Raw genomic sequence first — 144,179 nt, forward strand, 5'->3', positions numbered from 1 at the left:
TAGATCTACACAGATGACATACATATTGACCAAGACTCTTCATTTGATGGTCTGGCTTCATTTTCATTTCATTTAGTAACATTTAACATGCTTGTTTATCGGTTCTAATATTGTCTCATCTTTCCTAGGATGTGTCTAATAACAAGCCACAAAAACCACCTCATGGGTTTTGTCTGTAGTTCCTCAAAACTTCATGTGAAAAAAGACCATTGTTTCTTTATAAATAGACGTGGTGATGGAATTTTTGTATATTTGTAAGCCAAGTTCTACTCTCAGACACAGTTCCATTTATATTTGCTTTTATTTTTGATGTAGTTTTAACATATTAAGGGTGAATGGCAGGAGTGAGAAGATCTGTGATGAGATCAAGGCACAATAATTCCAGGAAAAATCATCCTGGATGTAAAATATTTTGATGCTGTGAAGTTCAATTGTATATGTGATCTCTTATGTAAAAAAAAAATAAATAAAAAAAATATATATATATATATATATATATATATATATATATATATATATATATATATATATATATATATATATTTGATTAGTAACATGTTGCATTAAATTACAAAAATTGGGTTGTCTTAACCTAACTGAAGATGCTTTTGAAGGGCTCTGTTTTTGTGACCGTGCTAGGCGCAGCGCTGCATGCAATGACCGTGCCAATTTTCGTTCTAGCGCAAAGTGCAAGTGGACGCAGGTGAGAGTGTTTGTACTATCTGTGGGTATCAGTGCCAAACTGTGGGTGTACTGAATGTTAATGAAGTGGTGCAAAGCACAATTTGGTTTTCTTCTGAAAAATAGGTCATTGCGCTAAGAGGTTTGATAACCACGTCTACTCTCGGTGCAAAGTCTTAACTCAGTTCCTGCATTTGAATATTGGGGATTCCACCAGCAGATGATATCAAAGATCCAGTACCGCCGCTTCCTATATGCATATTATGCAGTCTGCGAAGAATACCAATTCCCTAGGGGGGTACTATCTTACCATAGGGGGGAACCAGAAACTCCACCGGCTGTCCTTACTCTCGCACGTTATACGTTATTCAAGGACTCGATAGCAGTCGCGGAACACAGACGATTGCCTCACGCTCACACTTTCGCACTTTCACACTCCCCAGCGCTTTTAAAATAGGGCCAATAATGTCCATACACCAAAATTTCAGCAGTAAAATTAAAAAATGTCAGAGAATGTAAGCTCAATTGAATTTATAGTAACATTTTTTAATACAGTGCTCATGCTAACCATATTACACTTTAGCTTACTTTATTAATAAATAACAATGTGTAGTTTCAAACTGTTCCAAAAATCTTATATGAAAAATGTACATATGTGGTTCATTAGCATTAAACAATACTAATGTAATGTGATGTAATGATCTTTAGGCTATATGACATCACCAGTACTGTGAAAACATTTAAAATATAAAGGGATTTTGGATGAAGCAAAAGAAAATACAGTACATAGAGTCTCCAGCCTCATTAAATTGACTGTACATCCTTCCTCTTGTTTGAAAGCTTTCTGAAATGGTAAAAATTGTATATTAGAGACCAATTAAGGTTGCTTTTAGTTAAATTTTTTTAAAGTAAATTCACTCAATGCAAAAAAAAAAAAAAAAAAAAAAAAAAAATCATAATAATAATATAGAAACAAACATCATCAGTTAATTAGAAAATGGGACCTGTACATGAAGATTCAGTGGCTACGATCTTGTGTGATTTGACTTACTTTCTCTTTCTTTCTTTCTTTCTCTTCTCAGAATGAACAATCCTTGCTATTTTACTCTCTCCACTTTCAAGGTTGAATTTAATGTAATTAATTCCATGAGTGTCTTAGTCCTTTGTTCTCTCTAATCAGGTCACTTTCATAGAAGAGGTTCCTCTGTTTGCTCATGCTTTGGCATTTTTATTTTCCCTCTGGCTTATAGTTATTGATGGCAACCCTCTTTCAGTTGCATGAGGGTTCCTGGAAAACCTTTTGTTGTGGCACTGATGCCATGATATCCTTCCTCTGCCAAACAGTCTGTCCACTAAATCCCTTGGCGTCCATGACGACAGCATCAACATGACCACAGGTTCTAGGAAGACATTGCAGGAGCTGGAAAGCATGGCTTCACTTCTCCATTCCACGTTAGTGTACAGGACAAAGCCCACTATGTGAGATACATTGTAGGGCCCATAGCAGACCACAAACACCGCCAGTGTAGAAAGTGCAATTGCCAGCACCCTTCTCTTACTGCCAGAGGGCAAATAGGAATGTCTGACAAGCACTAGGCAGCGCAGTGTGCAGAATGCTGACAAAACAAGAGGCACAAGGAAAAGGAGCAGCGCCATCTCCAGCCGTACTGGCACCAGAATATTTAACTGCTCCTGGGTGAAGTTCTCATAGCACGTCGAGACATTCTGCTCTGATAAAGATACAAAGTGGCCTCCTCCTTCGGCAAGATAAGCGAAACCCATGTGTAATAGCACTACTGCCCACAAGATGCCACTCACAAAGCAAGAGGTACGGGCTCTGCGGTAGAGCTTGTAGGTTATGGGGTAGGCGATGCTCAGATAACGGCCTACAACGACCGCTGTGAGGAGCAGACTGCTGCCATAGAGTGAGAAGAAAATAAAGAAGCTGTAAACGATGCACAGCTCAGTTGGAAGAGCCCAGCCCTGGTACACAGTTTCGGCCACTTTAACGGGCATCCAAGACACTAGTGCCAAGTTTGCCAGGCACAGATTAAGAGCGTAGACTACATTGGGGGTGGCACCGTGTTTTCGAGCCTTGCGGATATAGACAAAGAGAACCAAGAGGTTGGCAGGAAGCCCAAGCATGAACGTGAAGATATAGACCACCATAGAGACGCAGCTAGATGCGTCCATCCTTGGTAGATTCGTAGATCACAATGGTAGATTTCAAATCAGTTAGCATGCATCAAATGCCAGATATTTCTTTTTATGAACTCTCTTTTATATGAAATATGAAAATCAAATATAGAAGTCCAGATTCCCTTGTTATGGATGAAGAGCAATTCCTCAATCCAAAGGTTGTTTCTCTGGTGCAGGTGTAAGGTTTCAAAAAGTGCTGAATAGTCTCTCACACTGCATTGGGGGAAAAAAACATGGAGACATCGAGGAAGTTCTTATTTGCACCAAAGTTCTTATTTATTTGAAAGGCAGGAGGTAGGGAGGGGAGAAATGGGGGTGTGTGTGTTGTGGGAGGGGTGTTCAAAATGTCTGGTTAGTGCATCTAGGAGCATGAATTGGTTTGATATTAAGGGAAGGGGATGGGCATTTTGGTAGCATTAATGGAGCAAGATGGCATTTATACGCTCTCATGTTGCCTTAGTTGCCCATGGCGCAATAACAGGAGTGCCAGATCATGCCCCTTTAGTGAAATGATTCAGAATAATTGAGCCATCCAGCCATGACTGTGTCACTTTAAATGAACTGGAGGGGCAGACCATTAAAGCTGTAAATTCAGTTGGACACTGTTAATGCCTTAAAGGTGGGGGATGACGTTAAGGAATCATGTGGTGGGGTGATGGTGGGTATCGCAAACAAAGAAATAACTGGACGTTTTTATAGAGGTGTGCAGAAAGCCTTTTGATCAGTTTATTAAGCCTAATCAACATCCTGCCTGTGACATCAGGCATATTTATCTAAAGTCTACATTAGAAAAACTGAGAGCAAATGTAATGTTTTCATGAGGGTGTATTGTATCTAAAAATTAAAGCTGATGTAATTTTTTTCCATGTCAAAATACTTTTTCGTAACCCAACGTAGTATGCAGAGACAGTTATAAGTAAACCATTTGTAGACTGGTTTCATCTAAAAATTGTAAACACTTGTGGCTCTGTGGCGCTATCAAAACATTGCCCTGTTTGTTTGAGCTCGAAACCGCAACACTGACTCAATCAATGGCATGAGTTTGGGGCAGGACTATCTGTTTGTTCAACCAATGGTGTATTTGGGGAAAGATGTCTGAAAACAGTTTATTTTCGTAATTCCGCTTGGTGACGCTAAATTAACTAAAACTACACAGATCATTAGAGTTCCTCTTTTTGTTGCCTATTTTTTGTTTGCCAATACATGCATTAAAAGGTTAAAGCTCTGGTTAAAGGTTAAACACAAGTTACTTAAATACATAAATGGTAGAAATGTAATAACTGGTACTAAATGTAATAACATTTGGTCCTCAATTAAATAACTTTTGGACCTAAATGTAATAACTTTTGGTCCTGTGTGTAACAAAGGCCCAAAATGTAAACACTTTTAGTCTTACATTAAATAATATAAAGGGGTTTGTATGTAATAAACAAATGTAATATTCTAAATGTAATAAAGACCCTAAACACTTTTGGTCCTAAATTTAAATGGTTCTAATGTAATAACCTTTGGTCCTAAATGCAATAGAGGATCTAAAGGTTATTTATAATTATAAATTATTGTCAAACCAGAATTGTCAACATGGTACTTGATGCTAGAGTTATTGTCTAAGGGATCTTATATAATGTGCATTTGAATGTTTTTAGGATTTGTTGGTTATTGGTTTTGATTGTTATGGTTATTTGTAAATTATGTATAGTGTGTATAGAATGTATTTAGTGTAATTTTGTACTTTGACATCAACCTGCCCAGGGACAGCAGATGAAAATGAGCAATTTTGGCTAAATCTGGCACATTTACATCAGTGAGATGTTTGATTAATATGTATTGTCCCTGACAAATAAATAAATTAAAAGATATACAATAATAATAAATAATATTTTTATTTAATTTATTACAATTGTGCCCTCAGCAATGGCAATACAGTCATTTCCACTGATTGTAGCCCAAGGCATAATCACTAGCCTAATTACTTAGACCTGTTTTTATTAAATAATTCCCAAATATATATATATATATATATATATATATATATATATATATATCTGTATATACTCACATAAAATATATAAACTTACATAATTCACAAAGAGAAATGCTAAATACTTCTAAAAACATCAAATTACTATGTATTCATTTAAATATAATAATCAAATTGAATACTCACGCACATACAAACTGAGTTTTATGTTTACATGAAGCTATACTGCTGTAAACAGCAAACATTGGAGACAGACTACAAATAGTAGCACCAAGTCATCATAATAGCATTAAAAAAGATCATTAGCTGTTACTCATTATGGGAAACTATTTTTAGAGAGCAGTAATATTTGCCAAGCATTTAACTGCACTAGGAAATACCTTCCTCTTCCTCTTTTTTTATTTCGCATGGATGCAAACAGTCCCATTTAGAGACATTAAGACCTGAAGTGTAGCTCTTAACTCCCAATGGGGATTCAAAAACACTCACCAATGGGTGTGTATTTCTGCAGGTTTTGTGTCATGGCGCTGGGTTTGCATAAGTCTTTATGTGAGTTTTAATGTTATTTGTGTGGATGGTATGTACTGTGTGTGTGTGTGTGTACTATTCTTTTATCTCGTTCACCACTCAAAGACAAAGTCCAGCCTAAATAGACCCTTTTCATATGACAGAAGCCTCCCTTCCATCATATAAAATAAAATATGTTGACAGATGGACTAACAACCTTGTTGGAAAGGACTGTGAAAACAAAAAGGCAATTTAACAATATGACACAGATGATCCACATGCAATTTGCTATGTGCTAAGAAAATAAATCATTATCCAACAATTAAAACATGTTACGATGTTTTTATTTTTGAAATGATTGCTCTTCTCTACCTCATATAATCGAAGGAATGTTTGAAATGGAATTTTCAACAGAGCAAGCTCCAAAAACATCAACAAATCAAAATCACTTTTTTTGTCCATCTTGGGAGCTGTGGTAAGACATAAAACTGGACATGGAAATACTGTCAAGGAAATGCAATTATTTTTATACTAGACTGAAAGTAAACTTAGTATTAGACAACTTAGAAAAACATTCATTTATAATTGCAATTTTTTAAAATCTGTTTAGACTAGACCATTGGTTCTCAATAGGTTTTACAACAAAGTACTAAAATTATTTATTGTTCAAACTGAATTTCAATGGTTTCATGCTCTTGGCCCATATTTAAAAGGTTAATTCACCAATGAAATTTCTCTCATGATTTACTTACATTTAAGCCATCCCAGATGTGTATGACTTTCCTTCTTCAGTAGAACCGAAGTGAAGATTTTTATAAGCCCATATCAGCTCTGTTTGTCCATACAATGCATGTAAATGGGTGCCATCAGACTGCTGGCTGTTTGACGGTCCAAAAGGCATATTTAGGCAGCATAAAAGTAATCCACATGACTCCAGTCGATCAATTAATTTCTTCTGAACTGAACCGATACATTTGTGTAAAAAATAAATGGATAATTAAAACTTTACTAACTTAAATCACTTCCTGCCAGCAGTTGACGCATCACGTTACCGTCGCATGACGTAAGCGCAATGGTGTGTTCACACAAGACGTCAGAAGCAAGCGCTTTGTTTACAACAGAGGAACGAACATCACGCGAGAGTTAGGTCATTTCAAACAGAAATCCAGTGCTGGCTGGAAGCAACGATTTAAAGTTAAAAAACTTTTTAATTATCGATTTGTTTCTTACACCAACCTATCGATTTGCTTCAGAAGACATTAATTGATCGACTGGAGTCATGTGGATTACTTTTATGCTGCCTAAATATGCCGTTTGGACTGTCAAACAGCCAACAGCCTGATGGCACCCGTTTACTTTATGGACAAACAGAGCTGAAATGGGCTTATAAAATTCTTTATTTCGGTTCTGCTGAAGAAGGAAAGTCATACACATCTGGGATGGCTTAAAGGTAAGTAAATCATGAGAGAATTTTAATTTTTGGGTGAACTAACCCTTTAATGTAGTTTGGGCTGTATTTTCTTTTACTTTGCATAGTTTTGCTTATGATCTTTTGAGTGCCTGCCATCCAACCTGTCCATTTACTGTAGGCATCTGCCTAATTTGGCTAGCTTCTGCCAAGTGACAGATGAATTTGAGCCAAAGTAATATAGAGTGTCATTGGCCTTTGCTGTTAACAACAAAAGATATAGGAAGCATTTTCTCCTCTCTTTAAAAAATTCAAAAGCCTATTTATGCATCTTATCTAGCTAAGCATGATTACATAGTTAGTTGCATTTTATGATTTGCATTGTTTTTCCCTGCTATCCACAACCTTAACAGAACAGACCTACCAGTTGAAAACCACATTACTAGACCAAGTCACAAGAATCAGTGAGCCAACTCAAGCTAGATCCAGCTTGTGTCTGCCACAAGAATTGGTGAGGGGCACCACAGCTGAAGGCAGTCTCTCAGTGTTGGCAACCAGAGTGAGGCGCTGGCGAGTCTGACTGCTGCGCTGTTCCAGCGACAGGGCATCCTGCTTGCGAGACAGATCCTCCGTCATTTGAGCTTCATGCTGCTTCAGAGACTGCAGAGAGTGCCTGCCAAGTGACAGCATAGGCAAGGTGATGTGTTTGCATTGTATATCGCTAGCTTATCAGTATACAACAACCTCTATAATGGAGGGACAGCGAGAGACGAATGAGCAGTTGAGGTAAAACAGCGGACTCACTGGGCCTGTGCTAGCTTCTTTTTCAATGTCAAAATTGTAGCGTCCAACTGTTTGGCCTCTTCCACCAAACCAAACTGCACCTGGGCATAATGGGTTACAAGACCACCAATCAGAATAATGGCACAGACAGCAGATCAAAATGTTTAAAGGACCACACAATGAGTTACATCAATGAGATATGATATCACGCTTTAACGCTTTAGGGCTTCTGATTATACTGATTATATATATAAACAGATAACATATGTTATAATATGCTATAAACAGATGTTTATATAATAAATATATAGGGCAATGATGTGAAATCCATTAAATTATTCAAAAATACATTTAAAAAAATGCAATTTACACACAACAATTACACCTGCGATGAACATGTTTTCAATTTCTGTGTTCAAAATCATATTGATATTTTTTTTTTTCAAGGGCTTAAAATTTATGTGGTGTAACCATCCAGAGACAAAAAAATTAAATGGAAGCAACCTTTGAGTGATATGAATTAACTTGAAAGACGAATGATTTGTTCATGCATCTCCCCATTGCAGATGAACTGTGCCCCACATCGATGCATATTTGCCATTTCCTCATTCCTCAAAGCTCTACAAACAAGATACAGAGTTTACCTCATCTCGGCACAGGTCCATACCAGGCCTCTTGATCCTGTTCTCCAGGCGGGTGTGGACCAACTTTAGAGGAGCCATCTTGGCCTGTATATCATTCTCCAGGCCAGCAATGTCCTTCTCCAGCTCAGCAATCTCATCCCGAGTCTGTATGATGGATTTATATTGGTCCAGCTGGGTCTACAAGTTTATAGCTATCCATGTATATCTTATTGCTACACCTCTTCAAATTTACATTTTGTATCAAGCACCTTGTGAAGAACCTTGAACTGTAGCTCATTGTTATTACTTTGTGCAACAGCTCAAGCCAGGTAAGTATGCTATGGCAAGATGCCCCATGTTTTTTTGTCTATTCAGAAACAACAGACAGATGGAAAATAAGAAGACAGAGGCAGGGGATTAAGAAGAAACCTCACAGTTTTCAGCTGCCATTGCAGTTCCTGATGGGCCTGTTCCAGGTGATGAGTTCGCTTACGCAGAGCAAACTCCATGGCCATTCGTTGGGCCTCCAACTCATTCTGCACCTAAGAGTGAAGAGGTATATTGATACCCTAAGAATATTGTTTTAATATTAACTAAATATCATTCAACATCTTAAAAGTGTCAGGAATACTTAATTTTGAGCTTTTAAATAGACTGTTGAGCTACTAAATTTAAATTGCACCTGTGCTCTTGTGATGCTGCTATTCTCTCTGAGTTGCATAGAGGCCTGCATCTCTTCCTTGGCTCTGGTAATATTGTAACGGCTGAAATGCTCCCACTGCTGGGGAGTTGTGGTGCTGCAACCAAAGACAACACAGTTCTTACCAGCATGTCTTGCTGGCTTAAACCTATCATCTAAAGAGACTGGCTTAATATAATCCATTCCTGAGCTGAAATTGCCCAGTCTTTCAATTGTGTTTGAATTTCAACTCTCCAAAAATACAGATCACAAAAACAAGATGCCAATCTCTGGTCCCTTCTTAGATACGGGCTACAACATAGACTCTGGACATTAAAAGGGACTACAACTGTTTTAAACAGACCAGAATAAACACATCTGTGTTGTAAAACAGCTCATAAGCTCACCCCGGGGGCACCCTAGTGGGGTTTGGCTTCAGGGAGATCTCAGGTGATTGTATAGTGAGAGACAAGCAGGACATGTCCACATCAAGAGCCTCTATTTTATCCTGAAGGTCAATGGTCAGCTGTTGGCGTACTTCCTGTAGGCGACTGAGAATATCTTCCAAGATTAGTAAATACAGAGGAGATCTATCATAGTAACAGGCAATAGTCTTGTGAGATATATAATTTATCTAACCTTCATTGTCATTCAACACATACAAAGAGAGTTGCTATTGAATGATTCAAACTGATTAATGGCACATTCAGATCTATTCTCTTACCACAAGTGTTCAAAGGCCTGATCAATGCACTGCTGAAGGATCCGCTGTGCACCATCAGTCACCTCCACTTCTTTCTTAAGCTCAGCTTCCACAGGGTCACTGACCAGCTCCATGCCACGACGGCCTTCCCTCAATGTCAAGCACTCTGCAGTAACTTCCAGTGGCAGAACAGTGGCTGCAAGAGCACGTTCTGTCTCCTCCTTGGACTTCAATATAGTAATGTGTTAATGACTCATAAATATAATTGAGATGTTTGGGTTTTTCAAGTAGGTATAGCTGCAGGCTGGAGACCTCCAAAAGAGTGTGAGGTTATTCCAAAAGGGGGCGTGGTTACTCCAAAAGGGGGTTGCACCAACTCCAAAAGGAGGCATCACTTCCACTCGAGGTTAAGGGTAGGGAAAGGGTTAGGTAAGGGGCTCCCTATATCATCAATGGCAGTTTGGAGCGACTGCCCCTTTTTGGAGCAATGCCTGCAGCTATAACCTTCTCAGGTTTTCCCCCTACTTAAAGGAATATTCTGGGTTTAATGCAAGTTAAATTCAATCGTGGCATATTGTTGATTATCACAAAAATTCATTCCCTTCTTTTCTTTAAAAAAAAAGCAAAAATCAAGGTTACAAAGAGGGACTTACAATGGAAATGAATGGGGCCAATTTTCTGCGGGTTTCAAGGCAGAAATGTGAAGCTCATAATTTTATAAGAGCACTTACACTGTTTCTGTTAAAACTCATGTATTATTTAAGCTGTACATTTGTTTAAATCATTGTTTTTGGGGATTACAGGGTTTACGCCATTACATCGTCATGGCAGCGTAGTTGTAAAAGTGGATAGAACATAACACAGAAAAGGTTAGTAAATGATTTCGTACTAAAATCATGTTAACATGCATATTGTTTACGTCTTGTGGCTATACTTCTGATACAGTGAGTATTTTAACCAGTGGCGTAGCCAAGGGTGGGCCAGATTAGACCCAGGCCCACCCAGAATATTAGAGATTATTCTTTGACTTCAAATATATATTTATTAAATAGTTGATAAAATTCATAAATTCTGATTTCTGAAAGTGTGAAAGAAATGTTTGAATGCGCCGCTTCTCTGTTGTTAAGGAAAATTTGGTAAAAAATACATTTGGGCGAAAATTTGGCCCATCCATTTTTATTGAGGCCCACCCAAAAGTAATTTCCTGGCTACGCCCTTGATATTAATGTTTGCAGATTGGCCCCATCCACCTCCATTTTAAATTGAAATTAAGTTTTGTGGTAATTGACATTATGCCACAAATACTGTTGATTGAGCTTATATTGTATTGAACCCACAATATTCCTTTAAGATTAAATTTCTTTTACATTATTGCAGACTGGATTGTCTTCTGTTGTGATCCATTCTGGTAAGTCAAATAGAGCATGGAACAAAGTTAGCCTAAAACAGTGGTTCTCAAGTAGTTTTGCTTCAGGACATCAAGTGTTGATCCAGCTCAGTACCAAAATTAACTATGGTAAAAAAAAAAAAGTTAACAAAGTATCCTTAAAATTAAAAATTGAAATATATTAATATTGCCATAAACTGCATAGGCTCAACAATATGCCAAATTTTTAATATGACATAAGCAGAAAAAGAAACTTGATTTTGTTTTTTGGTTTGAAACCATTTTGTTTCTGAATGTCTCTTGAATTTTTTTGTTTCATGACATTGGCAATTAAGGACTAATAATTCACCACACAAAACACATTGTGGTCTGCACAAATCATGTTTATCCTCCAATTTAATGTCGTCTGGAGCTAATTTTCTTTTACCTAGCATATAATTTTGTTCATGGTTTTTGGCGATGAAGGCATGCATCCTGTTCCTGTTGGCATCTGCCTAATTTGGCTAGCTTCTACCAAATTACAGATAAATTTGTGCCAAAATACCACAGAGTCTGATGGAGTGTAGATGTTTGACGTGAACAACACAAGATGGGAAAATCCCTTTTAAAAGTTGATGAGCCTATTAATGTTGCTATTGTAACTATGTACAATTATATAGTTATTTGCATTTAATTATTGCAATAAGCATTGATTTTTCATTGTTCACAACCCTATCAGGACAGACCTACAGACCATATTTGGGTCATGACCCACCAGTTGAGAACCACTGGCCTAGAAAATGTTACTCTTTCTTGCATCATTTAGTGTTGAGTCAATATAATGGCAAATAGGCTATTAATCACCAGAGTGAGAGCATCCATTTCCACATCCACTTCCTGTGCACAAGCTTTAAGATTCTCTTTCCAGCGTGTGATGTCATTGATTCTGTCACTCAGTCGCCGGCTGCTTTCATACTCATCCCAGTTTGTCTGATGAAATCAGAGAATAGAAAATGACAGTTTAGACAAAGCTATAATAATTATGACCTAGTCAATAGATTTTATTGGTAGTATCTTTCCATACTGTGGTACTCACCATGTTCCCACTCTCATCCTAAACTTATTTACCTTATTAGCTGTCTGGTTACGCAGAGCTCTTCCATCCTGGCGTATCTCGTGTGAAATTTTTCGCCTATGCTCAGCAGTGTCTGAGATCTGTTTATTGTTGGTCGTCCAGTCAGACACGCTGTAACGCAAGCCTGGTTTCATGCTCAGGGTGGCCATGTTTGTTGATATCTGGTGCCATAGAAACAACAGGGCACAAAGTAAAAACAAAAGAAGTTTTGGAAAGCAGACAAACTGCAATCCATTGGATTCTAACTGTGGAAATCGGAAGAGCTTTCTACAAGACATACTTTCAATGGTTTTTCAATGTCTTTAGTAAATATTAATGGCCCAGAATCACAATCTGCTTGTTATGCCAGGACATGAGCAATTTGGACAATTTGGAACAAAGTAGAATTGCTAATGAAAGCAGTGTTGGTACATTTTTCATCATGGTGGTTTTAACTTAACAGTTGCCTTCTTGAAGCATCAAACTTTATCTTTTTGACATCCTTGTACTGGTCTTAATGAAGCTGTCATTTATTTAATATACAATATTACAAAAAGGACTAAAAAGGACCTCTAAGTTTTAAGCTATATATTTTGAATAGTAATTCTGCGTGGAGTGTCATTTTAAATGATCATTCTGGAAACAAATGACAGCTGTCACAGCTCAATTCTTTACAAATCTTTCTGGAAACGGTGAAAGAGGAGTTGACATGATATTACAAACATGTTGAGACATGCTATACTTCATCTACATATTAATAATAAATATGTGATTTCGAACAACAACAGTTTTTTTTTTTAATAATTATTATGCAGTTTAACTGAAAGACTTGGAATAGGCCTATTTGTACTTTGAAAATATATTTGTTACACTGCAGGACTAGTAAATTGCCAAAAAGTTAAAAGGTGAACATTTATGTAAAAAAAAAAAAAAAAAAAATAATAATAATAATAATAATAATAATTGACCTGTCACAGCACAATTTCCATTTCAAATTAAAAAGTTAATGTTTATGTTTTTTGTCCATTACCATAAACATAGCCTATAACGGACTTACCGAAAATTGTGAAACTTCAGGCTAGAAACGTGTCTATCGGCTTGCTGTAGACAGCAGGTCTCCTGGTAACGGGAAAACGCAAACGCAGCTCATTCAATAATTTAAGTAGGTTACTATAGCAACGCTCAGCAATTACTCACTCAGTGACCGTTTCCTCATCTGACCATGACAGACTGCGTCTATATGACTATTGTCACAGCGCTGATTTATAATGATCTGTTTCGGATTTTATTTCCCGATAAAAATTAATTAAATAAATAAATAAATAAAGGTACAGGACCTTGGCACGTGTAAAAATCCATTCTAAAGAAGCATAAATCACACAACATTCAATTAATCATTTTATTACAAATAATATGCCCATATATTATGATCTAACAGTTAGCCTAATCAGCTTTCATTTCTGCCTCTCAAACATTTATTTCTGCATTAAGTTAATCTATAAAATAATACTTGACTTGATTAGTCAAAGTTGTTTTTGAAATGTTACAGTGCTTGATTAAACGAATGATTACTTCGACTTTTGCTATTAATTGGTTTATTTTCTGTATCTGTTGATATTTTCTTTCCACAGCTGCATGAAATAATTAATGGAATGATTACTTCCATTGGTTTACTTAGTGCATGTCCTGATTTTTCCCCGCTACAGAACAGCTTCATGAAACAGTGTTTCGTCTATGAATATGTCATAGTAGTCTGAATGCGGTTTAATGTAATGAAAGACTGAGTTTCTAAAGATAGTCCATCTCTGCAGTCTCAAGATGTTTTGTGATAAAGTCCAGTATAATTTTTTCATTTGCTGCTTCTTTCAAGTAAAAATGAGATCCAGGGAGTATCTGCACAGTGAAGTCACCACTCGTCATGTTCTTCCAAGCTGTAAAGCAAGAGACACAATACTAGCATTGCACACACACAAAAAAAAAATGTGGAATGATAAAATTATGCATCTGATGTGCAAACAATGATATTCTTTGTTATTATATTATCTGTTGATGACTGAATGGGTAAAGAATGCACAAATGACAGTTTGTTTTTCCTGAGTGTCCTCTTTACAAAACCAAAATTGCTGCTCTAGTTTCAGTTTTGACTAACTGGTACTACAAATTGTCTTTCAGACTCTAACCTTGTAAGTCATGGGGTGTGTCCTCTTTTCCATCAAAGCACGAGACTGGACATGATAAGAAGGGTGTTGATGGTCTGCTGCACCTGCCGGACATATGGTCAACAGCTATTGACATTTGCAAAACAATATCAGTTCAGATGTCTGTGAAATGTTTGTGAAAAATTCTGATTCACGTGACTAAAAACTGTCCTGAACATGATCTAAATGAAAAATACTGACCATACATTATTTACAGTAGTTGCTCTTGTGAGACCAACTGAAGAAAATCTTTGCTGAGCTACTTAGTGACAATTTTGATATTTGAAAAATTATTTGGATAATAGCGGAGTACGATGGGACGGATAATGCTTTACAACCATTGTTGACACAAATGAATGCTGAAGTGGAAAGCTTGTCTCCATTTGTAATGAATGTAAGTAGTCTCCTGCCGCATATGTTGATGTTTTGTTACATCAATGAAAGAAACTTTGAAGTTTGTGAGTTTCTTTTAAAAACCCACCTGTAGTTCTCTGCAATAGAGAGGTCTGCTTTCAGCACAGGCAAGAATAGCTTCATAAGCTCAACATTGGCCAGTATTTCTGGAGGCGTGCCCCCAATAGAAATGACCCATGTAAGAAACTCCTGATCTGACAGGTGACTTCTTTTTGGTGCCTGCAGTCTCACTTCAGACTAAGAGACAAGTTCATGATTTAATTCCATAAAGATAAATGATACATTTCTCTTACATACTGTAGATGTATATACCCTTACGAAAATTGGGAGTTCATGGCAAATTTGCCGCAAAAATGCCGCAAATTCGCCACTGATAATTTTCACATGAGCTTTGCGGCAAACTTGCGGCCATTGTTGCCAAAGGTTTGCCAGAGGTTCACCACTACCGGCAAAGAGCTGCAAACTTCTAGCAAACATCTGTGACGAATCAAAAGCTCATTTGCATGTGAAAATAATGAGCAGCAAATTTGCATCTAGTTTAGATTTTTTGTGAGGGTACATAATTCATGTATATTTATAAATTCATGTATATGTTGTACAAAAATATCCCACTGTTGCAACCAATCAAAACTAACAGAAAAGAAATAATGCTTAGTGTTGTCTAACAATACAGTACATATTCAGAAACTTTATTAAATCTGTTAATAAAATGTATATTCCTTGGAATATGTGGGGTTACCGTGCCCCACAACAGTTCTTGTTGTTATCCCATAATTATGAAATCCATACAGATATGACAACATACAAAGCAGATCACAGAAAAGGCCTGACTCACGTAGGGTGCAGAGGCTCCAGAAAGAAACATGTGGATCGGTTCAAGATTGTAGACTCTCTTCACATGCTCAGCAAAGGCAAAACAGGTCATAGCTCCAAAACTAAAGAAAAAGTTACATAGGAAAATTAATTTCATATGTCATATAAGCAAAACATATGTGCTTACAGTAACAGCCTTGCTTACCTATGTCCAAAGAGGGCAAATGGCTTTTCTTTGAGTTGTGGAAGTAGCGTACTAATGACCTCATCGAGGACTTCCTGCATATTCTGGAAAAGGGGTTCCCTGGCTCTCCCTTCTCTGCCTGGTAGCCTAACTGAATACACTGCAAAAATGGATAAAATCCTAAACAAAAAATTCTAAGCCTCCACAACACTTAAACATGAGAGGTTCTAAATAAAATAATAATATAAAAACAAACATTTATTTAATTGGGGAGTTACCTTCAACAGAGCTGTTCAGAGTTTTGCCCCAGCGTGCATAGTGGATAGAGCCTCCACCAGCCCAGGGGAAACAGATGAGGCGGACAGCAGCATCAGGGTACTTGTTGAAACAGTTAATGACTTTATCCATCCCTCTGAGACAGAAATAAGATGCAGTATATTGAGAGTAGTATAATTACTCCTAAATCAAACTGTGGATTGATAAATAACCCATACGAAATATGAGTTGACCATCAGACTGATACCTATGGAGTGATGCCCAATACACAAAAAATGAAAAAGTTTTGAAGACTGTATATACCCTGTAGCCCACATGGTTACCTGGAGAGAGAAAACCCACCTGACACTCACAGAGAGCTAAATGGAGTTTGTGTTATTGATTAGCTTGGAGAATCACAAGAAACAATCGCCTGTCTGTTAGAATCAAATCATTTTAATTATGAAGCTCAGTTGTGATCCTCCTGCATTTCATAAACACTGTGAGGTACATTCAACGATTTTAAGCAGCTGCTTATTTACATTTTGACATATATGGAATGATGAGGAAGCATAATTTACCTAAAGTATCTTTATGCTTTAAACCATAAAAATTATATCAATACAACAACAAATTTGAGGTAGGCTACCGTTCTCACGTTTAAAGTGCTGAATAGTCCTAGACAATCTTCTTCTTTGGTAACTTCAAAAACACACTGCTGCCATCTGCAGACCGCAGTTTGTGGTAAAATATTAACATTAATCTACTTTGTAAATATTTATATGAAAGTGATTTGTAAAAGGAGAAATGTATTTTCTTTAATTTTATAAGATCATTAAGGTACAACAGGGCTAAAGGCACACCTTAAGGAAAATGTGCTTTTTAATCTGGTCACATAATATATCAAGTTCGAAGAACATAAAAAGATATCTTACTGAATATGCTGGAGCATCATAATTTGTGTGAAAAGAAATAATAACAAAAGTTTTTTTTTTATTATTAAAATTCAGAAGAAGAAAAAAAAGTGGTGAGGGGGCCTTTTAGCCCTGGGGTACAAAGGCCTATACACTTGGGATAAAAAGCCCCCAGGGGGCCAGTAGTCCCCCTGACAGAAGCCTGACCTCCCCATGTGCCCCCAGCCCCCCTGACAGAATTGCTACCACAGACAGATCACGGTACCCTGCCCGGCTCCCCCTGTGAAAAAATCCTGGCACCGCCCCTGCCAGGGGGGCATGATGTCATGTAGATATAGGGGCAATAGTTCTAGTGCACAATTTGTCAACTAATGCAGTTTTGAGACAGAGAGATGCTTCTTCGAGTAATGTATGAAGACAATACTCTTTCAAAATAACAACTTTAGAAAGGCGTGCACCATTTCCTGATCATTTCAGTCACATTTGACATTTCACAGCATCTCAAGTATTCTATAAACAAATTAATCTCTCCATTGTGATTGGATCAGTCAATGTGAGCCAACTTTATACATTTTTCATTACAAATCTATTCACCCCACTTAAGAAAAACAATGTGTTTTATGGGGGGCTTTTTTTTTATACCCCAAATACTATCCTTTCACGACATGCACAGTTATTAATATATATATATATATATATAATCGATTGAATCACCTTGAGCAAAACTGAAAATATCAAATAAGTATTTTGTCTCAAAATAAATGTGATGATTTCAGAGATTTTCATTAGTTGCATACATTTGCAATATTTTAAAACTGATTAAATATTAGATAAAGTTGTCTCAAAACTAAACTTTAGACATTACAAGCAGAAATCTCATGGATCAGGAACATTTTGCAGTGCACAGTGACAATAAACAGGTGTTTAAGGAAAGTACTGTGGTAATTTTTGTTGTTATTTAGCATTTTGGGAGCAAATTAAATCCACAAATTAAGATATAAAGCTACTATTAAAGGTAAACTTTTATGCATGTGACAGACTGATGATGTAAATAAATAAGAAAGAGAAAATAAGTTCCCCACAATGAAGGCATCATTTCACGAGGAGTTAATTTATCATGTATGTTCTTAAACCACTCGTGAACTAACAATCAAAGGCGGATCAAACACATGACATTATGCTCGGAAGTGACGGTGTTTCCTGCAGTTGGTATTTCCTGTAGGGTCCCTGACTGTACCGAGATGGTAAACCCGAGGCAAACCGGCAACAGGATAGACAGAGTCGGAGAAGCGTCAACGGCCGCCGGTAAACTAGGACTAAAGCCACTAAAATAAAAAGGCACAGTTTCGATTCACTAAGTGAAACCAAGTTATTATCCTCGGATCTGAGTGTTTGCCTTTGAATAGTAAGATACCGTCACTTTAGACAGTGCGAATGGTCCGAAGCTCATGACAAACTCTGTTCCGCGGCGGCTGTGAAAAAAACATTTTCCTCTGAGTCTTTGGCGAAGGTTTTGGGCTTGTCAGCTAATAACAATTACAGATTTCCAAGATACGGTAGGAGACATTCCGTGTGTCAGTGTCTTTTGGCAGACTGAATCAGAACTGGCTGGGTGGACCTCAGAGCCGAGCGGCCCGCGGTAGGAGCCGGGGTAAGCGAGGATATTCAGCGGCTTGGAATAAACCTTCAGCCGGTATTTGATCCCCTGGAGCCGGCTAGAATCCGGACAGAGACCTCATGAATGGAAATCGGAACTACAGGTACGTCGCTCTTCTTTAGTTTCAGAGTAACCGATTTAGGGGCCGTTCAGACCGAACGCGTTCTTGCGCTAAAAAAAAAAAGAAGCTTGACACAGCGCAACGGATGGAACAGAACGCAGGTGTCTCGAGACGCGTTTTTAACCATTTAAGTTCTTTTCAACTTGGCACGGCGTCTAAAAAAACGCGGCGCTTCTGCGCGAGACGTGGCGCAAAGGTCAAATACGTCAGTCAAGCGCATATTTACATAGAATAAAAACAACCGAAAAGCAGCGCAAAAACGTGTTTGGTGTGAACGACCCCCTTAGACTTTTCCCTTTTAAGAACTCCATGTAACTTTGTAGCGTTCACCTAGCAAACGTCTTTGGTGAATTGCTTGTATCTGCTTTTCGAGACTAGTCATTTTCACTTCTTTTGGGCGTTTGGGCGTATAGCATACAAATGTGTACGAGGTTTTGGTTAGCGGTGGGTTTTTTGGCTATCAGACGCCAAATGTGGAAGATCCTGACTCACTCGCTCTGCTGACGTCATTGTGGCACGGCTGTTACGCACAGGTGCTTCGTGCGTCAGGTGCGTCAGTTCTGCCGGTGGGAGCGTGTAGCGATGGAGGGGGGAGGGTGGAAGGGTAGCGAGTTATCGTCTTATCATCCGTTGCCATGACGACTGTCACTGAATCATCGCTCTATCAATCTGCTTGATCTCATTTAAAGTGGAAACGATTTTGTGTTTAATAAGAATGTTCTTTTCGGAAAGAGTGTATCTCATAGTGGTCAAAGGTTTATTTATATATTTTTATAGCATACCTATATGGAGAGAGTACGTATAAAAATACAATTTATTTTATATCAAATAAGATATACATAAAACTGAAATGACAGCCTCAGTCACCATTCACATTGTATGGAAAGAGAATGGTGAGTGAGACTTGGCATATTGCCTGATTTAGGGGTTTTCAAACTTTGGTGCCAAGGACCCTCAGATATGATGATCCCCTTGCAAAGGATCCCTTCCTAAAATGTAAAGACAGCTAAATACAGTATTTTCATGTATAATGAAATGCATATAGAACCATGTGAGAAAAAATAGTAAGCATGATATTATAGTATAAAGACAATGCAAAATCTAATAATTAGCTTTTATATTGTCATGATCAAAATATTATCTGAAAACCTGAAGAAGATACATTTTCCATTTAGTTCAAATTTATTGGTGTAGTGCTTTTCACAGTAAAAATTGTCCCAAAGCAGAGAATATTGGTTTACATGTAGAAATGAATTACAAATAATATTTTCTTGCTCAAAAGCATATGCATATGTATTACTGTTGTCACTTAAAAAAAAAAAAAAAAAAACCTGTGGATGTCAATAGAATAAAACCGTGATTAATATCATTATTTCAACCAGTCTTTAGAAAGCAGAAGAAAACACTAATAATGTCAAATTTGGTGAATGCAAATGCTTTTTTCTGAAATTAGCAAATCCCAGTTTGAAAACCCTTGGACTAAAATCTCCTTTTGTGTTCCACGGAAGAAAGAAAGTCATACGAATATGAATATTTGTTTCTATGAATTTGATATTTAAAAAATATTTGATATTCACAGAAATATTTTAATGTTAAATATGATTGTCTGTATTGATTTTGGAACTCGCTCTAGGCTGAATGACCACTTCTGCTACTCGGCCAATCGGGTACGGTTATCAGCTCATGCTGATAATCTCAATATGGCCAAATATGGCCCGATCATTCGGTCTGGGCAATATACACTCACTGAGCACTTTATTAGGAACACTATTGTATACTAATACTGCGTAGGGCCTCCCTTTGCTCTCAAAACAGCCTCAGTTCTTCGTGGCCTGGATTCCACAAGATGTTGGAAAAATTCCTTTGATGTTCTGGTCCATGTTGATATGATTGCATAACGCAATTTCTGCAGATTTGTTAGCCGGACATTTATGCTGTGAATCTCCCGTTCTACCACATCCTAAAGGTGTTCTATTGGATTCAGATCTGGTGACTGGGAAGGCCACTTAAGAACAGTGAACTCATTGTCATGTTCATGAAACCAGTTTGAGATGACTTTTGCTTTGTGACATGGTGCATTATCATGCTAGAAGTAGCCATTAGAAGATGGGTAAATTGTGGCCATAAAGGGATGCACATGGTCAACAACAATACTCAAAAAGTCTGTGGCATTCAAGCCATGATTAATTGGTATTAACGGGCCCAAAGTGTGCCAAGAACACATTCCCCATACCATTACACCACCGGCATCAGCCTGAACTGTTGTCACAAGGCAGGCTGGGTCCATAGATTCATGCTGTTGGCACCAAATCCTGACCCTACCATCTGTGTGCCTCAGCAGAAATCGAGATTCATCAGACCAGGCAACGTTTTTCCAGTCTTCAACTGTCCAGTTTTGGTGAGCCTTAGATTTCTGTTCTTGGCTGACAGAAGTGGAACCAGAGGTCTTCTACTGTTGTAGTCCATTTGCCTCAGTGTTTGATGTGTTGTGCATTCTGAGATGCTATTCTGCTCACTACAGTTGTGCAGATTGGTTATCTGAGTTACCGTACCCTTTCTGTCATCAGTGTGGCTGTTCTCTGTTGACCTCTTTCATCAACAAGGCATTTTCGTCCACAGAACTGCTTCTCGCTGGATGTTTTTTGCACCATTCTCTATACACTCTAGAGACTGTTGTGGAAATCCCAGGAGATCAGCAGTTACAGAAAAACCAGACTCAAACCAGCCCGTCTGGCACCAGCAATCATGCCATGGTTAAAATCACAGAGATCACATTTTTTCCCTATTCTGATGGTTGATGTGAACATTAACTGAAGCTCCTGACACACATCTGCTTGATTTTATTCATTGCACTGCTGCCACACGATTGGCTGATTAGATAATTGCATGAATAAGTAGGTGTACAGGTGTTCCTAATAAAGTGCTCACTGAGTGTATGGGTGCTAATCAGTTCCTTAGTTCAGTAGTCAGGGCACTGATCAGTGAGTCAGCCATTTTTAGGGTTGTCTCATTCGCAAAATCATTCCAGTGCACCGAATTGATCACTTCCTAAAAAATTCCTCAATGTGCTGTAAAAACCAGGGAGCATCATTGCTCGCTATGTTCCCGGAAACGTTATCATGCCTTCTGAAGTCTCTCAAGTTGTTAGAAGATGAGCACAAGTGTAAATGTATGATGTCAAAGCATTATTTTCTCTTTAAAAGAGATGTTGTTAGTAATGTATTTGATCCATAATTACAATGAAATGGAAACAATCTTTTAAATATTAGAACTGTTAAATAAAAAAAGGTTTAAAATACACTCCTTCATATTTTTATTTCTTTGTCATTTATCTGTTATAATATCTTCATTGAAAATAAACAATAATGTCATTTATACGGCGATGTTGTTGATTAATAACAGCTGCGCTTGAATGCACGAGCTCGTTATTGTGTCGCAGGTTATTGAGTCACAAGTGTCCCAATATTCAGTGGATGAACGCCCTTGCCAGTGCCCAAATTCATGTTCACAATATACTGATTCACGACAAAGGGAGCTAGTGAGCTGATTGAGATGTACCCTTCGTTTTCTTTGTACGGAAATTATAAAAGTCTGCCATTCACTTTAAAATAAATTGTTTATAACTGTAGTAACTACAAAAGGCCACATGATGATTTAAAGTTCATCAAGAGTCGCCCTCCGGGAGCAATAATTAATACACATGTGGAGACAGAGCATCATCAGGGTATGCATGTGACACTAAAATAATGCAATAAACATTTACTAAAATGCATAAAATATAACACAGAATACTCCAATGTACATAAATGATATAAAAAAATAAGAAACTTCACACAGGAACTTCTGGGATTGTCTGATAATTTTCACTGTAATTTTAACAGTAGTTTACTGTAAAAATTATATTTTCTTGTTAAACATTATATACATTTTTTACATTAATTACATGGTAAATCATACTTTTTACATCTAAGAAACCATCTTTTTTTTACCTTTTATATTAAGGTGACCCATTAACCAGTTAACTTTTTAACTTTTTTTACTGTAGCATTTTTACATTCTTTTTAACCATTTAAAATTATGGGTATTTTTTAGTGGCTTTTCAAACAGTTCATTGCAACTTTAAATTCTTTTGCTTACCCAGCTGTAAATAATTAAATGATGAGAAGGGAGATGTTGTGTCTGATTCCCTGAATGAGTGAAACCCTTGAAAATGTGCCAATCACCTATTACCAGTTAAGTGACCGTTACACGCAACAGCTCAACAATAGGCATTTAAACTAATATGATGTCTGTTAAAACAATACTGTCAAACCTGCAGTGTTCCTAGTCTATAATGTCAAGAAACGCCTAGCTATATTTGGCATAACCTCTCAGGAATTTCAACTACAGCTTGAAAAATGTACTCATATGAGCGTGAACAGTGTGTGAACAGAACATTCGAGCGTTTGATCATGTTTGTGCAGGTCTGTGCACAAGTGTAAGAGAAAATGTGCTAGTGTGATTGGCATGTTTAGTTGTACCTGTGCCTATATATGGAAACATCTGTTTTCCCTTTAATTGGTTGTTAGTGTAGTCTTGGTTGCCATAGGGATAGGGAAGCCACATGGGTACCACGGGCATAGCAACGGCTCATTGGGAAGAGTAGTTTGAGCAGAATTCCCCTTACACACCTCTCAAAAACTGTTTCTTTCTGTAAACCCCCTTAAAAGCATCCTTACAACAGCAGTAACAATTTCACCCTTAATTTTACATGATGTGATCATCTGCCACTCAATGTGAGAAAAGTGAGGCAGGATGTCTGATGTCAGAGCTGATATTCAGAGTGAAAGAACAATGGAAAGAGTGAAGTCTTGATTTAAGGCACCCACTTAAGTAGACCTAAACATCTCATAATGTAACTATCCAAAGAATGTTAAATGGTCATGTATGAGCTGTTCTGAAATGATGTTTACAAAAGTCCATAAATTGTCTTGAATGAACCCAATCATCTTAAATCTTAGTATAGACTAAAAACCATGTGTGAAATTATTATAAGGTTAGGTTTAAGGAAGGATGGATAGATAATTGATGTATTATTGTAGACAATAACACTGTATACACAGAATATACAGTATTACAGTAAATACAGTTGTACTCAAAAGTTTGCATACCCTGGCAGAAATTGTGAAATTTTGGCATTGATTTTGAAAATATGACTGAACATGCAAAAACACTGTCTTTTACTTAAGGATAGTGATCATATGAAGGCATTTATTATCACATAGTTGTTTGGCTCCTTTTTAAATCATAATGATAACAGAAATCACCCAAATGGCCCTGATCAAAAGTTTACATACCCTTGAATGTTGGCCTTGTTACAGACACACAAGGTGACGCACACAGGTTTAAATGGCAATTAAAGGTTAATTTCCCACATCTGTGGCTTTTTAAATTGCAATTAGTGTCTGTGTATAAATAGTCAATGAGTTTGTTAGCTCTCATGTGGATGCACTGAACAGGCTAGATACTGAGCCATGGGGAGCAGAAAAGAACTGTCAAAAGACCTGCATAACAAGGTTGTGGAACTTTATAAAGATGGAAAAGGATATAAAAAGATATCCAAAGCCTTGAAAATGCCAGTCAGTACTGTTCAATCAATTATTAAGAAGTAGAAAATTCGGGGATCTCTTTATAACAAGCCAAGGTCAGGTAGACCAAGAAAGATTTCAGCCACAACTGCCAGAAGAATTGTTCAGGATACAGAGAGAAACCCACAGGTGACCTCAGGAGAAATACAGGCTGCTCTGGAAAAAGACGGTGTGGTTGTTTCAAGGAGCACAATACGACGATACATGAACAAAAATTAGCTGCATGGTCGAGTTGCCAGAAAGAAGCCTTTACTGCGACAATGCCACAAAAAAGCCCGGTTACAATATGCCCGACAACACCTTGACACGCCTCACAGCTTCTTGCACACTGTAATTTAGAGTGACGAGACCAAAATAGAGCTTTATGGTCACAACCATAAGCGCTATGTTTGGAGAGGGGTCAACAAGGCCTATAGTGAAAAGAATACCATCCCCACTGTGAAGCATGTTGGTGGCTCACTGATGTTTTGGAGGTGTGTGAGCTCTAAAGGCACGGGGAATCTTGTGAAAATTGATGGCAAGATGAATGCAGCATGTTATCAGAAAATACTGGCAGACAATTTGCATTCTGCACGAAAGCTGCGCATGGGACGCTCTTGGACTTTCCAGCATGACAGTGACCCTAAGCACAAGGCCAAGTTGACCCTCCAGTGGTTACAGCAGAAAAAGGTGAAGGTTCTGGAGTGGCCATCACAGTCTCCTGACCTGCAGACGTTTGAACAGGGGTCATTTCATTTTTTTCTTTGTTGCAATGTTTTGTTTTATGATTGTGCCATTCTGTTATAACCTACAGTTGAATATGAATCCCATAAGAAATAAAAGAAATGTGTTTTGCCTGCTCACTCATGTTTTCTTTAAAAATGGTACATATATTACCAATTCTCCAAGGGTATGCAAACTTTTGAGCACAACTGTACATGGCATTAGGAAGGTATACATTATAAAAAATATATAAAATAAGTTCTAAAATTGGAAAAGCAAATATTATAGACAAAATTAAACATTATATGACAATGTGGAGTCATCATTATATGATTATGCACAAAACGTTTTTTCAAAAATTGTTCTATCTCTTTAGACCCATTGCTGTGTGCTATTTTTTTTTTTTCAGGCTTGAAGATCACTGCAAAATGAAAAGTTAGAAAAATGCAACAGGTTTAAAAAAAAAATTCCATGTTTATTAAGGGAACATTCCTGATTCGATATAATTTAAACTCTGTCGACAGCATAATATCGATTGCCACCAAAAAATACTTTCAACTCGTCCCTCATTAATTTAAAAATTGTGTTTACAGAGGCACTTGCAAATAAATGGGGCTAGTCCATAAACATTAAAATATAGGGTACGCTGTTTAGTATAACCACAAGGTGTAAACATATGTGTTAACATGATTTTAGTGCGATAAAATAGCTTATAGGGTTTACAGTGTTGTGTCGTCATGGCAAAATTAGATATAGCTTTACTCTAAGGTTAGTAACTGGATTTATTTATTTGGTTTTGAAGCAATGTGTATTTTTAAGTTTATGGACTGGCTGTATTCACTTCTGTTGAAAGTGCCTCACTGTAACTGTGATTTTTGCTTCTTTTGTTTTAGATAAACAAGGGACACGAGAATTTTGTTTTTGTTTTTGTGGTAATCAACATTATGCCACAAATGCTGTCGATTGAGTTTAACTTATGTTGAATCTGGAATGTTCCCTTAATGCTTTAAAATATATATATATCTCAAATTACTATGCACATAGGGAGTATGAGTGGAGAAATAATTCTAAAAATGTAAAAGTCGATATTTGTGCCACCTTTGATGCCGATCTGACAGCAGTCTTTGAAAATCGAAGCCAGCTGAGTATTTGTTTTGTTTACATTTGGTTTTCACATGTGTGTTTTATGGTGTGTCTAAAAGCCGTGGGATTTGTGTTATGTTCGTGGTTTGGTGATGCTGAGTGTTTGCGTTCTGCGTTGTTTCCAGTGAGTGGGCATTTAGAGGAAATTTCCTGATAAGACACCCACTTTTAAATGCCAAGAAACAAACCGCACTGTTAATTTAGATATTAATCGTGTTGCCATGAAATTGCATGACTGCATGACATTACTGGCTGTATGTTCGTAGGAGCATGGTTTTGACCCTAATTTCATGATTTCTAATTACGATGGCAGATCTTTTCTTTCTTTTTTTTATGTCAGCTACACACTTACACACGTAATTTCTTGTCAGGGCTAGTTCTGGGTATTTTCACTTTCACTTCAGTGATAATAACTGAGCTTCTAACTAATATTGTGAGTTTTAAAAGCTCATTTATGGAAATTCCCTTTGGTTTTCATGACAGGAGCCGTTGGGGCTGCGCCCCTGTTCTCCGTACCTCGGAGGCCAGGCTATGGCACCATGGGGAAGCCCATCAAGCTGCTGGCCAACTGCTTCCAGGTGGACATCCCCAAGATGGACGTCTACCTGTACGAGGTGGACATCAATCCAGAAAAGTGCCCACGGCGTGTTAACAGGTGCCCAACACAATACAGCACCAGTCTTTTTATGTGAACTATTCAGATTTTCTTTTTTAGTAGTTATATTTGATAAAGTTTTTGTAAAGTTATTCAGTCTGTTTAATTTAAATGCAAAACAGAGCTGTATTGCTTGTTTGGTTCATTTTCTGTGATGGCTTCTAGGGAGGTGGTGGATTCCATGGTGCAGCATTTTAAGGTGACAATCTTTGGGGACAGAAGACCAGTCTATGATGGCAAGAGAAGCCTGTACACTGCACATCCGCTACCAGTGGCCTCAGGGGGGGTAAGACATTTGAATGCCTATGAGGGCGGGAAGTACCTTACAGTACAAATCTGAGCTTGATGGAAATTGATTAAAGCTTGATTAAATTTGTATTTTCCACCAGGGGTTTAAAGACCCACATACCCGCCAGCCCAGAGACCTCCAATATAAAACATTATTTTTTATTATTTTTTTATTTTTTTTGCTAATACTGTAGAATATCTTCATTAAGAACATTAATTAACATTGCTACATTTATAAAATACACGGCCTCTTCGTGATTCCATAATTACTTGTTTATTCAAATAGTTAAGTGTTATTGTTTAAAATAAAACTGCTTATTGCATGTTATTGCTTGTTATTGCTTAATCTTCATTAAGAACATTCGCTAACATTTATACTAGGGCTGTGAATCGATTACAATTTTTAAACTAATTACGATTCGTTTTTTGTGATTAATCGCGATTAAATTGATATTTGATACATTACAACAAACATTAAAAATACCATAAATATTTTTACTTTATACTTTGTCTCAAAGAACTTGCAAGAAATTGGTTAGTCATCATTTATTTTAATTATTAAATACTGTATGTACATGTTAAAATTTACATGTTTGTTTGTTTGTTTGCCGGGTAGCTAGACACTTTTTTTACAGGTATTAATCTTTGATACAAGTGTATACATGCCATAAAATCTGTGAACATGTTGTAATTACAATTTAGGCTAAATCTTCTGGCTTTTTCCAGTGGACTTTCTTTAATAATAGGTTCAAATGGGCAGATTCAGTTCATATCAAACTTTATTGACAATGCATTATTAGACAATATACATACTAGGGCTGCAACGGTACATGTATCCACGCCGCACCGAATGGATACAGGGCCTTTGGTATGGTGCATGCAGTCACACAAATGATTACATATCTTGGCATGAGTGAAACCGATATTAAAACAACATAACGGACAATACAAACCACGTAGAACTAAAATAAAAATAAAAATTGTGGGCATAACACGGGACCGCACGGAACCAACACTTAACAGAACAGAGTGCCAGACAGTGCACTAGAAACTGCAGATCAGATAAATGCATGTGAAGTTTATGCGGACAGTTCTTTCATCAACGTACGCGCTGCCCCTCCGGCTTTCACTTTCGCGTGCTGTCTCCATGTTTATGTCCGCGTCTCCCGCTGATTTGTTCAGGGACACATTATTCCATTTGTTCAGTTTATATCTTAGATGTTTAATCTTTTTATGTTCTTACAAATATTTTCACATGTTAAGTTTGCTGAAAATAAAAGCAGTTGAAAGTGAGAGGATGTTTATATCTTCTCTATGGATCCCCTGGAGTACTTTTACAGACCCCCAATTGAAAACCCTAATGCATTTACACCCTTGTTTTGTAAGAATCATGTATAGGAATTCTTTGATCAGGTTGGCATGCCAGAAATCTATAATTATGTAAATTTGTGTTATATCTGTAGGTGGACCTAGATGTGACCTTGCCAGGTGAAGGTGGAAAGGACAGGCTGTTTAAAGTCAACATTAAATTTGTTTCGCTGGTCAGCTGGCACCTACTGCATGAGGTTCTCACTGGGCGGAGCACGACTGATCCGTTGGAGCTGGATAAGCCAATCAGCACCAATCCCGTACACGCTGTGGATGTGGTGCTCCGCCATCTGCCCTCTATGAGGTAATAGCCCCCCTAGAGTGCTGTTACCTGATCACGAATGCCATTTAATATCATTGAGAAGCAAGAGTTTAGAGTCTGTTATGTCTTGCAGTGTATGACTCCGAACAGTAATTTGAGACAACTGTTACGTTGTAGATTAGCTCTTAGATAAGGTTAGTTTAAGAGTACACATGGGTTGCACACATGCAGGTTACAGCTTTTTTTATTTATGTTCTCTGTCTTCAGGTACACCCCGGTTGGGCGGTCTTTTTTCTCCTCCCCTGAGGGCTATGATCACCCATTGGGTGGGGGGAGGGAGGTGTGGTTTGGGTTCCACCAATCAGTGCGACCAGCTATGTGGAAGATGATGTTGAACATTGATGGTAAGTCAAAGTGAAGGTTTTAAAAAATACTGTACAACATGGTCCAATTATCCAGTAATTTGAACTAGGTTTTATTGAAATGTTAGTAGTTATACTAGTATCTAGTAGGGGGATAATTATCCTTCAGTAATCTTGAGGAACAAACTTTTTATTTAAAGGAGTAGTTAGTGCTCCTAGAGATTTTGCTATATCGTGTTTATTGCGGTATGTAAATATCCATGTGCACAGTGTGTGCATCGCTGTTAGTTGGCAGGGTTTCCCATAAGACTGAGAGAATTGAAGAGAAATGACATGTTTTTTAAGGCATTGAATATTTCAGTTATATTCAGCAAATTTAATGACATTCATCTCACGTTTGGCACATCATAAGCGCTAACTATGCTTCTTATCTAACACGTGCATCTGTGTTTCACGTGAGTGTTGCGCACGCTATCTCTGGAGCACGCAAGTGGGTGCGAGTCCAGCAGGCTTCCCGATATTTGTGCTCCCGAGACATGAGAAAGCAGAGCGGGATCACTCGTGGTACTCAACCTGGCTTCTCTCGATATCGTGCCACAGATCACAAAACTAATGTGACCCATTTGAATTCTACTTTGAATTTTGAGGAGGGTACTTTAAAGTGCTATGAAGGAAGTCAAACATCACAAATGACTAGACAGTCTGACATTCTAACCACCACTGACGAGAAAAACAGCAACAACACTGTGCCATGCGCTGAAATAAAGGGTTTCTTTAAACTGCACATCATCATTGATATTAGAAAACAAACCAGACATATTTGCCTTCAGTTATTCATATATTCTCTATAGACATGATTTAAATCATTAAGAGCCTAATAAGTGTTTTATTTTCATTGGATAATATTTTACTTATGTATTATTTTGTTTGTTGCATTGCTTTGAGAAGATGAGGTTTTTTTTTTTTTTTTTTTTTAACATAGAAAAAATTACACACCCCCTTTAATGTTTTATTTGTTTAATTAACTATTAGATGTTTTGTTATGTGTAGCACTAACTGATAACTCTTTTTTTTATTTTTATTATTATTATTATTTTTTTTTCACCATAGTGTCTGCCACTGCATTCTACAAAGCTCAACCTGTGATTCAGTTCATGTGTGAGGTTCTGGATATCCACAACATTGATGAGCAGCCTCGTCCTCTTACTGATTCCCATAGAGTCAAATTCACCAAAGAGATCAGAGGTTTGTGGATTTGATGACTTTATCTTAAGTTCTCCATATTGATTGGTTTGCACTTTTAGACTCTGCCTAATTCTATTATGAATGATAAATCTTCACACTCACAGATGCTGGGCTACTTTGTTTATAAGCCATCTTTAACTTTAGAGATAAAGGTTCTGATGATTTGCCCTTTAGCTTTTGAGGAACAAAAACTAGAGAGCATTTTAACCATTTAATGTAGGGATGCACTGATGTATTGTCCACCAATATTTATCGGCCAGTTATCAACCAAATTAAAACAATCTGCACATTGGCTATAAGCATGAAAACAGTTATATGAAAAACCAATGGTTTATTTATAATTAATTATCAAAACACAAATGCGCAATCCAGAAATACTGATTTGGCACTCCTAAGAACATTTCATATATAACTTTTATTCTTTCTCATTGAAAATGAAATGAAAATTCTCTCATCCTTTACTTGCCCTCTTGCCACCCTAGATATGTATGACTTACTTTCTTCTCCAGAACACAAAGAAAGATTTTTAGAAGAATATCTCAGCTCTGTAGGTCTATACAATGCAAGTGAATGGTGGCCAGGCCGTTGAAGCTCCAAAAAAGAGATAAAGTCAGCATAAAGGTGAAAGTCTTCTTAAGGAATCTAGTTGGCTTTGGGTGAGAACAGACCAAAATATAACTCCTTTTTCACTGCACATCTTGCCATTGCAGACTCTAGGCATGATCATGATTTCAAGCTCGATTACACTTCCTAGTGCCTGACGCGTGTGCAGACTCGGAGCACTAAATGGCATAAGGAAGTGTAATCGAGCTTGAAATCATGATCGCCAAGGAGACTGCAGTCAAGATGTACATTGAAAAAGGAGTTATATTTTGGTCTACTTTCACCCAAAACCAACTGGATCGCTTCAGAAGACATTGATTTAACCACTTGAGATTGATGGTTTATGTTTTTGCTGACTTGATCTGCTTTTTTGTAGCTTCAAAGTTTAAGCCACAATTCACTCACAGAGCTGAGATATTCTTCTAATAATCTTTGTTTGTATTTTACAGAAGGAAGAAAGTCATACACATCTTAGATGGCATGAGGGTGAGTAAATGATGAGAGAATTCTCATTTAGTAAATGAGGACAAACCGGCGTTACATACGTGACAGTTGTGAAATTAGCACTTACATATACATGATGAGTGAAACCATCCAAAACGCTTTGACTCACTTTGACTTCTGAGACATTGGTATGGTATCCATGCACGATTGGTTGAGTTAAGATTAAAATCACAATATGGTCATGCACGAGAACTAAATCTTAAAAGGCTGCGTTTTAAAATGTAGTATGCATTTTAGTGCTTCAGTCAGCTCTGCGTGAGCAAGCGGCACCCTCTACCGGTCTGGATGGCATTATCCATTACACCACAATAGAATTTAAAAGGTAGTTTTGTTCCTTTGGTTATAACTTTTTTTATTTTTCCATGATGTGGTTGACATTTTAGTGGAATTGCCCAATATATGCATAATATTAATTTGTAATGTTCTATCATGTACAGTACGTACATGTAAAATGTTAGTTCTGTTGTTTTGAAGTGGAAAAATGTTTTAGAAGTACAAAATAACTGTTTTTCACACGAGTCATCATGCTATGATTTTTTTTTTTTTTTTTTGTCTTTGTAATCTTTTTATCTTCTATTTATCTTTCATTGTGGCTGGCTCTCTTAAAAAATTTTGGCCTGTCATCTGTTCAACAGATCCAACCCATATTCAAGGGACATTAATTGTTGTTAGAACAATAAAAAAGCTTTTGTCCCTCTTTGTACATTTTTAAAACATAATTCCTGAGCAAAATTGTGATCTGATGACAAAATAAGGTCAGTGGCAAAACATCGGTATCAGCATATAGTTTTTGTTAAAATCGGTATCGGCCAAAAAAATAAATCATACTGGTGCATCCCAAATTAAATATTGTGGAAAATACTCTTAGACTTGTACTAGTTTTAATCTGAGCCGTGAAACTAACCACTCAAGTTTGGGGCCTGTATAGTGGTATAAATTTGATCTCTTCTCATCAGGTCTAAAGGTGGAGGTCACCCACTGTGGCACCATGAGGAGGAAGTACAGGGTGTGTAATGTAACTCGCCGGCCAGCCAGCCACCAGACGTAAGTGAACATGCAGTTCTGACTTCAGATCTTTCTCAAACTGCATGTTATTAACTAAAGTTTCAATGATCTGGTAGTATGGTAAACAATGGAGGCAACTCCAAGTCTGTGACACAAAATTAAATATTTAACTCTCCTGGTTGCAATTTCAAAGGGTAAAACTGAAGAAAACAATCTCAGAAGCTCCACAATCAATAAATATGTTTTGTTTAAAGATAATCCACACTATTACGTTTTTTTTATATCTTGACAGGTTTCCTCTCCAGCTGGAAAATGGACAGACGGTGGAGAGAACAGTTGCTCAGTACTTTAGGGAAAAGTACAGCTTACAGCTCAAATACCCCCATCTGCCCTGCCTGCAAGTGGGACAGGAGCAAAAACATACTTACCTGCCTCTGGAGGTGAGTCAGTATAACAAAAACCATATAATCGTGTAATGACAACAATATATGATATGTCCTACTGCTATTAGAACAAAAAGTTGCAGAGTCTGTCATCATGACAGACTACATTTGCAGCTTGGCAGCTTTCATCATGTAACCGATTTGTGTATATTTGAATGTTTCAAGATACTTCATTTACATTTATGCATTTGGCAGGATATATTTATCCAAAAAACCTACAGCATATTGAAAGTATACATTTTGTCAGAACGTGTGTTCCCTGGGAATCAAACCCACAAACTTGGCTTTGTTGGCGACATGCTCTACTAGTTGAGATACGGGAACTGCATTTCTCTTAACAGCTTTCATATTTCCCAACTTGATCTTTGTCGAAGTTTAGAATATCTATTTTTGTGTGTCTTCATCACCCAGGTGTGCAACATTGTGGCAGGCCAGCGCTGCATTAAAAAATTAACAGACAACCAAACATCCACCATGATCAAAGCCACGGCCCGCTCGGCACCAGACAGACAGGAGGAGATCAGTAGACTGGTAAGTTCAATGTGTTGCAAATGCAAATTCTTTAAACTAGCATTAAGATGTACTGTATATCACTTCCACAAATTAAGAAATTACTGTTATCCTTTCATGAGAAAAAAATGCATAGAGCTAACATGTGTGTTGGGAATAATAATTAGCATTTGTGAGATCCTAAGCAACATAATTCGCTCTTTTTGGTATCAGCTCTAATGTAATCATGTGTGTTAATTCTCCTTCACTATTCCACCTTCCCTTAGGTGCGCAGTGCCAACTATAACGCGGACCCCTTCGTGCAGGAGTTCCAGTTTCGTGTGCGGGACGAGATGGCGGAGGTGACGGGTCGTGTCCTGCCCGCCCCCATGCTGCAATACGGCGGCAGGGTGAGCTCTGAACACTTTATGGTATCCGTCTCCTTTCACTCATGCGTGTTTAGAAATTGAGCATGGTTTGTGTCTAGATAAATAAATGTTGTGACTTTTTGCATATTTGGTAACACTTCAGACTTTTAAGTTGTATGTATTAACATGAACAATACTTGGTTAATGTTAATTTATACATATACAAATGCATTTTTTACATTATAAAGTTCTATGCATCAACATTGGCTATGCATTACGAGCTAACATGAACAAACACTGAACAATAATATATTTATAAATTAACATAAACCAGGATTTATAAATGCTGTGAAAAATTATTTGTTCATTGTTAGTTCATGATACCTAATAATTAGTAATATTAACGTATGGAACTTCATTGTAATGTCTTATCACTAGTTTAACATATTTTTGCATGTTGGGAAACTTTTCTCATTTAGTCAGTTGGTGTGTGTGTTGCTTTCAGTGGTATGAGATTTGGTGGTCATGTTCAGTTGCTTGCTCTTTTCTCTTGCAAATATCTTTCTTTTGCATTTTGAAAATAATTTTACTTCTCATTTTGCTGTGTGTTTTGTTTTTGTTAATATTGTGAATATGTGTGGCTATTAATAGGCCTGGTAGTGAATTGTGTATATATATAATGTATATATGTGTGTGTTTGTGTGTGTATAATATATATAGATATATGTATGTACTGATCACCGATCAGCCACAACATTAAAACCACCTGCCTAATATTGTGTAGGTCCCCCTCGTGCCACCTAAACAGTGCCAACCCGCATCTCAGAATAGCATTCTGAGATGATATTCTTCTCACTACAACTGTACAGAGCAGTTATCTGAGTTACTGTAGACTTTGTCAGTTCGAACCAGACTGGCCATTCTCTGTTGACCTCTCATCATCATGATTTCCGTCCACAGAACTGCCGCTCACTGGATGTTTTTTGTTTTTGGCACCATTTGTAGTAAATTCTAGAGACTGGTGTGGGTGAAAATCCAAATAGATCAGCAGTTACAGAAATACTCAAACCAACAATCATGCCACGGTCCAAATTACTGAGATCACATTTTTTCCCCATTCTGATGGTTGATGTGAACATTAACTGAAGCTCCTGACCCGTATCTGCATGATTTTGCGCACTGCACTGCTGCCACACTATTGGCTGATTAGATAATTACATGGATGATTATTGGTGCCATATAGGCTGGTTTGAGTATTTCTGTAACTGCTGAACTCCTGGGATTTTCACACACAACAGTCTCTAGAATTTACTCCAAATGGTGCCAAAAACAAAAAACATCCAGTGAGGGGCATTTCTGCAGATGGAAACACCTTGTTGATGAGAGAGGTCAAAAGAGAATGGACAGAATGGCTCAAACTGACAAAAGTCTAAGGTAACTCAGAACTCTGTACTATTGTGGTGAGATGAATAGCATCTCAGAATGCTATTCTGAGATGTGGGTTGACGCTGTTTTGGCGGCATGAGGGGGACCTACACAATATTAGGCAGGTGGTTTTAATGTTGTGGCTGATCGATATCTGTGCGTGCGTGTGCGTGTGTGTGTGTATGTGTGTGTGTATATATATATATATATATATATACACATATATATATATATACACACACACACACATATACATATTTATATATTATTTAAGATATTGCTTTTTAACAATATTTTCATGTCTAGCTAAAGATATTGTTTAATTTCATACATAGTTTCATCTAGACCTTCAGTATTGTTTTTTTTTACAAGATATTAAATATCTTTATCAAGATATATAATAAAAGTTCCAGCAAATTTAGAGTTTATTGGTTTGTGCATGGTTAAAACACATCACGGAGACCTTCACATACAGTACATGTGTTACAGAATCGAACAGTAGCAACCCCAAGTCATGGAGTGTGGGACATGCGAGGCAAACAGTTTCACACCGGAGTGGAGATCAAGATGTGGGCCATCGCTTGTTTTGCCACTCAGAGACAATGCAGAGAGGAAGTTCTCAAGTAAGGCTTTCTCCAGCTTGTGTTGCTCAACAAATCGACCATTAATATTAGAATTAAACAGAAAAGGTAAAGATTCTCTCTTTCTTTTTGTTCAGGGGCTTTACAGACCAACTGCGCAAGATCTCTAAAGATGCAGGTATGCCCATACAGGGCCAGCCATGTTTCTGCAAATATGCTCAGGGAGCAGACAATGTGGAGCCCATGTTCCGTCACCTAAAGAACACCTACGCGGGCCTCCAACTCATTATCGTCATACTGCCTGGGAAGACTCCTGTCTATGGTAACTCAATGCTGATAGAAACACACATTGACACTAGCTATAGCCTTTCTGTTTGGAGGACTTTTGCCACTTAAAAGGGATAGTTCACCCAAAAATGAAAATTTTCTCATCATTTACTCACCCTTATGCCATCCCAGATATGTATGACTTTCTTCTGCAGAACACAAATAATGAGTTTTAGAATATTTCCGCTCTGTAGGACCATACAATGCAAGTGAATGGGTGCCAAAATGTTGACACAAAGGCATCATAAAAGTAATCCATACGATTCCAGTGTTTTAATCCATATTTTCTGAAGTGATATGATAGGTGTGGGTGAGAAACAGATCAGTATAAGTCATTTTCTGCTTGAAATCCTTCTTCCTGCCCAATAGGGGGCGAAATGCATGAAGAATGTGAATCACGAAAAACACAAGAAGTAGAATGTGAAAGTGATCTGTTTCTAACCCACACCTATCATGTCGCTTCTGAAGATTGATTTAACCACTGGAGTCTTACGGATTACTTTTTTGCTGATTTATGTGATGATTTGTTTTCTTTTTTTTTTTTCTTTTTGGGAGCTTACATTTTGGCACCCATTCACTTGGATTGAGAAATTCTTCTAAAAATCTTCATTTGAGTTCAGCAGAAGAAAGAAAGGGTGGCATAAGGGTGAGTAAATGATGAGAGAATTTTCATTTTTTGGGTGAACTATTCCTTTAAGGACCCTATGAAATCAAAATTGGAGATTTGTGGCTTTTAGTCTGTCTGTTAGCTTTAAGCTCCTCTACATACAAAATAAATCTTTAGAAGATAAACACATTTACAGTCATTCTCTTTCGGGATACAGACCAGAAATATTCATGGCTCATACTGTTCAGTCAAATGCTCTCTAAAATTAGAACCCTCCATACCTTCAACCAACAAGCAAGTAGAAACTATGGTTCATTGTTGTGACGTGAGTAAAAATTTTTGGCTATTTAAAAGAAATAAAGCATGAGCCCTTCAATATGTCCAAACAAAATTTCAATTTTTAGTAGGAAATGCGTCAACACAGGAAAGAAAACTTTTGTCCTTAAAGGAATAGTTCACCCAAAAATGAAAATTTGCTGATAATTTACTCCATCCAAGATGTATCTGAGTTTCTTTCTTCATCAAAACAGAATTTAAGACTTTAAGGTTTTCATTTCAGGCCTCCTCCTTTAAACAATGCAAGTGAATGTACTCCATTATTTGACGGTCCAAAATGCATATTTAGGGTGCATCAAAATAATCCACACGGCTTCAGTCGACAAATAAAGTTCTTCAGAACCCAAACTATTTATTATTTTTAGAAACAAAACTTATATACTTTTTAACTACAAATGTTCACCTCCGTACATCTCTGTGACACACGCTCATGAGAGGGATGATGTAAGCTCGTTGGTATGGTCACGCGTGGAGGAGGAGTCAGGAAGTGCATCATTGTTTACAAGAGGGGCAGTGTTGTACAAAAGTTTAATTGTCTTTGCTGTAGATTTGTGTTTGTATAAGTGTATTGTTCAAAATGGTCATTTGGTGTGTGTATCCTGGATGCTTCAACCTACAGAAACCCCAAAGAAAATGCACGGCAGAAAAAAATATTAACTTTTCATTGATTGCTTATACATGATCATGAGCGATTGAAGCTCTGGCTTATCACGCTGAACCTGGATATCAGTACACCCCTACATTCTCTCAAATGTTGGAGGGTGTACAGTGAACATTTTACCCCTAAGGATTTCAGACCATCGAAAGAAACAAAGGGTCGATATCTGAATTCATTGGCTGTGCCTGTGCTGTTTTTCCAGCGAACTCAGGTATGTGTGTGTGGCGGATCTCGTGGTCGCGTAGTGATTCGCCTCAATCCGGGTGGCGGAGGATGAATCCCAGTTGCCTCCTTGTCTGAGACCATCAACCCGCGCATCTTATCACGTGGCTTGTTGAGCGCATTGCCACGGAGACATAGCGCGTGTGGAGGCTTCACGCCATCCACCGTGGCATCCGCACTCAACTCACCATGCGCCCCACCGAGAACTAACAACATTATAGCGAGGCCATGAGGAGGTTACCCCATGTGACTCTACCCTCCATAGCAACCGGGCCAATTTGATTGCTTAGGAGACCTGGCTGGCATGCCCTGGGATTCGAACTAGCGAGCTAGCAAACTCCAGGGGTGGTAGCCAGCGTCATTTACCACCGGGCTACCCAGGCCCCCCCGTTTAACACATGTTTCTAATTCCAGTGAGCATGGGGAGAGTGGCATATAAGCAGCCACGCCACCAGCAGAAGAGAGAGAGAGTCTGACACAAGGAAGGCCTTGGTGCTCCTGAAGCTGTTACATTTATTCTGTTATGTTTGTGAAGCTGATGTGTTGAAGTTACTACGTGCCTGTAAAGCTGATGAGTTTGTGAAGTTGTAAAGCACTGATGTGGCTGATTAAAAGTCTTACCTGAGCCTGGAAAACCTGCTTCCCTGTGTTCTCCTTTCACTCTAACTCCCTTACAGTGTGAACTTTGTCATTGTTAAGCCTCCCTTAGCGCTCTGCTCATCACCCGATTTCTGATTCACTGCACCTGCACTCATTTCATTCGCTCATCACTGCCTGTATAAATAACTCGCCTTCACGCCACTTCACTGTCAAGTCTCACACAAAGGACACTAGTTTGACTGCGCTGCTCTCACGCAGTGTTTATTTACCTGTCTGTGTTTGCTCTTGATCTTCATCGATATCTGTTTAGTGCTTACCCTGCTGTTTCGCCTGTTATCTTCTGTGTGATATCACCTGTACCATTGATCTCGCTGTGTAAACCCTGTGAATCTGAGTAAATGCTCTCGCACTTGGTTTCACTAACTACAACTTGTGTGGCTTGAATTCCTGACTGTCATATAGCCTATATATTTCTGCTAAAGAAAAAGCACAAGTAGATAACGCAACGGCATTGCTCCGAAAAGGATGGTTATTTACTGCAGTAATTTTTTATTATTATAATTGGAAGTGATTTTTATTTTTTTATTTTATATTGTTTAGGTCTGTTTTGGTTTGTGAACGGTGCTTGGTCTGTGCAAGTTTCTCTTGTAAACAATGACGCGCTTCCTGCCTCTTCCACGTGACGCGTGACCTTACCAACGAGCTTACGTCATCCCTCTCATGAGCGCACATCACAGAGATGTACAGAAGTGAACATTTGTAGTTAAAAAGTATATAAGTATTGTTTTGTTTCTAAAAAATAATCAATCGTTTGGGTTCAGAAGAACTTTATTTGTCGACTGGAGTCGTGTGGATTATTTTGATGCACCCTAAATATGCATTTTGGACCGTCAAAAAATGGAGGACATTCACTTGCATTGTTTAAAGGAGGAGGCCTGAAATGAAATCCTAAAAATCTTAAATTCTGTTTTGATATAGAAAGAAACACAGATACATCTTGGATGGCCTGAGGTTGAGTAAATTATCAGCAAATTTACATTTTTGGGTGAACTATTCCTTTAAGCCATTTCATGGGGTCTTTAATACTACTCAATCTTCAAGCTGTGGTACTGAATTCTGTGCTTTCTCCAGCTGAAGTGAAGCGTGTTGGAGACACACTGTTGGGAATGGCTACTCAGTGCGTGCAGGTGAAGAACGTGGTGAAGACGTCACCTCAGACCCTCTCCAACCTCTGCCTCAAGATCAACGTCAAACTTGGCGGTATTAACAACATTTTGGTGCCTCATCAGCGGTAAGAACAGTTTACCTTACAATACGCTTGACGAAACAATAACTACGTTTCCATCCAAGGATACATTTTAGCGCATCAAAATAAAGTGTCGACATAATATTTTCCATTTAACTCTAGCGCATAAGCTCTATGTCGATACTTCAAGTGTTGCGAAAAACTGGTTTGGAAACGCTTTTTGTCGAGAAAATTGACATTAACGCAAAAATGTTGTGTCACATGACAGAATTTACCCCAATCGTTAGCCTGTTAATCATGACGACTGTATACATCATTGAAAGCCAATTTAGTGTACGTGATTATGTATTGATCTTAACGGCATACCTGCACAGATCTGATACTGCAGACACATCTGCATCATTACACTTCCAGGAGTTCCAACACAAGTATCTCGTATCATGGAGAACAAATGAATGGCCACTGTTTGTGATTTAATTTAATCATGGTAGACATCCGTTTATTTATTAAAGTTGCTCTTCCACACCATTCAAAATAATAGACGGCAGTCATGGAATTAGCCCACAATACAAAAAACGTATAATTTCTGTGTAACAAGATGTTTGAAATTAAAAATAAATACACAATACTAGGAGAAAAGCTTCAGTGTGGTTTTTTGGAACACTAACATTTAACCCAATTCTATAAATTATTGTTTAGCTTATTTTTGAAAAAATTCCCTGCATGAAATTAAATAAATTACCAAAAGAAAAAAGCATTAAATTAAAAAAGAAATTACCAAACGAAAAAAATAATATTTTTAGACCTATATATGCATTTTCTTTACACAAACTTAAATTAGCTTTTCCCTGTTCTATAGACAAAATAAGTCAGCTGAATGACATTCTCAGAATATTCTGCACTTTTTCAAGGCTATAAACTATCAGAACTATTTGTCCAATGCTGAGTTCACTTTCAGAAAACAAGCTTTTGAACATTTTAAAACTTTGAAATATTTTAAATCTAACCCTCTTTACCTCGGATTGCATTTGCTGAGCTTCTTCAGAAAATGTAAATTGCATTATGATGCTCAAATTAATTTTAGATGACAGTCAAGTTCAGTTGGTCATTAAAAGTTGCTGGACAAATATGCAGGACATAATGCAGTTGTGATGGCAATGCTTTAGATTTGATTATTGTTCAAAATAGCCTATTGAGTATCAGGAATGTATCAAATATAAACCCTAATATTACACCACATCATTTTTTCTTTAATAGCTGTGCACACAGCATATAGACATCTATGGATGGTCCTTATACTAAGACTGAAAGTTTCTGCCGCTACTTGGTGCAGGTTGCCAGCTTGAACAGGGCCATGATGATTCGCTTTCGGATCGGAACCTACGACAGGTGCAACATCAGCACCAATATTACAGTCCTATCAGAAGGGCAACTGTTCCCTTTTCATTGCAATTCCTCGTCTTCTGATTGCATTTATTTGTGAAATTAATATGACAGTAAACTGGCTAATTTCAATGAATTGTCTCAATACTCTCCCCATTTTACCAAAACTTCTGGGAGGCGAATTAACGATAAACACACATATTTGTATGGAAACGGCTTAAGAGCAGATTTCTTTTGCGATGAACCAAAACTTATGCGACAAAGTGTTTTTGTAGGCATGACATCATCACGTACACCATTTTTATCAATAAAAATCCATTTGAATGGAAACCGGCAGAAGACGGCAAATTTCGCAAATTTCTTTTACGCATTTTCACTTTGTCAACAACAAAATAGCACGAAAAGTGGATGGAAACTAGGCTGACAGTACACTGATAACTATAAAAAATGAGCTCTCTCTAAAAGCCAAAGTACGAAAGGAAACCATGTTAACACGACAGTTGAAATTATTGGGTTTTCCATGTTCTCAACACATGGAATGCAAAATCCAGGTAATGAGTCTGACTGACTATAGAGTATTACTGACTATTAGATATTAGATATTTTCAAATGTATAATGAATGTATACTATAAGCTTTGGCCTCATTGACAAAAGTAGCAAAATAAATAAATATAAAAGCTAAAATAAGAAATAAAATATATCATGTATTTTAAAATAAAATGCATACAAATAAAATAAAAATGATAAAAAAGGATCGAATAAAACAGATATACAATATATAATGAATACATTGAAATAAGAGAAAGTACTAACACTGTGTTGATCTGTTTTATGTTTATTTCATTCAGTGTTTGTGTTCATTTCTTTTTATCCAGCCCATCAGTTTTCCATCAGCCTGTCATCTTTCTGGGAGCTGATGTCACTCATCCACCTGCAGGGGATGGCAAGAAACCCTCCATTGCAGCTGTGAGACCTCCATACTGGCAAACAGAGGCCACACATACACACAATTTACAATTTTATAGAATCATATACATGTGTGAATAACCAAATTGTTGCTCTGGATAGGTTGTGGGAAGTATGGACGCTCACCCCAGCAGGTACTGTGCTACAGTCCGTGTGCAGAGACCCAGACAGGAAGTCATACAGGATCTGGCGTCCATGGTGCGAGAGCTGCTCATCCAGTTCTACAAATCCACCCACTACAAACCTACCCGCATCATTTTCTACAGGGACGGTGTGTCTGAGGGGCAGTTCAGACAGGTTAGGCTCTCTAGGTCATATCACAAGGAATCAAACAGTGACCTTAACTTTAAAACCTAATTCTACTATTTCTTTCAATCTAGGTGCTGTACTATGAGTTGCTGGCCATTCGTGAAGCCTGTATCAGTCTTGAGAAGGAATACCAGCCTGGCATCACCTACATTGTCGTACAGAAACGCCACCACACACGGCTCTTCTGTGCTGACCGCACTGAGAGGGTGAGTGAGGGAGTTCTGCTGAATTCTTTACATATCTTTTTGCTCAATTTCTCTATATACTGTATATAACTGAGGTTGTGCGATATACTGGTGCAATAAAAAAGAAACACTGATGTTTTAGTTTATAGAGGTACCAAAGGCTGGTGTAATGCTGAAGCCAAAATGGCATCAGTCCAAAAGTCCTAGTCTAAACCTTTTTTTTGTTTTTGTTTTAGGTGGGCCGAAGTGGTAACATTCCAGCAGGTACCACAGTGGACACTGACATCACCCACCCTTATGAATTTGACTTTTATCTTTGCAGTCATGCTGGAATACAGGTATGAGCACACATGGACACAAAGAGAACTATAATAGTGCATTGTTCAGCCTTTTTTTGCTGCATTATTGCACATGTCTTGTTTGTTATAATAATACAGATGGATTATTTATATTCATAATTACAAAAAATGTATATAAATATTTATATAAAAAAATGTACACAAGTCAAATTAAGTGCCTGTTTTATAGGAAATATTTCTTAAATTAAAATCTGATTGGGTATATTTTAAAATGAAACTGTTAAGGTTAAAGTCTTTATTCAGCAATTTGAATAGTTTAACTAATGTAGAACTGACAAACTAAGTCCTGGGTCATTTTTTCGTTTTTTATACTTTATTACCAATGTTATTTCTTTCTCTTTTTTTCAACTTTCTTTCAACCTTCTTTCAAATGAATGTTCTTTAAGAAGCTTATTTCTAACTTTATTTCGTTTAGTCTTTTCTTGTAATCTTTTCTTTCAAACCTTATGTCATTACACTCAAATAAATAACTCTTTGGCTTATCTTGATTCAATTGTGGACAGTGGTTCCACATGTTTGAAATGTGTTTTCTTAGCTTAAAATTAATATGTAATCTCAACTCAAATATATCCTGTAGAGAGAACCTAATAGAATTGAGTAAACACAACAAAATTAGACATGTCAAAGCAACTCAAATGAATTTCCGTTTTTATTTATTTATTTAGATACTTGTTAGTGATATTGCACATTAGTATGCTAAATACATGTTGATGGGAAGCACTACAGAGTACAGCTTGGAAGCTATGCTAGGGTTAGCACAGCAATTGCCTATAAAAACGAAAGTATGTGCCTGTCCTCATCCTGAGCTCATGCTCCACTCTTTATTTCAACTATTGCTCATTTCTTGTCTTTTTTTTTTTTTTTTTTTTTTTTCACCCAATTTGGAATGCCCAATTCCCAGTGCACTTTTAAGTCCTCGTGGTCGCGTAGTGATTCGCCTCAATCCGGGTGGCAGAGGATGAATCCCAGTTGCCTTCGCATCTGAGACCATCAACCCACGCATCTTATCACGTGGCTTGCTGAGCGCGTTGCCACGGAGACATAGCACGTGTGGAGGCTTCACGCCATCCACCGCGGCATCCGCGCTCAACTCACCACACGCCCCACCGAGAACTAACCACATTATAGTGACCACGAGGAGGTTACCCCATGTGACTCTACCCTCCCTAGCAACCAGGCCAATTTGGTTGCTTAGGAGACCTGGCTGGAGTCACTCAGCATGCCCTGGGATTCGAACTAGCGAACTCCAGGGGTGGTAGCCAGCGTCTTTTACCACTGAGCTACCCAGGCCCCCATTTCTTGTCTGTTGTAAAAATACAGATTAATTATTTATATTCAAATTTACACAAATTGGAAGAAGTGAGCCTAGATCTAATTTGGCAAACACTTCAAATAATGTATCTTTGTTTTGTCTTCACCACTTATCGTTAACCCAGGGGACAAGCCGACCTTCACACTACCACGTGCTGTGGGATGACAACTGTTTTACAGCCGATGATTTCCAGCTATTGACCTACCAGCTGTGCCACACATACGTCCGCTGTACCCGCTCCGTCTCCATCCCTGCACCAGCCTACTATGCCCACCTAGTGGCCTTTAGAGCCCGTTACCATTTAGTGGACAAAGAACACGACAGGTGAGGGATATACTGGCCTGTTTTCCACTGTCTTGGTCTCTATAAGTTGAAAAATTGTGACAATCCTTATCTGATCATGTTACTAATCATATAATGGCTCCATGAAATGGCTTGACGAATTTTCTTTTTTCTGTATTCTGTAACAGGAAGTTGGTGTGGGACATAGTGGGACATAAGTCACACAACCTCAACTTGCTAATTGCTAGTCCTGCTATTAACTTGTTGTAGTAGCATTAGAGGGAGGACAATTCTCATTTTAAAGAGAAATTTATTGGACAAAAATTTGTATATGCCCCTGTGTGCAAGATGAGTCTTTCTAAAACAAATTTTTTTAGACCGTTTTAGAATTTTTAGACTGCTTATGTCAGCGATTGTCATTTTTATTTTGTTAGTCAGCCATTGGTAGGGTATTTTATGCAAAGTGTAAACACTATGGCTCTATGGTGCTATCAAAACATAGCTCTTTATTTTTTACCTTTCCGACCAGTCCAAAATAACAACTTTGTCATAGCCAATTGCGTGAGATTGGTGGTGATACTTTGTTTTTTTCCAACCAATGGAAAATGGGGCAGTATTTGGGAAACCTGTTCAGAAACAGCCAAATTTAATGATGATGCTAGTGGCTTAGAAATGTGTGTGAACTTGAATCTCCTTGATATATGTCAGGTATAAATTTACTGTGTGAATATGAGTCTAATTTCTTTCTCCTTTTTCACAGTGCGGAGGGCAGCCACGTGTCAGGCCAGAGTAATGGGCGAGACCCCCAGTCTTTGGCTAAAGCTGTGCAGATCCACCACGACACTATGAGGACCATGTATTTTGCTTAGCCCTGCCTCCACGTAGCTGTCAATCACCCATCATCATGCACTTAACTGAGGAGGGCTTCTCCCAACCACAGGCTGCTAAAGAGAACCAAATGTAACCGAGGAAATAGCACTGTTATGCAATAGAAAAACAGCCAATCTTTCCACTGCTGCTTTTGCTTACGGATTCATTTGTCTGTTTAATGGTTTAAAGTATGCAGATTTAGCAGCTATACCATTATTTATTAGATTCGTAGATCAATTAGATTTTGCCCGCTTAGGTCACAAAACCAAGCACAAAGGTTTGATTGATCAACTTGTACTAGATCAGTGAATGAGGCAGTGTTATTTGTTTAGGACAGGGTCGATCAGTAGATTTCTCCTCCAATCACACACAAACCAAGACATCAAGATCTTTACATTTTCAATTGAAAATTACATTTTAAATGTGTGTTGTTTTTATTTTAAGGTCTGGTGAAGATTGCTGTTGGAGGACTGCCACTAGAGGGCAGTGTGATGTTTTGCAATTATTAGTTGACATCTTGGGTCTTACACTGCCTCTCTAGGTGCTTTTAAAACATTTATTTTTGTGCTTATCTGAGACTAGTCTTGCTGTTTTTGCTAGTAATGGTTACACCATGCTTTTCTAGAGAAACATTAGCAAAAACTATAACCTCTTCTTGGAATGTCATTCCGTTCCAACTTGTAGGAATCCACATCTGTCCTTTTACATCTTAGTCTTATCTCACTTTTTAAACAAAGAATTCTTATTGAGGCTCAACTTTTATTCCAATCCCACACTTTTTCAAATGATTATACTGTGGATACCTCTGTGATACATTAACTTCCTGGTCCATGCACTGCTTGGAAAATGCTTCGCCTACCATTTAACTTTGGTTTCCAAGCTGTTCCTTTTGGATTTCTCCTCAGCTCACTCATTAAGCAGGGGTGTTGATTAGCTAAGGGCTGCGGTATCACTGAAAGGGAAACTTTGAACTTGAGTGACACTCAAGGTTTGGTAAAAAGTTTCCATGTAGTCAACTAAATGTTTATGTATGTGCGTTGAATGTCCGGTTCCTCATTCTTCTGGTGTGCACTTACAGCGCTTTCGAGTCTGTCGAAGCATGACCACAACATACTTGATGGATATGCGTGCGCATAAAATTCCACCCAAGGCTATTCGAATGCCTAAGTTATCCTTAAATCTTAACTTTACAGCTGTTGGACATTTCATATTTGGCTTACATTTATGTTCTTTGAGGTTATTTATGATTTAGCTTTTAACATTGTCAATCGTGCATCTGTAAATTATCTATTTAATTTATCAGTTGTCTATTCTCAATTTCTCGTTTTAGCCCTGTGAACTGACAAACACTGTCCCATAAGCCTTTTAGTGCAATAAGCCAATTATTGAAGGCTGTTTTAGACTTTCATTTTACAATGCAAACCTTATAAGTGAATGATTTATTTTAAATCAGTCTTTATGTGTGGCATTTTGTAAGAGAACTTGAAAGCCATGGGTGTGAAAGGTTTTATTGAAATGGATTAGCAAATCAATTGATGTGTTTAAAGGCAATTGAAGGACTGGGATAGTGGGTGACATAGTTAGGTTGAGTTTACAGAAGAGATGGTTACTCTCATCGATATGTCTTATGCGAAAGATGCGACTTGCTATCAAGAGGTCTAGGACAAGCTATTCATGTAGCCGTCAATTGAGACAAAGTGCCTGTTTTTATAGAAAATATCCCTTAAATTCAGTTCTGTTGGGGCACATTTTAAATGTATATTTAAAGTAACTTAATAGCGTGTTGATACTGTATGGTCAGACAGATATTTAGCTATTGAAACTGTTAAGGCTTAAGTCTTTATTCGGCAATTTGAATAGTTGAACTAATGTAGAACTGTCCTAAGTCATCTTTTCCTCTTCTTTCATTTGAACTTTCAACCTTCTTTCGAATGAACCTTTTTTAATTTTCTTTTGAACATAGTTTTTTGAACGTGTTTTCTTTAGATTTTTTTTCTAACTTTCAACCTTCTTTCGAATAAACCTTCTTTTGAACTTTCTTTCGAACATGCTTTCTTTCGATCTTTCCAACTATCTTTCAACCTTTTGAATATACTTTATGAATGAATGCTCTTTTGAATAAACTTTTTCTGTCTTTATTTCTTTCAGTCTTTTTAGCTTTTCTTTCAAACCTTTATCACTATTTCTTTTGCTTTTTTTAACATTCTAACCTTTCACATTTTTTCTAAACTTTTTTTTGCACTTTCTTTCAATCTTTCTTTTTAGCTTCTCTTTCAAACTTTCTTTCAGAAACCTGCTCTTTAATAGCCCCTGTGTATTCAATTGCATTCCACACAGACCAAACCAACGTGCCTCAGAAAACGGGGGTAGCAGGGAGTAAAAGGCATTTGAATTGTTGTAGGGTGGGTGGAGGGTTATATTTGATAACTCTATGACCTCTGGCACCCTTTCACATCGCCCTTACTGTGAATGGCACTGTGGTCGTTCTGCCCTATAGCCACAAATAGGTGTTGACCACTGTAGCTGCTACTGTGCATAACACTTTTACACCTGCTTTTATATTTGGAGAGATACCAAGAGAGATTCTGTGAGAAATGACTGACAAATGTATTGATGCACTTAACTGATTTATACAAAGCTGTACGGTCTCAGATTGGGTGAAATGCCCTGGGTGCTAAGCAGTGTGGTGCTGTAATTTGGGGGATCTTAACCACACTTATCTCTACAGTGCATTTTCTTCGAAACCATGTCAAATTATAATTGGTCAGGAGTTTTTTTTTTCATAAACAAAGTGGTTCACTGGATGAACGTTTCTAAAACATGTAACTTGAGCTTTAGGGCCTTGTTTAGGATTTTTCCCTTTATGGTTCAGTTAGCTCGCTAAGTTTTGAAAATTCACATACATTTTCTCAAAATTGTTTTTGTGGAAAAATTTAAAGGAACAGTTTTATTTCAGCCAACTTAAAAACATTGCTTAAAGGGATAGTTCAACCAAAATTGAAATTCTGTCATCATTTACTCACCCAAGCGTTCAAAACCCATATGACTTTCTTCCATGGAGCACAAAAGGAGATGTTAGACTGAATGTTAAGCACTCACTTCCTATTTACTTTCATTATGGAAAAAAAGAGCAGCTTCAGTGTTGTTCAAAATTTCTCCTCTTGTGCTCCACAGAAGAATGAAAGCCTTGCAGTTTTGGAACAAAATAAATGTGAATAAAATGTATTACTTTTTTAGAAAGAAATGATTGAAATGAGGAGAAATTATTCTTTTCTGGTTTAACTAACTGTTTAATCTAAAATGTCAATTTTAGCGGGTTAACTGAAATTCAACAACAACAAAAAACTAAAAATCTTTGTGCTAATGTCGAATGGCTTCGGGGCTCTGTTTCTTTGTTTCAATGTGTTGAGATCTGTTACTTCTCTGCCGCTACCAGCATTTGAATTTACTTGAATAAGGGGAGTGTTTAGTAGAACCTGCACCCATGCATGTTGGGCTGTAGGTGTTGTGTGCTTCAGTCTTTTAATGACAGCCTATACGGCCTTCTGAAGTTGCCACGGAATAAGTTGCTTAAGGCCTGTAGGTGGGGCATTGCATGTAGGGGTGGAGCTAATCCGCTTGGTGGGTGTGGCTTAAACAGCACCTCCCATAAACTGTGGTATTACACACACTCCACCCCCTGGCTTAAAGCTGGAATGTGGATACCTTCAATTAAAGGATTTTTAATTCAGAGCAGAAGTAAATATGTATATTTTTAAATAACGGAACTCCATAATGCACATCAGTTATTTTTGCTAACAAAGTCTATGAGAGATTAAGCAAAAGATGATTAATAGTGATACTGATCATATAAATTGGGATAATATGCAATAGACTATTAACTAGATTCGTCTTGTTTTTCAAAAGGAAGTTTGTGTGTCTCTGCATTGTCCTATGGTATTGGGAAAAAAGAAAATGCCTACAAAGAGGTGAACCTTCAATCATTTTATTGTAATTCTTAATTTTAACTTAAAAATGAAGGTACCACCTCAAACATTTCTATTTAAGTGAACAGATTAGTAAATTCAACCAAAAATGAAAAATCTGTCATTTACTCACCCTCATGTCATTCAAAATGATGTTTATTTTCTCAGTAGATCATGAAAAGGAAATGCACCATTCACCTTCATTGTATGAAAAAAGATGCAATGAAAGTAAATGGTGACTGAAAGTGTCAATCTCTAACATTGTGCATCTTAGTGCCATAAAGGTTCGCAACAACATGAGGTTGAGTAAATGATGATAGAATTTTCTTTTTAGGCACATTTAAAAACATCTGTAGGTTACTAACCCCTTTGAACTTGTCATTTTATCGGTGTCTGAACTAAAGTGATAAAGGTATATGCTACGCAACTGTTTTATTCAAGCCTGGAGTATTTGCTGCTTGTTTTTATTGCTTTGACTTTAAGGTGAAGGTTCATCTTTAGGGCAGACTTAGTGGAATGTGCCTTTTCTGATGGTGCTGTTCTCAGACAGAAAAAACAAAACAAAAAATAAATAAATTAAGGGCCCAGCAAGCCTATATTGAAGTACTTATATATATATTGATATGCTATACTGTATAATGTGTGTTTCAGAGTGTTAAAAGTGTATGTGTGGGTGTAATTGTGCCTCTTTATTCGCCAAGAACACAATAAATTGCAGAGCTTGCCAGTTACAGGGTCTCTGGACCAAACTTTCTACAAGGGTTATAGTTTTTTTAAGAATCTGGAACTTCATAACTTACAGATCAAGCACTGACCAGGCAGGCTACTGTATAAAGCCTGGGAATGTCAATTATATCTGAAACCTGTAGTTGTTTTTTTTTTTTGTTTGTTTTTTTTTTTTTTTTTGTCTCCAAACCATTTCCAACATTCAGTGTCAAATATGTGTTTTCTGTATGTGATGAAAAAGCAATAACTTAATTGGTAGCATCATTAATACAGTACTTTGCCTGAATTCCAGTTCTGGACACCTTTAAACTGGTTTAGTTCTAGCCAGGAACGAACTCACCTGATCCATCGGTTACTTTATTAATGTGGTTAATTTATTTTGGATGTATCTGCAATGTCACAAAAATTAACTGCTTGATCTCAAAGTAACCACTGATCATTGGCATAGATTACTAAATTATGACATCTTTATATGTGATTAAATACAGCACATTATTAGCAATTTATCAAATGTCACTTGTCTGCAATGAATATGATCAGGAGTATCAGTGTCCAGATTTATCATACTATGCAAGCTTCTTCTTAACTTGAAGGAACTTCATAGAATTCTCAGAAGTTAACAGTCTGTCCATTGTGATGCAACAGACGTTCACAGCTTTGGCATAATGGTTTAGTTACCTTGTGCTGAAATAACAATGTTAATTAACTGATAATACAACTGTCCTGTTTCAGAAATGGAACTGTCCCTTTTATTTTATTTCAACCCTTCTAACTGTGGTCTTTCATTGGGTCTTTTTATTTGGTTGTTCTATTTAATTGTCAATGTTTTAATTAAAAATATATGTATGCAAACTTTTATGGATACATGTCTTTTAAACTGTTTGTCTTGGAAAAATATTATGCATATGAATAAATATTGAAAATACATATGTTTTTTGTGTTTATAGTGAGGGGTGACTTTGGGAAATAATTTACTGCTCACATTATTGTAAATTACTATATAATATCCTTTGTTAACAAGGATCGAGAAGAACACCCTTTTGTTGATGTACATAAATGTAGCATTGTAATCATTGTACAGATGCAGAAAAGTGTAGGGTGTATGGCAAAACTAGATACAGTGGTGGCCAAAAATACTAGCACCCTTGGTAAATATTAGCAAAGAAGGCTGGGACAAACAAATCTGCATTGTTTATCATTTTGATCTTTCATTAAAATCAGAAAAATCTAATCTTTAATTGAAGTAAAACAATTAAAAGAGGGGAAATATCTCATTATTAAATATTTTTCTCCAAAACACGTTGGCCACAATTATTGGCACCCCTAGGAATTCTTATGTGTAAAATATATCTGAAGTATATTCCCATTCATATTTTAAACTTTTTAGTACACGTGGGTGACTAGGAACATGAAATTGTTCAGCCATGACTGCCTGTTTCACAGGGGTATAAATGAGGTAACACACAGGCCAAATTCTCTTAGTCATCAATCACAGTGGGTTAGACTAAAAAAATATAGTTCTGATGTGCAGCAAAAGGTTGTTGAGCTTCACAAAATGGGAAGTGGCTATAAGAAAATAGCCAAAGCATTGAAAATACCCATTTCCACCATCAGGGCAATGTTCCAATCAACTGGAGATCTTGAGAATCGTCCTGGAAAAGGACGTGTGTCTATATAGTTTCCATGCACAGTGTGGAGGATGGTTCAAGTGGCCAAAGAATCTCCAAGGATCACAGCTGGAGAACTGCAGAAATGATTTGGGTCTATGCGTTTTGGAGAAAAATATTCATTTAATAATTAGATATTTCCCCTGTTTCAATTGTTTTACTTCAATTAGATTTTTCTGATTTATTTTTATTTTTATGAAAGATCAAAAGGATAAACAATGCAGATATTTTCTTTGCTCATATTTACCAAAGGTGCCAATATTTTTGGCCACCACTGTAGATTACATAAGTAGAAAGATTGATAGGTGCTTTATTAATCCCAAGATGGAAATTGGATAATGCTATAATACCCAGAGAAACCACTATTATATGGACAGAGATCAAAAACATTATTTGAATACTAGGAAACACTAGATTTAAAATGTTTTGACTGACTTTTCCATGCTCAAAAATATTTTAAACAATTCACAGCACACTTGCAGTACATGCAAACTAAAAAACTGTCACAACTCAGTATATACACTACCGGTCAAAAGTTTTGAAACACTTGACTGAAATGTTTCTCATGATCTTAAAAATCTTTTGATCTGAAGGCGTATGCTTAACTGTTTGAAATTAGTTTTGTAGACAAAAATATAATTGTGCCACCATATTCATTTCATTACATAACTAAAATTTAATAATAATAAAAATATTACATTATAACATTTTTGAAATTGATGACTTGGACCAAATAATAAAGAAAAGCAGCCAATAAGTGCCCAACATAGATGGAAACTCCTTCAATACTGTTTAAAAAGCACCTCAGGGTGATACCTCAAGAAGCTGGTTGAGAAAATGTCGAGTACATTTCTGCAAATTCTAGGCAAAGGGTGACTGCTTTGAAGATGCTAAAATATAACACAGTTTTGAATTATTTTTGATTTTATTTAGTCACAACATAATTCCCATAGTTCCATTTATGTTATTCCATAGTTTTGATGACTTTACTATTATTCTAAAATGTGAAGAAAAAAAATTATAATACAGAATAAGTGTTTCAAAACTTCTGACTGGTAGTGTAAATATTTACTGAACTCCTTCCTTTTTATACAGTCAAGTATGTTGAAGGGCAGGAAAGACCATTTTTTTTAAATTTGACAAAACATACAGAAGTGGAAAACGACAGGTGCATCACTTGCACAGTACATGCTTTTGTATTGCTGTTTTAAAACATTCAGTAGGTACTGTTAGCTACCTTTTGTTGCTTACAGGATTGTCCAAATGGATTCAAAAGGTGCCAGAAACATTCCTTTGGAATGTTGGTCCATGTAAATTAATTGGCGTCTGGCAGATTTTGCAGGATTTCATGCAGCAAATCTCCAGTTCCACCTCATTTTTTATATTTTGTTATGGACTGGAATCTGGGGACTGTAAAGGCACTGCTATGTCTTTGGAACCAGTTTAATATGTGCATTTTGTCATGCAGCATTATCATCCTGAAGTATCTAGTCATGGACTCGTCATCTGTAATCATAGAGTGCACATGGTCAGCAACAAATACACATTGGCATACTGTGCCATTCAAAGAATTCTCAAACAAAATTAAGTGGTCTGATGTGCAGTTTCCTGTGTACTACATTGGCAAAAGCATGTGGACAACCCCTTTTAATTAATGGTTTTGGCTAGGTGGAAGAACTTGATTGGCCTGCACAAACCCAGACCTGAACCCAACTGAACACTCTGGGGATAAATTAGAATGCCAAATGTATGCCATTTTCATTTCTTTTTTTATTCTTTTTCTTTTTATCCCCTTTTCTCCCCAATTTGGAATGCCCAATTCCCACTACTTAGTAGGTCCTCGTGGTGGCACAGTTACTCACCTCAATCCGGATGGTGGAGGACAAGTCTCAGTTGCCTCCACTTCTGAGACAGTCAATCCGCACATCTTACCACATGGCTCGTGGTGCATGACACCACGGAGACTCACAGCATGTGGAGGCTCATGCTACTCTCCGCGATCCACGCACAACTTACCACGCGCCCCATTGAGAGCGAGAACCACTAATCACGACCACGAGGAGGTTACCCCATGTGACTCTACCCTCCCAAGCAACAGGGCCGATTTGGTTGCTTAGGAGACCTGGCTGGAGTCACTCAGCACGCCCTGGATTCGAACTCGCGACTCCAGGGGTGGTAATCAGCTTCAATACTCACTGAGCTACTCAGGCCCCTAAAAACCAGGCATTTCTGACAGAGGGTCAAAATGATCATATTTTACAAATATATGACTGTTTTTAGGGGATTCTTTTTTTAAAAAAAGGCATGTCATGACCCCTTAAAGAAGGTCAAGCAGCTAGGTGGGAATGCCAGCATCCAAAAGCAAAATCAGCTATTTTCCAGGTTGATGTTAATGAACTGGAGGATGTATAGTTACATTTCTGCATTGTCTCTTTGAGGCTGTTCCTCATGCACATCCAGAGCTAAAGACACATCAGCCATAAGGAAGGAGTCTGTCGAACAGTTGCTGATCCTCATCGGTGCAAGACGCCGTAGTCTGGTGGGTGTCCAGGGCAGGCGTCGCTGGGCTCTCTGCGAGGGTGCAACAGACGTGTCCATCTCGATCTCCATAAGCCAGGGTGGGCTTTGCGTGGGAGCGCCCATATCTGGCATGAATGCTGGATTCTCTATGCCAGCTTCAGTGGGGAAAGCACACACAAACCTTAAACTTACACATCTACAAATGTTAATGTGTTTGTGCTATTGGAAAGAATTGCTCTTTATGTACAAAACAGCATGTCTGTTTAGACTGCTTTGCTTACCTCCCGCTATATATGTGTCTCGTGTGAAATGACCACTCATGGCACTGGTCTCACTACCAACAAACACATTGTCAACTAAAAACACAAAATGATGCATAGTCAAAGATAGATAGAGAGAGAGAGAGAGAGAGAGAGAGAGAGAGATGGAAGCACTGAAAAAAAATATGTATTGGATTTACTTAAAATATTTTTTTCAGTATGGATGGATGGATGGACAGATAGATACCTTCATCTCCATTTGGATATCCTGTGTCATCTGGGTGTTCATTAGACATCTGAAAATATGTATAAATAGAGAAATGGATAAATGTAACTACAACTGATTGATTCAGGGTAAAGGGAAGATCTTTAATATGTCTAATACCTTATGTGTTTGCTCCTTCTTGTGGTGCTTAGTAAGTTTTTTGGCAGGGTTGACACCCATTTTAGCAGATTTGAAGGACTCAAGGCGGCTCCTCATTGTCCTTTGGAAGATCTCCTGCACTTCATCCTCACTCTGGTTGATGCTAAAGTGACTGCGACTGTATTTGTGACGATGCTGTGGGGAAAATTGAGGAATTAATTAGGAGGAATTGTGTAATGTGCACATGTAATCAAGAGAAACACGTCTTGTGGATCAAATTAGAAATATAGTGTGAACATGTATGTGTGTGAGTAGGCCAATTCATACATGCTTTCTGCTCCTGTATAAGTGCTGCTGTAAAAGATGATGGGCATTGAAGTCATCAACCAAATTTTTCATGTCTTGCCCATGGATGTCCAGGGATACTGATGGAACACTGTCTTTTCTAAAATGACAAGAGACCAAAGAGTTTTAATTTTTGCCACATTTCGCCATATGGAGGTTTATATATCCAATAAGTGCAATCCTAGCACAGTAGTTCATCTAAACCTCTTGTAAATGAGATTCTTAGTCCCATATGTAAATAAAGCAAGATCCCTGTCCAGACAGTGATTATTCATTCCTTTCATTACTACTAACTGCAAACTTTTAGCTAAACTCTATGCTAGTCTGATATTAAACTGATATTAAACAGGAGGCATCTAGTATGAATGTCACATTATCTCAGTAGTGACTCAAAATAAAACGTTTCTATAGCTCCTGGTCATTTCAAGTACTTTGAACAAGACTTAAATGTGTTGTAAGCGTTTTATTATTTATTCATTTATTTATTGGCATACCGTAAAATTAAATGTCCCAACTTTCTGACAGATTTCCCCACGTACTTCTCGCTGCAGACCGTAGCGCGATGACGTAGTGGATCTAATCCCATGCGGTTTTAGTGACGTAGTGGATGTTTTAATGCGCATATGTATTCACATTTTAATGTTTTTATTTTTTATTTTTTGTATTACTGTAGCATACTTAACGGTCATTAATACAGTGTATATTCATATAACACACACACACATTTATATATTAGGGCTGCACAATTAATTAAAAAAAAACTGTGGTATGACATTGTGCGATTATTTAAGGGCTATGACAATTAAATTAAATTAAATTAATAGATAAATCAAGCTGTTCGCTTCAAAGTCTATGCATGCTGCTCTGTCCTGTCTTGTGTATAAGCATTATTACAGTGTATTCAGAGTGGTTCTGTGCTCCACAACTCATGCTCAGGTTAACAGATGTGCTCCATTCGGTTCCATGTGCATCAAGTGCTCCAGATTCACTTTCATTTCACTTTCGCATACTTCTAAGTATGTTTGACCACTACATTTTAATATACAAATACAAATAATTCACCCCATGGCATTTATGTACAGCGGAGGAGATGTTAAAATGAGGAGCACTTTATAGTGAGGAGTATATTGCTTAATTTAGATTTTTTTTTTTTCTGTGGGTGAAGAGGAAAAACAAGGAAAAGTAATTTACGAAATCCATGGTTATGACCATTTTTAAAAGCTAAGCTATATTAAACAAATGTCTCAGTGTAATACTTTAATACTAAGTAGTAATCTACTCAGTGTAAGGCATAAAAAAACAAAACATCCACTACGTCACCAAAATCCACTACGCAGAGGATTAAATCCACTACGTCATCGCGCTACAGTGTGCAGCGAGGACTCTCTCAGTTTCACTGAAACAGGTGTACTGAAAAATCACACACTCCTCTCTGGCTGTGAGTGTGAACATATTGAAAATTGGCCGCTGGTCCAAGTTTTTGTAGCTAATCAGAAATGCTCTCTGCTCATGAATAATTTTGTACGTTCGGTATTGCTGACATCGGGTTGGCTGGCATGCCTTGGAGGGGCGGGGCTTTGGAGAGAGCGGGTGTGGTTAAATTAATAGAATGGCGACGGGATTAAAATGGCTGAAATCACTTACAGCCCTTTCAGTCAGTTATATTTTTTAAGCAAAAAGTTGTTTGCAATAGGTAAGTTTCAAGTTAACAATGATTAATCCCGCAAACTAACTTTGGAGAGTGAGCAATTGTGCTGAAATATATTTCAGACATATTCAGTGCACTTACACAATGGAGGTAACTGAAATATTTTCAATCCCATACTCGTAATTTGACATATCGACCATTATATCAGGCATGACATCTGTAAATTCCGAACCAAACTGCTTTTTGAAATCTATGTTGGCAGCTTCATCACTACGAATGAAGGCCAGAGAACCTTGCCGCTCACCCTACATAAAAAAAAAAATAAAAAAAGACAAATATCAGATACATTTTTCATCATCTTCATTGTTGACAGTACTCAGGCAACAGAAATACAGTGAATTTAGATGTAACAGACTACAGTAGTTCATACCTGGGATGGAAATGCACTCAATTTGCAATCTAATTACTATTTATGTTTGTATATGAAACTAATGCAAATTTTTGTTTAAGGACAACCTTGCAGTTTGATACAGGCAATTTGAAACTACCAAAAATAATAAATAGCATTATTATGCTGAAAGAAACCAACCCAGGATCTCACCTCAGAGACGTAGTTCATGGCGTCCTCGAGATTTAGTTTGTGAAAGATATTAAAGAGATAGTCTTTACTTTTTCTGGCCTTAGGTTTCATCAATAACCAGCTGATATACTTTTCTTCAAACCTGTTCCAACTGAGAGAGAGAGACAAATAGAAAGATAGGCTATGTGTTATCTTATATTTATATTACATTACAATAAAATAATTAGTGTAAGCACAGAACAGAGGAATGCACACTTTCTGGTCCACCAGTTGTCTCCTATACGTCCACAAATGTCCTCCACCGCTGCAAGTATGTGATCAAATGCCTATAAAGACACCATTAGACATCGTTAAATAAAAAACAACAACAACTAATATGAACCTTATTAATTAAGCCAAGTTTGAAAAAAATCTCTGGTGACTCATTGTAAAGAGTTTGTGGAGGTCCAAGTATGTTTGCAAGAGTGTTATGCGTCATGACGAACAGTTACCCTGTTGTTCAGTTTTTCAACAAGTTTCAAGTCCGAATGAGCTGCCCTTTTGACCTTAAGCCACTGAACCAATGGCTTCATCGTGATTCCCTAAAAAAAAGAGATAAAAAAAAAAATGCACATTGAAACTACAATTTAGTTTGGATTATGATGAGAGTGACTGAGGGAGGGGTTTGTACCTGAAGTATGACAGTGAAATACACCACAATGAGCGTGGTACTAATCATGAGATTCTTCTCTTTTATCTTGCCCTCATCTAGCATGGCTGCCAATCCATATGCCACTGCTCCTCGCAGGCCACCATAGCTCATCACAACCTGGTCTATGACTTCAATGGGAACCAGTCTAAACTTGTTTAAGGTCCAGGTAAGGAAGAAAACACCTGGAACACACACATATTCCCCAAGAATATTGCCATGAAAACACAATGAATAGACAAAGACGTGAACGTTGTTAAAGGCCTTTCAGACAACAAGCTCAATGGGGCACAGCTATGCTTATGTGTGATCTTTATCTCACCTATGATCCTGTAAATAAACACAAAGAGGAGGGTGAGGAGGATGAAGCCAGTGTTCCACACCCAGATAACGTTATCGATTGCTGTAATGCCCAGGAATAAAAAGATCATTGTCTCGGAGCCGTTCGCGAGCACTTTTATGGCATGACGAACTGTTGTAACTGATTTCTCATCCATGTTGGCGTTCACATATTTCTGGCAGCATATACCGCAGAAGGTGATTCTGTGACATATAAAACCATTGTTGTCCATTAGCTAAATTAAATGCTTGAAAACATTGTGCATATCCAACAGTATGCTGTATATATCCACTTTTGCTGTATAGTGGCCGCAAAAGTATTTGGACACTTATTCATACGCATGTATGAATTGTATTTCAGTAAACAACAAAATATCAAAGTGCCATCTGGAAATAAATTATGCTACACCAATTCAACTTCAATTTTCTTTGCCAATTTTTTGCAATTATTTTTAACCAGCTTGTTTTAAGCCTAGCACTTTTTTAAATAATAGTATTATGCTTGAAAAGTGTGCTTGTGCTATCTTTCTTTAAAATAAATTCCACTTGGTTTAAAATGTTGTTATATTATGCAAAGACATTCATAAATTTTTAAGTGTGGCTACAGTGACCAAATACCATTTGGCCCACTGCTCTATATTAAAGTGTAACTTTTTGTTTAAGAGACTCTTACGAAAGTATTGCAGAAAGGGAGAGCATGTCTGCTGTCAGGTAAGACAGGTACCCCACCACAAAGACAAAGCCAGCTTCGATGATTTGAATGTTCTTGGTGCATCTGGTCAGCAGGGACAGCAGGATGGCAAATACAACGCCAAGAAATGAGCCTCCAAATGCCACCACAAAAAATGAAACTAGGATAATATAAAAGTGAGGGGGAAAATACATAGAAAAACAAGCTGAATATCTGACACTGGAAACCTCTAGAGAATTAATTTGAGTTGGTAAAATGAATGTATATCCCAGAGAATTTATGTATCGATTCATGAATATACAGTGGGGTTCAAAAGATTTGAGTCCACATTAAAAATCTTGGATTTCAAAATCTATTTTAAACCTTGAAATAAACTAAGTCTTTGGATTTTTAACAACAAAAGGACGTTAGGATGTAAAATTAACAATAAATATTTAAGATTCCGCACTGTTTCTAGGTCACAAATAAAATAAGCAAATTTGTGTCATTGAGCAAAAGCTCAGATTCCCTTGCTTCTGCACACAAGATCCTCTTTGTTTCAGATCAGATTTTGCACAAACCTGAGTGCTTGTGGTCATAAGGAACATACCAAATACCAAATATAAGAAATTCTGTTAATTTATGTTGTTAATTTTTCACTTCAACTTTTCACTCAAATTGTCATGCTGATGATATAATTTTCAATGAAAACATTTGTATTAAATTAGAAAAATGTAAAAAAGAAGCATTTTCACACGTGGACCAGTATGATCACATGGGAAGTCAGCACGATGTTTCCGAGAGTTCCAGTTTTCAAGGATTGGCCACATTATGCTGACTCACTGACAAGCGGCATCTCCTATCAGATATTTTTGCATCGGCCGCTCTGTATTAACCTTCCCTTTTGGCACGACTGGAGGTGCAGTGCGTCAGCAGCATGGGAGATCCGGGTTCGGATCCTGTGCTGAAATCAGAACGTAATCACGTTCGTATAATCGTTTTTGATTGAGATGTTGCGTTTTTTTTCCTCTATCATTACATGTTTGCTCCATTGAGTTACATTTAGTTTTAGGGGCTGGGTTTGGGGGGTGCAGTTTATAAAATATGCATTCCTCTTCATTGTATTACGACCTGTACAGCTGAAAACAACTCGCTTCACAACTTGCTTTTTGCGCCACTCTGTGGATGTTTCACTGGAAGATGAAGCTTACACATGTCCATACATCTAACAACATCATACTGCTTTGGCCACTGGGGGCAGTGTTTCGAATTTTGGTAAGAACAGATCAATTTTACCTAACAAAAAGTCAACCTACTGTTTCTGATTTCACAGTGAGATCAGTGTGTGTGGACTTAGAATTTTGAACCCCCTTGTATAATAAGAAAGGCATTGAGGGTCCATACATATGCCCTTGAAAATCTCTGCAGCATCAATCCTTGGACCTCCAAGAGAAACGAAGGCATCAAATACATTGTAAAGCACCTACAAATGAGAGACAAAAGAAGATTACATAAGCGGAGAGAAAATGTGCTAAAGGTGCTTGTCCATGACAAACTGAATCATGGCTTTCAGAGCTTTCGAGGAAATTAATCTCTATTACTCACTACTGTGACTCCATCATTAAGCAACGACTCTCCAAAAACCAGGATAAAGAGCACCTCGTTTACATGCACTTCCTCAAAAACGGCAATCACCGCCACTGGGTCCACTGCAGCGATTAGACTGCCAAACAATAGGAATTGCAGAAGGCCAATGTCCAGGTCACCTGATGTTCAGAGAAACTTTCAGATTCATTCAGTGTCAACTATGCAGTAGACCATAAGCACTATTTGAATGTCTATGTCACCATTTACTTTCATTGTTTTTTACGGAAGAAAAAAGTAATTAAAGTCTGGAACAACATGAAGGTTTTTGGTTGAACTATTATGTTTTTTAGGTAATGGGTTGGAATTTTTTACAGCGTGTGGGTAAATAAAGTTCTATCTTTGTTTTGCTTCAAGAGGGACTATTAGCCTGGTATTGTACTTGCTACACCAGTTTTCAAGTGGGCATACTCTATACGTGCAAAAGACGCACAATGTACATTTAATACATGCACATTAAAAGAAAAGTGAGAATGCAGAAAATGACAGTATCGGATTTACCCATTGCTCCAGCCTCATAGCAGCCCCATAGCGAGAGGCCCAAGGCAGCTGCATTCCAGCAAGTTCCGATGATGGCATAAATAAGAATGGCTCCCAGGTTGCTGAAAAATAGCTTGTTGGGCATAAAGTAACTTGCATCCAAGATGATCTGGGGCAACAAGTAGTAGAAGAAAGTGGGAGGCTGCAGTCTGAAAGTCTGCGATTTGTCTGCTCCCCAGACGATGCCTCCTAAGAGAAATCCCAGGATGATGAGCATTCCACTCTCTGGGACCACACTGGTGACATGGTGGTTTATTTCAACCACTGGAAAGAGAGGGAGACAGGGAGAAAGAGAGAGACTTGGAGTGAATGCATGGCAGCAGTTTATTTACAAGAATTTGTACAAATTTAGTGTACTGTTTAAATATTGTGCCAAGTTTTAAAGGGATAGTTCAAACAAAAATGAAAACTGATCCAAACCTGTGTAACTTTCTTTGTTCCATTTAAAAGATGTTAGGCAGAATGTTTGCCTCAGTCACCATTCACTTACATTGTACGGACAAAAAGTACAATGAAAGTAAGTGGTGACTGATGCAAACATTCTGCCTAACATCTCCTTTTGTGCTCCTCAGAAGAAAGTCAAATGTGTTTGGAACAAAATGAGGGTGAGTAAATGATGACTGGGTGAACTAACTCTTTAAACATGGCACCATATTTTCATAGTTTTTTTTATTGTCACTGCATTTATTATGTGTTGGAGGCTTTGGCAATATTGTATGTAAAACAATCATGCCAATAAAATACTTTGAAAAGTGTTGATAAAGTTAACAGGGAATTTGTTAATAATCTGCTGCCTAATCTTAAAGGAATGTTACAGGTTCAATACAAGTTAAGCTCAGTCGACAGTATTTGTGGCAAAATTTAATTTCGATTCGTCCCTCCTTTTCTTTAAAAAAAAAGGTTACAGTGAGGCACTTACAATGAAAGTGAATGGGGACCATTTTTGGAGGGTTTAAACACAGAAATGTGAAGCTTATAATTTTATAAAAGCACTTGCATTAATTCTTCTGTTAACTTGTGTATTATATGAGCTGTAAAGTTGTTTAAATTGTCATTTTTACTGTGATTTTAGGGCTTTAGGGTTTGTTGACATTGCATCATCATGGTAATGAAGTTGTAAAATTGGCTATAACACTACACAAAAAAGGTTAGTAAGCGATTTTATCACGATAAAATCATGTTTACACGCATATTCTTTATGGCTTGTGGCTATACTTTTGAAACAGTGAGTATTTTAACTTTCAAAAATCGGCCCCCATTCACTTCCATTGTAAGTGTCTCACTGGAACAAAGTCTTTCTAGTCAGTCCACTGTCGGCCATCTTTGGAACACTCTCGGGAGGCTATTTCCAGTCATGCCAGTGCAGCTCCTATCTACTTGAATTGGGGAAAACCAAAATCTCAAAATCAGTTGGTCACATCAGCAGTAAAATCTGACAACGCTGGTATCATAAAATGTGATTCTTTACCTAATATTACGCTAAAACACGCAATTTCCCCGGCTTGTATAGCTAATGCGCATGCGCGTTAGCAAGTTGATTGATAGTCGATGTCTGTATCTAAAAGGTGATTGGCTCTTTTACCTGTAAGGCAGGACTTCCTTTCTACATCCGTTGACCGTTGGGCGCTAGAGCGTTTTGGTTGGGCGTTCCAATTTCTCCCATTCATTTAAATAGGAGTGGCCCATCTCTGCTAAATAGTCTCTGACTGGAACCAAGATTTTTGCTTTTTTTTTTTTTTTTAAAGAAAAGGAGGGACGAGTCAGAATAAATTATGTTAATCAATATTATGCCACAAATGTTGTCGATTAAGCTTAACTTGTTTTGAACCCAGAATATTCCTTTAATATTATCTTGTATTTAACAATGACATTAACCACCACAACAATGATAGAAACAAGAGGTCTACACAGATAGGAAATAAGTAAATAATATAAGAATGAAGTGAATATAAGTAATGATTTAAGTATATACATATAAAAAATTAAAAAAAAACATTGCCAAATTTATTTGAATGCCTAATGTCAAAAGCTTTAAATGAAAATATGCTTTTATATTTTAAAAAAGGTTTGGAATTTGATTATACTGATGTCCAGATGTATCAAGTTTGAGAACTTTGAACATTACATTCACAAGATAGAGGTTTAATAGTCATTGTGGGCCACACCCAAGTATTTGACTCCTAAATGTCAAAGGTTTCGAAAATGTGAAATAGTGTACGTTTTTGTTAGGAGTATGTAGATGATATGTGGCAAAATTCATACAAATTACACCAACAGCTCTGGATGATTTGGAAAAAATTGGTTTGTAATATAAATAAATAAAAATAAAATGGCTGAATATTCTCTGAAAGGATAAATGCTAATTTAAACATTTTGTATTATGAATTAATTTCTTTATTATTATGACAATACATTCAAGAAATTGTTAAAAACTTTATTGATATTCTTATTCACTTTTTGATTCTTATTTACTATTACTATTTATTCATTACATTTGATCTTATTTACTATTATTCTCTACTCCTCAAGCATCCTTCTCTCAGATATATGAGAATATTTAGAAAAGGTGATGCTTTTTAGTATCAAACTGACAAAACAAGAAAGAAAAAAGTCTTTTAAAATCTGCCCAAATATTGAGAGCATATGAAGAAAGATCAGACTGACACTGTAACTGAGGACAGCATGTTACGCTCCATACTGATAACGGAGTCTGAGTCAGAACAACAGTACTAACCATGTTAATGACAACATGCAATTACATTAGTTACCAACCTTTTACAAGAGTTGTAGTGTTTGCAAAATATTCTTTTATGTAAATCTTTGAGCCTTTTTTGAGCCTCTCAATTTGCAATAGATCTTTTTCACCCTGCTGGAAAATCCAGCTTAAGCTGGTAGCTGTGTTTTGGAACATGGTAGCTTGTTCAAGCTGGTCACGAGCTGATCCAAGCTTGCCGACCTGCTACCATGTTCCAAAAACCAGCTTGACCTCCTTGAGCTGGTATGGCAAGCTGCTCGCTGGTCTCCCAGCTTGGGATTTATAAAAATAAAATAACAATATGCTTATTGCTTATTGCTCTCTATTTTGTTTTTTCCTCTTCTGGAAAGTCATTCAAACGTAATTGTGGATTTTTTCTTTTGGTCTTGGAGCAAATGGGTCAGTGAAAATAATATTTGCTGTGATCGCCTGTTCACTCCCATTCACCGCTGTCCAAGTTTACCCTGTAATAATTTACTTCCGTGTTCCAAAACCCGGAGTGTGAAAAAGGTCTATTATGAGGTTACACAGTATTGTTCCTATATTTCCTAGTATGAGGCTTTCATCAAGGGATCACCTTTCTTTTTCAGAACTGAACTGAAATTCAACCTCTCATTAAAGTATGACATCATTGTAATAACAAAATCTTAAATTCATTCATGTGGAATACCACTGATGTGTTTATATATTGTTAACAAAATGTTGTTTTCTTTGCTGGGTAACTGTCAATCAATTTTCACAGTACACTTTACAGTAGGCCTAATTGCTTTATATGGCAGCATTAGTTAACACAAACTAACAATGAAAAATACTTTTACTGCATTTATCTTAAAAAATATTATTTTCTACATATTCTATTTTATTTTAAAATTAATAGTTGTATGCTTTAATAATAGTTACACAATATGGACTAACATATGAAAACACAATGAACAATACCTTTAATGCATTTATTAATCTTGCTTAATGTTATTTTCTAAAGGTTCTGATACATTTAGAAGATTAAAAGTTTAAGAAAAAGTTGTGGAAATGTTAAGAAGATTAAGAGTATATGTTAACATAAGTTGCATAGTCATGCATTATGAACTAACAATAACAGACAATGAACAATGGAATATTTATGAATAAACTTTAAACAAGATTAATAAAGGCTGTAAAAAATAACTGTTCATTGTTAGTTGATACCTAATGCATTAATGTTAACATATGAAACTGTATTTTTTAAATGTCACAATTTTCACTTTGTAGGTCAAGCTGCCTACCTGATAGTTTTGCCAAGCCAGCCACAAATACCCACACGACTACCAGATATGGGGTCTGCACATGATGCCATTCGAAAGTGACTATCGGAAGTCCAGTTAGATTTGATTCCAGTCGATGACGAGGGCTCTGGCACTGGTTTGCATCTGCGCTTAGTCCTTGGATTAAATGGTTAACAAAACACACCAGGAAAACCCTCAACAGGCAAAGGTAAGTAGAACTTGGCATTGTGATGAAATGATAAAGATGCTTTATAGGATCATTATCAACTCCAGATTGTGTGTTCTATAGTTCTATAGTTCTATATTTGTCCTGCTAAAAGTTATTGGTGAGACAAAGTATTGTACTTTTAGTATTTCTTCAAATCTGCACTCATTTTCAAAGATTATTCCTCCTTAAATCACCTGCTATCTTTCCATCAGTCCTCTCTCAGATTTGAGGTCCAGGAGAGAGCAGTGGTGCAGTCAGGGCAGTGTAATAAGAGTAGTCATGAAACCGCTAGTCAGCCTTTAATTTGTTACACAGAAAGGGGGCTGTGATCTACGTCACTGGACTGTTACTCTATCACGTTATTGATGATTACTCTTGCTGCTTTTGTTTAAAAGCTTCCCTCGCAGTTCACACTGGTTAGTGTTCAGCCAACATTATCAGACTTTACCACTGCATTGATACACTGAATTAGACTATGGTTCTTTTAGGGAATATTTTGGTGCAACTATTCTGTCCAAATGTTACCTCTAAATAATATTCCATTCTTCCTAGATCATGATGTTCACTGTGAATTACACTGTCAGTTCCCTTTCTGCTCAAAAACTATTCCTTTATCAGTATTTGAAGTTGATGTTTGACTAAAGGAGTTATCTAGCAGAATGTCCAAGCTGCTCTTTTCCATATAAAGAATGTGAATGTCCCTGGTCCTCATTCTCTTTCATTGTTTGGAAAAGATCCGTTTGGACATTATGTTTGATATCTCCTTTTGTGTTCGACAATAGAAACAAAGTCATAGTAAAGTATCGCTAAATTTTCATTTTTGGTGAACTATTCCTTTAATATATTCTCTTGTTATTGCGCTCATCATTAAAGTTCAATTAGTTGAATCAATTTGCAAACAAAAACAGTTTTTCATTAAGATGCAAGATCATTTTGGGGAATTCAGATGGCTTTAGTTTGCAAAAATTAAAGAAACAACAGTTTCCATGCATTTCGAGTTAAACTGTTACTTTCTTTGGCCCTTTGTGAATGTGACGTGAATAAAGGAAGTGATCTGTACGGCATGTACCCATGCATGTGTGTCGGTGAAAGTCTTAATCGTAGATCCTGAGATGACAGCTGTACTGCCTACTGAACTGGGAAATAAGTGGAAAGGCTGAAGGCAAAACAGTTTGCACTTTACAGGTCAAAAACACAGCTTCCCCATAGAACCCTATTGACATTTAAATGATAAGCACATATGTAAACATTTGAACATCACATTTTTTATTGTTTAAATCCATAAAGATTGGCCATTTGACAAAATGGCACAGTGTACTCTTATGCACATAGTAGTATTGTACCTTCTTGAATATTAATGAATGTATGCACCTTGTTGCACCTACTTAACGTAAGTTGTGTCAAAAGCTGGATCTCACATCATACATAAAATTTAAATTATATATATATATGTACCCAAGTGGAGAAATTTCATGTAATTTAACTCTAGTCATAAATTGGACGTGGCCCCTTTAAGAACTGGAGTTTTACGTCACCTGCTTTTTAGCATTCTCTCCTGTTAGAGATGTGGGAACATGCATTGTGCAGGGGGGCTCCCGGTTTTGTTCATTGTTTGAGAGTTCTCTGGGATGCATATGGATTGCAAAATTGTTTTGCATCCTGTGTTGTTTATTTACAACACACAGGCTACATATGTTTTTGTGTGTGTATGAGTGTATATATATATATATATATATATATATATATATATATATATATATATATATATATATATATATACAGAGTTGACATCAGAAGTTAACATACACCTTAACCAAATACATTTAAACTCAGTTTTTCACAAGTCCTGACATTTAATCGTAGAAAACATTGCCTGTCTTAGGTCAGTCAGGTTTATTTTATTACTTTATTTTAAGAATGTGAAATGTCAGAATAATAGTAGAGAGGATTATTTATTTCAACTTTTATTTCTTTCATCACATTCCCAGTGGGTCAGAAGTTTACATACACTTTGTTAGTATTTGGTATCATTGCCTTTAAATTGTTTAACTTGGGTGAAAATTTTGGGTAGCCTTCCACAAGCTTCACACAATAAGTTGCTGGAATTTTGGCCCATTGCTCCAGACAGAACTGGTGTAACTGAGTCAGGTTTGTAGGCCTCCTTGCTCGCACACGCTGTTTCAGTTCTGCCCACAAATTTTCTATCGGATTGAGATCAGGGCTTTGTGATGGCCACTCCAATACCTTGACTTTGTTGTCCTTAAGCCATTTAGCCACAGCTTTGGAGGTATGCTTGGGGTCATTGTTCATTTGGAAGTCCCATTTGTGACCGAGCTTTAACTTCCTGGCTGATGTCTTGAGATGTTGCTTCAATATATCCACATAATTTTTTTTCCTCATGATGTCATCTATTTTGTGAAGTGCACCAGTCTCTCCTGCAGCAAAGCACCCCCACAACATGATGCTGCCACCCCCATGCTTCACGGTTGGGATGGTGTTCTTCGGCTTGCAAACCTCACCCTTTTTCCTCCAAACATAGCGATGGTCATTATGGCCAAAAAGTTACATTATGTTTCATCAGACCAGAGGAAATTTCTCCAAAAAGTAAGATCTTTGTTGTCATGTGGACTTTCAAACAGTAGTCTTGTTTTTTATGGCGGTTTTGGAGCAGTGGCTTCTTCCTTGCTGAGCAGCCTTTCAGATTATGTCGATATAGGACTCGTTTTACTGTGGATATAGATACTTGTCTACCTGTTTCCTCCAGCATCTTCACAAAGTCCTTTGCTGTTGTTCTGGGAATGATTTGCACTTTTCGCACCAAACTACGTTCATCTCTAGGAGACAGAATGCGTCTCCTTCCTGAGTGGTATGATGCCTGCGTGGCCCCATGGTGTTTATACTTGCTTACTATTGTTTGTACAGATGGACGTGATACCTTCAGGCATTTAGAAATTGCTCCCAAGGATAAACCAGACTTGTGGAGGTCCACAATTTTTTTTTTTGTGAGGTCTTGGCTGATTTCTTTTGAATTTCCCGTGATGTCAAACAAAGAGGCACTGAGTTTGAAAGTAGGCCTTAAAATACATTCGCAGGTACACCTCCAACTGACACCAATTAGCCTATCAAAAGCTAATTGACTAATTGTCTAAAGGCTTGACATAATTTTCTGGAATTTTCCAAGCTGCTTAAAGGCACAGTTAACTTAGTGAATGCAAACTTCTGACCCACTGAAACTGTGATATAGTCAATTAAAAGTGAAACAATCTGTCTGTAAACAATTGTTGGAAAAATTACTTGTGTCATTCACAAAGTACATGTCCTAAACGACTTGCCAAAACTATAGTTTGCTAACATGAAATCTGTGGAGTGGTTAAAAAATGAGTTTTAATGACTTCAGCCTAAGTGTATGTAAACTTCTGACTTCAACTGTATATACAGTATATATACACATACACATGGTATATATGTATATATACAACACACACGGTATATATGTATATATACAACACACACTGTATATATGTATATATACGACACACACTGTATATATGTATTATATACAACACACACTGGTATATATGTATATATACAACACACACTGTATATATGTATATATACAACACACTGTATATATGTATATATACAACACACACTGTATATATGTATATATACAACACACACTGTATATATGTATATATACAACACACATGGTATATATGTATATATACGACACACACTGTATATATGATTATATACAACACATGGTATATATGTATATATACAACACACACTGTATATATGTATATATACAACACACACTGTATATATGTATATATACAACACACACTGTATATATGTATATATACAACACACATGGTATATATGTATATATACGACACACACTGTATATATGATTATATACAACACACATGGTATATATGTATATATACAACACACACTGTATATATGTATATATACAACACACACTGTATATATGTATATATACGACACACACTGTATATATGTATATATACAACACACACTGTATATATGTATATATACAACACACATGGTATATATGTATATATGTATATATACAACACACATGGTATATATGTATATATACGACACACGCTGTATATATGATTATATACAACACACATGGTATATATGTATATATACAACACACACTGTATATATGTATATATACAACACACACTGTATATATGTATATAAGGGACTGATTTTTGTCATATTTCTGAATGTCCCATTTCATTAATTGTCTGACAAGGAAATTACGCTAAATACAGTAAATCCTTATTGCACAGTTTTTATTTGCCACACAAAGAACATTTAAACGTTTATAACTCAAACTCTTCAAACAAGATTTGAGTTCAAAAACAAGATTTAATGAGACTATTAAGTGATTTTTTTACAAAGATTAAGATTTCAAGTTCTGATAAAGTATGAAATGTATACTTTTACATTACATTTTAATGTCCTTCATTGTGCAAATAATACATTTATAGCTTTGAGAAAAACTCAAAAAACACATGAAGAGATGAAAGAAATACAGAAATTCAGAATACATCTAGACATACCATAAATAAGCGCCCACATAGATAGACCATGTAATAATAAATAACCATATCCAACATGCTGACTTAAAATTGTGTTATTGACCAACTTGTCCAAGGTCAAAAATTAATAGACTAAAAACGAATAGACAATCTTTTCTCAGTTCTGATTTGATAATGCTTCCCTGAATGCACTGCTTTGTCTTTTGAGCTGCATGTAAGAATGGTTAATTTTTATCGTCATTATGGTAAAGTGCCATTACAGCATCCACCAGTAGGTGGACTTTCAAAGAGAAAATTGCTGTCTGTCCAGTAACATTCCATACCCACTAACTAACATAAGTACTTTAATTGTCACATCTTACATTTGTATTTTATTCTCTTTCCTTTAAATTTTTTAGGCAAAACATTTCAGAGAACAAAATCACAGAATTATAACTTCGTCACCTCTTGTTGGTATTGCTGTGTTTACATATATTAGTTTATAGTTTATATAGACATGAAATAGTTTTAGGAAATTGGTCCAGCGATGTGACATGCTGTAGCCTGTTACATCTAAAACTATTTTAAACAGCATTTTTGTTATATATTATATTTTTCATTTTTTTAAATTTATTATTATGCATGCATGCATGCGTGTTTTTATGACCTTTTATTAAATCGGAGACCTCATGGAATTTTTGTACTTTGTAATTTCATATGTCACATCGCAGGACTTTTTAACATGAATTAGTGAAGCCAAAAAGTTTAATGAAAATGGTGAAAATTCACAGTTTAACTTATACATTAAAATACATTTTAACCTAAAATCTTGATGATGATTAAAAAATAATTTACCCATGAAAATCTTTGTTTTGTCAAGAAGTTGTCATGAACACTATGATTCAAATCCGGTTCTTACAAAAAAAAGTACTATAGTACTGCCATGGTTTTTTGGACATGTACCGTGGTAGTACATAGGAAGTACAATGTAAATACAATATTTAATACATTTCTGAACCATGGTATATATTAAAGTACCATGGTAGTACTATTTGATACCATCATTGTACCATAGTGCCAGAAACTACGTTTTCATACGGAAAATCGTTCCATAATCTATGGGCTCATGACATAATAAAACGGCATAAAATGAAACATACAGTCTCAGTGTTACTTGATTAACCTAATCAGATGCTTGCCAAGTTAATATTGGAGGATGGGAAAATATTGGATTACAATCTGGTATTATTCCTTGTATGGTTTTCTCCAGGCTTTTCTTCAGGTGCCTCCTGATCAACAGAAGCATCGGCCATCATAAAGGAATCTGTAGAGCGGTTACTCATTCTCAATGGTGCTAGACGTCTAAGGTTGGTAGGTGTCCAGGGCAGTCGTCCCTGTGCCCTCTGGGAGGGTGCCACAATCATGTTGGTCCCTGTCCCTATTTGCCATGGTGGGTTACGCATGGGAGGAGAGGTGTCTATGTCGGGTATGAATGCTGGATTCTCTACACCAGCTGCAGATAATGCAGGGTAATTATGTTGAAATGAGAGATCATGAGAACAACCTTCATATAATATATATTTTGTCTGTTCGCTTAGAGGTTAACCAACTCTATGTAAATGCCCTGTACAAATGTAAATCTATGTTATAATAACACCAGTAGGAATGATGTGACATTAACATGTCACGTAAATACAGTATGTTGCTATAAAAGATCATTCTTACCTCCAGGTGTGTTTGTGCTTCTTATGGGGAAATTGCCAGCAGTCTCGCTACTAGAGTCTCCAGAAAACTCAAAATCTGGTGAGACGAAAGAAAATAATATTAAAAATACTTCCAGTATAATCAAGCTACCATGCTTAAAGTAATATTCTGGGTTCAAGACACGTTAAGCTAAATCGACAGGATTTGAGGTACCATAATTTTGATTACCACAAAAAAAAAAAAAAAAAAAAAAAAAAAACATTATTTAAGAATTTAGATGTTCAATTTTGTCCCTCCTTTTCTTTAAAAAAAAAAAAAAAAGCAAAAATCAAGGTTACTGAGAGGCACTCGCAATGGAAGTGAATGGAGCCAATTTTTGCAGCGTTTAAAGGCAGAAAGGTTTTAAACCCTCCAAGAAAGTTTGTCATGGAAATGACAAGGTTTGTAAGTCACTAAAATCATGTTAACAAGCATATTGTTATGTCATGTGGCTATAATTTTGAAACAGTAAGTATTTTAACACTTGCAGATTGGCCCTATTCACTTCCATTGTATGTGCCTCACCGTAACACAGATTTTTGCTTTTAAAAATGGAGGGACAGGTCGAAGTTTATTTTTGTGGCAATTAACATTATGCCACAAATGCTGTTGACTGAGCTTAACTTGTATTGAACCTGGAATATTCCTTTAATGCTAAGGGATGCTAGGAAAATATTTTACCTTCATCTCCATATGGATGGGTTCTGTTTGGATCCGCTGGCTTTCCATTTGGCTGGAAATGACAAACACACAACATACATTTTGTTGTCATATTTTTTCTGTATAAAATTAGAAAAAAAGACCCATTTTCAAAACTCATATCTAAAATGGATCATATAATTATTTATTCCTGTGGGCCATTTTAATGTCAGCCAAATAACATTTGTGCTAAGGAACACAAATATATTCAAATATATAGTTATAGATTATCCTTTAAAAGCCTGCCTCACATTGTGACAGATTCACAAAACTGTCCACACTAAAATGTGCCACTCAAACTGTTAAGATCACACTGAAATGATCAGAGACATTGTTAATAATAAACTTTAGCTGCTCTTTCCTAACACTGGTCCTTCGGAAGGATATGCAGAGTGGCAGTTGCTACACCTAGTCAGGGAAAAAAGAAAAATTCCCACATTTTTTCTTTACTTCATAGCTTTTCTGGTGTTAAGGAATAATTGTATCTATCCTATATTCTTTTCACCGTTACTGGGCGGACCAAGTTGCTGAACAACGAACAGACGTTGTTGTGTATGGGGTGGCCATGTGTTAATGTATTCATCTTTCAGATTTCAGAATGAGCCACTGTTGCAGCTAAATTTCAATAAATGGTATTTTTGGATGTGACAGCTTGTGTGAAGTTCTGAGTTCTTAAAGTTGCAAAAAGTTTTCTTAGTACTCTGAATTCTTATATTTCAAAAGGTCAATGAATATTTGATTTCTCATGCTATGACCCCTTTAACTGAAGTTAAACTGATGGACATGAAGGTCTTATACCTTCTGTTCCTTCTTGGAATATTTGGAGATTTTCTTGGCTGGGTTGACACCCCTCTTAGCAGATTTGAAAGACTCAAGGCGGTTTCTCATAGTCCTTTGGAAGATCTCCTGCACTTCATCTGGATTCTCGGTGGTGTTATAGTGACTACGGCTGTAAGTGGGACGGTTCTGCTCAGAAAAAGGAGAAATGGATTCATTGGATGGAATTTATATTCTTGTACATGTGTTTTCTTGTGCATGTGTTTTTCCTTTTGATGTAGTAAGACATGAAAAACATTTCAAATATACAGTAGGATTCAAAATTCTTCCACTTTTCAAATTTTTACAGTTTTGTCCCATTACAAATTATATTATCAGCATAATTCAAGTGAAAGACTGAATAGAAAAATTAAATCTTTACATTTTAAATTCAGTCCTTGCTTTAATGAAAGCATGCTCTCAAGATGGTGTGGACTCCATAAGTGTGCAAAATCTGATGATCCATGTTATTCAGCATGATTTGAGAATGTTCCAAAGAGCATCTTGTGTGTTTCAGTGAAAGCAAGGACATATGACTTTTCATACAAAGGAGTTTACATAATCGGTATCATAAATTAGGCTTGCTGTAGTGTATAAATAAATAAAAAATTCTTCAAAATCCTAAAACTTAATTTATTTCCAGGTTTAAATTAGATTTTAAATCCAGAATTTCAATGTGGACCCACTGTAGATAAAGAGATGTTCTGCGTGAGAATGAAAACTATGGTGTGTGGATGTGCAGGAGAAGAACAATTCTTACATATCTTCTGCTCCTGTATAGGTGCTGCTCTAGTACATGATGAGCGCTGAGGTCATCATTCATGCTCTTCTTGTCTTGCTCATGGATGTCGAGGGAAACCGATGGAACCGGGTTCTTTCTGTTTTGCCAGAAGACCATTGATTTTAATCTTTATCTAGGTATGTTTATTCATCACTAAACTACTTTGCAGTTTACTACGGTAAACTGGTTATTTTCAACCTCTTTATAAAAAGGAATGATCACATCTTGATGGTGAAACTATATCTTTGTCAGTGTGTAACATTTCTTATTGTTAGCTTGTGTCAAACATTGCAATGCTCACTAAGACCTAGGAGCCACATCCAATACTAAAATAATTTAGGCAAGTGGGTTAGAATATCTGTGAGATGGGAAAGTCAAATATATTTGGTGGGCTACTTACATGTTCACTGGAACGTTTTCAATGCCAAAGTCGTAATCTGACATGTCAGCCATGATATCGGGGATGATGTCTCCATACTCTAAAGCAAGCTTCTTCTTGAAGTCGACATTGGCTCTGTCATCATTACGAATGAATGCCAAAGAACCTTTGCGTTCACCCTAAATGTGAAAAACAATATTGACTTGAGTTCTTCAGAACATTCACTGTTGATGATACTTGAGTAAAAACAAGCAAAATATGCAAATGAACAATAAAAATAATCATCTTTTTTAACTTACCACTGGAACACAATCACCATTCTATTGAAGGGTGAGACTTCAAAGTCTATTGAAGTTTACTAAAATGTAATATTTGACCAAATATTTTCCACGGCTTTTACAGTTGTTTATGATTACTGGTAACATATTTTAAAAAATACTTTTATAGAGACTCTATGAAGAGCAATTTCAAAAAATATTTTAAAGCAGAGCATAACTTGAAAAATGTATATTGACTATGGAAATGTATATTACTTTTCAGTTATGTTTCAGTTACTTCAGTTACTTTTCAGTTAAGATTTTATTCATTTGACATTCGCAGGCCTGGAAATAAAAAAATTAAAATTGCTTGACATTTCCAGGTTTTCCATAACCATATAGGAACCTTGTACACTTTTTTTTTCCAAATCCCTTTTAGTGATTCACTACTCCAATAATATGAGGGATGTCTTTACATCAGCATGGAAAGTTATTCAGAAATCAAACAAAACATTATGAAATGCAAACAGAATCAGTGATTGTTGTCTCACCCCATGCTCTCACCTCAGTGACATATTTTGTGGCATCCTCCAGATTCAGTTTGTGGAAGGCACCAAAAATTTGGTCTTTATGCTTTCTAGCATCACTCTTCATTAGCCACCAGCAGATATACTTGTCCTCAAAATGATTCCAACTTCCAACAAAAAGGATTTAAGTCAAAGTTCTTGAAATACATATATATATATATACATTTTCTCTGAAGTAGTGGTCTACTCACTGTCTGGTCCACCAGTTATCTCCCATACAGCCACAGATGTCTTCCATTGCTGTCATTATGTGCTCAAATGCCTACAAAGACACAAAAAATACCAAACTCATTGAACCAGATTTTTTCTGATGTTGAAGTTCACCACAATTTAGATGTTACCCACTGAAATTGCACATGCACTCATATTCACAGTGTAGAAACTGTAAACACTGTGTTATGGATGACAACACTGTACTGCATTGCGTAACCTACACAAAATCATTTTGTAATTTTTCCCACCCCATTTTTTGCACTTGATAAGATGCAAGGACATGCACTAGAATGATCACCTTAGGGAACACACTGCTGTGACATCAGAGGTACATTACTTTTCTTTATTTTTTAAAAACAATAATCTAATCATTATAAATTGGCATAATCATATTAATTGGCAGGAATCTTTAAAAATGCATATAAGGTAGGTTTTTGACATGTTGTTTTTAGGTTTTGTAAAAAGGATAGGTGAATTGTGTTTTTTTTTTATTTTATGTTAAAATACTTTCTTCTATCCCAGCTCAGTATGTGGATACACCTATAAATCAGCCATTCATAGGTTGATTTCTCCAAAAAGTGTAAACACTGTGGCTCTGTTTGTTTGAGCATCCCGGCCAGCCCGCCATAGCAACAATGGCACAACCAATGGCATGAGTTTGGGGCGGGAGTATCTGTTTGTCGGTCAGTGTAAGAAAGTGAGAGTATTTGAGAAACTTGTTTGAAAACAGTCATTATTTTAGCAATTCCGTTTGGTGACACTAGTGGTGTAGAAATTACTCACAATTGTAATTGATATGCTAATAATACTAAAACGTCATAATGGATAGTTACCCTGTTGTTCATTTTTCCATTGAGTGTCAGATCTGATGGAGTTGCCCTTTTAACTTTCAGCCATTGAACCAGTGGTTTCATGGTGATTCCCTACAAAGAAAGAATACACACGGTGACCACAAGTTGATTAGGATAAACATGCAAATAAAAACTGTTTTTGAGTGCACTGGTTATGAGTGGGTTAGTGAAGGCTGTCACCTGGAGAATGACAGTGAAATACACCACGATGAGCGTGGTACCAAGCATTAGATTCTTCTCTGGGATCTTATTCTCATCTAAAATAGCTGCCAATCCATATGCCACTGCTCCACGCAGGCCACCATAGCTCATTACAATCTGGTCCGTGATGTCAATGGGAATCAGTCTAGACTGGTTTAAGATCCAGTTGAGGAAGAAAACACCTGCAGATAATAAGACGCAAATCAATCATATTATAGAAAAGATCACACAATTCTTCCTAAAAATAGTTATAATTTTATAGGCAGGGATTTACAAGGTGTAAAAAAAGTTCTGTTTGGTGCCTCAAGAGGCACAGAAATTACACACTTCATATTAAACATTCTGAAAATCACACTAAATAAAAGCTATTCATGATGTTATTTGAAACTTACCCATGAACCTGAATACAATGATGAAGAGGATGGTAAGGAGGATGAAGCCAGTGTTCCAAACCCAGATGTTTTTATCGATGGCCGAAACTCCCAGGAAAACAAAGATCATGGTCTCAGAGCCATTAGCCATCACCTTCAGGACATAACGTAACGTTGTTACCGATTTTTCATCCATGTTGGCGTTGATATACTTTTGACAGCAGACACCGCAGAAAGTGATCCTGTCACAAACAAGATAACTGTGCTTAAAAAGAGATTTCATGGGGTCTTTAAATCAGTTCTGCAGAAAATGCAAAAACATGTCTGAAGATTCCGTCTAGGCCTCTGTACCACTTTATAGTGTATATGTAAATCACATAAATGTGAACATCACAATAGAAAAGTATTTGGTTCATTAAGAAGATCTTACGAAAGTATTGCAGAGAGCGAGAGCATCTCAGCAGTCAGGTAAGACAGGTAACCAATAACAAAGATGAAGCCAGCTTCAATGATCTGGACATTCTTGGTGATCCTGGTCAGCATGGATGTCAGAATGGCAAACACAACCCCAAGAAATGAGCCTCCAAATGCCACCACAAAGAATGAAACTAGGAGAACAGAAGATTGCAAACAATTTGTGAACAAGCAGATTAACAGCCAAACCTGTGTAATATTGAATCGATCAGCACATATGTTTTAGTTCATTGGTTCTAAACTAGTGGGAAGTGGACTAAAATGCTTTGCAGGTCTGTTCTGATAGGGTTTGTGGACAGCAGGGAATAAACAATACAAAATGCAAAAAATAAAATACATTAACCATATACAGTACTTGTGCATATTTAGAATATCAAAATAAATCTACTTTTAAAAGAGGAAAAAAGGCTTCCCATGTCTTTTGTTGTGTATATCAAATGCCGTGCATCCATTCAAACTCTTCCATGTGTTAGCCTGCTATATGACACTTTTGTTGTTTTTCTATTAAGCCGTGCAGAAATCCTAATTTTGTTAGGCCTATGCAGTGGTAGGTCACCACTTAACGTCCAAAGTAAAATTTGGGTGCTAAAGCAAAACCAGTTGAGAACCACTGTTTCAATGAAAGTGGCAGGGAGGCAGATTTGAGGGTTTGTGTCCATACTTATGCCTTTGATGATCTCTACGGCATTAATCTTTGGGCCTCCCAGAGACACAAATGCATCAAACACATTATAAAGCACCTGTGAAAGAGAGACAGAGATGTTACATAATATTTAATGGATATAAAAGATATCACATTGGCAAAGAGAGTCAAATAAATGTTTATATGAACACGTGACAAGATTCCACAAAGGTGTGAGCCAATAAAGCTGTTCAGTTCATAGTCCTTAAACCCAAAAGATAATTAGCATTTTCAAATCATGGGTTCCCACAGGAATTTTAAATGGGTTTTTGGAACTGGGGTCTATGGTTATCATTACTTGAAATTATTTTTCCATTTTGTTCTACAATGTAAATTACACATAATCAAATCTCACATACATTTTGAAACTGTTGTGTGTGTTAAAAACGTGAGTTGCCAAACTGTTACTTGGTTTAAGAACAACATGCAATTCATCTCATGTAATTTATAGTCCTTATTCTGCAACTTTTTAGCAACTTAAAATTTTAGAACTCACAGTGGTTTCAAAAGGTATGACTGTGTGTAGAACAAAACGGAAAAGTCTTTTCACATAATGTTCAAATGTATGTGTAAAATTTCTGTGCCACCAGTGTCACCAAATGGAATTGCCTAAGTAATGACTGTTTTCCGAACACTCACCTTGTCTGCCAGACATATAGTCCCATCCCAAACTCACACCAGCGATTCAGTTAATGTTGCTCTTATATGAATTCAGTTATGACATTTAGAGAAGAGAAGAACTGAGACTCACCACTGTGACTCCATCATTAAGCAATGACTCTCCAAACACTAGGATGTAGAGCACCTCGTTCACATGCACTTCCTCAAACACTGCAATCACAGCCACGGGGTCCACAGCTGACATCAGAGCACCAAACAACAAGAACTGCAGTGGACCAATGTTTAAGTTACCTGAGGGTCAACAAAATTGCTTGTTTAATTAAATTTCCACTATCGTGCAATATTTTGATGGAAAGCATTTGTAAAATAACCACACATATTACACGGATCTCTGGAATACTTAATCCTGCTTGGTCAGAAATTACATTCTTTGGTCAAATATTTTTCTATAATGACCACTATATAGAGTGTTAATTGACTGTTGTCCTTGGCTTCCAGTTTGCTACACTGCTAGTTTCATGTCTTGTAGAACTTTGCAGTTTTTTTCAAATGATGAAAATAAATCAATGTTAAATCAACATTTCATGTCCATTTTATCTTTTTTATTTGTTAAGTAATCTGTAAGGGGCCATTTAGACAAACACGTTCTTGTGCTAGAGCTAGACTAAGTGCAACAAATGGAACAGAACACAGGTGTCTCGATGCATGTTTAAAGCACTTTTTAGCTCGACTTAGCATCTTAAAAAAATACTGCACTCCTGCACAAGGTGCTGAAAAACTTGCGAGACGTCTGTCAGTGGTAAAACACGTCTGTCTAGCACATAAGTTGAAAAACAGTGCGGATAACGCATTCAGTGTGAACGTCCCCTGATAAGCAAGATTCCAATTATTAGCCAGTCGTTAACGCAAAATGAACTCCTCCAGGATGATACAAGGACCCTGCGCTTCAGGTCCTGATCACCCTGTCTGGGTTTATTTTGCACTAACGACTGGCTTGACTGTATATTACCCCGTACATACTGTAAAAGGCACTGTCCTGAGCAAAACTGTAGAACCTTAAGGCCACGTCCACACTAATTAAAGTTTGAAACCTCCGTTTTCAGTTTCCTAAAATGATAACTTTCTAAATTACTCTATGTTGTTTTGGAGAGCATTATCAAAAGTCTTCGGTAAAAGAAACTCTGTTGTAGTGTGGATTATAGGCCCAGATGTATCAAAACGCAGCAAATGCATTTTCAAACGAAAATGTTTTAGTGTGGACATGACCTAACAGCACCTAATTGCATCCACATCAAAAACTGAGGTCATATCCACACTAATCCATTTGAAAACCCCTTATATCATCGTTACCCACAGTATGCAGTAATAGAGAGCTTTTTCCAAAGTTTTCATTTTCAGTGGAGTAAAACTCCATTCCAATGTGGATGAGAAGCTTAAACGAAAAAAAAAATCAGTGTGTTTTTCAAAAGTTAATGTGGCCTGAACGAGAACACAGAAAGATTTACCCATTGCACCCCCTTCATAGCAGGCCCAAAGTGCGACGCCCACTGCGCCTGCATTCCAGCATGTTCCGATAATGGCATGGACAAGAATGGCACCCAGGTTGCTAAAGAATAGTTTGTTTGGCATGCAATAACTTGCATCTAATATGATCTGGGGCAACAAGTAGTAGAAGAAGTTAACAGGTGCCAATTTAAAGGTCTGCGCTTTGTCCGCTCCCCAGACGATTCCACCCAAAATAAATCCCAAGATGATGAGCAGACCGCTCTCTGGGATCACAGTGGTGATGCTGTGGTTGAGCTCACATACTAGAAAGAAACAGAAGAAACAGATAAACAGATATGATAAACCTTTTCTTTTTCTTTTTTTTTCTTTTTTTTACAGAAAGCAAACAAATGTTCTGTTTCATACATGAATATAAAATCAAGTTTTCAATTTGGTTGATTCTTATCTTCAGATCATCTAGTGATTATAGACAATAAGCAATTCAAACAATCTAAGCCTTTTAGAACCTTCATGTGATTCATCCCAGATCAGTTACTTGAAATGAGCTAAAAATTAAGCTGTGTCTCATCTTCTTCCGCAGAACAGGAAGTTAGAGGCAGATGGTCAACTCATCCTGCTCAATGTTTAGGAGTAAGTTAGGTAATGTAGTATTAATATTTTCTAAACTTCCTTTAAGACTACTTCCTTGGCTCATTTGTTCAGTGCAACCAATCACAGTGGCTTGACAGTAACTGATTGCTTGAATTTTCTCTATCACCGCTGTGGAGTGTTAACAGTTTGTCACTTAACCTATGATCTTTAACCTTTTGTTTACATTTGTCAGAAGCATTTGTCCAAAAGCAACTAGTGCATTCAAGGTTTACATTTATCAGTAAGTTCCCTGAGATTCAAACCCATGACTTTTGTGTTGCCAGCAGGCCAAGCACCATACTCTCATCAGTTGAGCTACATGATCCAAACAGTGTAAGGAAAAGTGTAAAGACTTTTTTTACATTTATTCATAGGTGATAATGCTGTTAACTAAAATATGTTTCCAGGGAACTCTTGAGGAGACACGCGAGAAAACTTACAAACTTTGCAAGAGACCCTGTTTACTCCTGGTACTAAGATGCGTTTCCGGTGATCTGATTACTTGTGGTCAACGCTAAATACAGGTCTAAACGGGGTCTAAAATTATTTGTGATCAGTGTGGTGATCAAAAACGAATGTCACCACATCGCATTTAAGGTGCTAATCCATCGCGAATGCATCCCGGACCCCTCACCTCTCAATCAACCACTGCGCTAAAACCGAGTGTAAACTTTGCCGGTTATGAGCGGCTTTAAAAGGAAATAATCGTCCGATCTGAAAATTTAAAAAAGCGGATACATGCACAAACACAAGAACTTCTCTGATCTTTTTCAGGGTGTTTGATATCACAGATGAGAAAAACGAACATCTGCAGCTTCTTTAATGCAGGTAATCCACTCAAATAACGGATAATTCTGTTAGAAATGTTGCGTTTGTGCCAACACACTCTCAAGGGGAAATTGGCAGGATTCGTACGACTTTTCTAAAATTGGCTGATTCGTATGATATCGTGCGACTGCACTCATTTGAAGTCCTATGACTTTCACTACAGCCATTGACATCGCTGGACATCGGTTCCATCTAATACGTGACAATTACTTGCTTCTGTCACACACAACAGCTTCCTATCATCTTTACACACTCTACTGATTGGTTAAGTTTAGATAAGAGGTTAGGGCATAACATTAATAAGGATGTCCTTAACGCCTCATGCGCGGAACTCACGCTTACTTCCGCATTAGACATCCGGGCATTTGCACATGATGAATTCGTACGATTTATGCGAACAACATCGTGCGAGACCATACGAAATAGCCAACTCGTAAATGATGTATGAATTTTCACGAGATCGGGTTTGTTTGATGTGCTCTCCATTTCATCTCAGTGCTGTCTAGGAGGAACAATTGAGATATTAATATCTCTTTTGTGATTTTTCCTTTTAATTGGGTTGCTCCCTAGTTCAATTCATTCAGCATTTGAAAGCTTCATTACATCCTGACATTCTGTCATTCTTTTACCACAGTGATATTCTACTTTCGATTGTCCAGAATTATTAAACTTTGCGATGTCTTTGTAGTGTAACATAAGAGGATTATTTCACTTTGATTCTCATTTTATCACTGTGCATTCAGTGTCATTGTTCAGCCAGCCAAAATTTTAAGACTGCGCTATTAGATTTTTTTGTTGAATTTGTGTCGTTTTCGGACATAGTTTGAATCTTGGCGACTGTGTGATTGGGCAATAAAGACTGTAATGCTTAACAAACAGAGCTGGCTTAAACTTGCAAGTAGTTTTGCACCTTGTTGACCCCTTGCTTGTATATGTTCCTGTAACTACATCCAAATAAATAGCCAGGAAGGTTACAGCTTCAGGGGAACATTCATATTAATTGTGCTATGGGTGACCTTGACTTGATGTTTTTATGAGTGAGATTAAATTACTTTACAAATGTGAATACTGAAATAGTAACAAGCATATTTTATGGAAAACTTATGTAATGATTGATGTAGTCCTTTCACAATGTCTGCAAGCTTTGCAATCAGTGGCACCCCAACCTGTACCCAGAGTATGCACCATAGCAAACCCAAAATTTTATTTTATTTTATTTATTTTTCAAAATACATGTATATTTAATTTATAGAGATAGCAGAGAGGATGGGAAATGATGGGTGGAAGAGGGGGGAACAGATAAGTAAAATGCTGCAAGACTCAAACCTAAATTGTCCACATGAGAACCACGGCTCAATTCACTGCCACACATGTGCTAAATATAAGCCCACTGCTCCAATTAGTAGTTCTGTTTAAGAGGCGTTAGTGTGATTTTACTGCAGTAAATTTTAATCTGAAAGGAACATTTATCTGGTACTATAGCCTTTTACACTAATTGTTGAGACAACATATTGTAGATGTCAAGAAAGTTCATGTAAATCTCATATCTCCCCAAAGTTCAATATCATGTACTAAAGCCTGACTTTGCACACTATGCCTTTGAGGAAAGTCAAAGATGCAGGCGGGTCATTAATTATTTAATGTAGTACATTATTAACTAGAAGTAAGGTATTGTTTCAACACTGTAATTTCTCAAGAAGCAGAAAAGTAGATTGCCCCAGCTCGGCCACGACTGCCAATGATGTGTTACAGCTCATGTCCAGGATCTTAATCAGAGTTATGTACCTCATTTGGAACTTGCCAACAGGCAATTAACAGAGCCTCTGTGAATTCATGCACACATTTTGTACACATAGGATTTTAACTTAAACTACAGGTCGCAGTGACATGGAACATGAACAAATGGGGTACACTTGGCATAGCTAACATGAACTGTCGCATTTGCTTAACCCCGCCTTCAGATTTTAACATAATGTAATGCTATCAGTGCACATAGATTTAGTCCTCATTTATTGTGTCAGACATTATGATGACATAAACCAGACAAATAGGATTTTAGTTGATTTTTTAACTGTCAGCATCAAGTGCAGAACTGCAGGTTTCTAAGCAATGACGGACTCTGGGCCAGGCCAGTGGGGCCAGGATCCTTGATATGAGATGCCTGCTATGGCCTGCTAGCTGAAAACAAGCAACTGCAGATGTAAATTTATAAGTAGATAGACAAGCAGCAGTTCAATGTGTCCTGGCAAAATTTGCAATTGCAATTGCAACTTTTTTTCTTATTTTTGCAATTAGTTATAGAGATTATTTTGTCAAATTTTGCCATTTGAATAATCTGTATTAACATTTATCTCAATGGATAAATTCTGTCTTTAAATATCTTTATTTAATATATATATATATATATATATAATTTTGAGTAAATATTACAACTGTCAATTAAACATGAATTATATGAAAAAATAATGTTTTTTTTTTATAAACACAATTAATCGTGCCTCCTGGCTAGTCAAATTCCATAATAAGCCTTGATGATTTTGTGTTGTGCAGTCAGCAGGGGGCAGTCAGCGCAGCCTCAGATTCAGTCTGAACCTTAGAAATTGGAAAGAGTGGGCTGTACCAAGAACTCCTTGGGTTGTACACCGGTAAGGCGCCTCGTCAAACCAATGAGAGTAGGCAGCACAAAATAAATAAGGAGACTTTCACATGATGCGCTTTTACATTCTAAGACAGCTTCAGGATATCGTAACATGTTTTGCAAAGTTTCAAACTACTTTTAAATCTACACAGTGTCCTAAAGCACGTTGTTCATGCACGTAATTAATTAGATTAAAAATTTTAATCAATTGATAGCCCTAGTAAATATTGGTGAAAAATACGTGTTTAATTTTAGCATTTATTATATTCAGCATAATAAATTCAGGAAATATATTGTATATTGTATTGTTTTATATAGAGTATATATCGGTATTGATCTTTGAAAACTTCGAAAACTGATGAATTTTTGCAATATTATTTCTTGTCATTTGGACATAGCATCTCACAATTGAAACAAGAGGGGGCCCAATTTTATTGTCATCTGAAAGTATTAATAACTTTTGAAAAACTCATACCATGGTAAGAAAGCTATGTCTGCAAAATAAATTTAAAGTTATGTAGAAAGAGGGGATGTATAAGGTAAAAAAATCTCTTCTGTTTCCCTTTCCATCTCTAAAAACACTTCAGCCTGTCTTGTTGACATCTAAACTTACCTTGCCAATACTGTGCTCTTTGTCCTTGGCTAACTTCTTGTCCACTCAGTCTCTGTACAAATCTACTGAAGTCTTTCTGAGACATAACTGTACAGTTCTTTGTACAGTTATATCTCAAATACACTATTAAAGCTCTGCAGTTAAAATCCCTTAATACCTACTACGCCTACATGTGAACCTGATCTAACACCCATTCAACGGATAACACTGCACTCTTAGTGCCACTCTGTTCATGTTTTGTGGATCTGGTTTCACCACACATTTGCTACCAGGTTTATGAGCAATCACTGTTGTAAGAAAATATTTCTATATACAGTATATGAGTTAAGAGACATTTCATATTTATTTGTATGCAGTTCAGCTGTGAATCCTCTGGATGGCAGGCTTAAATATTTTAGATGAAACTGATCCCTCAGATCAAATGAAAACCGTCAGGTTTGAAGATAACTTTTTTCGAATCTGTGATTCATCTGGATGACAATCTTCATTAGAAGGAACTGGCCCTAAAGTTGGCCAGCCAGCTTTAATTATTGTCCATTGTTCTTTGTAGAAGCATTTTTAAGTACAAATAATTTACTTAGAAAAGGATGGAGGAACACAAACATTGTAAAAACTTGCGAGAAACGTTCCTGCTTTTCACAGTTGTACAGAGAGGTTATCTGAGTTACTGTAGACTTTGTTCGAACCAGTCTGGCCATTCTCGGTTGACCTCTCTCATCAACAAGGCATTTCCATCCACAGAACTGCACTCACTGGATGGTTTTTGTTTTTGACACCATTTGGATTAAAATCTAGAGACTGTTAATGCGTGAAAATCCCAGGAGTTCAGCAGTTACTGATATACTCAAACCAGCCCATCAGGCACCAATATTAGGCAGGTGGTTTTAATGTTGTGGCTGATCGGTGTATGTTTATTAAACATAACGATTAATTTATAATCTAAAATTGGATGTTGTAATCTTAATTTGTAATCTAAAATTGGATGTTGTAATCTTAATTTGTAATCTAAATTGGATGTTTAGACAAAAACAATTATGAATGGATATTCTCCTTTACTACTTTTGTTCAGCTAAAGAGAATGAAATAAATTTCACTGCAAGAAAAAATAAATCTTAATCATTATTTTTGTATTGTTCTACAGTTATCTAAACTTAAAATATCGAAATCCTTAAAAGAAGATTAATCAAGTGGCAAAGTTGCTTAAGATATAAAGACTTTCAGAGAAGATATATATATTTACCCCATTGGGTAAACTCACTAAATTATTTTAGATTTATTCTAATAAAAAATAAATAAATAAATAAAAAGTAGTGTCAATGAGGTTAGATGCCTCTGAAGAAAATGTATCTTGTTTCAATGATCTTAAGAGATTTTACTGGAAAACATAACACAATATTGATTAAAAAAAAGTGTTTTGCCCTGTTGGTGACAAACGATGATGCTTAAGTCACCAGCTTACCTAATTTACAGAGCCAACACGTCAATATCCAGAGAGCCACCAGGTATGGAGTTTCTACATGATGCCATTTCCAGATGACGATAGGTAATGTTGAGATCGCTGTCGTGGCCCCGGAGGTACCGTTGGTACCAGTGTCCGCAGTGGCTACTTCAGTCGACCTTTCTGGACTCTCATTTTCCTTCTCTAATACTGCAGCCCTGAATGGTGTACTGAAGACCACCAATAATACCAGAAAAAGTGCAAACTGCCGTTGAAATGCCATGTATTGTGTTTTATTTAAAAGGATATTAATCACTTTCTGCCTACATGCAGTTAAAAGACTGATTTTGTAATTATGCAGTCTATCCAGAAGCCTGACTATTCTAAATGGCTATCGTCAAAAGTTGTCTTTCTTTCCCACTTTCTCTGTCCCTCAATCTGTCAGTCTGAGATTGACTCTGACATGTACAGTATATAGTAGATGTGTCCATTCCTTCTCTTATTGTCCCTCCTCTCACAATATAAAGATTCACTTTTGAGTAAGTCATTGGCCCCTCCCTGTTGTCTCTCACAGGTGTGTACTTATTCATGTGGGACTCATCCAGAAGGATTTGCAAGACGAGTTCCTTTATTACAGTAAAGGAGGCAGATTCTAGCACCATAGGCCAAGTCTCAGTTCATCACAGAGGCCCACACATATGGCAAAGACAGAGATCCAAATCAGTATTGTCAACTTTAAGTGTCCTGAAAGCTACCTTTGTTTTCATATTCCTGAATAAAGTTCTCAGGAAAGACAGCTAAAGCCATTTTCTTTATTTGCTTATTCATTTTACGGCTAAGCATGAGAACTAATTCCTATTTTCAGTTTACTTAGTGTTTTAAAAAGTCAGATTTTGTTAAAAATAAAAAAGCTGGGGTCTCTCATGATTGGATATCACAGTATCAAGGATGAGTTATTATTGTAAGATCAGGTCGTGACGCGACACCTTTTTACATAAAATTGTTGAGTTATCATGGTGTTCTGAATTTCAGAATGTTCAGATTTTTTGGTGTGCATTTTTCAGATTAAAAATACCCTCTTCCTCCATAGCACCAGAAGAGACATCATGAGCATTGATCTGAGTTTATAGGACATAAAGTCATACTCAAAAGCAGTGGCGAATTCTCAGGGCCAGCAAAGCCTTCTCTGCTGGCCTAACATGCCAAATAAATACATGTTTTTCATCCTTTCATTCTCAATCACCTTTTTGCCTATATATTTTTAATCACTATCCACTCTTAATTAATCTGCAAACAAATAGAGAAAAACTAAAAGTTTATCCAGTCAGAATTTATTCCTCGATGCTTACAAGCAAAGTGTGACATCTGTTTCACAAATCACATGCCCGAAGCTGAGCTCATTAGCAAAGGCAGTGCATGAGTTTGAGCTCCACCCCATCAGGCCTTCAGAATTTCCACAGAATCCCTCAACAGTGCAAATGAATGAACAACTAAAGTCAGATCATCAGATTCATCAGCCAATCAAATTGATTTATTTGTTCTTGGTAGGTGTGATCTTTAGGATGTGTCCCAGTCGAGGCCTTCTAGCTGGCCTTGAGTGACGCAATCATGCTTTAAGTGACGTACGTAATTCAAGAGCAAAAGATCAAGCTGTCTGACGAGTTGGCTGTCATCACCATTGAGAAAGAGATCCTTATGGATTTATAAACACGAGATGTTCTGCATGACCGTGTGATTGCTTAATTTATTAAACAGGAAAGGAGGACTGATTTTCACTTCAAGTGAATTGGTAAGTTCTTTTTGCATTGTTATAGCAACATCAGGAGTTTTCTAAGTGTAAATTAGGCTGCTTGAGCAGTCAGTTTCAGATCAAGTTTTGAAAAGTAGTGCTGCGTTCCATTCAACTCGGAAAGTCAGATTTTACAACTTCCTACTTGGAAAAGTGCAATGGAATGCATCTTTAAGTCAGAATTACAACTTGTAGGCTCGTGCAGAAATTCTCAACTCCGATTTCGCCGAGATGCAGGGGCATGATGTCACACAAACATGTCAACACTCAGGAAGATATACAAAGTAAGTGATAAACATTCACTTTATTAAGTAATATCGATAAACGAGTTCGTTTCCGCATTACATGATATTAAAGCTTGTTTAACAAACGCCTGCAGAAACAGGTGTATAAAACATTATAATCTCTTTTGATAATCGTACACCTTAAGCGCAAATGCTAGCGCTGCAGCACTGTTTATCAGTTGGGTTGCTAGGAGACATCTCTAATGAGAGTCAAACCCCTGCTAAGCTAACGGAAGCGTTGCAGTTCCGAATATCAGGGAATAGAATGCATTTATGGTCGGAGATATCAAGTAGGAATATCCCACATCCAACTTGAATGGAACGCAGCATAACCGTGTACCCTGACGAAACGAAATTTAATGCAAGGAACATTTAAATCGCAAATATTATTAGATAGATTTTTCCAGGTATTATAAACCTCCTTAGTAGATTCATATGAAAAATTATGATTTTGAATGTCTATTCGGGAGATGTTCATTTCACAAAACAGTCATGCTGCAGTTAAAATTACGCTTACTTGAGCATTAAGTGTCGTTTCAAGTTCTGGCTTTCATGCGTGGACGTGTTTTTAACATGTAAATTGTTATTACTAGTTAGCTGCAACATAATGTATGATGCCCAAAGGCACAGGGTGATATTCATTGTGAAACTGTGTTTTCTTAATGTCATGAATCACACTGAAGGCCTAGACTTTAAATGCACGGCCCGCCACTGCTCAAAAGAGCCATTCCTCAATTAGTCTGCTGATGAATCCCATGCCAAAGACAGCTTGTTCCAGTTTCTTACAAATAGTATTGATTAACATATTGATCATTTGAAGAATATAGGTCATGAATGAGTAAATGGAAGAAAAGAAACTTTATGGTAAAAATCCTGTTCCAGTTTTTTACATAATTTGTGTCCCTTATGTTATTGTTTCACTGTTCCAGAGTTCCCTGTTTATTTACATAACAGTCACTTGATTTAGAATGACACATGCTGACTTCATAAAACCAGCCACAGACAGTGTTGCAGTTTAAGAATATAGATCATGAATGAAAAGGAAGAAAAGTAACTGTACGGTAAATATATTGTTCTGGTTTTGACCAATATACACTCACTCCCAAATAGCTGGTGAATTCCAAAATAAATTGATCAAGGAAGAGCCCAGTTTTTCCCCACTCACTAAGCTTTACCCTTTACTGATATTTTCCTCATGATAACAGGATAAAGATTACATACAGAGTTTATGTAAATGTAGTTGTCATTACCTGTACCTTTTCGGAAAGTGGATTGGAACTCTGGGCCTTATTCAAGAAACATGAGCAAATGAAATTTATGAGTAAATCATACTTGAAGCCGTGTTTTTGAAGCCTATATTGTCCCACTGAAATTAATATGTTAGTTTACATAAGAATTTTGTTAGAAGATGAAGTACAGTTTAAACTGAAATTTGTTCTTGTGTTTCATGAAGAAGACCCTCATGTGTGAATGAGATTCATTACTGGAAAGTGGAGTGACAACCGCATTAAGCTGCTGTGTGTAGCCTTAAAGTGCTGTTTCTAATCCACAACATGGGACTAAATAAAAATCCAGCTTATTTATCGAATGAAATACATTTTTGTTCTAAAAGTAAGTACACTGAAACAGTCACTTGTAAAATAGATTCTTTAATGTTAAAGGGATAGTTTACCCAAAAATGAAAATGATCTCATCATTTACTCGACCTCATGCCATCCCAGATGTGTATGACTTTCTGTCTTCAACAGAACACAAACAAAGATTTTTACAAAAAATATCTCAGCTCTGTAGGTCCATACAATGCAAGTGAATGGTGAAAAATGCACTTAAAATAATCGGAAAGACATTTCTGTGGTAATTAACATTGTCACAAATGCTGTTGATTGAGCTTAACTTGTATTGAACATGGATTTTTCCTTCAAAGTATGCACAATATTAATATACTCATCTACTGGATGTATTCTTGAAAAAGTGCATTTTAATGCATTGCAATGTCATTTTTCCATCTCAAAATAAAATACCAAGAGGGACTCCATGAGTACAAAGGTTATGGTTTCGCTTTGATATGGAGGTAGGAAACATTTACAGAATCAATAAAGCTTAAAGTTATTTGACATGCTTAGTTGTTCTTTGCTGGTTCAAAAAGGCTTTGTGGTAATACCTACTTTGAGTGGTGTGCACCACAATGCCTTATTAAACATTTTTTATTTAATTATCATGACAACAAATAAACACACGAGGGAAAAATACAAATCTTTAAAGAAAATTATAGTAACTTTTTGCAATGCAGTGGATTTCAAACAATGTTTTCTCAGTTAAACAGTGTGCTTTATGTGGTAACATCTAAAGCTAGTGCCACACAAGCCGATTGTAACAAAGGTTCAGGTTGGGCAGATAAAGGAGGAAGCAGGAACCGGTTTCCACAGTTCACATGAGTCCGTTTTATTCACAAATAACCAGCAATCGCTGTACAGCTTCACTCAAAACATAAAATGGTCAGCGTCACACAAATAAACAGTCCGCTTTTCAGCTTCACTCAACACAAGACTCTCTCTCTCTGGGGTCAGACACGAAGACTCTGGTCTGTCTGTCTCTCTCTGTGAACTGGCCATCTTTTTATCTCCCCTGACTCTCACTGTGAACAGAGATGGTAATTAGTCACAATTCATCTCAGGTGGATGTCCTTACCGCTCGCTCTCTACCCAGACGGGCGCTCGATCACGCCCTCACCTCCACACCGATTTTTCCAGTGATTTTCAGTTGTGAGCTTCATTAACATAATCGGCAACCAGGCGGAGGGAGACGAAGCGCACATTTGCTCTCTGTCAGCAGGAGGTCGTTAATCCCTTGACCGTCAGGACTCACTGCTGAGTTTATATATTCAAAAACTGGAAAGGCACATCTGGCTTTCTTGAAAAAATTGTTCCGTCGCTGAGGCCAGGTCTTACGTTCTCATCAAGTGACCAATGAGCTTCTTCATTTACTGAAGAACTGACAAGATGTCAAGCTGATCTGAATGTTTTCATCGCACTCTGCTACATATCATCACAAACGCTGATTGTAATCCATAGTGATTCTGTCACCAAGCATTTTTCCAACACTAAAATTACATCAAAGCGGAGACACAACAGTCTGTTTTTTATGGAACATATTTTCTTTACTCATGTATATGAACATACATGTTCTACAGCAAGCCTCGAAGTGATAGATACACAATAAAAAACTTTTACAAAGTAAAGTTACTCCATGAATCGCTTCCTAAGGGCGTTTTCACACTTTACTCGTTTGCAGCATTCTTTTCGGAACCTGGTGCGTTTTCTCCCTTGGTTCGGTTGTGCATATTTGAACACGGCAATTGCACTCAGATATGCACCAAAACAATCCGTCCAAGACCATCAGGATGCAGAAGAAATCTGTAGGTCACCTCGTCACTTTAATTAATCATCAAAACACAAATATAGCCTTTTGGCAGCTATATTAGATGTAGGATGATCTTCTTGATCGCTTCTCTTTTTTGGATAGTGGCAGAACAGACACAGGTAAGATGTTGTCAGCAGCTTTTTGACAGATAAAAATGAGTGCATGTGTATGTGTTTGTCTGCGGGCGCTAGAGCGAGAGCTCCGTGACTGTGAGAACAGGTCCTTTTCAATGCAGAAATTATGCAAAAGCAACTAATGATGGATTAAAATAACCACAATGGATATTTTACAGTTTCGGTCCATTTTAATATAAAACTTTGTGAAAACAGTGAAGCATAAAGTAAATGCAACACTGTAACTATATTTAGCCCCTGTTTCGGAACAAATCAAGCAAGCTACATATCTGAAAACGCCCTAAATTACTTCATTGCAATCGTTTATGCTCTATTTTCAGCGAGCTCCACGTGACAGGGAATCAGAGAGAGAGAGAGTTGTGAGTTGGTATATTTGTCACCCCTCCACCATTTTGTAACGGCAAGTCTGTCATACCTCTGACTAAAGAAAGCAAGATCTCTGCAAAACAGTCTGAATGTTTGACACCCTCGCCCAAAATCAAATTGTTTGGAGTCTGCTAGTGTGGTGCCGGCTTAAATTGCTATTTTGTTCAAGTCAAGGTTTTATTCAAATTCAAGTAATATTTAATATGACTGAATCAACCTGACTCATTACTTTGCACCAACAAAAGTAATTTTTAAGGGTTATATCATGTACCAAAAAGCTCTAAGGTAACAACTGTACATTTCCACTTTTTATAGTTTTTTTTTTTTTTTTTTGCTGGATTAAATATCATCATTGACTGAATTAAAACCAGCACATTTTTTAATTACCTGACAAATAATTTTTATAGAGACATAGCTTACAGTATGTTGCCGTCAATTCTGGTTGTATTCCTTGGGGGAAAAAATATGGAACAGAATTACAGTAATCACTATTTACTGTTTAAGTGAATGCAGTAATATTAACTGAATTCAAACAGAAAATTCCTCAGAGAGGAGACCAGGGGCAAGTTATCTTTTGACTCCAGTCAATGTTTCTCAGTGTAGGTTTGTTTTTGAAAGTCAATTCTGTATTGGCACATTACTTAAAGTCTTTGCTAATTTGGGGGCCTGGGTAGCTCAGCGAGTATTGACGTTGACTAATGGAGTTAATTAACAGAGGTTCGGGAGGAGCATGTTAAATTTAATCTGACAAATCACAGCCAACGAGCAGGAGTATATAAGCCGCTGCTAACCTGCTTCCTGAGACAACTCTCCTGACATCCCACCTCCACCACATCGCCACATACTCTCTAGATTCATTATTTAAATAAGTAAAGTCTGGGGTGGGGTAATCAGGACTCGAGTCGTGTCTCGAGCTCCGAGCCCTCCAGTATACGGACAGCAAGCCAAATACGTTTATTGCTTCAACACAAGATTACATTAATATATGAACTACTGAAATGGAGTTAATTAACAGAGGTTCGGGAGGAGCATGTTAATTAAACGAGCAGGAGTATATAAGCCGCTGCTTACCTGCTTCCTGTGACAACTCTCCTGACATCCCACCTCCACCCCATCTAAATAAGTAAAAGTCCAGGGGGGTAATCAGGACTCGAGTTGAGTCTTGAGCTCCGAGCCCTCCAGTATACGGACAGCAAACCAAATACGTTTACTGCTTTAACACAAGATTACATTAACATACGAACTACTGAACCACCCCTGGAATCACGAGTTTGAATCAAGGGCGTGCTGAGTGACTCCAGCCAGGTCTCCTAAGCAACCAAATTGGCCCGGTTGCTTGGGAGGGTAGAGTCACATGGAGTAACCTCCTCGTGGTCGCTATAATGTGTGGTTCTTGCTCTCGGTGGGGCGTGTGGTGAGTTGTGCGTGGATGCCACGGAGAATAGCGTGGGCCTCCACACACGCTACATCTCCGCAGTAATGTGCTCAACAAGCCATGTGATAAGATGCACGGATTGAGGGTCTCAAACGTGGAGGCAACTGAGATTCGTCCTCCGCCACCAGGATTGAGGCGAGTCACTACGCCACCACGAGGACTTAGAGTGCATTGGGAATTGGGCATTCCAAATTGGGGAGAAAAGGGGAGAAAAAAAAAGTGTTTGCTAATTTGACTGTATTTTGAAATGCAACTTGCTGGCTGTTTGTTGCTATTAAGTTACTGTTGACTGTTTCTTGACCTTATGTCATTCAGCCAGTGTTTGAAGAAACATTTTGGAGACACATTTATTGTTTTGATTTCACAAGCTTCATGAAACTGTTGGTGTCACAGGACGAGGGCTTGGCCATTAACAAGCATCCTGAGTAACTTGCTAATATTTACTGTTACCAGTGAAGGACTTCTCACCTGGCAGGAAAGTCCTTTTTACAGCTAATTTAAGGGAAGGTCAGAACAGCATAAACGTTTCTCTGCCTTTATTGACCTGTATTTACACAAGAACACACCCATGAGTATTTATGTAATTTTTTTTTTGTCTTTACCATTCAATAAATCAGCTGTGCAATCTAACAATGATACTAGTCAACGAAACATCTATACGGTAACTTTTTCATTTTAGGATCAATTGTCAAATTGTACCGCATTTGGCAAAATTTTCATAAATGTCGGGTCGGGGCAAGTTGTCACGTTATATTTGTTGTAATTTTAGACAATTCACTAATTACAACTTCTGCTTCTTATTTGTTTTGATGTTTACATTTCTCTGAAAGCCATTAAATGGCAGGTTTTCATTGTGACAACCTACCCCAAATAATGTGGCATGTGGAATAGTGTCACAAAAGGTCACATCTTTTTTCAGGGGTGATGATGGTGGAAAATATGCAGTAGCTTTTTTGCAGCCAAGACTTTAATGTATGTGAAGAAATCGACTTTCAAAAACCTACTCTGACAAACATTCATTGGAGTAAAAAGTGTGACAACTAGCCCCGGTCTTCCCTATAATCCTACAAAAGATGACACACAAGTATCAGCATTGTAGCTTTTTTATAGAATAAATGCCCCTCCCTTTACTCAGAAAAACACTTAGGAAAAGATACACAAAGGTACAAATCCAGTGTTTTAAAGAACAATATCGAACATCTTTGTGAAACATGGGGTGGTGTAGCCTGCACATTGAAAGGTTTCTTGGTAAATGCTCAAAGTTACATCTTCCAGATTATGAAAACACACACACCCAATAGACATCTCTGTGATGTCTGTGTGGATGAATCAAATGAATAAAGTTTACACAACAGAGCAAGGGCGTAGCAGCCGCTAAACCCATAACAAGTCCAAATGGTGGATTTGTATACAGTATTCTTTGTGTTTTGTTACTTTGAGCTGATTGAGCGACCATTCAGCCAATCACAGGTGAGTTTCATGAGCCGAAACAACTCTAACGTAATAGGCCGTCAAGGCAGTCTAATCAACTGACTCTGATCATTTCTACAAAGTTGCTTTCAACAATGCTCATTTATCCATGTTTTGTATTGGCATTGATGTCGATCTAAATTAATAATCTAGAGATGATGAACATACAAACGAGAGTTATTTATCGGTATATAATTCTTGATTGGCAGCATTACGTGAAATGCACTGCAAAAAAACAATAACAAAGGACAATCCTTCTTTTAAGCACACATTGTATGTGGAGTTTATATCAGCGCATGAGTCTTCATTAAGTTATGCTTTTTACATTGTGTTTGTGAGGTAATAGTTTGATAGGTTGTTTTTGCCAGTTTAAGCAGATTACTTAATCTGTGTTAAATATGTAATGCTATTTTTAATATCAGCTCCTGTTTTTTAACTCTATGTTGGTGTGCAGTCTACAAAATGTAAGAAAAAGATAAATCTGCTGTGTTCTTAGAACACTTAGGCATTTTACTGAAGTGAATAGATATGTAGACATGCTTTTTTATACATGAAAACGTACTGATGTTATTGAAACTCATTATAATTATTATAAGACTATTATTGTCGTCTTTTGATAAAAGTCATGCTCAGCAGTTCTCAAACCGTAGGGAACTGATAGATTTGCTTTGTTCTTATAACTCATAAAAACTTTACTAAAGTCTCTTTTTTTAGGTCTGTAGACATACACATTTTAAAGGATTAAAATTTTCTTATGAACATTGATTCTGTGACTAACTCATTTCACACAAGACACTCATCTGTTACCATCACCTTCTGGCATCACTAGAAATGGTCACTGAATCATTAAATGGATCTGAACGAATTTTGGTGAAGGTGGTCAAAACTCTCGAGCCACTAGGATACATTTAAATCCCACAATGCACAAGCACAGAGTAAAAAAATTAAATTGTGCACATGCACAATTGTCATTATTGTAATTGATTAAATAATTTATTCAGGACCAGCTTGTGCTCAGTCTTTTATTGTCATGTGTGAAACAGAAGCAAGTGCTCCACCAGATGCACCTTTTTTTTTTTTTTTTTTTTTTTTTTTTGCAGCTAATTTTGCTACATTTTGCAATTATTTTGCAATTCTTGAATCTTTAAAATACTACAAATATTTAAAAGTAAATAATACGTATATATTAATATAATAGTTATATCATACTTATATATTAATATATACTGTAATATATTAAGACTGCACTGTAAGTGTAGGGTCTGTGCGAGCCACCTACTGACAGCTGTGTCACCCCCTCCCCTCCCCACACACACACTTTTAAAATGACTGCTATGCCCCTGCAACAGAGTATGTTGTGGCAATAATGTTAAAGTATGGGTAGTTAGTCCGTCTATTACGTGAAGCCTTGTTTTGTACAACATAGAAATCATGAGAAGTTGCATTGAATGAGGACACTCTAAAAATTAAGGTTCCATAAAGGGGTTTTCACAGCAAAGAACCATCCAATAAAAGGTTCTTAAAAGAAACATTTTGAATAACCCTTAGTCTAAAGAACCTTTTGCCACCATAAAGAACCTTTTGTTCAATGGGAAGTTTCCATGGGGGTTTTAGATTGTTTATGGATCCACACATGCAGCTGAAAAACCATTTCGATTCTAAAAATGTTCTTTCTAGCTCTTCTAAATCTTCATTTGTTTATAAGACACAAAACTTTCAAGACATGTTTTCGCTCACTGCCAAACCAATCTCAAGTGGTCAGAAGTGACTTTACCTCATTCAGAGCAATACAGAGTTTATATATTCATGCATTCATGTTTTCAGTTTATTGTCATGTGGATTGGTGCTGCAGTGTTTGACAGATTTATGCTTTAGAAAAGTTTTCAAACATATTAATGCCAAGGACCCCCCAAAAAATGAACATTCCCTTGCTAAAAAATGTTGTGTAAAGACCTGTGCTGTATAAGAACAACAATAATCAGGTTATTAAAAAGACAATGGGATTAATCTCATGAATTTTGCTGTACTCTTTGTTAAGAAAGAAAGGAAACAATATCTTTAAGAATTGGGTTCTGTAATTTGTGTGGATGACACTTGAAATGGGGTGTGTCTTATGCTCACGATAACTTTGACAACCCTAAAAATACATTCTGTAATATCCCCCTCAAAATTTCGGTCTGTTGACCCCAGTTGAAAACCTTTAGAGTGTGTCATCAAGGAGAAAACAATTAGAACATCTAACAACAGGGAAGAACATCTACTCCGCCAAGCTATGTATACTGTAAGCTGAACTGAAAGACCTTAATGTCAGAGATTCTGAGAGAATTGCTCCTCTAAAGCCGAGTGCACTCTGCATGACTCTAGCTCGTCACCTTTGATGTTTTGTTTAAAAATGTTGACCCAAGTATCAGAGGAAACATAGTCGAGCTCTGGAAGAATGTCAAAATGGATAAGGTGTTGACAATCCTGAGTAATGTTTCTTGTAGAGAAGCAGTTAAAGTGAAGAATTTGTTTTAAGAGCTCACACAATGAGAAGAATGCAGCCAAGTAGAGAAAGTGTTAATAATAGGCCTAAAAATAGGTTATAAGTGCTAAAGATAGGCAAATCGGAGACTGGCTCTCTACAATAAGATAAGAGAGATAAGATACATTTTTATAGATCCCCTGAGGACAGAATTGCAGGAATAATAAATGGACAGAACTTAATAAATAGTACAAACAGGAATACAAAAAACATACAGTATGTCAAAGCATTGTAAGTGAAAGAAAACAAAGTTACAAAAATATTAAGAGGCAATACATACACATGTATCACATGTTAATTTTAAATTAGTCAAGTTTTTTGCAAGGCTAGGACCTGAGACATTTATGGTATAATGTAATCGGCCTCCTGAAAGCACAATTAGTCAGTGCTTGATTCAGTTCAGTTCAATTCATAGACCTTATTCACAGTAACGGCATCTTTAATTTTTAACGGGAATGAAAATGAGGCTTTGAGGGATAAACTTACTGTCTCTTCAATGGCACGCACTGTGTAAAGCTATATAAAGCTCCTAGATCCCATCTGATTTTGCACAACTCATGCTGTCTGGAGTTCTTTTCTACTGAATGTCCTTGGAAAGATATTTTTCAATGTTTTGACAGCAGAACAGTCTAAAAACAATTTAAACTGCAGTACAGCCCATTGAAGAGACTGCACGTCTATCCCTCGCACAGCCTCGTTGCCGTTCCCATTAAAAATTAAAGATGGCGCTGCTGTGAATAAGGTCTGTTTTACTAATTGAATCCAACTGCTTAATTAATAGGACTGGCAGGAAAGTACTTCATTTTAAGTTTAACGTAAACTCCTTTTGACTACACTCCTACTCCATCAATTTATTGCAATTGAGCAAAGATTGCAACAAAATTGATTAGCTGTCCTGCAGCCTGTTGCAAAACACCCCTTGCTTTAAGAAAACCCTTAGCCTTCCAATAGCCTTCCAATTAAAACTAAGGGTTTTCTTCAGGAGTTTCTTGCAACCAGTTCTTGGCCATTAGTTCAAATACTACCTGTTATAGCATAATGCTGCTGCTGATGCCCTCTGTAGGCAGATATCGGCAAAGGAGACTGCCAACTCAAACAATGATGAATATGAGAACTGTTCTGTGAGAAATGTGAGAAACAAAGGAATAACCCCATAGAACCAGAGTGGGTGACAGCTGGTGATCGGTGCTGCAGGATTAGAAAGATTCATACTCATAGAGTAGGTGTAATGGGAAGGTGTACAGTACATATTATAAATACTTGTTGTAAACAGCACAGTTTAAAAAACATGTTTTTCAATTAAAAAAAATTACTTTGTTTAAACCTTAAAATTTCGAAATATATTACAAAGTGTTCTTCAGTGGAAAGAAAACCCTGTGAATTGTGCCGTGCAGTAACATCTTGTGGAGTGGATGAGAAATGTTGTTTCTGCAAGACCTGGACCAACATTTGCCATTTCCATTAGCACCATCAGGGGATCAAGGCTTGTTAATCCTTCTAGCTTTCCCGGCCATGATGTCACTTTACCAGCACAAAACAAAAGACCAAAGGAACTTTAAAGAACCTGAGCTGCCTTTACCTGTGCCTACTTTAAGAGATTATGTCTGTTTACAACACAGTTTTTTGGCACTTTGTGTCGTTTATCGTGCCAGATAGAAAGAGAGCATGCAGCTAGCTGATGTGTCAAAAGAATCTTTAAACTTATAAGGAATTTGGATGCAATAAAACCAAATGTGTATGCTGAATGTTTCTTTATTTTGAATGCTTCTGATACATTATTTGAACAAGAACTTCAGTAAATCAATATATGTACAAATACTGTATGTGCAATCATTATTTCTTTTTTGGTTCTGTATACCCATTGCATTGTAAATGAATAAATTAATGACTGTATCTCTTTATTTGAGGTTTTATTACAGTGCATTCAGGGGAATATGAGTCCAAAGTGTGTATGGAGCAGGTGAACAGAAAATGAAAAGAAAGTACTACAATATATAATTTGATTGTATTTTTTAAACTTAATTTCACTAGGGAGGCCTTATTTGTAATTTGTGATGTTTCATTTGATTTATGGTGATTTGTTTGATGTAATTTCCTAAAATTGCATTTTATTTAAATGTTACTATTTGGTCTAAAAGCATAATAAAACAGACAATAAATCGCTTAATTTTAAATCTTGTTTTATTTTAAATTAAACTATTAAAATGTTTCTTTTAAGAGACTCCAGAATAAGGACACCAAAATGTATTTCAGTTTCCAGAGTTGATTGTTTCAAGCCATAGGAATGCAATAATAATCAAGAATTAGCTGTTTTTCTCTTTGACCAGCAGAGGATATCAGGTGATAATGAGACAATTTCCCCAATTAGACATGAAAATGGAATTAATTAAATAATGGGATTATTTTGGTAATAAAAAATAAAATAAAACTACAAGTAGCCTATCGTACTAAAGGTTTTTAACCCTTATATGCATACCTCGGGTCTTTAGAGACCTGGGAGCTCATTCCACCCCCTGTACCTCACTAATTTTTTGGAGTTGTGCCCACACTTCTTTAGTATTCCTCAATCTATCTCTTATAAATAGTGTAACACACACACACACACAATAAATAAATAAATAAATAGAATGGTTTAAGTACCAAAAGTGTATGGTCGTTAGAGACCTAAGGTATGTAAGTGTTGGTTGTTTTGGTTCTTTTTTACCATAATTGATATTTTCTATGATTATTTTATATCTGTTTAAGTTTACTATCACAGGATATCTATTTCTTTGTTTATTACAAGAGAAATTAGTACTATATTCATACAAATAAATACTATATCACGTTGACTTTCTGTGCAACAATGAATTATCAACCATGTAAAATTATCAGTGTTCCATATGCGTGTACATATACATATTATACATGCAATTTCTCACTCAAGGTGTCTCTGATGTTTCAGTGATTGACTTGATTTATATTTGACATTGCTATTTGAGGAATAAACAACATGGAAGTGAACTATAGCAAGTGTAACACATAAACAGTATGATATGACTATTGTCATTTGTGTGTACTACTGAAATAATGTAAGTTGTGTGTCTATTTAGACTCATTAAGCACCTGAGAAATACATATGTGTAATGTATGTTTAACCTATGTGTAGCTTATGTGTGATTATGTGTTGCTTAATATGTGTTTGGCAGCCAGTTGCATCTCATGAAATTTCAGTGTGAATATAAGGAATCCTGTTCTAGATTTGTTGCATTATCTCTATAATTTATGAAAACTGAAACATCAATATACATATTATTTTATTATTTTCTAATTGTCTTGAAAGTATTTTGAAAATTGTACACTATCTGGACATTTTGTAGATAGATATAAGTGCTGGGTCTCTTAAGACCCAAATATGTATGAGTGTTTGGGAAAATTGCCATGCATTTAAGATTTATTGGATGAATTATTTACAAAGTGTTTTTTACTGCAGCCTCCATTAATGTGTCTGTGTTTTTCCATTTTATTTGAGTCTATGAAGAGTCTGTGAAGTCCATTCATAATGTTTGCATCAATTCATGTGAAATTGTAAACGTGCAGGCTGACCCATAAGGAAAATTTACAGCCTGCAGTGCCTATCCGTTTGATAAATCCATATGTGGCAGAAATATCTCTAAAGGATTGTACAGTATATATACTATTAGGCCTGTATACTTATTATTGGGCTCTTTTATAACAACACCCCATCTACACAGAGAGACCTGTCAAAACTAGAACAGTGCATTATTGATTATAATGGAAGCGTTCGCGTCGCGTCGCGTTGCTCGCGTGGTGTTTAGTGTACAAGGTGTGCCGATATGACTCTGCACTGGACTCGTGTACCCATGATGCTACGGGAGTGTCGAAACTTTGACAGGCACGGAAGAGGATGCATGCAAGTTAAAAGACAACATAAGACATCCTCCACAATTCTGTGTTTAGATATGAAAGTGCGCGAGCGTCGATAGCGTTCTGCAGTCGAGCAGTCTGTTCTTCGATATGCGGTGCTGTTGTCAGCGATCAGTCGCAGTTCGGCCGCAACTTGTACGCAGCAGCTGTGTTTTTTAAGTGGCAGGTAAGCGCAATTTTGCAACATTTTTTTAAGAGCGCTTCAATAAAACTTTTCTGGCGTCAAGCCACACGTCACCTAAATGTGTCAGTAGGAACGGGGGGCTTCAATGCAAACCCGTTTTGTTATTTATATTTCACTGCACCCATATCGCGCCTTGAGACAGTTTGACAAGTACTGCTGCCGCGTCGCGCAAAGAGGGTTGCCAGATCCTTCATCCTATTACGTGCAATCATGCAATACTACTGTGTAGGCTAATACTAATAGGCCTTCTATTTACAAACGATAATAGTATTGTATAGAACTATGGTCTATAGTATTAAATATATAGGCTACTGTGTTATAGTATAGCACTATGGTAGCAGACACTAGGCCTATCCTTAACCTTAACCTAGTGGAGGGTTCAAAGTGCAAGAATTTGCAAGATGTTTTATTGATCAGAGGTGTTTATTTTCCTCCAGCACACAAGCTAATTGTGAAATAGAGAAAACGAATTGTAATCTCAAGAACTCATGGGATAGGTTTACCTGTAACAGTGGCTGCAGCTTGTACACTCCAAAAAATATTTAACGATTTATGCATTTTAGTTTCAGTACAAAATTCCATTAAATGGAATTGTGTAATGTTTCATAAAATGTAATGAATAAAACTGAAGAAAAAAATAGTTTTTAATGTTTTATTTTGTTAAAGATTACTCAATTCAGTTTGATGCAATTTTGTTATGAAATTGAATACGTAAATCTTACAATATTTTTTTTTTGAGTGCAAGTAAATCATTATTTCTTAAGCTGGTTTTAGTATAACTTCTTTTATAAATGTAGCTTTTCCTGAGGCCAAGTGGCAGAGTTTAAATGTATAGGCCTAGTATATGCTACAAGTTAATAGTCTACTGTGTCTGATTATGAAGTGAGTCTTTTATTTGTGTACTGAGATCCAGTGTCATGCCTAACATGATTCATTTACGCTGGATGTTCTCATCAGGGTCTGAAATTCCTATTCCAGTAATTATAACCGATGATAATCAAATCCTTTTAGAAAATGGGATTTTTCCTTGAAGTCTATCTCACATCAAACCACTAAATTATAATTATTATGTGGAATTCATATTGGCATTTATTTTCGGAGCGTGGCAGTTTATTGTGTTCTTTTGGACTTTGATGACGCAAGTGTTGGATGCTGCAAGAATAGTCATTCTTTGTGTCAGTTGCCACAGGCAGAGGGTATCTGTCAGGCTGTGCGCTGTGTAGGACACAATAGTTTTTATTCATTACATTGTTTGGCCCTTGCTAAGCAGTTTTGTTTCTTTGTGATTTGTTACCTGTTCCATTCACATTCTGAACAATTTTAAATTAAAATGATGTTCATCTTTGAAGGCTTTTTAGGTTCATTCACAGTTTGAGTGAACAACGACGAACAATTATACACCTCTCTCTTATCAATTTCTTAGACATGGACCATAAGGATGTGTTTGCAGCATTGCAGACAGTATGTTCAGATGTTATCTCAGCTCTTTATGGATCCCTCAGTTCTTCACATGGCGACAACACTAATCGTCTGTTGGGGGTGATGAGGCTGATTCAGGAACATGGCCGTGCTGTGGAACCCTTGGTCACTGGCTTTACTGCCGTCTTTCACCATTTTGATTTTGATGCTCAAACCCCTGGCAATGGATATCGGACCTTAGTCAAAGTAACTTCTTGTGATTTATCTTGTTGCAAAAGTGTTCATTGAGTGCTTTAAAACTTTTTTTTGCACCTTATCAGTTAGAAGAAAATGATGGCTTTTCATAAAAGACTATTTTTATTAGCTCTTTGCTGCAGTTTTTCTGTTTTATAATTCTATACATATTTAATGCTTTATTATGATAATATTGTGATATTTTTTTATATTAAAAGTTCACAAAAAAAAAAAAATCTGTCATAATTTACACATTCTTATGTTGTTCCAAACCCTTACGACTTTCTTTCTTCCATGGAACGCAATGGGAGATTTTACTCAGATTGACAGCCTCAGTCACCATTCACTTTCATTGTATGGAAATAAGACGCAATGCAAATGAATGTTGACCAAGACTACATCTTTAGATGTAACTAACATCTAACATCTCCTTTTTTATGTAGGATGAAAGAATTTAGTTTTTTTGGCTGGGACAGTTCAGCCAAAAATGAAAATTCTCTCCATGTACTCATCCTCATGCCATCGCACTTTCTTTCTTCTGTAGAACACAAATGAAGATTTTTAGAAGAATATCTCAGCTCTGAATGTACCAAAACTTTGAAGCTCCAAAAAGCACATAAAAGCAGCATAAAATAATCCATAAATCTCCAGTGGTTTAATTCATGTCTTCTGAAGCAATCTAATCTGTTTTGGGTGAGAAACAGGCCAAAATGTAACTCCTTTTTCACTGTACATCTTGCCATTGAAGTCTCAAGTACTTGACACATGCGCAGAGCACTAGATGGCGCTATAGGATGTGTAATCGAGCTTGAAATCATGATCGGCAAGGAGACTGCTGATATCTTGATTTAAAGTGAACAAGGAGTGATGTTTTGGTCTATTCTCAACCAAATTCAATTGGATTGGTTCAGAAGACATGGATTAAACCACTGGAGTCTTATAGATTACTTTTATCCTGGCTTTATGTGCTTTTTGAGCTATAAAGTTTTGGTCACCATTCACTTGCATTGAATGGACCTACAGAGCAGAGATATTCTCCTAAAAATCTTAGTTTGTGTTTTGCAGAAAATATAAAGTCATATGCACCTGGTATGACATGATGGTGAGTAAATGATGAGAGAATTTTCATTTTTGGTTGAACTATCCCTACTATCCCGTTTCTCTGTTATCCATAGGTGGTACATTCCTGCGTCAACTACATCATCCAAAAGGCTCTTTACATCGTCTCAAACTACAGTGGAGCGTTTTTCCGAATGGAGCATAATGTGGCAGAAATGGAAGCGTATTGTAGTGCCCTGTGCCAGCTACGGGCGTTGCTTTACCTGGCACAGGTATTACTAAATGACAATGCCCGTGGTCAGCTCTATTCACATGAGGATGGAGGTTTGAGTGAGAGGTTTGTGCAAGAGTACATCTCGATGCACAAGGCTTGCTTCTATGGCCGCTGCTTGGGCTTCCAGGTGAGATTGTGTAAATATGCTTTTTGAAAATCGTGCAATATGGTTTTGGTTTTGCCACTTTTATACAACAATAAAAATCACCCTTGCATTATTGTATTTATCCTTTCACTAGTGCAGGCAGTTTGTCATATGCAAATATGTTTCAAAAACACAATGACAGCCTCTGTTTGTTTCTTTTTCTTCCAAGTTTTCCCCATCTCTCAGGCCTTTCCTACAGACGGTGGTCATCAGCATGGTATCCTTTGGGGAAAACTACAAGAAACAGCAGACTGGGTTAGGTTGGTGCAAGTGATCTGCATTGGGCAACATGGTTTACACATAATATTAGGACTAGATGATTCATTTATTCGAAGGATGAACTTCTAATAATCAGGAATGCTATACACAGCCCATTTTGCTATGTAATCTGCCATAAGACTGAATAAAAAAAATATTGGGGGGATTTTATCCATCAGGAATTGATTGGATTGACTGAGGCTGTCAATTTGCCTAAAATCTCTATGAGAGCATGAGAGTTATAAAATGTTGGCAGAATTTTCATTTTCTGTGGTGTACTACCCCTTTAAAAAACAACATATCCCTTTGGTTAGTAAAGTCTGATCTACTTGCAGGCATAGCAGCTCTCTCTTTCTTCACATCTGGCAAATATGTGATGAACCCTGAGCTGAGGGGGGCAGAGTTTGAGCGCATTACTCAAAATTTAGATATGCAGTTTTGGAAAACCTTTTGGAACATTACAGAGACAGAGCTATTATCAGTGAGTACAAGCATGTTTCTGTGTGGTCCTAGAGCTGATACAAAATGTCTTATTGTTTTATATATATATATATATTTGTTATATATTATACTGTATAGTGCTTGTATGTCACAAAATAAGACAGAAGAATTTAATGACTTAAAGTGATTATCCTGTTTCTCTCTCCTTTGTCCATAGGGTTTGTCAAGGATTGCTTCCAGTGTGGTGCAAGTGAATCTGACGTTAACAGTGCCAGCTGAAACTTTCAGTTTGCCACTCGCCTCTGACTCTAGTCTCTCAGTCTCTGTTGCCCCGCCAGTTGCACACTGGGGCCCTGGGCCAGTCAATGTGCGCCTGATCTCACACACACTCCGCCAAGGACAGGTTTGTGTGTGTGTTTTATGGAAAAGAAATGGATCACACTGTTTTGCTACATTTTACTTATTTATTTACAGAAGGATAAGCAGCGATGTAATGACTGTAAAGAAGGATATTTTCAATGCCCTTTCAGTTACAAAGTTTACATGTATACTGTTGTGTACTATGTGTAGTATTACTTTGTAATAAGCACCATTTTTGTTATGAGTCAGAATGCCTGATAAAGTACTGTAACTGCTAAACATATTATTCCTCTCAATTTTCCCTACCTTCCTTTCCCTCTCTTCTCATAGGACAGTGCAGAACTGTTGGCATTTTCTCGGTCTGAAGGGCCTCAGCGTTCTTTACCAGTAAGTTTCAGTCGTCAGACAGCTTGTCTCTCTCCTTATCTGCTCATTCACTTCCATGGAGGTGGATTTGTCGCACAAACTTCAAAGTCACATGAGGTATGTCAGACAGCAGTTATCTTGGAGTTACTTGGTTTAATAATTAGCCAGTGTGCCAAAACTATACAGATACAAACTTGGGACAATTTTGCCTCTCCATACAGTGGCCCCAAAAAGTATTTGGACACCTAAACCACACGTTAAAATGCCGGAATGTTATGCTATTAGATAACAAATTATCAAACCAATTGGCATTTATTAATATAAAGCAATAGATATAGTGTTTAAAATATATGCAAAAATATTGTGACACTTTCTGGTTGTTATAAATAAGTGGAAAATGTCCATAATTAATGTAATAATCTATACCTGTAGTCACACTGCTAGGACACCTATGGGAACTTGAGGGGAACTGACGTCATACATCCACTAAAAATCACCTTAACACCAGTTAGTGATAAGACATTGTAAAAATTGCACAAAAAAAGGAAAAAAGAAAGAGAAAAGACAGAATTATTTGTCTGCATATGACACTTGCATTGATATTTTGTTATGAAACGCAAAGACATTCAGACATTTCAGTCATTAAAGGGATAGTTCATCCAAAAATGAAAATTGTATGATGCGTATGACTTTCTTTCTTCAGCAGAACATAAATTAAGATTTTTAGAATATCTCAGCTCTGTAGGTCCATACAATGCAAGTGAATGGTGATCAGACATTTGTAGCTCCACAAATCACATAAAGGAAACATAGAAGTAATCCAGTGTTTAAATCTATTTCTTCAGAAGCGATATAACAGGTGTGGGTGAGAAACAGAACAATATTTAAGTCCTTTTTTTACTCTAAATCTCCACTTTAACTTTCACTTTCAGATGTGAAAGTGAAACTAAACAGGCACCACATGACTTTCAGATGTAAAAGTGAAAGGATTTAAATTTAGATCCGTTTCTCACCCACACCTATTATATTACTTCTGAAGATATTAATTTAACCACTGGACTCTTATGGATTACATCTGTGTTTCATTTATGTAATTTTCTGAGCTACAAAGGTATCTATCCCAAGATCACCGTTTACTTGCAAAGTGAGGACCTACAGAGCTGAAAAATTCTTCTAAAAATCTTTGTTTGTCTTCTGCTGAAAAAGAAAGTCATACACATCTGGGATGGCATGAGGGTGAGTAAATAATGGGAGAATTTTCATTTTTGGGTGAACTATCCCTTTAACTGTGCCATAAGTGTTCAAATCATTTGTGGGGCCACTGAATAAAGTTTCAGTATACAGTTTCTTTGTTGAGGTGTATCTTTTTGTCTTAATTATAGAATTATTTGAAGAGCTGGTCAAAGGATCTGGATGTGCCTATTCTCTCAGTGGATTACTCACTGGCTCCAGAGGCCCCATTCCCCCGAGCTCTAGAGGAGTGTTTCTACGCCTACTGTTGGGCCTTGAAGAATTGCCACTTGCTGGGTTTGTATAGCACACCCATCAACAGATAAAATCAAAGAGCCTTTAAATGATGATGATGACACTGTCCACAAAGGCAAATCCACTCTTTACTTGTTTGTTTGCCAAAAATATTGATTTTTTTTACTGTATGTTTTTAATTAATTAGTCCAAGCTCATAAATAGAACAAAGCGTCCTTTGTAAAAATTTGATTCATGCCCAGACACTTAAGTCAGCCCCACAGTGCAAACACTAGTTAGTTTTATGTCTATTCAGTCAAAAAAAAAAACAAAAAAAAAAAAAAACCTGAGAGTGGAGGTCAGCAAGTTTACATTTTGGACATTTTTAGGAAGCAAAGATTAAGCCGGTATTCTGTATTACCCGAAACTTTTTTAATCTCCATAAAACCATTTAGCTAACTTAAGAATGCTATAAGAAGATAAGAAAAACAAGAAATTAAAGGGATATTTCACCTAAAAATTACAATTCTTACATCTTTTACTCACCCTTCTAGGTGGAATGTTAGCATCAAGTCTCTATTCGCTTTTGTTGTATGGAAAAAAGATGCAATGAAAGTGAATGGTGACTGAGGCTAACATTCTGCATAACATCTCCTTTGTATTGCACAGATGAAAGAAAGTTACACTGGTATGGTACAACATTATGGGTGAGTAAATTATGACAGAACTTTCAGTTTTGGGTAAACCATTCCTAAAGGAGCTGTAAAGAGCCTATTAAGATCCTTTATTTTTAAAAGTGAAAGGTGTGTGCCTCATACATATTTGAGAATAATAAGAGGTAGATGATGCGTCAAGTCATTCATGTTTGATGATTTTTCTAAATCCTGGTCTTGCTACACAGGATCGACTGCAGAGCGTGTTTGTTTAGCTGGGGACAGTGCAGGCGGTAACCTGTGTATAACCGTCTCTATGAGGGCAATGTCTCATGGCGTACGCATTCCTGATGGAATCGTGGCAGCGTACCCGGCAACTCTACTGACAACAGACTCCTCACCATCCAGGCTTCTCACTTTGATCGACCCTTTGCTGCCTTTGAGTGTGCTGTATAAGTGCATTGATGCCTATGCAGGTGAGACTTTGAGCATAAGTTCTAGGTCCATCATTAGATTCTTTCAGGTGGATATTATGTCATGAGAAAAAGCAACTTCTTAAACAAAAGTTTCTGTTTAACAAAGTGGTGGGGAAGCTACTTTTAAACTGATGCTTCCCAAGCTGTAAGCCACTCATAATTTAAACTATTTCAAATACAGTCAAGCTACCCTTATGAAATTACATTACTAACAAAAAGTAGTTACTGTAACTACATTAAAGCTAATGGAGTTTAATGGAGTAGTGTAATTTTAAATATACACTCTCTGGCCACTTTATTAGATATACCTGTACATCTACATATTCATAAGATTATCTAATCAGCCAATCATGTGGCAGCAGTGTAATGTATAAAATCATGCAGATATGGGTCAGGAGCTTCGGTTAATGTTCACATCAACCATCAGAATGGGGAAAAATGTGATCTCAGTGATTTAGACCATGGCATGATTGTTGGTGCCAGATGGGCTGGTTTGAGTATTTCTGTAACTGCTGATCTCCTGGGATTTCACGCACAACAGTCTCTAGAGTGTATAGAGAATGGTGCAAAAAACAAAAAACATCCAGCGGGTGACAGTTCTGTGGGTGAAAACGGCTTGTTAATGACAGAGGTTAGAATGGACAGACTGGTCCAAGCTGACAGGAAGGTGACGGTAACCCAAATAAACACGCATTACAACAGTTCTATGCAGAAAAGCATTTCTGAATGTACAACATGTCGAACATTGAGGCGGATGGGCTGCAGCAATAGAAGACCACTCCAGGTACCACTACTGTCAGCTAAGAACAGGAAACTGAGGCTGAAGTGGGCACAGACTCACCAAAATGGGACTGTAGATGATTGGAAAAACAATGACTGGTCTGACAAATCTGGATTTCTGCTGAGGTACACAAATAGTAGGCCCACTGCAGCCTCAGTTTTCTGTTATTGGCTGACAGAAGTGGAACCCGAAGTGGTCTTCTGCTGTTGTAGCCCATCCGCCTCAAGGTTCCACATGTTGTGTATTCTGAGATGCTATTCTGCTCATTACAATTGTACAGAGGGGTTATCCGAGTTACCGTAGCCTTTCTGTCGGCTCGAACCAGTCTGGCCATTCTCCACTGACCTCTGTCATCAACAAGGCATTTTTGTCCACAGAACTGCTGCTCATTGGTTGTTTTTTGTTTTTTGCACCATTCTCTATACACTCTAGAGACTGTTGTGCGTGAAAATCCCAGGAGATCAGCAGTTACAGAAATACTCAAACCAGCCCATCTGGCACCAACAATCATGCCACGGTCTAAATCACTGAGATCACATTTTTCCCCATTCTGATGGTTGATGTGAACATTAACTGAAGTTTTTACAGTATTTGCATGATTTTATAAATTACACTGCTGCCACACGATTGGCTGAATAGATAATCACATGAATAAGTAGATGTACAGGTGTGCCTAATAAAGTGGCTGATGAGTGTATAAAATAAAATATATGAAAATGTGGCAGACAGGTTTCTTACTCATCGTGAAGAGGAAGCAGGAACCGGGTGTACAACCAAAAGACTTTTAATTCAACACAACATAGAACTGCTTTTCAGCATAACAAAACCATAACGCACACATAGCTCCATGTGCTCTCTCATTCTGATGACTTTTCAGTCCAACAGGCGGAATGCACACGTTTAGCGGCTGTGTGCATCTCCCTCTCTCTCCCGAACTGGCGTCTCCGGCTCCTCTTTATCCCTCTCCCAGCTGATTGTGGTGACTCAGTGCCAAGCGTCCATCCTAATGACCCGGTCCCCACCCTCCTCATCACATACCCCCAATGCCCGATTCAGGCCGGGGAACCAAATGGCCTGACTTACTGCTCCTCTCCCTTCCTGGAGTGGAGGAGTTGCCCTTTCGGCCATCCTTCCGCCAGCTGGTCTTCTCCATCTCCTGGGAACATGAGTAGGACGAGGGGAGGGAGATGGAAAAAGAGCGGGAGAGCCCGAGAGAGAGAGAGGAGAGAGAGAGAGAGAGAGAGAGAGAGAGAGAGAGAAAAGAAAAAAAAAGCGAAAAAGAAAGAAAAAAACTCCGGTTCCCGACCACGCCACCATTTGGTCCTCAGCCAGTTGCACAGCAGTCCTCAGCAACGTCGGGCGATGGCACTGGAACCCTCTGCCGTCCCTTCTAGTAGCCTGCTGATGAACCGGTCCAGTACCACAGGATCGATCGTCTCCTCGTCAGTGGCGCGGGCTTTCTGACGGCACGTCTTCCTCCAAACCCGGGTTTTGGCACCACTGTGGCAGACAGGTCTCTTGCTCATCATGAAGGAGGAAGCAGGAACTGGGTTTACAACCAAAAGACTTTTAATTCAACACAACATAAAACTGCTTTTCTGCATAACAAAACCATAACATACACAGTACACACAGCTCCGTGTGCTCTCTCATTCTGATGACTTTTCATTCCAACAGGTGTAATGCACACATTTAGCGGCTGTGTGCACCTCCCGAACTGGCGCCTCCAGCTCCTCTTTATCCCTCTCCCGGCTGATTGCGGTAACTCAGTGCCAGGCGTCCATCCTAACGGCCCCGCCCTGCCCTCCTCCTCGTCACAGTAAAATATATAAATATATACCCAGATTATATAATGTTCTAGTAATCAGAACAGTATTTATCTGGCACAAATTATAGCATTAAACCTGGACAAATAAATTTATAACCTAGATAAACAGATAAACCTAACAAACCTCATAATTTATGTAATTGAGCCAAAAACATAAAGAACAGCAGCAGAGAACTAAATATTTTGTTACAAAAAGACAAAATATTCTTTATGATTAACAATGAAACGTTTTTTTGTTTTGTTTTTTCAGGTTAATTTAAATGAACTGTCCAAACAAACAGATTCACTAAAATGAAATGGACTTTTCATTACTTCATATGAGAGAGTGAGAGAGATTTTAGGAGAGCATATTTGAGTATTACTTCAGCTTTAAAACTGCACATGCTGCATATCAAATGTGACAAAAACAGCAATGTAGTGTTTCCTAAAGCTACACCGCTACCTGTTGGTGTCTTTTATGGAAAAGCTACTCTGTTTTATACAAAGCTGAGCTATTTAAAAATTGTTTAGTTAGTAGCATCACCACTTTTGGTCAGTCACACCCCAACACTGTTTTAATCTATTTTTGATCTTGCTAGAAAGATATAAATGTTCAATCCTAATTCTTCTATCTACAGTTGAAGTCAGAAGTTTACGTACACTTAGGTTGAAATCATTAAAATCTCATTTTTGAACCACTCCACAGATTTCATATTAGCAAACTATAGTTTTGGCAAGTAGTTTAGGACATCTACTTTGTGCATGACACGAGTAATTTTTCCAACAATTGTTTACAGACAGATTGTTTCACTTTTAATTGATTATATCACAATTCTAGTGGGTCAGAAGTTTACATTCACTAAGTTAACTGTGCATTGGATTCAATTGGAGGGGTACCTGTGGATGTACTTTAAGGCCTACCTTCAAACTCAGTGCCTCTTTGCTTGACATCATGGGAAAATCAAAAGAAATAAGCCAAGACCTCAGAAAAAAAAATTGTGGACCTCCACAAGTCTGGTTCATCCTTGGGAGCAATTTTCATATGCCTGAAATTACCGTGTTCATCTGTACAAACAATAGTACGCAAGTATAAACACCATGGGACCACGCAGCCATCATACCACTCAGGAAGGAGATGCATTCTGTCTCCTAGAGATGAGCATAGTTTGGTGGTAAAAGTGCAAATCAATCCCAGAACAACAGCAAAGGACCTTGTGAAGATGCTGGAGGAAACAGGTAGACAAGTATCTATATCCACAGTAAAACAAGTTCTGTATCGAAATAACCTGAAAGGCTGCTCAGGAAGGAAGAAGCCACTTCTCCAAAACCGTCTTTAAAAAACGAGACTACAGTTTGCAGGTGCACATGGGAACAAAGATCTTACTTTTTGGAGAAATGTCCTCTGGTCTGATGAAACAAAAATTTAACTGTTTGGCCATAATGACCATCGTTATGTTTGGAGGAAAAAGGGAGAGGCTTGCAAGCTGAAGAACACCATCCCAACCGTGAAGCATGGGTGTGGCAGCATCATGTTGTGGGGGTGCTTTGCTGCAGGAGGGACTGGTGCACTTCACAAAATAGATGACATCATGAGGAAGGAAAATTATGTGGATATATTGAAGCAACACTCAAGACATCAGCCAGGAAGTTACAGCTCGGTCACAAATGGGTCTTCCAAATGGACAGTGACCCCAAGCATACCTCCAAAGTTGTGGCAAAATGGCTTAAGGACAATAAAGTCAAGGTATTGGAGTGGCCATCACAAAGCCCTGATCTCAATCCGATAGAAAATTTGTGGGCAGAACTGAAACAGCGTGTGCAAGCAAAGAGGCCTACAAACCTGACTCGGTTACACCAGTTCTGGCTGGATGAAATTCGGGACAAATCTGGGCCAAAATTCCAGCAACTTACTGTGAGAAGCTTGTGGAAGGCTACCCAAAAAGTTTGACCCAAGTTAAACAATTTAAAGGCAATGCTACCAAATACTAACAAAGTGTATGTAAACTTCTGACCCCCTGGGAATGTGATGAAAGAAATAAAAGCTGAAATAAATAATTCTCTCTACTATTAACCTGACATTTCACATTCTTAAAGTAGTGATCCTAACTGACCTAAGACAGGCAATGTTTTCTTCGATTAAATGTCAGGACTTGTGAAAAACTGAGTTTAAGTGTGTTTGGCTAAGGTGTATGTAAACTTCTGACTTCAACTGTATCTAATTCTGTTTTAAGATTATCCTGTCTTCTTGTTGCTATCTCTATCTCAGGTACAGGCAGTCAGACAGTTCAGCCAGCACGGCATTTAGACACCCTGGCCTCTTTGGGACAGGATACAGTTAAGTTGATTATTAACTTTACACAGGGAGCGAACAATTGGCTTCAATCTTTAATAGATCCAAAAGCACCATCTTCATCATCCTCTGCAACCCAATTATCCAATGGGCCTTCACCTTCCAAGTCACACTCTGAAGACAGGCCACAGGAAGTCAGAGAATACCCTGAAAACTTTGAGCCGCTCCGGTCTAGGTGTTTGGTGGATATACAGACACCTTGCTCACCAATAATGAAGAACCCTTTTGTGTCCCCTCTACTTGCTCCAGTCAGTCTGCTCAAGGGGCTGCCACCAGTGCATATAGTGGTAAGACATGATTTGGAGATCATAATAAATAAATATATATATATATATATATATATATATATATATATATATATATATACACAAATTTAATAAATAAAAGTAGAATACTTTTGTCAAGAAGAAGACTTTGTCAATACTTGTCAATACTTTTGTCTTAGAAGACTTTGTCAAGCCAACATAACTTACAGCACCTTGAAGGAATAATAAGATATGTTTGCTTATTGGTAAAAAAGGATATCATATGAGCTGCTCACAAGTCATCTCTTTCTTTTCTTTTTTTTTTTTACTGTTATTATACTGTTTTGATTGTTTTCCTTAGGCCTCTGCATTGGATGCCCTGTTAGATGATTCAGTAATGTTTGCCAAAAAGCTGAAGAATATGAACCAGCCAGTGACACTCACTGTAGTAGAGGACCTCCCCCACGGCTTCCTTAGCCTATTCCAGCTCTCCAAAGAGACCCAGGAGGCATCTGACATATGTGTTCAACGAATTAGAGAAGTCTTTCAGCAAGAAGAACTATCCCCTGCTCATAGGAAGCCAAAGCTCAAGTAGACAAAGCTTTATGTTTGGGAATGTCTGGGAAATAAATAAATAAATTAATTAATTAGAGCAAAACTTTTGATAGGTCAGGAAATCCCAAAGCTATTTAAAAAAACATGAGTCAAGAGTGAGCAGTACAGAAAAAGCACACAGAATATGTGAAGAAAGTAGAGTTTTTGCTTTCCCCTGTCCAAACTTAACCAAATCAACCAAACTGGACACAGACATCTGGAAACAAGCATGCACTTGCACTTATAAATCCAACTTGCAATAACAAAGTCATATCTATTGGCATTTAAGGAAACATGCAGGCTTGCATAACAGTGACTAAGAGGGATTCATAATCACCATTCACTGTACTGACCATACCTACTTAAAAGATTTCACCATCGTGCCTGTATTGAAGTAATACAATCCATCTGAGCTGCTTTTGCACTGCAAACTAACACCGCTTTTTAAGCATCTTCACTGTTGCCTTTTATTTATGTCAACCTTTTTTGAACTCTTATAAATTATATCTGAAATAATGGTTTGAATGGATTTATTTTAAAATGCAAGCTTTAATTTATATTATTACAAGGATATTTGTGTGTGACATCACTATATACAAGATAAAATTTAAAGCCTTCTAATAGATGCTATTATGAGCTTTAAACCATTGTGTCCTTTCATACCGTTGTCTACACTTGAACCTTGTGTTATCCTCATCATCTCATCAGCAAGAACCACCAGTAACTTGTCGGTGTTAAGTAACACAGGCAAAAAAATAATCAAACTGTAACTTGTTACCAGTTTCTGTTACCATGCAGTACACTAAAGAGTCATGGGCTGTAAAGTGTAACATAGCCTAATTAGATATAAAACATGTTGACGTGTAATTTTTTGCCACATTACTCCAAATATGTTTGTTCGATACTGTGCATTCAAGAGATTCAATTGATTAAATAACATGAGCATTAGTAAAGAACCCTCTGGTTTAACTACAGCCTCATTTTCCAGTGTTGTATTGCTTAGTGGTCTGTCTTTTACAAAATTTTACCATGGGAGCTAATAGTTTCACCAAAATTCAATAGTAAATACAGTTACTGTTACTAGAATGAAACTGTGGTAACATGGTTTTAGTCTCCACTGTAATCAAAATAAAAAACTAACTAGAATGACAGAAAGATTCTGAAAGTGTCTTACTGTTTGAATGGGAATGTTCAATGCCAATTTTCTATTTTATTATTATACTTTATTTAACCAGGAAGGTCCCATTGAAATAATACAATCTCTTCTTCCAGGGAGTCCTGACGGCAGCACATATAAGTTTCACAATAAAATTCAAAAGATAACAAATACTACAAATACACATACAAAAACAAAACAAAACAAAAACAACATGCAGTCGAAATATACAGTCAGATCAATAAAAACAATTACAAGTTTCCTTTAAAACAGTTTGCAAAAGACCTTTAAAAGTGCTCAAAAGATTACATTTTGCAATTCATTCCAAACACAAGGAGCATAAAAGGAAAAAGCAGTTTTACCAAATTCAGAATGTACCCTTGGGACTTTCAGCCGAATTTGAGTTGTAGACCTCGTGCAGTAACTATTTGTACGATAGGTTAAAAGATTAGAAACATGTGAGGGTAATTTACTTAAAAGTGCCTTGGCAATAAATAAAAACATATGCAATTTTCTCCTGTGATATAAGGATGACCAAGCTAACAATTCATAAAGAATAAATTGTTCTTTTAATAATGTGCAATGTACTATGATTGAAATTAATGAGTTAAAGAATCTAGTTACCACAGTAATTTTTAAGGGAGTTAAAGGAAGAGGTCACCCATTATTTACTCACCATCATACCATCCCAGATGTGTATTACTTTCTTTCTTCTGTCCATTGTAAGTGAATGGTGACCAAAACTTTGAAGCTCCATAAAGCACATAAAAGCAGCAGAAAAGTAATCCATACCACTCCAGTGGTTTAATCCATGTCTTCTGAAGCAATCCAATCAATTTTGGATGAAAACAGATCAAAATGTAACTCCTTTTTCATTGTTTTTGCCATTGCAGTCTTTAGGCACGATCATGATGTCAAGCTTGATTACAATTCCTAGTTATTGACGCATGCGCCAAAGTCTTTCTAGCAAGTCAGTCCACTGTCGGACATCTTTGGAAAGCGCTAGGGCAGGGTTGGGAGGGTTACTTTTGAAATGTATTCCACTACAGATTACATGCTGTAAAATGTAATTTGTAACGTATTTCGTTAGATTATTCAAGGTCAGTAACGTATTCTAAATACTTTGGATTACTTCTTCAGCACTAGTAGATACTTTCACTTGTTTTGACTATAAAAACTCTGCCAGTACAGTAAGACAAAATACACATGTTAAAAATACATTCTCTGAAAAACCTAAATATCTTATGCAGTGTTGTTTCTAAAACAAGACAAATCTAATTGATCTTGTTTTAAGGATTTTTAGATATTTTTACAGAAAAACAATACAAAAATTATCATCAAGAATATGATTTTTGCCCTAATATCAAAGGCCTTACTAGAAAAAAGAAATTATAATCCAACGTGAATTTTCTTGATAAAAAAATATGATCGTGCCTGGTAACATGCATGTAAAATGGCTAGAAATAGCATTTTAGCTTAGCGTAAAGCTGACAATTTACACAAGGTTTATTTCTATTTCTTCTGCTCCAAACTTACTTCTCTGTCTGCTCATATGAATGTAACCCATCATAAGAAAGTGTTTCTCTGCTGTTCAAATGCACTTTGGATCGCATCATTTATATGTATAAAATGTTTTCCATCTGAAAGGACTAAATATTAAATTAAACAAATGACAATAAAATGCAAAGTAATCTCTTCAGTAATCAAAATACTTTTTGAATGTAACTGTATTCTAATTACCAATTATTTAAATTGTAACTGTAGTGGAATACAGTTACTTATATTTTGTATTTTAAATACGTAATCCCGTTACATGTATTTCGTTACTCCCCAACACGTCTAGGGAGGCTATTTCCAGTCATGACAGTGCAGCTCCTATCTACAGGGGAAAACTGAAATCTCAAAAAAATGGTTGGTCAAGATTACGATCAAAGAACATATTTCAAATCAGCAATAAAATTTGACAATACTGGAATCATAAATTGGGCTTCTTTACCTCACATTATGCTAAAAACATAATTTTCCTGGCTTGTATACACAAAAAAATGCTGGGTTAAAAACAACCCAAACAGGGTATGAACTAAAAGAATCATTTAGGTGATATTATTTGGATTCAAAATGGAAAATTTAGCCGAAAGGAGACGTTTGCATAAAAAAAAACAAAAAAAACAATTTTTTTTTTTTTTTTTACATCTGAAAAAGTAAATAAACCTTTTCAGCGTCTAGTGGGCTTTACAGGCTGGCAAAACCGAAGCTAATGTGACATCTAATAACAACAGTTGATGTCATATGAGCTGTCCAGTTCTGATTATGGAATGGTATCTTTGCATTTACTGGTGTACAGTAATGACATAATAGATAAAAACACTGACACAAACCTTATTTCACCAAATAAATCCTCCAATTTGTCTGCGCTGAGAACCGCTCACTCCTGAAGACAAAAAGCCCACGTCAGGCAACTCATTAGTTCACAAAAGTTCAATGCTATAAATTTACAGTATAGGGGTCTATGGACCCTTTTCACTGATGTAATATGATGCGTTTCCGCCTTAAGCAACGTAAATGTAGCGAACACTTTTATATTTCCAATTTATATACAGTGCGTCCGGAAAGTATTCACAGCGCTTCACTTTTTCCACATTTTGCTATGTTACAGCCTTATTCCAAAATGGATTAAATTCATTATTTTCCTCAATTCTACAAACAATACCCCATAATGACAACGTGAAAGTTTGTTTGAAATCTTTGCAAATTTATAAAAAAATAAAATAATAAAACACATGTACATAAGTATTCACAGCCTTTGCTCAATACTTTGTTGAAGCACCTTTGGCACCAATTACAGCCTCAAGTCTTTTTGAGTATGATGCTACAAGCTTGGCACACCTATTTTTGGGCAGTTTCTCCCATTCTTCTTTGCAGGACCTCTCAAGCTCCATCAGGTTGGATGGGGAGCGTCGGTGCACAGCCATTTTCAGATCTCTCCAGAGATGTTCAATCGGGTTCAAGTCTGGGCTCTGGCTGGACCACTCAAGGACATTCACAGAGTTGTCCTGGAGCCACTCCTTTGTTATCTTGGCTGTGTGCTTAGGGTTGTTGTCCTGTTGGAAGATGAACCTTCACCACAGTCTGAGGTCCAGAGTGCTCTGGTGCAGGTTTTCATCAAGGATGTCTCTGTACATTGCTGCATTCATCTTTCCCTCGATCCTGACTGGTCTCCCAGTTCCTGCCACTGAAAAACATCCCCACAGCATGATGCTGCCACCACCATGCTTCACTGTAGGGATGGTATTGGCCAGGTGATGAGCGGTGCCTGGTTTCCTCCAGACATGACGCTTGCCATTCAGGCCAAAGAGTTCAATCTTTGTTTCTCATGGTCTGAGAGTTCTTCAGGTGCCTTTTGGCAAACTCCAGGCGGGCTGTCATGTGCCTTTTACTGAGGAGTGGCTTTGTCTGGCCACTCTACCATACAGGCCTGATTGTGGAGTGCTGCAGAGATGGTTGTTCTTCTGGAAGGTTCTCCTCTCTCCACAGAGAAATGCTGGAGCTCTGTCAGAGTGACCATCGGGTTCTTGGTCACCTCCCTGATTAAGGCCCTTCTCCCCCGATCGCTCAGTTTGGCCGGGCGGCCAGCTCTAGGAAGAGTTCTGGTGGTTCCAAACTTCTTCCATTTACAGATGATGGAGGCCACTGTGCTCATTGGGACCTTCAGTGCTGCAGAAATTTTTCTGTACCCTTCCCCAGATCTGTGCCTCGATACAATCCTGTCTCGGAGGTCTACAGACAATTCCTTGGACTTCATGGCTTGGTTTGTGCTCTAACATGCACTGTTAACTGTGGGACCTTATATAGACAGGTGTGTGCCTTTCCAAATCATGTCCAATCAACTGAATTTACCACAGGTGGACTCCAATCAAGTTGTAGAAACATCTCAAGGATGATCAGTGGAAACAGGATGCACCTGAGCTCAATTTTAAGTGTCATGGCAAAGGCTGTGAATACTTATGTACATGTGATTTTTTTCATTTTTTATTTTTAATAAATTTGCAAAGATTTCAAACTAACTTCTTTCACGTTGTCATTATGGGGTATTGTTTGTAGAATTTTGAGGAAAATAATGAATTTAATCCATTTTGGAATAAGGCTGTAACATAACAAAATGTGGAAAAAGTGAAGCGCTGTGAATACTTTCCGGATGCACTGTAAATATATAACATTGAACTTTGTATTATATTACCCTGGAGTAAGTTTTAAAAATGTTACCACAGCAGCGATAAGGCTTCTAACACAGCTGCTGAGGGAGTGACAGAAAATTTAGCCTATTTCTCTCTTCTTACTGCTGTTATCCAGCGCTATATATTTTTATCGTCCTTTAATAAGCTGTGAAAGCGCAATTGTTGATATTTTCTTTTGCTGTTGGAGCAAACGGGTGAGCAAAAATTACATTTGTTGTGGTCTCCTATTCACCGCCTTTCAAGTTTACCCAACTATGATTCTACTTCGCTCTGCAAATCAGATATGTGAAAAGGGTCCATTTCTCCCATTCCTTTTAACAGCAGTCACCTGACTCTGCTAAATAGTCTCTCATGCACAGAGCGCTTGATGCTGCTAAGAAGTGTAATCAAGCTTGAAATCATAATTGCCAAAGAGACTGCAGATGTCAAGATTTATAGTGAAAATTGAGTTATATTTGGTCTGCTTTCACCCAACATTGATTAGATTGACCATTCACTTGCATTGTATGGACCTACAGAGTTGTCAAATTTTCCTAAAAATCTTTGTGTTCTGCGGAAGAAAGTTATACACACCTGGAATGGAATGAAGTTGAGAAAATGATGAGAAAATTTCCTTTAAGTTATAAGCCTACATTAAAGGGATAGTTCACCGAAAAATGAAAATGCTCTTATCATTTACTCATCCTTATGCCATCCCAGATGTGTAAGACTTTCTTTCTTCTGCAGAGCACAAATTAAGATTTTAGAACAGGGATGTCAAACTCAGTTCCTGGAGGGCCACAGCTCTGCAGAGTTTAGTTCCAGCCCTGCTCCAAAATGCCACCTTGTAATCTTCAAGCACTCCTGAAGACCTTGATTAGCTGCTTCAGGTGTGTTTAATTAGGGTTGGAGCTAAATTCTGCTGGACTGTGGCCCTCCAGGAACCGAGTTTCACACCCCTGATTTAGAAGAATATTTCAGCTCTGTAGGTCCATACAATACAAGTGAATGGGTGCCGAAATGTTGACGCTCCACAAAGCAAATAAAGGCAGCATAAAAGTAATCTGTATGAATCCATATCTTCAGAAGTTGCATGATAGGTGAGAAACAGATCATTCATTAAAGTCCTTTTTTGCTAGAAAGTCTTCTCATTGCCCAGTAGGGGGCGATATGCATGAAGGATGTGAATCGCCAAAAACACAAGAAGAATTTGAAAATGAAAGTTAAAGTGGAGATTAACTGAGCAGGGAGGAGAATTTATAGTATAAAAAAAAAAAAATTTTGACTTAATTGTTAAAGAGCACTTATTATGGTTTTTCAAATATTACCTTTCATGTAGTGTGTTATATAGCTGTTTGTGAATGTAAAAATCTGCAAAGTTTCAAAAATCAATGTGCACGACAAATGGAGTTATTGACACCCAAAAGAAAGAACTGATTCTGAACACCTGAAATGAGTCATTAGTAATTCCAGACTTACTTCCTGTACTAACCTACGTAATTTGGTTACAAAAACCCACCTCTGGTCTGTTTACATGTACAGCCAGTGCACGCTGTTAACCTGTTAGCTGTTAGCCTCTGCTAACCGGCTAACTCACGTTATTGTCAAACTACATATAAACTTACCACTGAGAAATGTCCTGTTCTCGTCGTGCATGCAATGGTGGTTTGGGTTGATCTTCCAATGTTTCACTATCGGACTCAGGCTCAAATTGGTAAGGTAAAACAGAATTTTTTTCAGACGGAGCTGAAACTCGGATATGGTAGTGGCCGTTTCCTTTTCCGACACGCGCTGCAAGCGGTATACCAATCACAACAGACTGGAACATCTGACCAATCAGAGCAGAGTAGGCTCTCTGAAAGGAGGAGTTTAGAATGGATCCTTTAGAACGGATCATTGAACAAGTTGTTTTTGACACCGGGAAAAAAAAGGTAATGCTGCAATTTAAATTATGAGCAAATTAAAGTGTTTTTTGACCTTGGATGAATGTAAATCTATTGTATGAGACCTTTCAAACAAAATTAGGCATGTTTAAAAACCATAATAGGTGCACTTTAATATTGATCTGTTTCTCTCCCACATCTATATAAAATAGATTCTGAAAACATTGATTTAACCACTGGAGTCTTATGGATTACTTTTATGGTGACTTCAAACTGAGTTGGAAAAGCTTCAAACTGTTGGCACCCATTCACTTGCATTGTATGGACCAAAAGAGCTAAGACATTCTTCTAAAAATCTTCATTTGAGTTCAGCAGATGATAGAAAGTCATACACATCTTGGATGGCATAAGGGAGAGTAAATGATGAGAGAATTTTCATTTTTGGGTGAATTATCCCTTTAAGTAAGTTTGGAGGACTTGCGAGCCTCCGCGCCGTTGATGGCAGCACTTCTAATGTGCAGCGGGATTATCCGCACGCAGACTCGACCATGTTGACAGAGAAATACAACAAAGGAGACGAACTGCTTGTAGTGACATTAACCATTTTCTTTGGTTGAAGTGATTTACTTCAAATATACTGAAGCATACAGCGTCGATACAAGCAAAGGGTAAATGTGTAAACGTTTGTTTGTAACTGTCGTACATTATGAATTAATGTTATACCGTTCTCTAGCTGAGCACATATCATCTCCTAAACTAACAGTTTGGTGTTTGTCCAAATCCAAATCTTTTTTTAGGATTTGCCTTAAATGGACAGTAGCTAACAAGTGAAGGATAGTTTAAATTATTTATTTACATGAAGCAATTACCAATATCACTCTATTAAAGCTGCAGTTTTAAAGTTATGGCTGTATTCAGTTCTGTTGAACTGAATATTAATAAAGTAGTCTTACAAAGACTAAGTTGGGTTGTGCTACTAATGTTTATGATACTACCAAAAAGTATCATGGTATTACCAAATTATTATTATTATTATTATTTATTTTATTTTTTGTGACAAACCAGGGTATTGCCATCTGATACCATCTCTGTACCATGATGCTATCACAGTATTTATTTATTTATTTTGATAGGGGAACATTTTGGTCAGGGGTGTGAAATGGACTGTTTTTGGTTTTGCATATTTATAGCAACTCTTACCTCACAAAGAATGTACCTTGGCAAGCATAATCTCCATTGCATGTTATTTTAGCTAAAACTATAATGACTATGGTCTGCCCATTGCAATTACAGCTGAAAGTTGCGTGTGATTTGTGTGTGTGAATTGTGTTTGATTTTCAAACTGTTTCTCTGCAGGTGGCACAGGTGTTGGATCAACTGGAAGACGAAACAAGAAAGGCTCTACTACTCTATAATTCCCATTTACACATAGCCTACACACTTATATTCATCTTTACATCTCTGACTACTCGGCAAGCATATACTTGGAAGTTGAAACAAAAGGTTGTTAAAGGAACTGAAGGTAATACATGTGTTTGGTCCCGTTTGGCCTTTGGACTGCAGTCATGCTGAAGTGTTGCCTTGTTAATGAACATTCCCAACTTTGAATGTGAAGAATTCAACCCTCAGATGCCGTGGAGTGAATCTTGCCTGCCAGACAACTGTATAGATGAACTGAATCTAACTATGACATGATCAGGAGATCCAAGAATTTAAATGCACAAGGAAGAGTGAGAATCTGTTTAAGTAACTATTGCAAAAGTAACACGAAGACAATAAGAAAGTCGTTCTGATCACAGGAGCAATATTTATGCTAAAGCTCTTTCTTTAGTTCAGATTGCCTTAGCTGTTCTTTTGCAGGACTAGTCATTATTCACACCTGTCCACGTATAATTTTCTATACTGTGTGCAGGTGTACTATATTTATGCACTTAAATATTTATTTCTCTTCTTTTGGAAGAGCTTTCCCATTAAACCTTCTGTGACAGCAGTTGCTCTTATTTAAAGAGGTAAGCTGTGCATTGAGTTTGTAAACATCTCATAAGATTCTTTAATGAAGATTTTTACTGAGACCTTGTGGACACTTTAAATGCTTTATTAGATCTTATATAAACCTTCGTAAAGCATTGAAAAGTGGCAAAGAAAAAGATTTATAACCTTCTAAGAAAACAAAAAACCTATAAAGAACTGATCTAATGGCAACAAGGATGGAGAATGTTGGCCCTGCTGTCATGGGGATGAACAAACACAACATGCAGCTTAAAGGCCAGCCTAATGCAATCTCTCAAGTAGGACCCCAAACTGCACCCCAAGGTGCTAAACCTGGAAAAGAACCCGCAGAAACTCAGAAACCTGCCAATGTCTCTCAAGAAGGACCTGGCATCAGGTTAGCAAATAACATTTCAGGATTTGCTATCATTTCAAATTTTAGGATTGGCTATGATCAACATTGTTATTGCATGATCAGAATTAGAAGATTAGTCAGGCTAACTTAAAGCTCCCAAAATTTTAGCCCCTCTGCATGAATATGTTTTAATGTCTGTATGTCTCTGTGTATATGAATTTATATGCTATTTACCTACAAACTTTCAGGTTTGGTGACGACTGGAAAAAAAGCCTAGAGCTCCCCCCTATGGACAACAGAGTCAAAACTTCTGTAAGTCTTACACAAAAGTTTTGAACCTTCAGAGTACCCCTTTACAGTGTGCACATTGGAATGTATGTACATCCATTGAATAATAGTGCTAGAATAATGTTTGTCTTAATTGTGCATTTTACTAAAATCTTGTTTTGATCCTTTTTATTCTTAATTTTTTCTTGTTTTCTCTTTCTCTGTTTTAAGGATGTCACTGCCACAAAAGGGAATGAGTTTGAGGACTACTGCCTGAAGAGAGAGCTGCTGATGGGCATATTTGAGATGGGCTGGGAAAAGCCCTCCCCTATTCAGGTAAATTATATACTGTATAACAGTTTCAGAAAAGTACCTTTGGCATAGACAAGCAGACACCTTTGGTGGGCAGTTGCTCAAAATGAGAGATTTGTATCCTGGACACAAATAAGTGCCAGTTGTTTCATCATTTGTATCCAATAATGATAATGGAATTACCACTTTTTCACCTGATTTGTTTAGTACTGTCTTTCTGTAAAATATGTGTGTCATCTTGCAGTCCAAAAGTGGTTTATGCTCAGCATTTTTCTCTTTTATCCTCTCAGGAGGAGAGTATCCCTATTGCTCTCTCTGGCCGTGATATACTGGCCCGTGCCAAAAACGGGACAGGAAAGAGTGGTGCTTACTTGATTCCCCTGCTGGAGAGAATTGACCTGAAAAAGGATCACATTCAGGGTAAGTGACGCAGTCTCTCTCTACATCTTTCCCCCCATTTCTCTCTTTCTTAACTTTCCTTCTGAAATATAGTTTGTTGCACAGAAGCCTTTTATACACACTTTGATCTGAGCTGTCTTTGTGTTTACTTGCAGCATTAGTTATAGTTCCCACCCGTGAGCTCGCGCTGCAGGTCAGTCAGATCAGTATTCAGATTAGTAAGCACCTGGGTGGCGTCAAAGTCATGGCAACCACAGGTGGGACTAACCTACGAGATGACATCATGCGCCTGGATGAGACGGGTAAGAATCAGTAAAGACTCAACATTTATGTAATGATACATGGTAAATGACTACCGATAGTGGATTCTGCAGATAACTAATGTGGTGGAAAAGGCTGATAAATGATTTATCGTCGATAGTTTTAAATATCGATTTATAAATTGTTAAAATGTTTCTTTCCCTATGATGGGCACAGACATAGATGTAGAAAGACTCCAAAATGAATAAAATCCCACATGCAGTTTATTGTTTGTTTTTCAACCAAAACATAACATGGGACTTTTACCTTTAAACAAGGCTGAAACGCACAGAGGTCTCTTTTTTTTTTTTTTTTTTTTTTTTTAAATGACAGAGACTTGGCTCTGTTACAGTGCTCTATATTAAATATATATAAATATATATATTAGTGCTGTCAAAGTTAACGCATTAATGCAAAATTCGTTTAACGCCACATTTTTTTTTTACGCCGTTAATGCATAATATGACCCTTTGAATAATCCGTAGCTCATGAGAAGTGAGTCAATTTGCGCAAACGCCGTTAATGTCACATGCATTGCCGTCAGGAAAACAGATGGTGGGAGACTTTATGCTGATACCTGTGCCAAGCATTTTATTAATGTAGCACAGCAGTAGAACATGCCCGCAAAGCACGGATAGCGCTCGGAACTTTGTAACAATGCAGCGGCAAGACAGCTGCCATTTGAGCACCTGCCTTACAGTACATGGCACGGTACGAGTGCGAGGCAAAAGTTGCGAGGTGCGATCATCTGTGTTCCGCGACTGTTACCGTGTCCTTGAATAACGTATTACGTGCGAGTAAAGGCAGCCGATGGAGTTTCTGGTGCCCCCCTAGGGAGTTGGTGCCTTACGCAAACTGCGTAATATGCGTATAGGGAGCGCAACGGCGGTACTGATTACCGAATAACGGAAACCCTGCTGCTGTCTCCAAGGTTCTGTCACAGTGTCTCTGTTTGATAGTGCACTAGCCAATGCAGAAGTTGGAGACATTGCTGGAACCCTGCAGGTAATCTACACTGTCATTAACCCATTTAACCCCATCAGTTACAATTGTGACTGGGGTTTAAAAGGAGTTTTTGATATATTTTGCACAGAGTTGTCAATTGTAAATGACAGTGCAGACTTTTTTTGCATGTCTGTCAAATATCCTGTTATAATACACTTACAACTACCATATTTTGTACATAATTTGAACTGAGTTGTGTTGTTCATTTTCTATTGTTCAACTCTGTTGGTGGGGTAGGTTTTGTGTGGATGACTGAAAATTACATCTGGATGAAATATTTTGTCCACTCATATTTATAAAGGTATTGTGATTAATTGCGATTATCTACAAAAAAATTATGTGATTAATCGCAATTAAATATTTGAATAGTTTGACAGCACAAATATATATATATATATGATAGACTGATCAGCCACAACGTTAAAACCACCTGCCTAATATTGTCTAGGTCCCCCTCATGCCTCCAAAACAGTGCCAACCCGCATCTCAGAATAGCATTTTGAGATCATATTCTTCTCACCACAATTGTACAGAGCGATTATCTGAGTTACCGTAGACTTTATCAATTCAAAACAGTCTGGCCATTCTCTGTTGACCTCTCTCATCAACAAGGTGTTTCTGTCCACAGAACTGCTGCACACTGGATGTTTTTTGTTTTTGGCACCATTCTGAGTAAACTCTAAAAACTGTTGTGCGTGAAAATCCCAAAGAGCTCAGCAGTTACAGAAATAATCAAACCAGCCCGTCTGGCACCAAAAATCATGCCACGGTAGAAATCACTGATATACATTTTTTCCCCATTCTGATGGTTGATGTGAACATTAACTGAAGCTCCAGACCATATCTGCATGATTTTATGCACTGCACTGCTGCCACATGATTGGCTGATTAGATAATCACATGGATGATTGTTGGTGCCAGAAGGGCTGGTTTGAGCTGCACAAGGGGACCTACACAATATTAGGCAGGTGGTTTTAATGTTGTGGCTGATCAGTATAGTATATAATATATACTATATATTAGTGTTGGGTTCGAGTCCACCTTAGTTGAGTCAGAGTCAAGTCTGTGTCTTTAAACAATCAAGTCTGAGTCCAAAAGGGGCCGAGTCGAGTCCGAATGAATCTGTTCATGAATCTGAATTCAAATTGTAACCGTAAACTCATCAATATTTAAAGCTTATTTTACCTTTCACAACTAAGAAAACACAATTGTCAATATAAACGTAACAAAAACTTTTTATGATTAGTTTCCTGCTGAACAAACTTCAAAGTGGTTTCAGAATGAAAGCATATGCTTAAGGTGTATGAAGACAAAACTGTTCTTCAATACACTTCCTATTGTGTTCTGTTGACATTTCAGCTACTTGTTTCTTTTTACCCTCCACTCAGACATGGACTAAAAAAAGTGAAAACTCAATCAACAGCATTTGTGGCATAATATTGATTATCACAAAAATACATTTTGACTTGTCTCTCCTTTTCTTTAAAAAAAGCACAAATCTGTGTTACAGTGAGGCATTTACAATGGAAGTGAATGGGGAAAATGAAAGTGAATGGGGCCAATTTTTAGAGGGTTTAAACACAGAAATGTGAAGCTTTTAATTTTATAAAAGCACTTGCATTAATTCTTCTGTTAAAACACATGTATTATTTGAGCTTTAAAGTTGTTTAAATAGTCATTTTTACAGTCGTTTTAGGGTTTGTTGACATTATATCATCATTGCAAAGAAGTTGTAAAATTGGATGTAACTTCACACAGAAAAGGTTAGGAAGTGATTTTATCACCCTAAATCATGTTTACACACATATCCTTTGTCTTGTGGCTATACTTTTGAAACAGTGAGTATTTTAAAGGAGACCTATTATGCCCCTTTTTACAAGATGTAATATAAGCCTCAGGTGTCCCCAGAATGTGTCTGTGAAGTTTCAGCTCAAAATACCCCACGGATCATTTATTATACCATGTTGTAAATGCCTCTTTTTGGGTGGAATCAAAAACACACTGTTTTCGTGTGTGTCTCTTTAAATGCAAATGAGCTGCTGCTCCCCGCCCCCTTTTTGGAAGAGGGCTATGCCTTTACAGCTGTGCTTCGGATACTATAGCAACAACAAATCAGAACCAATATGACTGACACCGTAAATACCGGAGTTCAGCCATATATGTATGAGCAACCGTAAATGACGCAAAACATAGGTATTTTGAGTTTGAGTGCTTCTTATGTAGAAAATCACTTCCTGCCCTCCATCTGCATTTCACGCCACAGCAACGCAGTGACGTCATGTGCAAACAAGCTATAATGACATAGCTCTGGTTTCCGTGAATACAGTCAGAGACAATGGTAACTTTAGCTGCATTAGCCATGGAATCAGCTAACAAGCACATTCAGAAAGCCGATTTGCAAACATTCACAAAATATAAAGTGTGATACTTGCATCTCCAGGATATAAAGCTGGAACACGAACAATTGGTACTGATCCATGCTTGAGTCAAATTTTTTTGAAAATCCTGCTTTATATTGACCCTCATTCACAAAGCAGTCCGGTGTAAAATGATTTGCACAAACATACACAAATTTTGGTATGTTTTGGGGCACATTTTCTTCAAAAACAAAACTTGTCCACTGCGTCTTCAGTGGCTCTGATGCCGGGAGTACATGAAGACTCTTATGTTCACTTTTACAGCCAACAACAGAACACTTATGATGCTTACGAAGTTGAGACATTATTCTTCTCACTGTAGCAGGTCCAGCACGGAAATAAATGGCGGACTGTGTGTCGATCACTTAGGGGAGGATCAATGATAATAGGGTGGAGTCCGTCACCAGTCGTGGGCGTGGCCTGCTCTAAAGTGACATCACTTTAGAGCGGACACGAAAACCAGTCATTTGATTAATAGAAATATAAGAAAGAGGAGTGGGTGGACTTTTAACATTGTAGGGTGGTTGTGTACACACACTGCCGACTCCCATTTATGTTCAAACACCATGTAAAAGTGAATTTTGTATAATAGGTCCCCTATAACATAAAAAATTGGCCCCCATTCACTTCCATTGTAAGTGCCTCACTGTAAATCTGATTTTTGCTTTTTTTAAAGGAAAGGAGGGACGAGTCAATTTATTTTTGTCGTAATCAACATTATGCAACAGATGTTGTCGATTGAGCTTAACTTGTATTGAACCTGGAATATTACATTAAGTGCTTGTACTATTTAAAAAGTGCAGTTTAGCTGTCTGAATGTGACACTTGTCCGATTTACCTCCATGCTCGTGGGGAAAATGAACATTCAGAAAACACCCTGCTACATTTTCACTTGTTGCACGAATACATGGATCAGGATGACATAGAGCGCATGACGTCATTGCCATGGTAACCAGATACATTTCAGCAGATTTGCTGAAGTCTAGAATTAATGTATTTTCAAATCAACGTGCGACGCAACAAAATCGATTTTCTTCTCTGCAAACGATACCAGAGACAATAGCGAGAAGGACAATGAGGAGATTTAATTTAAGAAAGAAAGAAATCAGTGACCCTACCAAAACCGGGACTGTCCTGTGTAATAATCTGGGACGTCTGCTCACCCAATCTATAATTAAATTATAAACAAACATTTGGCTGCCCAAAATAACGTTATTATTATTATTGTGGAAAAAACTGTAAAAGAACATATTTTAAGCAGCTCGTCAATGCTTTTAAAATAGAAAAACAATAAATAGATGCTGTTTTTCTGTTTTTCAGAGTTGCAGTCTGCTTTAGCAAGCGAAAAAAATTCCCAGACTATTTAAAAAGTTACAGTTAATTCATCAAGGACCAGTTTAAGCTGACAACACTGCGTGAACCACAAGAGACTTCAGATGCCTACATGTGATACATTACGCCTAAAAAGAATTAATAGCCCAATATTAATAATATCCTTCGGAATTTGTATTTTTATATGTTGTTTTAGTAAACTGTGAGAGGACATGATGTGGGTGACTTGACTTAATGAAGTTGTTAACCACAACGAAACCACAATGCGAGCACCGTCTTGGCTGCACAAACGCTGCATGTGATTTTTACCAGTTGTCAAGTCCCGTGCCGTGCGAAACTGCCGTGTAGTTTCTAGTACATTGGCTACATACATGTCTTTATGTGTTCGTCGTGCCAGCCACCTCGGTAATTGTTGTTATACAGCAGTCTCCGTAGTAACATTCGAGTGTATTGGTTGACTAAGTGTGCCGCTCTGCAGGTGTGTTTGCTCAACACGGTGAAACAAACTCTTGCTTCATCTACGACATCAGGAGGTGCTACAACTGCTTGCAGACAGAGTGTCCATTTAGTTCTGTTTCATTAGTTTTATTTATTTTGTTCATTGCATCACAAATCAAATGCCATGGACTCGGCTGAAAAAATCCAGAGTCCCAAAGGCACGAGTCCGAGTCAAGTCATAGTAAAAATGCATCCGAGTCCTTGACAAGTCCAAGTCCATTAAAATTGGACTCGAGACTCGGACTGGAGTACCCCAACTCTACTATATATACTGTATATATTACTATATACCGTATACTGTAAACTGTATGTACAAAAAATTTTCTTAAGGTGTATGAAATACACATGCACCATAAGAAATGACAATTTAAATGAAATTAATCATGAAAGCCCTAAAACAGACAATTAATCATCATGATCGCAATTATTTGTTTGACAATTACTCGTCAGCCAAATTTCATAATCATGACAGCCCTATCTATGCCACTGTAGGATCTCCAGCACCGTCCACTGAGTAACATGAAGGAATAAAGAAGAAAAAACTTATCGGCATACAGTTTTGCTAAAAACTGGTAACTCTAAAAAGCAACTATTGGCACCTAATAATCTGTATATATCGGTCTACCTCTAATAAAGAGATTAGTTACTGTGTGACCACCATCTGTAATGAAAACAATGTTTACATTTGTTTTCTGCAGTTCATGTTGTTATAGCAACACCAGGCAGAATTTTGGACTTGATAAAAAAGGGTGTGGCCAAAATGGATAAAGTTCACATGATGGTTATGGATGAGGTGAGTAATGCATATGACATGTTCATGTACCTGTACTTGTCGTAGGGTTCCCATGTTCATGGAAAACCTGGGAATATAATGGATTTTTTTAATTTATTACCAGGCCTGGAATCGCATGTACAGTGCATTCTGAAAGTATTCAGACCCCTTCATTTTTTTCACATTTTGTTATGTTGCAGCTTTATGCTAAAATGCTTTAAATTATTTTTTTCAATCTACACTCCATACCCCATAATGACAAAGCAAAAAACAGATTTTTGATAACTTTGCAAATAAAATTATTAAAAAGAAAAAAATGAAATATCACACTGACATAAGTATTCAGACCCTTCACTCAGTACTTAGTTGAAGCACCTTTGGCAACGATTGCATCCTCAAGTCTTTTTGGGTATTATGCGACAAGCTTTGCACACCTGGATTTGGGGATTTTCTGCCATTCTTCTCTGCAGATCCTCTCAAGCTCTGTCAGGTTGGATGGAGGCTGTCGGTGGACAGCCATTTTCAGGTCTCTCCAGAGATGTTCGATTGGGTTCAAGTACGGGCTCTGGCTGGGCCACTCAAGGACATTCACAGAGTTGTCCCTAAGCCACTTTGCGTTGTCTTGGCTGTGTGCTTAGGGTCATTGACCTGTTGGAAGGTGAACTTTTGGCTCAGTCTGAGGTCCTGAGTGTTCTGGACCAAGTTTTCATTAAGGATATCTCTGTATTTTGCTGTGTTCAGCTTTCCTTCAACCCTGACTAGTCCCCCAGTCCCTGCCGATGAAAAACACCCCCACAGCATGATGCTTCCACCACCATTGGGATGGGATTGTGCAGGTGATGAGTGGTGCCTGGTTTCCTCCAGACAAGACGCTTGGAATTGAGGCCAAACAGTTCAATCTTCATTTCATCAAACCAGAGAATCTTGTTTCTCACAGTCTGAGAGTCCTTTAGGTGCTTTTTTGCAAATTAAAAGCAAGCTTCTGTCTGGCCACTCTGCCATAATGCCCAGATGGGTGGCATGTTGCAGTAAAGGTTGTCCTTCTGCAAGTTTCTCCCATCTCCACACATGATCTCTGGAGCTCAACCAAAGTAACCATGAGGTTCTTGGTCACCTCTCTTACCAAGGCCCTTCTCCCCTGATTTCTCAGTTTGGCTGGGCGGCCAGCTCTAGGAAGAGTCCTGATTGTTCCAAACTTCTTCCATTTAAGAATTATGGAGGCCACTGTGATCTTGGGAAACTTCAATGCAGCCGAAATGTTTTTGTAGCCTTCCCCAGATCTGTGCCTTGACACAGTCCTGTCTCTGAGATCTGCAGGCAGTTCCTTTGACCTCATGGCTTGGTTTTTGCTCTGATATGCATTTTCAGCTGTGAGACTTTATATAGACAGGTGTGTGCCTTTCCAAATCATGTCCAATCAATTGAATTTGCCACAGGTGAACTCCAATCAAAGTGCAGAAACATCTCAAAGATTATCCAGAGAAATGGGGTGCACCTGAGCTAAATTTCAAGTGTTATAGAAAAGGGTCTGAATACTTATGTAAATGCAATTATTTCAGTATTCAGCTTTTTAATACATTTGCAAAGTTATCAAAAATCTGGTTTTTGTTGTCATTATTGGGTATGGTGTGTAGACCGATGTGAAAAAAAAATAATAATTTAGGAGTCTGAATACTTTCTGAATGTACTGTACATGAATAATATCTTAAAAGCCATGAAAATTTCTATAGTGGATATAAATTTTTCTAATTGCCTAATTAAAATTAATTTACCTTTATTCATTTAGCAGACACTTTTATCCAAAGCGACTTACAAATTAGAACAATAGAAGCAGTTTGTCCTAAGGGAGACGGTAGGAATCAACTTACATTAATACATGTTTTAAAATTGTTTAGAGAAGTACACATAGAGAGGAAGGTAAGAGATAGGGGTAGAAGAATGGATAGGATTTTTTGTATTTTTTGAATCAGAGAGTGCATTAGTTGGGTTGGGTCAAGTGCTCATGAACGAGCTGTGTCTTTAGGTGTTTTTTGAAAGAGGCCAGAGAAACAGCTGCTCGGATGGAATTCTGCAGGTCATTTCACCAGTGTGACACGGTCAAAGTGAAAATCCGGGAAGTTATTTTGTGTTTCCATGAGATGGGACCATGAGGTGTCATTCACCCGCAGAACGTAAGCTTCTGGAGGGCACATGGACCTGAAGTAGTGAGTGTACTGTAGATGGGGGGGTGTGGAGCAGTGGTTGTTCTGTAAGCAAACATCAATGCCTTGAACTTAACACAAGCAACCATTGGCAGCCAGTGCAGTTCGATGAAGAGAGGCGTGACGTGCGCTCTTTCGAGCTTGTTGAAGACCAATCGCACCGCCACATTCTGGTGACCCTTCACGAAGCCCCGCCTTAAAATTGCTTCTGACCAATCCTGTCTTAGCAAATGCCTGGCTGCCATTATTCTAACACGTGTTTGCTATTTTCCAATGAGAGCCTACGGGAGTAATGTGTGAGTACTTTTAAGCAGGATTTTATCAAAATAATCAAAAAAATTTTGCCGGGTCATTTCTAATACTGACACGAGTTACCAAGAGAGGATACATGCAGTGTTTTTCTTTTTCTTTTTTTAATCTTTAAATAAATCTGGGGCAGAGCATATTGTGGATTCAACTGTGTCAGCCCTCATTCCCAAATGAACATATAACATCTGCAAAAACACCTACAATTTGCTCCAGGGTAAATTAAATCTAATAACTGAATGTTACTTAATTTTTTGTGTTGATTCAAGTCATAATAAAAGCGATAGTAAATAAACAGTTCACAACATCAAAATGAGTGTGATATGAGATGTTATAAACAGCTCTGTTCATTTACACTAATGCTATTAGATGTGTAATTGATATTAAATGAAGTTTTTCTCTTTTCAAGTGACTGTAATAATCGTTTGCCTGATTCTGGTTCACAGTCTCCACAGTTTTTAATCAAATTACTATGTAATTTAACAATTTCTTTTACAAAAAACTTCAGATAATTATGCATTACAATGTCTCTTCATACCAGCCCACATAAAAATATTATCCATTCCGTTTATGGAGGGGGGCTTAGCGAAGGGTCAATTGCAGAGGTTTCATTGTACATCCAGGAGAGCATTGCAGTAGCCCAGTCTGGATAAAACAAGAACCTGGACAAGGATTCAAATATTAGAAAGTTTTTGTAGACATTTGTGGAATAAGTAGAATTGTTTAAATATGTTAACTCAAGCAATTGGTAACTGAAATACAAATGGAGATCCGACCCAGCAATCTCTGTAAATGATCTGTTAAAATCATTGTTATTTAGTTCAAAATTATTCAGTTACAACGAATGACTGGGATAGTCATTTTAGTTGTGTTATACCATCACAACCAAAGTATCTGCTTTATTGTCTGTCAGTCTTTTTCACTGCTTTTTATTTATTTATTCTAGGCAGACAAGTTGCTCTCCCGGGACTTTGTGGTTCTTATTGAGGAGATCATTGGTTTCCTTGCGAAGAACAGACAGATTCTGCTCTATTCGGCTACCTTTCCCATCAGTGTACAGAAGTTCATGGTTAGAGAAATTCCATTGGTTATATGTGTCTCAATTCTTTGACATCACAGAAGTGTTCTAGAGATTCTGTAGCTACCATTTCTAAATAACATGTCACTAAATTAACACATCTGAAGTGCTGAGTTTTGAAATTGCTTGTGTCCCTGTGCCTCTATGAGAATTTTGATTCATTCACTTTTGTATTATCTGTGTTAAGACGAAGCACCTGCAGAAGCCCTATGAGATTAATCTGATGGAAGAATTGACTCTGAAGGGCATTACCCAGTACTACGCTTATGTCACAGAAAGACAGAAAGTGCATTGTCTCAACACACTGTTTTCCAGGGTAAATTGCCACAATGTATTGTAATATGTAGTGACTATTAAAAGATACTAATGATGATCACACCACCAATGATGTGAGAAACATGGAAACATATAGTACTTTGACACAATATTAAATATTGAGCTTTGTTTCAGTAAATGGTCTTAGTGTACTGGGAAGCGAGATTGGAGTTCTCAAAGTTGGAGTATGTTCACAAAGTACATCAAGCGGTTTTGTTTAAAAATATCAAGGCAAATATAATTTTACATGAAATGACCCATTTAAGCGTACACCGATCAGCCACAGCATTAAAACCAGAACAGTGCCAGATGGGCTGTTTTGAGTATTTCTGTAACTCCTGATCTCCTGGGATTTTCACGCACAACAGTCTTTAGAGTTTACTCAGAATGGTGCCAAAAACAAAAAACATCCAGTGAGCGGCAGTTCTGTGGATGGAAATGCATTGTTGATGAGAGAGTTCAACAGAGAATGGCCAGACTGTTTCGAACTGACAAAGTCTACAGTAACTCTGATAACTGCTCTGTACAATTGTGATGAGAAGAATAGCATCTCAGAATGCTACTCTGAGATGCGGGTTGGCGCTGTTTTGGCAGCACGAGGGGGACCTACACAATATTAGGCAGGTGGTTTTAATGTTGTGGCTGATCAGTGTATTTAAAGTAATCGCATTGTCCTTGGTAGCCCTAATAGTAACCTTGGCTGTGTAGTATTTGTATAGTTGTTGTTTTTCTCCCCAATTTGGAATGCCCAATTCCCAATGTGCTCCAAGTCCTCGTGGTGGCGTAGGACGAATCTCAGTTTCCTCCGTGTCGGAGACCGTCAATCTGCACATTTTATCACGTGGCTTGTTGAGCACGTTACCGCAGAGACATAACGCGTGTGGAGACTTCACGCTATTCCCCGCGGCATCCACGCACAACTCGCCACGCACCCCACCGAGAGCGAACCACATTATAGCGACCATGAGGAGGTTACCCCATGTGACTCTACCCTCCCTAGCAACCGGGCCAATTTGGTTGCTTAGGAGTCCTGGCTGGAGTCACTCTGCACGCCCTTGATTCGAACTCATGACTCCAGGGGTGGTAGTCAGCATCTTTACTCGCTGAGCTACCCAGGCCCCCAATATTTAGCATTTTCAATATCGAAATGAATTGCTTCTAAATTTTATTAGAAACCGCAATGACACATCATGTGATTCAAGCATTGTAATATGTGATATTGTATTAGGAGAACCTTACTGATAATCACTTGTATTCTCAACAGTTGCAGATCAATCAGTCCATCATCTTCTGTAACTCTACTCAGAGAGTGGAACTTTTGGCCAAGAAGATCACCCAGCTGGGCTACTCCTGCTTTTACATTCATGCAAAAATGATGCAGGTATGTGTCGAATATTTATTATATTCAGTTAAACAAATCTCCATTTTAGATTTAGGGTTTGTTTGGATTATTAAATACAGGATACACTTATGTAGATTGTGTAGATTGATTTATTTGTGACTGCGACTGTATTCAATGGCAGGAATATAGAAACCGTGTTTTCCATGACTTTAGAAATGGACTCTGCAGAAATCTTGTCTGCACAGGTGAGTAGAGCCGCTCTCCCATCTTTTTTTATTTTAAAACTGTTTAAAATGGCAGTGTTACTAATTCACTAAATGTATATTTTTGGACAGACTTGTTCACTAGAGGCATTGACATCCAGGCAGTAAATGTGGTCATCAACTTTGACTTCCCCAAGAATGCAGAGACCTATCTGCATCGCATAGGACGCTCAGGTAAAGTTGACTGGCAACAAAAATATATCATTTTAGAATGAATTATATCAGTTATCACAGTGATTTTGAGTTAGTTTGGATATTCCATGTGCTGCTTTATTCCATTAAATTCATTAAAACGATATGTAACATGACTAGTGGTTGACCGATATATCATAGAGGCCGATAAATCTGCCGATATTCTGACTTTTTAAATTATCGCCATCAGCCGATACATTTTCCTATTTGCCTGATTATTTTTTTTATTGAGGGCGCCAAAAAATCGCCTGCTTGCACATGAAGCGACTGAGACATTGTAAACTACTTGTCACAGTTCATTTTATTGTTACGTGCCATCGTGTTACTAAAATTGACCGGTGTGCAACAGTGTCATTTAAACGATCCGCATATCAGAGCCTCGACAGACGCGTTTGATCTCATAATGTTAACGTGCTCGCCTGTTTCATTCTCCCTCTCTTTCCTCAATAGTTTCCTGTAACTTTTAACTGTCTTGTCTAATGATAAAAAGGTAAATATCAGTAAAACTAATATTAGATACCATCTGCAAATATGCGCATATCTCATTTAAACAGATGTAAACCAACCGCACACAACTTCAGCAGATCCAGCATCCTGTGGAACGTTCATAAATCTTCCTCTGAAACACGTATATTTACAGCCTCTCATCAACAGTTCCCTGTAACTTTTCAAATGATAAAAGGCAAATATCAATAAAACGTATTATATACTATTTGCAAATATGCAGGTATGTTGTTTAAACAGATGTCATTCACGAACCTCACGAAAATGCAGCATTTTCTTCCCGTCGAGCGCTCCTCTAATATCTTCCTCTGAAGCACATATTCTATAAGCCAGAATCAAAACTTCAGGATCAGAATCAAAAGTTCCTCTAATTCACAAATCATGATGACAATCCAAGCAGGCAATCCAGGCCATTTAAACTCTCAGGAGATTGCTGGATCCGCATGACCGCGTGAGTGCAACTTCAAGGCTGTGTCCGAAACCAGGAAAATGCTGTATACGGAGGTAAGATGAAAATAAGGTGCTTTTCAAACTGTTTGAAGACCAGTTTCCTTAAGAGTTACATTCATTCAAAACATATGTCATTTAAGCCATTAACTGATTAGGCAGCAAGGTAGCAAGTCAGCTTTTAGCAATTTTATGTTTGTTACTACATTACGTTGTGTGATATATCGGCATTCTGTCGGCCACCCTGCTCTCTGGATATCGGCATCGGCCATTAAAAACCCATATCGGTCGACCACTATACATGACTAAGCAGTACACAAAGAAGTGGTTGTTTGTTTGGTTGTTCTGTGTTGTACAGTGGCCCTTCAGTACAAGTTGGCTACAGAATACACCATCTGATCCTAACAGCTCTTGTGCCTAAATTATAGGAAGGTTTGGACATTTGGGTTTGGCTATCAACCTCATTACCGCAGAGGATCGCTTTAACATGAAGGCCATTGAGGATCAGCTGATAACAGACATCAAACCCATTCCCAGCAGCATTGATAAGAGCCTGTATGTTGCAGAGTTCCACTCTGTTAACCCTGACTGTGAGGTGGAAGCAGAGGAGGGAGAGACCCATCGCCCTGGCAAAGAGCCCCAAGCCTCTTAAGCACCACCAAAAGCAGGTCAGTATAGAAGGAAGTCATATATAAACTGTATATGGGTGGGTTAAAACAAGGAACCTTATGTATAATTAGTGGGTATATTTATTCAAGAGAATACAAGGCACATTTAAAGATGAAGTGTGTAATTTATGCACTACTAGGGTCACCAAAAGGAACTGCAAAAACAATGCCACAGTGCTTACACTTTTGGGGGGAATCAGCCTACAAATGGCTTATTTATAGTTGTCTGTGCATATCAAGCTGGGATAAGAGAAGTATTGTAACATTTGAAATAATTACACACATCACCTTTTAAAGTCTAAACTTAGCATGTCCTTAATTAACTCAAAGTATCTACTATTGCAATTTCTATTTGTATTTCCGTATGTGTTAAAGATAATAAGAGTGACTTTACCATCTCCCCTTTCTAGGACAATAAGAGAAACTGAACTTTTGTACAAACCAGTTACTGCTCCACTCATATTTGTCCTCCCAATGTTTTGTTAATTTTTGCATTGATTTTTTATTGTTTTGATATTCGTGTCTGTCAGACTTGGTAGTATGCTTTGCACCAGAGACCAAGACTGACTTATGCCTCTTTAGAAATGACCACACACATTCCAGTTGGTCCAATGGAGACTTGCAATAAAAACCTATTCAGATAAGTGTTCCTGTTTGAAAGGAAAAATAAAGGCATTGGTGAAACTGTAGAGTTGCATGCATGCATGCATCATTAGTCAGTGTTCACAGTGCAAATAATGCCCACCATTCACTCGCTTGATCAATTTAAGCAACGCATGAGTCTTTATGAGACCGCTTTCCTGCACTCAGTCTCACAGACAAACACAAGAACAAAACTTGTTCAACCCAAGTGCCTTAATATGTCGCCTCTGTCTTCGATTCATATACAGTATTTCTAAAGGCTAAAATGCAGACATATTCATGCTGCTTGATTCTATGAAAGAATCGTTGGTTTTCATTCTAAGAAGAGTAGTGTTTTCAAAGGTTTTAACTTGGAGGATTGCACTATATTGTGATGAGTTCACGCAAAAACATGTTTCAACATTAAAATAGGTGCATTTTGTATTTCTAATCTCTGATTAATTAGATACAAAATCTCTGACTAATGTTTTTGGAGAGCAGTGTAATGTATTAGGAAGCATAGAAGTAAACAGTGATGGTTTCAATACAAAGTGGTACTCCTGAAAGAACTTGAGCTTATACTGCATTTAAATTAGAAAGGTCCAGAGGTTTTTATATATATATATATATATATATATATATATATATATATATATATATATATATATATATATATATAGTGTATATATATATATACACATATTGAGAGGCTTTTTTATATCATTTTGAAAAACTGCTTCTAAAGTTTAACCATACTGAGGTTAGATGCAGTATTCCTAATTTAAGCAGGGTCATGTTAAAAAGCATGGCATAATGCAAAATGCACAAGACTACTCCATGAAATCTGAATAAAAATGTATTGAATCTCACCACAAATAAAATCAATACATGCCAAAGAAGACAGAAGTCTGAATAGAGTCATCATAGATTATCATAAAAGTCCTCAAATAAATGCAAAACTACATGAAATGATTTATCAAAAGGGGCTGTTTAATTGAGTTCAGTTGAAGATTGTTGATAAGACATCAATTTAAAAGGATAGTCACGTGCTCTGTGCAAAGCATATGGACTGATATTGAAACGTTCTGTCATACCAAAAGACTTTAGCTAACTACACATTTTGGAAATTACATTTTCTGAAAAATGTATTATTTTACAGTTTGTATATGAATGAATGAATGTATAAAAATAGTTAAATGAATGAACTTACAACATTTATGTTTCCAGAATGTTTTTTTTTTTTTTTTTTTTTTTGCTTTCTACTGAATTTTGCCTTTGGTACATACTCTGTCTAGTCCATATTCTTGATAATACAAAATCTTGTATTACCTGCCAGGAAGAACATAACTTTGGATTTTCTGTTAATGTCAAAAGTGATTTATTTGATCCCCTTTCGGAAGTGGCTTTTTGTAACCCGGTGTTGCATTTATAAATTGAGAGGGTTTTTGGATCAAGGCAGAGGATTTTTATTTTATTTTTTTGTTTAGAAAATTGTAGCATCTTCTAAGTGGCAGCTGTGATTTTCCTACAAGAGATATTCTTATTATTGAAACTAAAATCTGAATCTAAAAAAAAGAATTTTAGCCAGTTCTTGGGATATGTGGATATGTGTTTCTCAAAGCTTTTGTGCAAAACACTCAGTTTACATTCTTTAGCTATTTAGCTTTTCCCGAGTTGAATTAGGAGACCTTGAGCTAGACAACAAATCTCTGCTGAAGATACTGTGCTGTTGAAACAGACGTTTCTTCAAAAATGTAAGGTTATTTGCATAATTCAGAAACTTCCATTTGTACTGTAGAAGGAGTTTATTACTTATGCAGATGATAATTTTTTTCAATTGTTTATGGTGAGGGTGTTTCTAGAACAAAAATGGCTTACTACAATTAAAAGAAGATTAAAATCAGGATAGCAGGAGACATGGGTGTGAGGGACAGGCTGATTTTGGGGGTTAGATTTTTTTTAATTTGAGGATTTCAGGACAACCTGAGGCAAAACCAAAAATATATTGCTGGAGTGTGCTGATTGAAGAATGCTTTTTTGCGCGTGTGCGTGTGTGTGTGGCACTGTGGCTGTCTGATTTGAGAATAATGCTGTCATGTTTACATTTTTGTCTGTATTGTTCATTTTCTTTAAATAGCTTTAGGGTTATAGTTCATTATAGTATGGAAGAGAATGTGTGTTCCATAAGTTCAGTATATTCATATCAGAGGTTCCAGAGTTATAGCAAAGAACTGAGCCATAACCTTTATCAAAACATCACAGACTGCATACATTTGAACCCACAAGGGGATGTATTTACATCCAAAACATATTATTTCTTAAATGTTATAGACAGGCAGCTCCTTTGCTCTAAAATTGTTAAACTGTTTCCTATAAAAATTCTTGTTGCACCACAGTTTATATTGTTATAAAAAAAAATGAAAATATTTTCAATGAAATTTCTTCTGAATCAAAATAGTATGTTCCATTTAACATGGTTTCTTTTTTGACTTGTTCAACATAGTGAGAAATCAAATGTGTTCAGAAATCTTTTGTATGTTTAAATACATCTTTGTCCGTATGTATGTTTGTTGTTTCTATGTATTGTTACATCTGCCTTAACAGGAGAAGAGAGAAGAATTGTGTTTATTGATACGCTCTGAACCTAGTTGTGATTACTTGGCTTGGTTTGTCCACCCTGTGCTTCCAGTCTTTTCTTCAAGTTACTGCTGTTTTTTTTTTTTTTTTTTTCTGCTCATTAAAGTATCGGTTTGTGAAGAAAATCCAATTGGGAATTGCAGCAGTCACCTAGTCCTTGGTTGTCACCATTTTGTTATTGGCTTTGATGATAATAAAGTTACAATGTGGTCTGTGGACAGTCATCAGTTTATTATCTGAGTAAGTAGAGAGTGAGTAATTATTGATAAATGCAGTAGAGCAGTTTAACAAAGCTTGTGTCCTCATCACTGGTGTAAATGTGTATGACATTTGTCGCTTTGTGTGTTCAATTAACAAGAGTAAGGCACAAATGGGTAATCAAGTTTACTGTTAAATACTTTATTTAAATTTACTTTGTACAGTCTGTGCTACATTGAAGGCCAAAGCTTCACTATTGCCAAATATATTTTCTAAAGGAAACAAAAAAGCATTTTAGGAAGGGAAATTAATAGTATTCGGACAGGAGATGGATTTTACAGTTAGCGATGATTATTAGAGAAAATGGAAATGTATCCCCTTATAATGTACACTTCGGCACATTTTTGACCTGTATTGAAAAACATTCCTAATGCATAAATTCTTTATTAGTGTACAACGGCACTAATGACCCCCCTTAACAAAAACCCGTTTTATTATGGTCCCAAAGTGCATAGCAATATCGAGATATATATATATATATATATATACACACACACACACACAGATCAGCCACATCATTAAAACCACCGACAGGTGAAGTGATTAACATCGATTATCTGGTAACAGTGGCACCTGTCAAGGGGTGGGATATATTAGACAGCAAGTGAACAGTCAGTTCTTGAATTTCATGTGTTGGAAGCAGGAAATATGGGCAAGCGTAAGGATCTGAGCGACTTTGACGAGGGCCAAATTGTGATGGCTAGACGACTGGGTCAAAGCATCTCCAAAATGGCAGGGCTTGAGGGGTGTTCCCAGTAAGCAGTGGTTAGTACCTACCAAAAGTGGTCCAAGGAAGGACAACCAGTGAACCAGCAACAGTGTCATGGGTGCCCATGGCTCACTGATGCACGTGGGGAGCGAAGGATAGCCCATCTGGTCCGATCTCACTGAAGAGCTACTGTATCACAAATTGCTGAAAAACATAATGCTGGCCATGTTAGAAAGGTGTCAAAACACACAGTGCATCGCAGCCACCTCACAACTTACAGGACTTAAAGGATCTGCTGCTAAAGTCTTGGTGCCAGAAATCACAGGACACCTTCAGAGGTCTTGTGTAGTCCATGCCTTGACGGGTCAGAGCTGTTTTGGCGGCACGAGGGGGACCTACGCGATATTAGGTAGGTGGTTTTAATGTTGTGGCTTATCGGTGAATATACACACACACACACAATTGAAGTCAGACGTTTACATACACTTTGGTTGAAGTCATTAAAACTCATTTTTAACCACTCCAATGATTTTATATTTGCAAATTATTGTTTTGGTAAGTCGTTTAGGACATCTACTTTGTGCATGACATGAGTAATATTTCCAACAATTGCTTACAGGCAGATTGTTTCACTTGTAATTGATTATATCACAATTCCAGTGGATCAGAAGTTTACATACACTAAGTTAGCTGTGCCTTTAAGCAGCCTGGAAAATTCCAGAAAATTACATCAAGCCTTTAGACAATTAGCCAAGTAGCTACTGGCAGGAGGTGTACTGAATTGGAGGTGTACCTGTGGATATATTTTAAGGCCTACCTTCAAACTCAGTGCCTCTTGTTTGACTTCATGGGAAAATCAAAAGAAATCAGCCAAGACAT

General features: G+C 37.2%; 8 protein-coding genes across 16 annotated transcripts; 3 read left to right on the forward strand and 5 right to left on the reverse strand.

Moving 5' to 3' along the window:
- Positions 1-1,893: 1,893 nt before the first annotated feature.
- LOC127421633 (free fatty acid receptor 2-like) lies at positions 1,894-2,874 on the reverse strand. Its single transcript, XM_051664770.1, has one exon. The coding sequence runs from the start codon at positions 2,872-2,874 to the stop codon at positions 1,894-1,896; it is 981 nt and encodes a 326-aa protein (XP_051520730.1).
- Positions 2,875-6,786: 3,912 nt separating this feature from the next.
- Positions 6,787-13,323, reverse strand: LOC127421529 (tektin-2-like). Of its 3 annotated transcripts, XM_051664636.1 has the most exons (10): positions 13,102-13,323; positions 12,059-12,226; positions 11,795-11,920; positions 9,586-9,791; positions 9,269-9,412; positions 8,865-8,979; positions 8,617-8,724; positions 8,204-8,380; positions 7,581-7,660; positions 6,787-7,449 (listed from the first exon to the last, which is right to left on the reverse strand). In XM_051664636.1, exons 2-10 carry the CDS (start codon positions 12,212-12,214, stop codon positions 7,251-7,253), a joined length of 1,311 nt encoding a protein of 436 aa, XP_051520596.1. In that variant the 5' UTR covers positions 12,215-12,226; positions 13,102-13,323; the 3' UTR covers positions 6,787-7,250. The 3 variants fall into 3 exon arrangements, with proteins under 3 accessions (XP_051520596.1, XP_051520595.1, XP_051520594.1); XM_051664635.1 differs by lacking the exon at positions 13,102-13,323 and having other exon boundaries at positions 8,204-8,347; positions 12,059-12,894; XM_051664634.1 differs by lacking the exon at positions 13,102-13,323 and having other exon boundaries at positions 12,059-12,894.
- Positions 13,324-13,429: 106 nt separating this feature from the next.
- LOC127421544 (S-acyl fatty acid synthase thioesterase, medium chain-like) lies at positions 13,430-16,622 on the reverse strand. Of its 3 annotated transcripts, none has more exons than XM_051664658.1 (7): positions 16,567-16,622; positions 15,932-16,065; positions 15,675-15,813; positions 15,492-15,591; positions 14,724-14,893; positions 14,225-14,307; positions 13,430-13,975 (listed from the first exon to the last, which is right to left on the reverse strand). In XM_051664658.1, the coding sequence occupies exons 2-7, from the start codon at positions 16,059-16,061 to the stop codon at positions 13,833-13,835; spliced, it is 765 nt and encodes a 254-aa protein (XP_051520618.1). In that variant the 5' UTR covers positions 16,062-16,065; positions 16,567-16,622; the 3' UTR covers positions 13,430-13,832. The 3 variants fall into 3 exon arrangements, with proteins under 3 accessions (XP_051520618.1, XP_051520619.1, XP_051520620.1); XM_051664659.1 differs by having other exon boundaries at positions 16,558-16,620; XM_051664660.1 differs by lacking the exon at positions 16,567-16,622 and adding an exon at positions 16,490-16,508.
- Positions 16,623-18,015: 1,393 nt separating this feature from the next.
- Positions 18,016-52,383, forward strand: LOC127421524 (protein argonaute-3-like). 2 transcript variants are annotated; one of them, XM_051664623.1, is made up of 19 exons: positions 18,016-18,582; positions 26,556-26,727; positions 26,893-27,013; positions 28,479-28,687; positions 28,913-29,049; positions 30,118-30,252; positions 32,316-32,403; positions 32,657-32,804; positions 33,219-33,338; positions 33,584-33,706; positions 35,579-35,712; positions 35,808-35,992; positions 39,552-39,711; positions 41,926-42,016; positions 42,119-42,313; positions 42,397-42,531; positions 42,747-42,848; positions 44,306-44,505; positions 45,224-52,383. In XM_051664623.1, the coding sequence occupies exons 1-19, from the start codon at positions 18,564-18,566 to the stop codon at positions 45,330-45,332; spliced, it is 2,583 nt and encodes an 860-aa protein (XP_051520583.1). In that variant the 5' UTR covers positions 18,016-18,563; the 3' UTR covers positions 45,333-52,383. The 2 variants fall into 2 exon arrangements, with proteins under 2 accessions (XP_051520583.1, XP_051520582.1); XM_051664622.1 differs by having other exon boundaries at positions 18,017-18,582; positions 33,584-33,727.
- LOC127421525 (sodium/hydrogen exchanger 3-like) lies at positions 50,168-65,532 on the reverse strand. Its single transcript, XM_051664624.1, has 17 exons — positions 65,307-65,532; positions 61,251-61,553; positions 60,711-60,871; positions 60,510-60,588; positions 59,109-59,286; positions 58,419-58,639; positions 58,079-58,281; positions 57,900-57,989; positions 57,664-57,734; positions 57,430-57,559; positions 56,970-57,133; positions 55,163-55,280; positions 54,857-55,030; positions 54,719-54,767; positions 54,493-54,567; positions 54,108-54,366; positions 50,168-53,197 (listed from the first exon to the last, which is right to left on the reverse strand). The coding sequence occupies exons 1-17, from the start codon at positions 65,530-65,532 to the stop codon at positions 53,194-53,196; spliced, it is 2,505 nt and encodes an 834-aa protein (XP_051520584.1). The 3' UTR covers positions 50,168-53,193.
- Positions 65,533-69,834: 4,302 nt separating this feature from the next.
- LOC127421576 (sodium/hydrogen exchanger 3-like) lies at positions 69,835-86,891 on the reverse strand. The gene is made up of 16 exons (XM_051664709.1): positions 86,423-86,891; positions 80,254-80,556; positions 78,879-79,039; positions 78,107-78,185; positions 77,402-77,579; positions 76,993-77,213; positions 76,580-76,782; positions 76,382-76,471; positions 75,527-75,597; positions 75,313-75,442; positions 74,513-74,670; positions 74,092-74,209; positions 73,314-73,481; positions 72,498-72,549; positions 71,799-71,873; positions 69,835-71,586 (listed from the first exon to the last, which is right to left on the reverse strand). The coding sequence occupies exons 1-16, from the start codon at positions 86,682-86,684 to the stop codon at positions 71,306-71,308; spliced, it is 2,550 nt and encodes an 849-aa protein (XP_051520669.1). The 5' UTR covers positions 86,685-86,891; the 3' UTR covers positions 69,835-71,305.
- A 14,817-nt stretch (positions 86,892-101,708) lies between these two features.
- On the forward strand, positions 101,709-115,088 carry LOC127421249 (hormone-sensitive lipase-like). 4 transcript variants are annotated; one of them, XM_051664128.1, is made up of 11 exons: positions 101,709-101,916; positions 103,358-103,599; positions 104,763-105,047; positions 105,235-105,325; positions 105,659-105,804; positions 105,982-106,167; positions 106,455-106,607; positions 107,873-108,017; positions 108,856-109,083; positions 113,938-114,308; positions 114,628-115,088. In XM_051664128.1, the coding sequence occupies exons 2-11, from the start codon at positions 103,360-103,362 to the stop codon at positions 114,859-114,861; spliced, it is 2,079 nt and encodes a 692-aa protein (XP_051520088.1). In that variant the 5' UTR covers positions 101,709-101,916; positions 103,358-103,359; the 3' UTR covers positions 114,862-115,088. The 4 variants fall into 4 exon arrangements, with proteins under 4 accessions (XP_051520088.1, XP_051520090.1, XP_051520091.1 ...); XM_051664130.1 differs by having other exon boundaries at positions 106,455-106,511; XM_051664131.1 differs by lacking the exon at positions 114,628-115,088 and adding an exon at positions 111,542-111,683 and having other exon boundaries at positions 113,938-114,159.
- A 7,458-nt stretch (positions 115,089-122,546) lies between these two features.
- LOC127421566 (probable ATP-dependent RNA helicase ddx6) lies at positions 122,547-140,304 on the forward strand. Its single transcript, XM_051664695.1, has 14 exons — positions 122,547-122,781; positions 123,470-124,499; positions 124,706-124,769; positions 124,956-125,060; positions 125,327-125,456; positions 125,591-125,737; positions 131,686-131,780; positions 135,213-135,335; positions 135,532-135,660; positions 136,924-137,040; positions 137,183-137,246; positions 137,337-137,438; positions 138,836-139,075; positions 139,486-140,304. Exons 2-13 carry the CDS (start codon positions 124,309-124,311, stop codon positions 139,057-139,059), a joined length of 1,491 nt encoding a protein of 496 aa, XP_051520655.1. The 5' UTR covers positions 122,547-122,781; positions 123,470-124,308; the 3' UTR covers positions 139,060-139,075; positions 139,486-140,304.
- Positions 140,305-144,179: the final 3,875 nt, after the last annotated feature.

The sequence above is a fragment of the Myxocyprinus asiaticus genome, chromosome 30 (assembly GCF_019703515.2).
Source record: "Myxocyprinus asiaticus isolate MX2 ecotype Aquarium Trade chromosome 30, UBuf_Myxa_2, whole genome shotgun sequence".
Lineage (NCBI taxonomy): Eukaryota > Metazoa > Chordata > Actinopteri > Cypriniformes > Catostomidae > Myxocyprinus > Myxocyprinus asiaticus.

What these genes read in the sequence shown, in the direction of transcription:
- LOC127421633 (XM_051664770.1), bottom strand. Translation starts at nt 2,874, where the DNA reads ATGGACGCATCTAGCTGCGTCTCTATGGTGGTCTATATCTTCACGTTC.
- LOC127421566 (XM_051664695.1), top strand. Translation starts at nt 124,309, where the DNA reads ATGGCAACAAGGATGGAGAATGTTGGCCCTGCTGTCATGGGGATGAAC. An exon ending in CAAGAAGGACCTGGCATCAG is followed by an intron (nt 124,500 to 124,705) that starts GTTAGCAAATAA and finishes ACAAACTTTCAG; the next exon opens with GTTTGGTGACGACTGGAAAA. An exon ending in TCAACACACTGTTTTCCAGG is followed by an intron (nt 135,661 to 136,923) that starts GTAAATTGCCAC and finishes TATTCTCAACAG; the next exon opens with TTGCAGATCAATCAGTCCAT.
- LOC127421524 (XM_051664622.1), top strand. An exon ending in CGGCCAGCCAGCCACCAGAC is followed by an intron (nt 32,404 to 32,656) that starts GTAAGTGAACAT and finishes ATATCTTGACAG; the next exon opens with GTTTCCTCTCCAGCTGGAAA. An exon ending in TGCAGAGAGGAAGTTCTCAA is followed by an intron (nt 35,713 to 35,807) that starts GTAAGGCTTTCT and finishes CTTTTTGTTCAG; the next exon opens with GGGCTTTACAGACCAACTGC.
- LOC127421529 (XM_051664634.1), bottom strand. Translation starts at nt 12,343, where the DNA reads ATGTCTTGTAGAAAGCTCTTCCGATTTCCACAGTTAGAATCCAATGGA. An exon ending in AAATGGATGCTCTCACTCTG is followed by an intron (nt 9,792 to 11,794) that starts GTGATTAATAGC and finishes ACTATATTGAAG; the next exon opens with TCCAAGGAGGAGACAGAACG. An exon ending in GCAGCATCACAAGAGCACAG is followed by an intron (nt 8,725 to 8,864) that starts GTGCAATTTAAA and finishes CTTCACTCTTAG; the next exon opens with GTGCAGAATGAGTTGGAGGC.
- LOC127421576 (XM_051664709.1), bottom strand. Translation starts at nt 86,684, where the DNA reads ATGGCATTTCAACGGCAGTTTGCACTTTTTCTGGTATTATTGGTGGTC. An exon ending in GATAACTGGTGGACCAGACA is followed by an intron (nt 75,443 to 75,526) that starts GTGAGTAGACCA and finishes TTTTGTTGGAAG; the next exon opens with TTGGAATCATTTTGAGGACA. An exon ending in CCACAAAATATGTCACTGAG is followed by an intron (nt 74,671 to 75,312) that starts GTGAGAGCATGG and finishes TTTCACATTTAG; the next exon opens with GGTGAACGCAAAGGTTCTTT.
- LOC127421544 (XM_051664658.1), bottom strand. Translation starts at nt 16,061, where the DNA reads ATGGATAAAGTCATTAACTGTTTCAACAAGTACCCTGATGCTGCTGTC. An exon ending in TTTGCCCTCTTTGGACATAG is followed by an intron (nt 15,592 to 15,674) that starts GTAAGCAAGGCT and finishes CTTTTTCTTTAG; the next exon opens with TTTTGGAGCTATGACCTGTT. An exon ending in CACACCCCATGACTTACAAG is followed by an intron (nt 13,976 to 14,224) that starts GTTAGAGTCTGA and finishes CTTGCTTTACAG; the next exon opens with CTTGGAAGAACATGACGAGT.
- LOC127421249 (XM_051664128.1), top strand. Translation starts at nt 103,360, where the DNA reads ATGGACCATAAGGATGTGTTTGCAGCATTGCAGACAGTATGTTCAGAT. An exon ending in AAACTTCAAAGTCACATGAG is followed by an intron (nt 106,608 to 107,872) that starts GTATGTCAGACA and finishes TCTTAATTATAG; the next exon opens with AATTATTTGAAGAGCTGGTC. An exon ending in GTGCATTGATGCCTATGCAG is followed by an intron (nt 109,084 to 113,937) that starts GTGAGACTTTGA and finishes TCTCTATCTCAG; the next exon opens with GTACAGGCAGTCAGACAGTT.
- LOC127421525 (XM_051664624.1), bottom strand. Translation starts at nt 65,532, where the DNA reads ATGCCAAGTTCTACTTACCTTTGCCTGTTGAGGGTTTTCCTGGTGTGT. An exon ending in TTGAAAAACTGAACAACAGG is followed by an intron (nt 57,735 to 57,899) that starts GTAACTGTTCGT and finishes GTGTCTTTATAG; the next exon opens with GCATTTGATCACATACTTGC. An exon ending in GACAACTGGTGGACCAGAAA is followed by an intron (nt 57,560 to 57,663) that starts GTGTGCATTCCT and finishes TCTCTCTCTCAG; the next exon opens with TTGGAACAGGTTTGAAGAAA.